The sequence below is a fragment of the Etheostoma spectabile genome, chromosome 15, assembly GCF_008692095.1.
Source record: "Etheostoma spectabile isolate EspeVRDwgs_2016 chromosome 15, UIUC_Espe_1.0, whole genome shotgun sequence".
NCBI lineage: Eukaryota > Metazoa > Chordata > Actinopteri > Perciformes > Percidae > Etheostoma > Etheostoma spectabile.
In genome coordinates this window covers 23,123,881-23,268,059 of record NC_045747.1, presented here as the reverse complement: position 1 = coordinate 23,268,059, position 144,179 = coordinate 23,123,881, and the positions used below count along the sequence as shown (strand labels likewise).

At 40.5% G+C, this 144,179-nt stretch overlaps 4 protein-coding genes and 2 long non-coding RNA genes across 7 annotated transcripts; 3 read left to right on the top strand and 3 right to left on the bottom strand.

The window, feature by feature from the left end:
- The first annotated feature begins 29,242 nt into the window (after positions 1-29,242).
- LOC116703175 (uncharacterized) lies at positions 29,243-51,004 on the top strand. The gene is made up of 3 exons (XR_004335368.1): positions 29,243-29,253; positions 30,752-30,761; positions 50,905-51,004. It is a non-coding gene; the product is annotated as an uncharacterized LOC116703175 (long non-coding RNA).
- A 14,246-nt stretch (positions 51,005-65,250) lies between these two features.
- Positions 65,251-84,666, bottom strand: spg21 (SPG21 abhydrolase domain containing, maspardin). Its single transcript, XM_032537814.1, has 9 exons — positions 84,335-84,666; positions 83,902-83,964; positions 78,438-78,599; positions 77,040-77,120; positions 70,124-70,269; positions 69,931-70,039; positions 67,842-67,949; positions 67,600-67,740; positions 65,251-66,216 (listed from the first exon to the last, which is right to left on the bottom strand). The coding sequence occupies exons 2-9, from the start codon at positions 83,962-83,964 to the stop codon at positions 66,109-66,111; spliced, it is 918 nt and encodes a 305-aa protein (XP_032393705.1). The 5' UTR covers positions 84,335-84,666; the 3' UTR covers positions 65,251-66,108.
- An 11,483-nt stretch (positions 84,667-96,149) lies between these two features.
- pdcd7 (programmed cell death 7) lies at positions 96,150-100,898 on the top strand. Its single transcript, XM_032538016.1, has 5 exons — positions 96,150-97,385; positions 98,157-98,295; positions 98,475-98,705; positions 98,803-98,890; positions 100,559-100,898. The coding sequence occupies exons 1-5, from the start codon at positions 96,366-96,368 to the stop codon at positions 100,689-100,691; spliced, it is 1,611 nt and encodes a 536-aa protein (XP_032393907.1). The 5' UTR covers positions 96,150-96,365; the 3' UTR covers positions 100,692-100,898.
- A 3,020-nt stretch (positions 100,899-103,918) lies between these two features.
- Positions 103,919-131,450, top strand: ubap1lb (ubiquitin associated protein 1-like b). Of its 2 annotated transcripts, none has more exons than XM_032536974.1 (7): positions 103,919-104,042; positions 107,797-107,902; positions 114,579-115,172; positions 122,940-123,143; positions 130,744-130,845; positions 130,962-131,102; positions 131,145-131,450. In XM_032536974.1, the coding sequence occupies exons 2-6, from the start codon at positions 107,798-107,800 to the stop codon at positions 131,094-131,096; spliced, it is 1,140 nt and encodes a 379-aa protein (XP_032392865.1). In that variant the 5' UTR covers positions 103,919-104,042; position 107,797; the 3' UTR covers positions 131,097-131,102; positions 131,145-131,450. The 2 variants fall into 2 exon arrangements, with proteins under 2 accessions (XP_032392865.1, XP_032392863.1); XM_032536972.1 differs by having other exon boundaries at positions 103,920-104,042; positions 130,962-131,106.
- On the bottom strand, positions 105,838-112,494 carry LOC116702652 (uncharacterized). The gene is made up of 3 exons (XR_004335229.1): positions 112,483-112,494; positions 109,419-109,423; positions 105,838-105,891 (listed from the first exon to the last, which is right to left on the bottom strand). It is a non-coding gene; the product is annotated as an uncharacterized LOC116702652 (long non-coding RNA).
- Positions 131,451-135,001: 3,551 nt separating the features above from the next.
- kbtbd13a (kelch repeat and BTB domain containing 13a) lies at positions 135,002-136,808 on the bottom strand. The gene has a single exon (XM_032536971.1). The coding sequence runs from the start codon at positions 136,536-136,538 to the stop codon at positions 135,051-135,053; it is 1,488 nt and encodes a 495-aa protein (XP_032392862.1). The 5' UTR covers positions 136,539-136,808; the 3' UTR covers positions 135,002-135,050.
- Between the last annotated feature and the right edge of the window lie 7,371 nt (positions 136,809-144,179).

The following is a 144,179-nucleotide window of genomic DNA, read 5'->3' as shown; positions in this document are numbered from 1 at the left end:
TCATTTAATAGATCTGTGAAAGTGTCGGATTACTTCCAGGACACGGAAAAATTTGTCACATCTGTTGCTGTTCTGCAGAGACTGGTTGGTTTTGACCTGTTAGATAAAAAGAAACGTTATCGCCTCAAAAAGCACATTACCTCCATTAGGAAGGACAAAGGGAGCAGGACTTCGAAAAGGCTGAGAACTTCTAATGATCATGACAGCTAAACTTTCTTCTTCTTTATACTGTTCTCTTCTTGTTTCAACTTGTCTGTTTCTTTTTTCTACCTTTTCTATGAGGAGCCTAAAAATAGGATCTCTTAATATCAATGGTGGGAGGGACAGTCATAAGAGGGCTCTGGTTTCTGAGGTTTCTAGTCAGAAGAGAATTGATGTGCTGTTTTTGCAGGAAACCCATTCTGCCCCTGCAGATGAGACTGACTGGGGTATTTGGTGGGGGGGTCCCTATGCTCTTAGCCATGGTTCTAATGTTAGTGCAGGGGTTGCTGTGTTGTTTACGGCAGCGGCGGGTGTTACCATCGTATCTTCCACTGAGGTTGTAAAGGGACGCCTGCTGGTTGTCAGGGCAGAGATAGAGAGCTCTGTGTTTTGTTTTGTTAATGTCTACGCCCCTAATCAGGGACCTGAGAGAGTTATTTTTTTTTGTACAGTTACAAAATGAACTAAATAAGTACCATCAGGACCAGCTGATTGTTGGTGGTGATTTTAACTGTACTCCTGATTTCACTGTGGACGGGATAGGCGAGGAGCCTCACCCAATTTCGGCTCAGAGTCTGAACAGCATTATAAACCAGCTGGATCTGATAGATACCTGGAGGGTCAAACATCCTCAGTCCCGACAGTACACTTGGGTGAGGGTCATTAATAATAGGGTGTGTGCAGCCAGACTCGATAGGGTATATATTTCACTGAACCTTAGTTCTAGACTGTCCCGCAGTAGCATAACTCCTGTTGGCTTCACGGATCATCACTGTGTATGTATGGATCTGATAATCTCGCCAGGTAAGAGGATTAAGTCCTACTGGCATTTTAATAATAAACTTTTGCGAGACAGCAAGTTTTGTGACTCGTTTCAGCATTTTTGGAAGTGCTGGAAAAATAGAAAAGCAGATTTTGCTTCTTTGACGCAGTGGTGGGATGTTGGCAAGGCACAAGTTCGGGTTTTTTGTCAGCAGTACACCTCCCATTCCACTGCTAAGGTCAATGCGGCAGTGATGGAACTTGAGGCCAACATTGGCCATATAGAGGAGGTCTTACAAAGAGACTCTGACCCTTCTTTAGGGAAGTTGTTACAGAAAAGTAAGCGGGAGTTGAGCTCTTTTCTAAATGAGAGGGTGAAGGGGGCTCTGGTCAGGTGTCGTTTCCTCCAGTTAACAGATATGGATGCCCCGAGCGCCTTCTTCTTCAATCTGGAGAGATCGGTGGCACAGAGGAAGCAGATGGCATGCCTCCAGCTTCCAGGGAAAGGATAACCACCTGTCCTGGTGAGATGAGGAACCATGCAATGGAGTTCTATGCTGACCTCTTTGGGGCCCAACAGTGCTGCATGCAGGGTTGCGAGGAGCTCCTGGAGGGTCTTCCTCAGCTCATTCCTGCCGAGAGGGCTGCTCTGGATGGTGAGCTGACTCTGGAGGAGCTGACAGCTGCCGTCAACCAGATGGCCTCAGGAAAGGCACCGGGGATTGACGGTCTCTCCACAGATTTTTATCAACAGTTCTGGAGTACAATTGGACCTGACCTTTATGACGTTTTTATGGAAGGGATTCGGACAGGGTTTCTTCCTGTTTCCTGTCAGTGAGCAGTGTTGTCACTGCTGCCCAAGAAAGGCGATCTGACTTTGCTTAAGAACTGGCGGCCTGTCTCTCTCCTCTGTACGGATTATAAATTACTTTCCAGAGCGTTGTCTAACAGACTGAAGGTTGTCCTGGGACTTCTCATACACTCTGACCAATCTTATTGTGTTCCGGATCGGTCGATCATGGACAATATTTTCTGCGTTCGGGACATTCTTGATGTGTGTAAATTGTATGATTTTGATGTCGGCATCATCTCTTTAGACCAGGAAAAAGCTTTTGATAAGGTGGATCACTCCTATTTGTTTTCTGCACTTAGAGCTTTTGGGTTTGGTGATGGGTTTCTGTCTTGGGTTGGTTTATTGTATAATGGTGCACAGTGTTTGTTGAAGACGGGGGCAGCGATGAGTCGGCCCATTCCTGTGCAGAGAGGGATACGACAGGGTTGCCCTATATCAGGACAGCTGTACACGTTGGCAATCGAGCCTCTCTTGTGCAGGATGAGGGCTCGACTCAGCGGCCTTTTCCTGCCGGGGTCTTCAGGTATGGTGCGTCCTCTTACTGTTTCGGCGTATGCCGATGATGTCAATGTTTTTGTTCGTAGTCAGAAGGATGTTCAGAGTTTGCAGGATGCTCTGTCACTTTATGAGAAGGCCACATCTGCACGGGTGAACTGGGCTAAGAGTGAGGCACTGCTGGTGGGTCGGTGGAGAGATACAGCGGTGCCCAGTCTGCCAGGGGGACTTGAGTGGGGGAAGGAAGGGTTAAAAATTTTGGGTGTGTTTTTGGGTACGGAGGGGTTTGTGCAGAAGAACTGGGAGGGAGTGAGGGAGAAGGTGTGCGCTCGGTTGTCTAAATGGCGGTGGTTGCTACCTCGGCTGTCCTATAGGGGCAGAGTTTTGGTTGCCAATAACTTGGTTGCCTCGACCCTTTGGCATAAGCTTGTCGCCCTTGTACCACCAAGAAGCCTGATGGAGGACATTCAGAGAGCCATGGTGGATTTCTTCTGGTCGGGGAAGCACTGGGTTCGCGCAGCGGTTCTGTACCTACCTGTTGCTGAAGGGGGCCAGGGGCTGGTGGATATTCTATCAAAACTTGCCTCCTTTCGTATCCAGACTGCCCAGAAACTTTTGTATTCCTGTGGACCTAGCTGGCTCGATACGGCCCATTTGCTGCTGAGGAGAGCTGGGCGGATAGGTTATGACCGGCAGCTCTTTCTTTTGAGGACTGAGGATATGGACCTTTCTGGGCTCACGTCGTTCTACAGTTCTGTCCTGCAAGCGTGGCGGGTGATGACGTGTTCGAGGGCTGCAGGAGAGACTCCGGGGATGTGGCTCTTTGAAGAACCGTTGTTTTTTAATGATTTCATAAGTACTCGGGTGTTGAAATCTGCCAGTCTGAGGGCCAGTCTCAGGGAGGCTGGGTGCACTAAACTAGGTCACCTGATGAAGGTGACTGCCATCTCTGGTGAAGCTCTGAGATGGAGTAGCAACATCACCTCCATCAGACTCATCGATAGGGTGGTGCATGAGGTTTGTGCTGCCCTGGAGCAGCCTCAGCGGATGCTGGTACAGACCCGGTCTCTCTGTGAGCAGTGGAGTGAGGGGGGGGAATACAGTTTCCCCTCTCTGTCTATTACACCATCTGTGGGGGAGTGGCGGGAGGAGGCGGGCCTTCTGCTGTCTTTCTCGACCCCTCACCTGGGCAAGTTCCAGGATGCTGGGAAGAAAGAACTGTATCATGCCTGCGTAAAGGTGCTGAACCTGCGGACTCTGGCTGGGCTAAGGGAGTCGAGGTGGACCGAGTTTTTTTGGTCCTGACGGTTCCCCTAAGGGCAGTTGGCGAGCCCTGTACAAACTGCCCGTTGAAAAGCGGGCAGCGGACCTCCAATGGAGGATTGTGCATGGGGCCATAGCTACGAACCACTACAGGGCGCACATCGATCCCGAGCTGGGGGAGGGGTGTAGTTTTTGTTTTGACGTAGAGACTCTGGCGCATTTGTTTGTGGGTTGTCCTCGGCTGACTGATGTGCTGGAGGTTACTAAAAGGTGGGTTCAGGGTCTAGGGGAGGTCTTTTCTTTGGAGTTGTTTATTTTTGGTCCACGTTACACGAAGACTAAGAAAGCTGTTCACGTCCTGTTGAATTTTTTGTTTGCCACGGCGAAACTGGCCATCTGGCTGTCCCGTAGGAATATGGGGCAGGGGGGGGGCAGTGTGGAGCCGGCACCAATGCTGAAGGGGTTGGTCAGGGCCCGGCTGAGGGTTGAACACTCTTATTACCAGCTGATGGACAATTTGGGGGGTTTTGGTAATGTGTGGGCTGTAAAGGGTGTGTTGTGCTCCGTGGGAGAGGGGGGGGAGTTGGTGCTCAGGTTTTAAATGGAATGTCTTTTTTGTATTGTTTGTAATTGTCTAGTGTGTTTTTTTGTCTGTTATTGTGGGTTATTTTGTAATCTGAAAATGGTCCAATAAAGGGACTTTTAAACCTCAACCTCTCTCTCTCTCTTTCTCTCTCCCTCTCTCCCCTTCTCTTGTCCACCTGGTCATGTCTCTCTCTCTCTCTCTCTCTCTCTCTCTCTCTCTCTCTCTCTCTCTCTCTCTCTCATTGCCACCTCCGCTAGACAGTGGGATGGTCATGTCTCTCTCTCTCTCCCTCTCTCTCTCTCTCTCTCTCTCAATTCAATTCAATTCAAAGAAGCTTTATTAGCATGACCATAGTGACATACAGTATTGCCAAAGTTCATAAACAGGGAGTCATTGATCACATTTACATCAACAATCATAACAACAAGAACAGAACTGATGCTATCAGCATCAACATGACAACATTACAGGTGTGTGTGTGTGTGTGTGTGTGTGTGTGTGCGCGTGCGAAGGGGGGGGGGGGGGGGGGTCACTCACTGTTCCTCAAAGTGTAACAAGTAAAGACATACTGTGCTGCTAGACTGCAGCTCTCTGGCTGTTCTCCCAGCAGGATCGCCATCTTGTTAATGTCGGGTATTTGCCGATGCTGCTGTTATTGTCAGATGTAGGTGGGGGAGAGGCCGTGGCTGCTTGTAGAGAGAGAGCTTGCAGCGAGGTGGGGGCTGTGTGGGATCTGGTCCGCTCCTGGTGCTTGCTTCTGTGGGAGACACAGACGGTGTTTCTCCCTTCGGCCTGGATGTTGGAGGAGGGTAAGGTGGTGGTTTGAGCAGCTGATCGCCATCTTTAAGACTCGGATAGAGGGAAAATGCATTAGTGACAGTGTTCATTTCTCCTTTCTGTGTTTCAACAGCATTATCTGTTCCCTCCTTAGTTACTAGTTTTTTCATCTGTTTTCTTTCCCTACAAGTGGCTTCTTCCATCCACTGACTAAAACATTCTTTGTTTTTCTCTATTTGAATTGAATCCTGGGTGCTTATTGTTTTACCCCCTCTCAATAATTTTTCTTCTTCTTCTAACTCTTGTTTTAGCGTTCTAAGTTTCCCTGTGCTCAAAGAGCCATTTTTAGGGAAGCCATGCTTAGTGGTCCAATAAACCAAACAATCTAAGGTTTGTGGACCATATTTTTTCACCATCTCATGAACCACCGGGCCTGAAGGAACGTGTGATTTTGTGTCCTTATTGCCCATTTCTAAAAGTGAAATGAACAAGTAATTGAAGTACTTCTTTTTCGTATAATCGTCACTATACGGCCCAGTTTAGTCTCTCGGTAAACTTTGCGAAAAAACCTGAAAACAGCTGTAACTTAATTTAAGCTACAATGACTGTTTATCTGTGATAGATTTTTGCTCGATGAAAATCCAGATAGGCAGCTACGATGACTGTTTATCTGTATGATTTCAAAATCTATCCGTCACCCCGTCCTACTCCCGTGTTTGATGAGATGATGTCAAATTAGTGGTTTATTCTGTTCAACAACCTGGATGTTTAAACCCACGAATAAAACCCTTTTCCTCTTGTTTTTGTAAAAACCTAAAATTTCCCAAAACAAAAGATAAAACTTTCACCAAATAATCCCAGTGAAAACCTTGGTCAGTCTTTGTCTCACACGGTGTCTCGGTATCCAATTCAAATTGTTTAAAATTGAAATTCTAACTTACCCCCGCTGTTTGAAATTGCTTCCTTTTCGTTTGGATTTCAGAGTGGAATCAGCGAGCCCTCCGCGGTTCTGACCCTCTTTCTCTCAAAGATGTTTTGGCGAGGTTTAGAGGCAGGTGATCGTCAGATCCCTGGATGCGCTGTCATCAGTCACCAGCGGAGTCCCGATCTGATCCCTCCTTGAAATCCTGCCGACAACGCCAAGTTTGTTGTGGAAGTTTCTGTTCAGCGAGGGAGGAATTTGTGAATGAAGAAGAAACCTTGTTGAAACAAAAATAAAGACAGGCTGAAGACTGGATTAAAAGTTTAGATATTCGGTGAAAGAGTTTAATTATTTTCTCGAGAGAACAATCAAACAAAAATGACGAGAATAGCAGTTCACAATGAAACAGAGTAACAGAGTGACACCACAATTCTGGTGCCCGCGTATCCCTAGACCAACCCTTTTATCCTCTTTTGCCCCAACAGTAAAGTTTTATCACCTATAGAGAAAAAAACCCTTTGATTCTAAACAAAACACTTCATCTTATTTCTCAGACTTGACGGAGCCAGCTGCAGTCTCTGTCCTAATGATTATTACGTCAGCAGATGGCTGTCGCTGTCGTTTCTACCTTAGAAGTGAAGAGATTTATCTTTTCTATAGATTAGTTCCGTTTCCTGACCTAAACTTTGGGCAGCGTGACATTTGTCTATCTCCTGACCGCCTGCATCCTTTTCGCCTTCTGTTCATCCTGGAGATAAACAGCGCCACACCAGTTGCTGTCCCTGGGGACTGAGGGCCCTAAAACAGGAGGTGTCGTAGGAAGCAGTAAACATCTTTATGAGGCAAAGGGTGAACTAGGGAGACACATGAAGAAGACATTGTGGTGATTTAACCTAAAACACAGATGACTTTTACGAATGCGTAGGAACTGAATAAACATCCAGATAAGCAGTCTTTGCCTACGTGGCGAATCATTGTCTATGTAATTTTCCCATCACAGGTCAAATGTCGGGTGCTTTAGTCTGAATTTGGGGAAGTATTGAGTCCGGACCGGCTGCAGGGGGGGGGCATTCTGTCAGGAAGTGCAGCTCTGTCTCGACTGTGTTACGCTTGCACAGCTGGCAGAAGCGCTCCTCTTTGGGGAGCCATTGTTGTCGGTAGCGGCCGGTCTCGATGGCCAGGTGGTGCTCACTGAGTCTGTACCTGGTCAACGTGGTTCTTAGTGTGACATCGGTCACTGTGGTCAGGTAGTCTGCCACTCGGTACTCTCTCTTTAGGGTCAGATAGCACTGCATCTTGCTTTGTGCTTTTGTTTGTGTGTTCCAATCGATGATGTAGTTTTGTTTCTGTTGTGTTATAATTTGGTTAACTCTGATTGGTTGGTTCCCAGACTGGTCCTGAGGCAGAACAGGGTCAGGAAGTGGACTGAGCCTCAGGACCAGCTGAGTGAGGGGACTCTTCTCTTTGCCCAGCTCTTGGTCTTGCAGGGCTTTCTGCTGATAGGAGTGGGGGTCGCTGTTTTTTAGATGGAGCCAATATTTAGTAGCACGTTTTTGAATTTTGATGAATAATGGGAATTGGCCTAATTCAGCTCTGCAGGCGTTGTTGGTGGTTCTCCTGTGCACCTGTAGGATGCTTTTACTCTAGGTGCAGGATTTCAACTGGGTTTTTGTCCAAGTGGGAAGAATTCTGGTAGGAAATAGGACCCCACACCTCACTACCATAGAGCAGGATTGGCTCTAGTACACATTCTAATAATTTGAACCAGATTCTGATTGGGATTTTAATGTAGATTTGACTTTTTATTGCATAGAACGCCCTGCGTGCTTTCTCTCTCAGCTCCATTATCGCTTTGTTAAAACTTCCAGTGGAACTTATTTTCAGTCCTAAATAATTGTAATGTGTACAGTTGTCTAATTTATTTTTCCCTAATGTGAAGCTGTATGCGTTTCCTTGAGATCTGGATCTTTTCTGGAAAGTCATTGTCTGTCTTTTGTGTGTTTACTGTCAGGGCCCAGGTCTGACAGTACTGCTCCAGCAAGTCCAGGTTCTGCTGTAGGCCCTGTTCTGTAGGGGACAACAGAACCAGGTCATCTGCATAGAGCAGGAACTTGATCTCAGAGTCGTGCAGCGTGAGACCAGGTGCTGCTGATTCCTCTAGGGTGGTAGCCAGTTGGTTGATGTAGATGTTGAACAGGGTGGGACTCAGACAGCAGCCCTGTCTCACGCCACGCTTCTGACTGAGGAATGTTGTTCTTTTGTTTCAAATTTTAATAATGCACCTATTGTTAGTGTACATTGATTTAATGATGTCATATGTTTTGTCATTTGCTCTCTCTCTCTCTCTCTCTCTCTCTCTCTCTCTCTCCCCCCATCTCCTCTAGACAGAGGGATGGGTCTCTCTCTCTCCCTCTCTCTGACACCCATCTCTCTCATCCACCTCCTCTAGACAGCGGGATGGATCTCTCTCTCTCTCTCTCTCTCTCTCTCTCTCTCTCTCTCTCTCTCTCTCTCTCTCTCTCTCTCTCTCTCTCAGTCTCCTCTAGACAGAGAGATGGGATCAGGTTGGGGAGAGTTCTAGCCTGGCCAGGCTCCTCTCTTTACCCTGTCTCTCTTAGTTATGCTGTAATAGTTTTAGACTGCTGGGGGACTTCTTTTGACACACAGAGTTCTTCTCTCATCTATCTATCTTTCCATTTATGTGCATCCATGTCCCAGAAATGCCTGTTACTAACCTAGCTCCGAGGAGTCATTCCCCGGAGTCCTTATGTTCTTTTTCGCCCAGCATGTTTCCTCGGAACATCTCCACACTCTGCTACGCCCAGCTACGTCCTGCTGTGCCTTGTAACGCCCACAGTGCCCTGCTATGCTACAAAGAACTACTACAAACAAACTACTATTTAATTTATTTTGTTTATTTATTTTCTGTGACTGTTATTTCCACTCTTCATTCTAATCCCAACCGGTCGTCAGACACCGCCTACCAAGAGCCTGGGTCTGACCGAGGTTTCTGCCTAAAAGTAAGTTTTTCCTCGCCACTGTTGCACTGTTGCTTGCTCTGGAGGAAACTACTAGAACTGTTGGGTCCTTGTAAATTCTGGAGTGTGGTCTAGACCTACTCTATCTGTAAAGTGTCTTGAGATAACGCTTGTTATGAATTGATACTATAAATAAAATTGAATTGAAATTGAATTGAACATCAGAAGGATACATCCCTATCTAGAAGGCAGCTCAGGTTGCTGTTCAGGCACTTGTCATCTTTCGTCTAGACTACTGCAACTCCCTCCTGGCTGCCCTTCCAGCAAGTGCTATCCGACCCCTACAGCTCCTTCAGAACGCAGCCGCTTGTCTGGTCTTAAACCTACCTAAGTTCTCTAATGCTACAGGGCTCCTCCGCTTTCTTCACTGGTTACAGAAAATCATTCATACCACAGGCAATAACACTTTTTAACATGTCATCACTGGGTGCTAGATAAGACTTTTGGACACCACACTACTGCACTAAGTGCAACCTGCACAACTGGTTTATTTACATTTAGCATACATCTTAGCATATTATTTAAGCAGTTGCACATTTTTGTTTTCCCATCCTGTACATATTCAAATATTTGTTCTTTTATTTTATTCATATTATTATTCCATGTATATTGTATGTATGTATATTTGTCCTAGTATTTCATTTATATTTATATTCTGTGCTTTGTGACTGATTTTGCTGCTGTAACACTGGAATTTACCATTTTTCTTGGGATCAATTAACATCTATCTATCTATCTATCTACCAGTTGCTGCCCACATCCACTTCAAGATACTAGTACTTGCATAGCAGGCCACAAGCTGATCAGGTCCAGCTTACATCCCGGACATGGCCAAATCTTACATCCCAACCTGTCCAATCTGCTCTGCATTGGTCAACCTGCTTGCTGCCCCCTCACGGCAAGGGACACGCAATCACTCAACAAAATCCCGACTGTTTGCTGTCCAGGCTCCTTAGTAGTGGAATAAGCTCCCCATTGACATCAGCACAGCTTCAAGCCTAAACCTTCACCGGCTAAAAACACTCAATCTCTTTCGAATGCACTATGAAAAAAAAAATGCATTCACTAATGCACTTTCATGTGGCTCTTTGTAGTTTGTCTTAGTTGAGCTAATGTCCTTGTACTTGATTCTTGCTTTCCTCTTGTGCCTTGAAGGTTGAAAGCACTTAATTAGGGCCTGAGCGCCGACAGCGGTGAAGGCCCTATTGAAACTGAAGGAAATATGATTGTTTTCTGACAAATTAATTGCCTTTTTGAGGGGCTTAACATACTCAAAATCTCACCAAACTTTGCACACACATCAGGCCTGGTGAAAAATTTGATATTTAACCCTTATGTTGTCCTGGGGTCAAATTGACCCGTTTTCTGATTTTATTTATTTTTTGTCACAAATAATGGGCCGTTGAAATAAGCGCTGAAAATGTCAACATTAAAAATATCTAAAAACTTTGGGAAAAAAAAAAAAAACATAAAAAAGCACAAATGTGTGGGACACAAATGTGGGAAAAAGCGATAGTAATGTTGAAAAAACTTTTTTTCATGGTTGACAGGAAGACAACACAAGGGTTAAAAAAATGCCCTGCTGGCGCCCCATACAAAGCTGCCCTTGCAGGACCTTTGATGTAGACTCACGAAATCTGGTATGCATATGTATCATGTCAAGACATACAAAAAAACTCAGAGTAATAACCTAAACCCAACAGGAAATCTGCTATCGTGAATTGAAAGTTGTTTTTGGCCATTGGTCATTTCTCCTAGAGATTTCATCAACAACTTCAAATTAACTTGAACTTAACTTGTAATCATCTTTAAGATGTTAAAGATGATGACAAGAGACAAGAGTCCAGGCCTGAGGACATCTACAGGCCTATTAAACGTTTGGTCACTTTTGGTTTCAACAGGAAATCTGTTAAAGGCCAATTAACTAATTTCAGCATGTTGACACACTAAACAAACATGGTGATGTATCACTGTATGGGTGGATGAAATTGGAAGATTTTCGATGAGTCTGAAACTAGATTTCAAATGGATAAATGAGACAGCACATAGCAAAAGAATGGTTCTAGCAAAACAGTGTGAAAGCTGCAGCAGCTTTGGTATTATTTATTTTAAGATTACTAATAAGTAAATACAAGGGTTCTGTCCTGCTCTGGAGGGAACTACCAGAACTGTTGGGTCCTTGTAAATTATGGAGTGTGGTCTAGACCTACTCTATTTGTAAAGTGTCTCGAGATAACTCTTGTTATTAATTGATACTAGAAATAGAATAAAATTAAATAGAATTGTCCTGTGATATGAGTTATATTTGCTAAAACAAGCAGTGTTGAGGTGACTTTCTGTCAGTGGGCATCCACAGAGGTGTACCTATCAGCCAACAAACCAATACAAATATCTATAATGAGCTAACTGTAACAATTAAGACCATATGTTAGATTACGTGCTTTACCAACATACTTGAACATTAACCTTTTTGTCAAGTCAGTCTTATACTGACATGCCCATACATATATATTAAAAGTGTCATTGCTTATTGTAATTGATTCTTCAGTCCATAATAAACAAATAGATGGATGAATAGCAATAGATTGTGTTGGGGGGCAAAGTCCTCATCTTGCGTAAAATTCTGTTCTAAAGCTCAACAGACGCTATTATAAGGCTTTAGCAGTCTTGGACAAATCAAAATGTAGGTGTATGTGGAGGATTAATGCCATCTAAACCATGTTATTATATACATGTAAGGGAAAGTAGCACACAAGTGGGATGTTTGAAAATAAAGATGGAGCTAAAACGCACAAACTTCTAACTTCAATTGATCATCTGCAAATCATGCAGTTATCCATGGGATTTATTTTTTGTTAGTACTTCTGATAACTAGGAAGCAGAGACAATTTGTAATATTCCAATGTTAATAAGCAGAGTTTTGTCAGTTCCTCAAAAGGCTTCTATACTGAACATTGTTATTTGTAAAATTAAAAATTGTAAATAAAATCAAATGTAATTAATTCAATTCAATTTCATTTAAAGTATCAACTCATAAGAAGAGTTATTTTGAAAAACTTCACAGATAGAGTAGCTCTAGACCAACCTCTACAATAATTACTGTAGGAAATTGGATTTCTGTCATAAACAAAACATAACAACCTCAAAACAACTCTCGACCATTCTCTGGGCATTGTCAAAATGGAAAATATAGCAGGTTTTAAAGGTTATGAGGTGGAGGAGGCCCACTGAGGGAAGGAAAATTACACAAATAAACACCCAAATAACCCCTTTAGAAGATTTTAAGTATAATTTTCAATATCATTTAATGCTTGTGTACATAAATGAAGCCTACATTAACAATGTTTTTACGTTCTTTATAGTCTTTCAGATTTCAACTTTAAAGGAGAGAGGTTAAATTATTTGCCATTAGACCACCTCTACTTCCAACTGTGAAGAAGAGACCTCTGGGTAATTATTCTCTCAGCTCCTGCGGAGCATCAGACAATCGTTTTATAGCTTCATGTGGACAGTGCGCTTCTGGGTACACCATCATTCAGTTGAGCTGTGAACAGAACTGTGTTAAGTGCAGTTGATTAGGACTGATTAAGAATGTGTTGAGAACAGATTATCCCATTTGTCATAAAGTTTAGGAGCATTTTCTCACAGCCATTGTCTTTTCTAATCATTAGTTGACTACACTCAACACTCTTTTAGAAAGGATACACAATGCAATATATGGTCTTAAAACAATTGGACTTCCATCATATTTTTTATAATGATACCTTAAGTATTTTTTGCTGATTCACTCTAAATTCAAAAGCTTTGAGCTCAACGATTACATGTATTCAGTTGTGCTGGTTGTTTTGTTTTGTTTTCTGGAGTTGTAGACAAGAATATTGTATGTGTCATTAGGCAAGGTCACAGTAGGTTTTTTTCTGAACCACTTTTGCATTACATTGCAATATGTTTCGCATTCCTTCCTGAACAGTTAGTGTTTTGGTCCAGTCCACTTATAATACCTTGCCAGTTTGGGAAAACACTTTGCAGATACTGCAGAAAGAAGAAATTATGTGACACTTTACAATACGCATTTTATGTTTCGAATTACTCCTTTCAAAAGGCTGAACTCTGATAGTATACAGCCACTGGCTGAGAGCATGCAGTGGTTGAAGTTTTGGCTGTGGATTTGGTTATTGCTCAGACTATGGCTGCATTTGTGGGTGAATTATGATGCTGTGTATATGGCTGTAGTCGCTGTACTGTGAGTACTTTTTTCTACTTCTACTAACATTACCCAAAAAAGCATTGTTATGCCAGGCAAGTTTTAGTGCTTATATATGATATGACAGAATGTTACTGATGTAGGAGTTTCAGGAATACAGTAGCTTCCATGCAATAGTTAGCCAGCACAGCCATGTCCATTCACTGCTCACATACAACCCCTTCATGTAGTTAGTGCCACACCCATTATGCGTAAACATACGTACCTGTCACATCCATAATCATAACAACCATCCACAATCACAGCAACAGCTGAAGCTATGTCATCTCATGGCTATAGTCATACATGGAGCCTAAAACATGTTTTTATCAGTATATGGCAGCTGTTGAGAGAGGTTGACTTGTGTCCTTTTGGGAGAACATTGACAAACAATTTTGTTAATTTCTTGCCAACAAATCGATACTAATATCTACAATGAGCTAACTATAATAATAAAGACCATATGTCAGATTACATGCTTTGCCAACATAAATGGACATGAAACCCTCAAAGGAAACGTTCACATTTTTTTCACGTCATACATATATATTGAACGCGTCTTTGCTAATTGTAATTGGTCCTTTGGTCCATAATAAACAAATTGATGGATAAATACCAAATGGATTGTGTTGTGGGGCAACGTCTTGTGTAAAAATGTGTTCTATAGCTCAACAGAAGTTAATATAAAGTGTATATACATATAAAAAGTATCTTTCAAGAATACACTTACAAAATGTATTCCACAGACAGTGTTAACAGTGTTATCTTGCTGAGCAGTGGTGGGGGATAGTAACCAAATTATGGAGGTTTGTACTCAAACGGCTGTTACTTTGAAATATACTCATTAGATTTGTAAAAAAACTGAAGACTTATGTTAGTTTGGCTGAACGTTGGAATGCATTTCTGCCCAGAAAGGGGACTTTGGTTTTTGCCCACCCATCACTTACATGTAAATGTTTTGAGTAGGGATCACTTCGTGGACAGTGTGAAAAATGAAAGCAACCAATGGTGTGTACATACATGCAACGCAGTATTGTTCTGAGACTGACATAAAAAATGCAAACCTATCCGTTAAAGTGGTCCTTGAGGTTTGACTTTTACCCAAATTCATATGGTAAACACTGGAAGAGTAATCCTTTTGGTATTAAATGCATTGATTGATGCATTGTAATTGGCAGAAAAGTTGAATTTGAAACATTAAGCATTCAAACTCAAAATTTGAAAATATAAATAACCCTGTGAATAATTATTTTTCAACTATGACATTGCGTATGCAACATAGTAGAAAACAAAAACAAGTGTGAGTCTGCATCCTCATCAAGCTGCCAAAGACTCCGTACCACACATATAGTACTGTGTTTTTTTTTAATGTCTTTCTGAGAATTCCTCCCCCCTGAACACATCTTGGCCTTGTTGACTCTTTATGCTTCCAGCAGTGTGTGTTTGTCCATTAGTGTGGCCATCCACTGCCCCACAGCTTGACAAGGCAGAATGAAGGGGCGGCCACCACCCCTTCAGTATCAAAGCAGCATTATAGCAATTGACCTGCTGTATATTGTAAAAAAAAAAATAAAGAAGGGTCTGCCTTGAAATCAAAATACTTGGCACAAAGTAATTACAATTAAGGAAGTGTGTGCGAGCCAGGAGTCTGTTTGAAGCTCTGTAACTCAAAAGAACTAAGCAGCAAGAAACGCCTTGGCTGATAAAGATCATCACTATAATCGAAAAGGGATTTTGAATTATGATTATGCAATCAGTAGCCTGGACTCCCTGCTGTATAAGTCAGTGACAAGACTTTTTAAGCACTCATGAACTATACAAGAAATGTGTCCTGCATATTCGTAAGTATTTCCTGTGTGTTTCATCAGATAAAGTCTTCAGGTTTTTCTTCATTAAGTATGTGGTAGGCTGTTTGGCTGCATACTGTATGCCAGCATCTTTCAGAGGGTCTTCAGATTGTCTCCTTTCAACCAGGCAAAAAACACAATTATTATATTTAGCTCGCTAAAGCCACAAAACACTGCTGGCTTGCTGTGTTACTGCCATTGCATCACCTTAACTTCCCGACTTGAGACTACTTAATTGCTGCTTGTGCCTAGATTAAGAATAAGGAGGGTGGGCATTCATCATTGCAGCAACGTTTTTACCCTGCAAGACCACTCAATACTGCCAATGTTCATGCATGTTATAAGAATTGGGTGAAGATTTTAGTGTATGAGGGCCCTTTCTGTAGAGCACAAATTTGGAGACAAATGTAGGCCTATTTGCACACCATATTGTAATGTTATGGCCATTGACTAGAACATGGCACAGCACCAGCAGCACATACCACTACTTTGTATTGATCGAAAAATCCAGCTCTGTAGAACCTTTCCATTCTTCTTTATTTCTGATGTGTTGACAGAGCAAGGTAATAACTAGCCTGGCACACAGGACAGGCATGTCAAACCAGGTAGAGAAAGCCCAGAGATCCCATGACTGAGATTCATTCACTGTTGTCAGTTATGTAAATGTAAATGGACTGTTCTTATATAGCACTTTTCTAGTATAACGACTACTCATAGCGCTGTTACATAGTACAGGAACCATTCACCATTCACATACATTCACACAGACCCAGCCGCCCCTAATAACCTAGTTATTGATTGCTTATAAGAATAGGGTGGAAATATATCATATACAAAAATTAAAAAATACATAGCCAAGAGCTGAAGAAAAAAAGCATCACAAAAAGCTGCGGTGCATTGCAACAAACATTAATTTGCATTATCTGGCATTTGTGCTGCCAATTAAAGATAAGCGCATGCTCATTGTTAAGACATTTAGTATGTAAGTGAGACAGTCTTTGTTAAAATACCACTGATTAAATCTCAATGAGAAAAATAAGTCAATTAAGCGTGTCAAGCCTTTGCTCATTAATTCATAATCTTCACTTAACCACGGCACTCCGCTTTTAATAATACTGTCCAAGCAACAGTTTTACAGAGAGTCCCTGGCACTTTGTATGCTGAACACAGATTGTGTTCTTTACATTTGATAAATGATGGATTTTTGGATTTCCCATTCTTCCTGAAAGGACAGGACAACATCCATGTATTTTGAGATGGGCTTTACCACCTAGCACCACAAACTAACAAGGACTGTATGATTCATTGTGAACACTCTCCATGCTACTTTCTTTCTCAGAAATCCGCATTTCAAGACGTGTCTAACCAGCAGGTGCTTTTCCAAGTTTTCACAAAGGCTGTCAACTATTGTGACATCCAATTACTCCTTCAGTGCCGGCTATTACAAAAGTGCCTCAACTGTGGCTTACCAGGTCACTCCATCCCTCCTCTGATTGGCTGATTTGGCCTGGTCTAGAGAGCAAGTTTTGCCGTCTAAAATGAGACGCTGAGCACATCTGACAGGGATCACGAGTATGGCGTAACAGAATATGCTGTTTCTGATACTTTTCAGTTTTGCAGTTACAGGAAAAAGCTCTGTGTACATGTGTCCAAGCACCTGTGTGTGTGTGTGTGTGTGTGTGTGTGTGTGTGTGTGTGTGTGTGTGTGTGTGTGTGTGTGTGTGTGTATGTGTTTGACTGAGTACTCACAGTCCCTCAAGGTTCTCAGAAAACCAGAGTTGGTCAGTGGCTGTATTTGTGTATCTACATCGGAGGAGGGTCTGGCTACTCCACAGAGCATTCCAGGATTGGAGAAAACAACCCGGTCTCACGTCAGTTCATGAAAAGGTCACGAAAAGGTTTATTTCCATGCTAGCATTGGAGATGAAATAGTGTTTTATAATATATCTGGGGTACCAGGCAAATGTTAACTAATATTAGAAACTTGCTGTAAAACTTGCTGGTTCTGTACAGAAAGCCATGGCTATTGGGTCGAGTACCATATTTGCCCCATAATATTTAATATAATTGTCACTTTTATCAATTTAACAAAACTTCACAGTAAAGTGTCTCGCATCCTAATGCAACTTGTCAAGGTAGCTTTCTTTACAAATGTATCACACAGCCTATTGTCAGTTTAATTTTGACAATTGAATTGCTTTTCTTTGGCAAGGTTTCCTGTTAAGTTTTAATACAAGATTGATTCTTTAAGCTGTTATTACACAAATGGTTGAAAAAACAACACTCTGTAAAGTTGCAGACACTTTTCTACAGTCTGCAGTATCTCATAAACCCAGACAGTCAAACATGAGCAAATCAAATGCATATATGGCATATTTGTGCATTAAATGTCTCTTGACATCATAAGGGTTTAAGAAGTCATGTCAACCTTCCTTGTCTTAATAGAGACTTTCTAGCCTACACAGTATTAGGTTGACAGTTTTGTCAATATACAACCCCCTTTCATCCAAATAAAACAATTTTAAACTTTAACCCTCATGTTGTCTTCGGGTCAATTTGATCCGTTTTCCTAAATCAATGTTCTTTTTAATTCCCCAATTGTAATTACCCAAAATGGCATTAATGATTCCACACAACGCTCTATGGCAAGTACAAATCTCTACTTTCATTAATTTTGGGGTGTCTTATTCAATTTTGTAGCATTTGAAAAATAAATTGAAGTGGTTTTGAAATAGTATTGAGTAAAAGTTGACATATTCCAGTCTGTGATTATCCATCAACATCCATTCCTTTAATTTTTGTCTAAACAATTCCTAATTTCTATTTATAACTCAAATGTTAGGTTTAGTTTCCTATAAATTAGGTTTATTGACCATAAATTGCAAAAATAACTGTAAAACTAATGTTAATAAGTTACTGTCACGTACTGTTAAACGTCAAAAAAGTGACAAACATTGAAAAAAGAGTTGAAAAAAGGGACAAAAATGTAAGAAAAAGTTAAAGCATCAACAAAAATGTTGACTTTCAATTTTGACAGTAAGACAACACAAGGGTTAAAACCTGTTTGTTTTCTATGTACCACTGGTGGTTCGAAATTGGAACGCACCATGAAAGGACGTTATTACTTGCATTAAACCGTCATAAACACGCTCAAGTCATACATCGTTAGAAAGCTTAAAGTCTCATGATTCCATCGAGCCCACATACAAAGCAATAAGGTGACTTACAGCGGTTATAATCATGTTCTGAAGTAAAGAAAGACAGACAGATTCGAGTCTAATCGAGTGTGTGTTCCTACCTGTCTCCTCGTGTCTTTAATCACAGCGGTGAAAGTTCGCCAAAGACTTGGTTTTCCTACATGCCCAACAGTCCAAGCTATTAGAATATCCAAGCCTTGTAATCCATAATTATCTGGTCCCCTCACAATCTTGTAGTTTCTGGCCAAGTTTCGACGTTCAGAAATCTAGATAATGCATCATTTCTCGGTTTTGATCGCGTGTATCTTTTTCCGTGTGCGTGCTACATTCTCACTCGGCACACCGTCGGAATCTGTGGCTTGTGCAGTTTCCAATGAACTTTGTTCTCAGCCAATAGCATCAGTATTTCTCAAGATACTCCCAAGGTAAGCCAATAAAATCCCACAGTCCCCATTGGGCCCATGTGGGAAAAACTGACAGCATATCCCACCAGTCAGAGAAAGAGGTCATAAAACTGGCATTCCTGTGTAGCCAATAGGAAGACGAGTTGAATGATATCAAACATGGCCAAAAAAAACTATTCCTGGGATGGTCTCCAGCCCTTTCATTGCAAAAATAAGGCTGTCTTATGGCATTTCACCATTTCATCAAATTATGATTACTTATTCCTATAAATCTATGTATGTACTTCTTTTAGGCATGTGTTTGAGTGATGTGGATGTGTTTTTGTATTTCAGAAGTTATGTATTTAGCACTTTTTGGGCTTTTTTAGAAATAAGAAATGAGACAAACGCACAGACATATCTGTAGAAATACATTCATATAAAATCCATTTTATAAGTCATTTTCTTCTGGATTTTTTCTGTTCTAAGTTGAGACATGTGGCTAGGGTACTATTTTAGTATATAGCACCTGTAATATGCTTACAGTAGTGCTTTTTATTAATCTTTCAGATGATTCACTTGGATGGAAATAGAAATTCTGTGTTCTAACCTGTGTAGCTCTGTGTCAGTAAGGCCTAGTGTCACAATGCCACTAGAAACAACAAATTGAGAGTGTTAGCTTCACAATGACCTCAGGGTCATCACAGAGGGCCAAAGCATGTGGAAACTGCAGCACTTTTTAGGGGGTAAAAATTTAGGCGAGAAAATCATATATTTTCCAGTGTTTTATAAGAGGTTTTAAAATGTATATGCTGAAGTTTTGAAGTCCAAAAAACATTAGCTACCCTAACCATTTCTTATGGTCCTGATTGATAATAGCAGCGGTTTTGTCATTATTGTATCAATTCATTCTTTTGTTGGTTTAATTTTAGCTACAGGATGGGTCTTGGCTAGTTGTTGTATTAAGACTGTCCAACTTTTACAGCTGACTTCTTTTAAATCTGGTAAAGAACCTGGATAGGCTACCTTAGGTCCACAGGAAAGTGATAGAGCACAACTGTGTGAAATTTGCAGTCAAAACATGTACACAATATTTTCTAGTCACATATACTTTTCCATGTTAATAAGAAGTTAGTAACCCTTGAGGTTTCAGAGACTTCCATTAATTATGTAATTGATTCCCTAAAAGTAGAAGATCTGCTCTGCGCATGCAATAGCAGCACATCAAAAGGAGACCAGTAAAGAAAAGAGTGTTCTAGAATAGCTTTATTACATTAAACCAATGCCTATTTGTCTAGGACAGAATAAATCTTACAAAGTCAGTGTGTCCCCATGAAAAGACAGGATCTTTTTCAATGCAAGTATTTGAAGGAAGAGCACAATTGCAAATTTGCAAACCTGTATCCAATCGATGGATACCTTTTAAAATAAATGGTATGGTTAACATACTGTTACCCAGACATAGAGGCCCTCTTTTGGTTTGATACAATGTAGTGAAGTTGTAAACCTCCTTGGGTCAGAAAAGAAAGACAAAATATCCATGAAAGCAATGACACAGTATTACCTGATGGAGAGGTCTGCAAACTAATTTTCCGAAATATTGCTGGGGACAATCTGGGCTCACACAACATTAGAGGTTTTCTTGACCATGTCTGTGTAAGTAGGTACTTCTCTGAGATACCATGGCATGGTTATACAAACAGCCTTTTCAGTACCTTGAAGATGATTTAGTCCATAGTGGAGGTATCTGATTTTTTAATCAATGACCCATTTCCCATGCATGCCAGATGGGGTTATCTCATCTTGGCCATGATTGGTTTTCCCTGATCTTTTATGTAATTTTCTACTGCTAACTCAGTTTCAATCTCAATCTTTTAATTTTCCTTAATGTGCTCATATTATGCTCATGATCAGGTTCATAATTGCATTTAGAGGTTGTACCAGAATAGGTTTATGTGGTTTCATTTTTAGAAAGCACCACATATTTGTTGTTCTGCACATTGCTGCAGCTCCTCTTTTTACCCTGTGTATTGAGCTCTTTGTTATAGCTCCAGAGTGAGGCATCTCACTTCTGTCTCTTTGTTGGGAGTTCCACATGTGCAGTAAGTACTGCCAGCTTGTTGGCTTTCCATGCTAGCAGCTAGGTGTAGCAACGTGTGTTACAATGTGATTCACGTTTGTCACAGAAGTAAAGGCTGGACTACAATGGAGCTGTTTGTGAACAGTGTTTTCTCTGGAAGATGGTAAGTCCCTTTGGGGTAGGGTAGACTTTTGGCTTTTTCACTTTGTAAACCTATAAAGTGCACAAAAAAAGATATATAACACAATAAAGGAAAAAGAACCAAAGGATCCATTACTTTGAGTATCTAGGAAACACTGTCAATGACCTTCCCTGCTCCAGAGTCCCAACATGAACCTGCCTTTGAGGAGGTTAAAAGGGAAAAAAAAGATTTCTTAACACACCTCATAAAAAAGAAAATAAACGCCTGGACAACAAACGGACACCACAGGTTTAGCTTTTTCACAAAAACATCATGTCATGTCTTAAAATATCCACCTGGAACGCTTGCGGCATCCAGTCAAGTAGTTTCAGAGCTAAGAAATTGAAATATCTTCTAGACAATGACTTTGATATTTTATGTACTCTGGAGCTCAGACTGAACACTTCCAACGACGTTGCCCATGTTTGTAATAGGCAAGCAAAGGACAAAGTGTAATATCTATTGGGGAAAGGAAAGCCGATGGTGTTTTAAAACAAATGATGTGTTTGCAATACGAAGAAGAGACCTAATTCCAGGTAGATTACTTATGATTGATTTTTATTATAGAGGTGAGAAATGTTGTGTTATTCATGTGTACACTGCTCAGGAAAGAGTTGGAAAAACTCAATTATTTAAAAGACTTAGAGAGCTTTTGAAAGTTGGCTACAAACTTATTCTGTGTGGTGATTTTAATACAATTATTAACAAAAATGACATAGTTAGTCATTGTTAGTCATGTTTTTAAATTACAGTCTGAAGGTAAACTTTTAAAAGAAATATTTGTAGCCTAATTAATAGATGTGTGTCGGAATATTTATCCTGTCTGGGTCCATTTCACCCGCTTTGACCACAAGACAAAGACCGAATACATGTTTCTAATCACTTTAAAGCAATTCATCATGGTACAGTATTACATGATTTTTCTGATGATCTTTAGTTAAAACTGTCTTGTCCTCTGAGTCCTCAGAAACCCGGGGCTTCTGGAAGTTAAACTCACAGTGCCTGAAGGACTCAGATTTATTAATAGAATTTAAACAAGAAATTCATAAAATCTTACAATTAAAATGTCTAATTAAATCTAAAATAGAATTATGGGAATTATTAAAATGAAGATTAAAAGATTTCTTCAGATTCAAATGTAGAGAAATAAATAAGATCAAACATTTAAAATATAATGATTTGATGGAACAATATGTTAAGTTAAAACAGACAAAGAAAAGATCAAACTCAGGTGATGAAATCATGTTGGAAATAAAAGCACAAATACATAAATTAAATCATGAAATATTATATAACACTTATAAACAAACAAATACAGATAATAGAGGTAATTTATTATACACCCTTAAAGCGGGGCAACAGAAAATTTAAAGTAAATGTATTAAATCTGTTAAGAAAAAGGAAGGTGTCGTAGTTTTTGATGAAAAACAGAAAAGACAAGTGATCAGAGAATTATGTGCAGATGCATATAAACAAATAGAAACAGATACCGGTTGTGAAAACATTTTATTAGATAAGCTTCCCTCATACAGCTCTCTGGGGGGGACATAAGAAAGGATGAAGTTTTGCAAGCCATCAAACAACTTAATGTTAGTGAAAGCCCCGGTCCTAACGGTCTGTCTACAGAGTTTTATCAGTTAAATATTGATGATGTAACAAACGTCCTTGCAGAGATGTGTAATGAAGGTCTTAACAGAGGCTGTATGGGGGATCCTTTTATCAGGGTGGAATGTGTCTACTATATAAGAAAGGTGATGAAAATGACATTGATAACTACAAACATCTGATTATAATGAACACTGATTATAAAATATAAGCCAAAGTGATTATGAATAGAATAAATTAAATTATAAAGAAAGAACAAATGTGTGCCATAAAAGGCCGTTTAATGTGGGATAACCTCTGCACATTGAGAGAAATGATAAATAAACCTGATAAGAAAGACTTCTATATAATCGGGCTGGACCAAAAAAAGCCTTGGATTATATTTCTAGAGACTATTTATGGGCTGAAAGTTTTAGTCATTTGATCACATGTTTGTATGTTAAATCTAACATACAGGGCTGCCCTCTGAGTGCTGCTGCATGCTGGCCATCAGCCCCCTGATTAAATCCATAAACTCTGATAGTCTCATATCCGTTACACACATTGGGCTAGTGCCCAAAGTTACTGCCATGACATATACGTAGATGATGTCATAGCTGGTATTAAAAATCCGATGGAGATGGACGTTTTAACTAAACATTTGAACTTAAATGAATTGGCTTCAGGTGCTAAACTAAATCTTGATAAAACAGAGGGTGTCTGGATCGGAACAGTGTGTAAATCTGCTTTGGGGTACAACTACAGAAGTAACAAAAAGAGAAAGTATGTATAAAAGTGAAGAATATGGGGGGGGGGGCAGTAGAAATGGGAATAAGATTGTAAATTGCTTCTGCTAAAAAATATGTCAAAAATATGGAATGCTCTCTGGGTCGGGGACCGCTCCAAGTGGGGAAAAAAAGGAGAGGCAGAGCCAGACAAGGTCCAGAGTATTATTTTATTTAGGATAGTTTTATAGATGAATATGAACACCTTAAAATAGACTGGAATGGCCTTCCTTGTAAAATGTTAATTAATGATTATAAATATAGTGGTTATATAAATTAAACGCGTAACCAATAATGAAGGAAGCCAGTTCTTGTATTTTTTCAAAAATTAGAACCTTTTCCGAGAGCATTCATGATGTGAGATGGCTGATGTCCGTAAACAGACTTCCAGTCAGAGCTGTTGTGTCTTGGAGTTGCTATGTAAAAACTAAAACAAGTCCGATGATGAGACACAACAGCATATTTTGATGGATTGTTATTGAGCTAAAGAAGTCTGGGACAAATTAAATGTATGGTGTGATGTTTGATATTTCGTGTAAATCTGTAATTTACTGTATTATTGATAATAGTGTACTAGAGAAAAATAAGGAGCTGTTACAAATAAGCATGTGTGTGGTGGGCTTCAAATTATGAAAGACCAGATGCTGTATGGCTTTACAATAGACTGTTATAAACAGCAGGGAAGTGTGCAAACAAGTGCTCACTGAACTAAGAAGAAGATCTCTGGACAAAAAAACAGCTCCTACCTTGGAACATTCTGAATTTATTTCATTTCATTTCATTTTCTTTAAGCGACTCAATGCACTTTAGCATATGCACTTTAATACATGCACTTTACTAGCCCTTTTTGCACCTACAATACATTTTATGGTAAGCTCACATGTCAATTATGTTTGCTTGTTTTTTTGTGTTTTTCTTTTTTTTTTGCCATCTAATAATGCATGCCTACTGTTTAGAACTTGTATCTGTGGAAACTTTAATAAAGCTCTTAAAAAAAAGTAAACATCAGTAGCGACAGAGTTAAAATTTAAACAAGACAAGGTGACACAGTTGGCTTATATTCAATGAAACCCTGAAAGCTACTGGAAACATCTATGTTATATTAATATTTTTTTATGTTTAAATCTCTATGCACGTTCACAGAGGTTAGCATCTCCAAATCGGGCCTGGCTCCAAGCAGCTCTGTGCCACTGAAATACTCCAGATAGGGTAGATATATGATTGAAACAAAATACTGTACAGTATATGACAAGATTGATTTATTGTCATTCTACAACACAGGGTTGCACAACAGAATTCTGTTGTAAACCCATACTACACAAGAAAAAACTAAAACAGTAGTGCCTTCCTATAGTGCATTTGTATTTTTCGCAGTGGCCGTTGGTTCAGCTGGATGGTCAGAAGATGCCAGTAGTAGTGAGATCTGCTGGACAAATAATCATCCTTGCGTTTTCCTCTCTAATGTTCATGAGTGTATCTCTGTCAAGGCCATACATGCTCCAGTAACAAAGGCAAAAAGAAAAATCAAAACAAAATTTACCTAAATTCATGGTAGCTACTGGCCACAGCATCTACATGAGCGCTGCTGCCATGTGAAATATAGCTGTGAATCAGTTACACTCTATTCTGTGAAAACTCTAAACCAAGCCTTTGTCAACTAACTAAATTGGTATCATAACTGGTAACACTGTTTTCCTCCCTGAAATATAATCTGCTTGAAGCCACTTTCAACCAAACCTTCTTTCCTCCAGTGCCCCTTTCTTTTCCATGTTCTCTAACAAAATGAATAGAGCAAATGTTACAAAATGTATATATTCTTATGTGTCTCATTAAACTTTGAGAACTTTGTTAAATCAAAACTTGCTTTGTGTCACTTTGTTCTCCAAGTGCTCGTAACTACTTTCATTCGTCATCAACGGCTTTAAAAGTGATTATATGTGACAATAAAAGGCCAAACTCAGAGGCCAACAAGGCCTTTAGACGGATTGGTCCATCTTTGGGTGACCCCCAGGCCTTATTAGAAGGCAGCCGGCCCATTGAGGCCTGGATCTCTTCAAAAAGGTCAATACTTTTGACTTCAGACTTTTTTTGTATGCAGTAGCTGACATACAGTATACTGACCATGTCTTATTGGTCTTATGGCTGGAATCCATTGTAATTCACAACGAGCATGTGTGAGGACTGAGACAGAAGCATCAGCGTCAATATTTAGCTGACTTTAGCTAATTTTAGTTTACTTTAGCCATAACGTTTGAATCATACTGCATCTAGAGACTGAGATTGCATAAGGGGATTATGCTGTAGGAGTTCTTTGATACGTTTCTGTGGTAAACTACTGCAAAAACTTTGTAACTGACAGGAACCAAAGATAAACCTCACAAGAGGACCAAGCTGATGCTGGCTAAGATCACATGTCAACCTCTGCCATTGACTGCATTCGGTCTGTGTGCAGCTCAGGTGGGACACAGACACCTGACGCTCGGTCTGTACTCCCTGTATTGAACCATCCCTCTCTCGGAGTGGCTTTTTGGGACGAACATTCAGGAAATGATAGACAGGCTTCAACCCAGCCGTAAAAGCCTCTGACTATGCCTCAGAGCAGCTTGCCTCTCAACGTTGCCCACAACAGCAGCAGTCAGGGCGCCAGCTCGAGTTGCTTCCCTTGGGAGGGAACAACCCCCTATTTGGTTCAGATGTTAGCGCTGTTAGCCATGTTGTGTCAGCTAATACGTTGAGGCGCCACACTCGGGTCAGACGGGTGTCACATTGGTTTGACTGAAGGCTAATGCTACGTGGCTAACCGTGCTAATGCAGGCAACACTATCTTCATGGATGTATTAGCTGTCAGCTCATTAGCTGATCTTAGACTTAACAGTGTGGACCGGAGCATGTGAAGGCATTTAATGATTTAAAATTGTTAAATATAATTGTTTCTATGGAGATTGCCACTAGAGGGTTTTTTGGCAATTCTCCATTGCATCTTTTTGGGAAACATATAACACTGTTTTAATGTTTTTGTTGTGAAAATAAAAGAATCAAATGAAATCAAGGCATCGCCAGGTTAGAGCTGCCTACCGACGTCACACAATCAACACCTGCCTGCAGTTACATCTCACTGCCAAAGTTACGGCTAGAAACCCCCTAACTCAAATCTCCCAGACAACCACTTCAAGAGCATGGCTAGAGCAATACTTAAAGGTTTACATTGTCACAATTGGGTGAACAACATAGGTGGCCAAGAGGAAAAGAAAAAAAAAAACAGAATGCATTATGGTTACTTGAAATATATTATGCCATATTCATATGAAATTATTTCTGCACTACTTTAGTGTACATTATTGTAATTTTAATGAAGCTTAGAAGACCTTCACGTCTGACATCAGCAAGGTTTTCAAATCAATTTGCATGAAACTAAACACCCCAGAAATGCAGGATTTAATGCATCTAAGATACACTGATTGTTAGCACACACAAAGAAAGCAGGTATGAGGCCGCCACCATATGGGTTAGAGAGTTGTAGAAACTCATGAAATATGGATGGTCTGTATTTTAAATGAGGAACAAGCAACACCAGGTGCCATTAATTTGTTCTGACAAAACTATCAATAGTGATAACAGCAGCTGCACAAACTATTCCCCTCATCTTTGCACAGTAGCCCTGTTATCTCAGAGAACTGCTTCCTCTGTTTTAAAAAGTAGGCCACGAACCATGGAAACATGAATTTGTAATTGACTGGGCTCAATATTATAGCTGTAGGATGATGACATTCATATCTTTATCACATACTGTATATTTCAGGATGTCATGCGTAAGATTACATTATAAATATATACTTTTGGAAATATGACTTGGCAAAAAAGGGTTTGTAATGGCACAACCTGCTTTGGTTGTTTTAGTTTTGACTGTTTTCTCCTCTACATTGAAAATGTGTACATCCATTAATAAACATTTCATCACTGCCACTTCATCTTCCCAATCATCTGATAAATCACTTGCTATCCCCGTCAAGCCCTCCAGTTGTCCGCAGTTTTTCCCAGCCTTCTCCAGTTGTCCGCAGTGTGTTTCAGTCTTTGCCAATCACGTGGTCCTCCTGCTCCTCATTCCACAATTATATATGCCTGCCCAGCAGCCTACAGTTGTTTGTCTATTAGGCTTTCTATATTGGTCCACCTTTGATATGCCTTCTTTTCCATGTGATTTGACCTCTGGTAGATTTGCGTCTGGCTGCCTAGTTGTTCTGTCTTAATATACTTCAGCTTATTTGACCTACCTTTTGCCAAACTGTGTTCTGCTTACTGACAAATGTAACTGCTCCTGTTTGTGGGTTGTGGTAAATGTGGCTTTTACTGACATGTTTTGGTGTGGCATATGAGAAATATCTTCAGTATATAAGCATGTTCTGACACTAAATTGTCATCACAAAAATTATGAAAAGTCAATAAGCACTTATGTACAAAATTGTGTTCTGTTTTTTCTCATGTTGTAAATGCTATCACTAATTAATTGGCACTAACCATGGCATGGAAATTTCATTTTATGAGGTGTTTTAACATTAATATACGTTCCCCCAACCTGCCTTTGTTCCCCCAGTGGCTATAAATGGCAATAAGTGTAAACCCATCCCTGGGTATCCTGCTTTGCCTTTGAGAAAATGAAAGCTGGAAAATCTGGAATCTTGCCCCTTATGATCTCATAAAGGGCAAGAGTCCAAATCAGTTACTTCCCCTTTCTCTGCTTTGCCCGCCCAGAGAGTCGGCCCACCCATGAGAGAGAGACATCATGGATTTCAAACGAGCAAAGTGGCAGTAGGTCATGGCATAAACTAATGAACGCTCATTGTGGGACTGGCTTTAGTGGCTGTAATTCTGCACCAAGGCTGAATTTTGGGAAAGAGACTTCCAATATGGTATTAGGGGACCACTAAGGTCCATATAAAAGAAACTTCAGATACACTATTAGGGGACCACTAAGGTCTATATAAAAGAGACTTCAGATACAGAACTAGGGAACCACTAAGGTCTATATGTCATGGGATCTTTAACCAATTGTGGAAGAGGATGCTATATAACAGCATACCAAACCAAAACAGTAAATACAATGTATTTAGGATCCTTCTACTCCGATAACATCCCAGCTTGCCAAAACACACTTCAATGACTTTGCTGCGTTGCTTATAAAATAGCGAGTGTGTGCAATCAAAAGATAATTGGGAGCCTCTGGTGCAAATGAATCAAAATCCACCATTAATTTCTATCTCCCTCCCTTCATTTCATGCTCCATTCTTGGTACACCCATGAATTCATATGCAGTATGCAACAATGCACTTGTGTGTCCTATGTGAGATCAGAGCAAAATAATACATTACAGCACTGTAATTATTTTTTTTTAATTTGAGAAACCCAGACACACACACAAGCAAGTGTTGCACAATGACGTTCAAAAGCATTCAATATACCTGCTGCAGCTACAAACATTTAATGAATAGGAAAGGGACCTATTTCACACATCATTCTTCTGCTGATCTCATTTACACCTTCATGTATATGCTCATCTAAGAATTCACTCTGAGAACATAGAGTATAGACTATATTAGGGTTCAACCTTATAAAGCCATCTTGTGAGTGTACATTCTTTTTGTAAAAGCCACATCTTCTCTCTTTAGCTGCAAATACTCAAAACAATCCATCTTCATGCTTCTGACACCCCAACAACAATGCATGTGCCTTGTTTTGAGTTGTTATTCATCTTGTATTGCTTTACCTTCTCTGCAGGTCACAAATCTAAACAAATCCCTGAAAGACTCTTGGAGATCACTGACACTATCAAATGACAGAGAATTCCAATATCAAAATCTAATCAAAACAAGCAGAGTAAGATGGCTGAACAACAAACTAAACCTTAACATCAAATGGCATTTTACCTACAATCTTGATGACGTGGTTTACAACTTGGATCTGCAGCCAGAGACTTTATGAATTTCCATCTGTTTCCAGTATAAACTGGCCATTCATTTCTCTACTTTCCATCATTATTTGAATTACCAAAGTTTGGATTTGTAAAGGGGAAAATGTGTTTGTGAGTGTGGCATGGGCACGCTCAGCAGGCATTAGACGATCAGAGAGATGACATTCCAGGTGGAAATCAAAACCAATAAGAGCTTTGGGGTATTGGTTTTAGGGGTTTCACATGTGGCAGCAGCAAGTGGGGGAAAAGATGGCAGAAAAGGTGGCTAGATGGAGGGAGCAAGTGATGATGTAGATGGCAGAGGAGGGAGTGAGCTCCACGAAGCGCCTGTGAAAATCAGTGGCCCCCTGGGAGACCAGCTGAGCTCAATTACCAGGAGAATACAGTTGCAAAGGGAAGCTGAAAGGATACAGCATCGATCTGTCACACACTGACAGCAGGGAAGAGAGCGCTGGCGGAGTGGGAGGGGTGGGCGTCAAACTAGAAACAGAGTGAGAAAAAGCGATGGAAATGGAAAAGGGAGCAAGCCAGAATAAATAGTAAAGTAAAGGAAGGTTGTTGAAAGGAGAAAAACAAATACGGTGAATTTATTGTCTAATATGTTAAATAAAAAAGCAAGTTTCTTATGCTACATTTCAAACAATAGTTGGATTGGTGCTCAGATGGCGCGCCCATCAAATGGTTTCTGTCTTCACATAGTTAATCTGAAGAACATACCAGACCACAACCAAAAGGTTATTTTAACTTGACTTCATTATTGCAATTTTGCAGTTACCATTTCTTCATTTGTCTCTTTGAAATATGTATTCACTGACGGCCTATTTGGGTGCAGGGTGCTCACCCACAAGCACTCATTAAAACCAATTGATAAAACTCTGATTTAAATTTTCCTAATTTGTACTGATTGCTGTATTTGGTAATTCAAAGCACTTTTTATTATGACATTCTGTAAAGTATTTTTTGAAGCTAATCATCATTGTCCCTGTCTATTGGAAGTAATACAGCATTTCAATTAATGCAAACAAAACTGTCCTACAGCACACAGCATACTTCAAAGTAGAAACACTGTGTTATTACTCTTTGCATATTTTATGTAAATTATTTATTAAAGCCTAACACCGGCAATTACAAAATGTACAGTCTATTTTCCTACTTATCCGTATCATACCAATTGAATACCATCTCATTAGCTACTTCTGCTTTAAGGGAAATGTATATGAGTCTGCTGTATGTGAAATGTTTTCACCGTTATTATACATAATTTATGGCCAATTCTGTTGCTGAATTTCTGCCTCTATAAGGTAGAAAACCTGTTATGCATAACTCTGTGTGTATGGTGACTCACTGTGTAAATAAACACATTCAAGATAATAAAATACATGAAAATGTTTGCACAAAAAAAATAGTGCAAGACAAAAATATAAAACAGGGATGTTTTTATCAATTATGTAAAAGAGAAGCCATCTGAGAAAATCCATTACAATACAAGACTGGAGTGGGAAGGCATGAGAAATACCAGAGGTTGTTAAAGGTCCCATGGCATGAAAATTTCACTTTGAGGTTTTATACATTAATATTCGTGCCCCCAGCCTGCCTGTGGTCCCCCAGTGGCTAGAAATGGTGATAGGTGTAAATCGAGACCTGGGTATCCTGCTCTGCCTTTGAGAAAATGAAAGCTCAGATGGGCCAATCTGGAATCTTGCCCCTTATGAGGTCATAATGAGCAAGGTTACCTTACTTTTGTCTGCTTTGAAAAATATTATTAGTTATAAGTATTTGGTCATAAACCAAAGTATTGGAAAAACTGAAATTTGACCTGATGATGGCCCTAGAGGAAGAGTCCGGAGATCACCAAAAGTATTATAAATCTTCTTAAGACATGTCATGGCAATCTGTCCAATAGCTGTTGAAGTATTTCCCAGAAAACCACAAATGTAAACCTTATTGTGGAGCTAAAGAAAAGGCCGGGATCACCAAAGTTAAGATAAATTGACTGGGAACCACAAATATGTGTATCAAATTGCATGGCAATCTATACGATATTTGTATAAGACTTTTCACTAAAAGTCAAAATTTCCAAGGCACTGCAGAGGGCCTATATGTGCTTTACAATATGTCTCTCATTTACTCAGCGATGGTTCAAGATTACCGCCAGGAGGAGCCAGGATTTGAACTGCCAACCTTGTGATTAAAAGATGACCCAGCTATACCGCCTGAGCCACAGCCAACTCGTCTAACAGTAATTGTTATTCAGTTTGGACCATAGCAGTGGACCAACCGACAGTCCGGCATTGCCATCTTGCTAGCATGGCTAAGCGATAAAGTGTTTATTCTCATCCATGTTAGAGAATTAATAAACCCAATCATCCAGTATTGAAAACAAATAAGTGGATTTTATGCAGATTTTATGAAAACATTATCTCTACTCAGCCTTTGCTGCATTTGAGGGATTCTTGCTGATAAATGAGAATGTCATGAGTTTGCTGTGGGCCCCAAGGCGAAGGAACGGCTGCTCGCCAAGGATGATCTACCGCTGCCTGATTCACAGCGGCTGTGCCATCTCATTGGCCTCCATGAGCTGCAGGATGCATATGACATGTGTCCTTCATTCACCTGAGCATGAATAATCCATTAGAGAAAGCCTTGTCTAACAGAATCCCTGCTAATATTAATGGTGTCTAGAACACAAACAAGTTACATGTATACATAACATGGACCCAAAATCATCTTTTGTCTAGTTCAGCTGTCTTTTTTTTCAAGAGCATTAGAGAGGCCATTGAAATTGAACAATGTGCAATATAAATGAATTTTGCAAACTCAAAATGAATGTGGGTGTCGCAGCCGCAGGTGTTGGCTCAGGCTCATTTCCAGATGCAATTATTAGATTGGATCAGGAGGGAACGTATATAACGAGTAATAATTTGTGGAAAATCAGTTTTCATAGAGTTTAGTTGGCATCCACTGTCTCAGAGGGCTAAAGCAGCAGATATTCAAATGTTGACTTGTGTATTTTGAGAAGGAGACTGTCACACTTGATTGGTGAATGATCCCCTGCAGCATTTTTTTCTGGCTCTATGAGGTTGTCTTTTATGCAAGAAAATGTCTCATCTGTCTCTATTTGTAAAGGTTTTTAAAGGAATAGAAATGCAGGCCTTCAGTCAGAGGATCAGTACTCAAATACAATATTAAAACAGAGTTGAAATTGACACACACTGCTCTGATCCTTTGAATTTGCTATCTAGAAATTTTGAAATAAAACACTGAGGAAACCTTATGGTTATATTGTGACAACAGGTGAAGCCTGGAGTTTGGGTTTGCTGCTTACTGCATTGAGTTGTTGGGTCATTGTTTCCATTCATGCATTGTCCGCTACCAAGGTTGGTTCCTTATAACCACTAAAGCAACCTTTCTCTAACCACAACCATAGGCTGTGTCTAACCTGAAACCAAATAGCCTCAGTTGCCTTCCAAATTAATGAGACCCTTAAGTTGTAATCCCTAAAGAGACACATTTGTTCACGTCTTGGGGAGTACTAATGCATTGTGGAAAATGTTGTATAAAGCCTTAGAGTGTCCAGAGGGAACTGTGTAAAGTCTGATAAATTCAAGTGACATCACTTGAGACAGTGTTGGTTAGAGGAGAACAATTACAAGTTTGAAAATAAAAAAAATATGAGTGATATAAAAATGAGCTCACCAGACCTCTGCAGCCCGCTCCTTATCTCTGCTTGAGGCTAGGTTTAAGGCTACATTAGCCGCTAGCATAACACATCCAACATTCCAGCCAAACTGTCAATGGTTGACATGCATTGCGATTTTGACGACAAGTGTGTGGAATATAAAAGATGAAATCTCTGGTTCGGCTGCATTGTTTTTAATCCTTTTTTTTTTTTTCTTTTTTCAACTGTTCATCGTGAGTGCCACTATGTTATAGGAGTGCAATGCTCAATCGATTGAGAACACAAAAGGTTTCAGTCTCATCTTATTTTTTGACCCCTTTGTTTCCTTTTTTTAACATGACAAATAAGAATCTGAATAGTGGTGGAAACAGCAAGTGCAATCCATTTTATGACTTATTCAGAAATAGAATATAAGGGAAACTGGTGTAACCAAACAAACAAAGTAGATACAAAGTACAAACAAAGTTATTAGTAGAAATACTAATGCAATTACTATTTAAAACTCTGGTGGATTTCTGCTCCTCAGATCTCTGCAGGATAAATCCTGCAGCTAGCTAGACTATCTGTCCAATCTGAGTTTTCTGTTGCACGACTAAAACAACTTTTAAACATACAAATGTTACACCAAAATAAGTTCCTCCCTGAGGCTATTTTGAAGAGGCACTATTGCACTGACTGGTGCTTAGCGCCGCCCATGAGAGTTGAATTGGGATTTGTGAGAAGTCCAATGACGTTGGGGGGGGCTAGGTATGGATGGGGCGGCTTCCACAGACCACACTGTTGACAGTTTACGTCTCAACTCTATCTTCAGTAGTTCAGGTGAGACATTGTCCAGAGTAACAATCGGCAGCGTGTCTGGAAAGAGATGCTGCTGTGAATTTATAGAATTAATAGAAGTAGTGGTAGTATTTGGTCTGCCTAAGACCAGAGTCTGAAAGCGGACGTTTTAGGCCAAGACTGAGATTTATCAACACTGTAGTCTCGCTTTGCCAGACCTTCCTCCACAGCGCTGCAGAGGAGGGTCTGGCTAGTCCATATAGCATTCCTGGATGGGAGAAATAGTGATCTGGTTTATTGGCATTTCTTTAAACCAATCACAATTGTCATGGGTGGCACTAAGCACCAGTCAGAGCAATGGTGGCGCTGCAAAATAGCCTCGGGAAGGAAGTTATTTTGGTGGAACATGTGTACGTTTAAAATTTGTTTTAGTCGTGCAACAGAAAACTCAGATTGGACAGATAGTCTAGCTAGCGGTCTGGATTTACCCTGCAGAGATCTGAGGAGTCGTTAACCATAGTCCTCATAAATCCACCAGAGTTTCAACAACACAGAAAAGAAAGCGGAAGGTAACTGACATCCGGCTGAAAAGAATGAAAGACTCATTAAAATTTGGTCATGCTACATAACCCAGTTAATATCAGGGAAAGACGAATAATCAGCAGAGTGTCTGGAAAGAGATACTGATACACATCAGAGTATCATGCTCTACTGTAGTAGTGCTTGGCTGGGTAGCCTATCAGTTATAACAAAGCTATTTGATCAAATTAAAATGTGTTCAAAGATTATAGGACTACCTGTAGCCCACTCCTTTCAGGAAGTGCACAAAAATAGTATGCTCAGACTGGCCAGGAATTTTTTTAAATGATGCCTAACATGTTTTCCACAGAGAGCATCACCTCATTCTTTCAATTGCATCAGACTTAAAAATTCACTCATACGTCAATCTATCCTATTGTTAAACCAGCTATGTTAAATCCAGGGTTAGTCTCCAAGACCTTGTCTGTGTTTGTTCATGTCTTTTTCTGTTATACATGTTTGCTTTGTTTGCTTATGTAACCGATTGGTTAGAGGTTGGTCATGTGAACGGTCTCGTGACCAAGGCGGAAAGAAAGGCTCCGCCGAAAGAGCTCACTGTCTCTTTGTCTGCTGCTGTTACCTGGCGTATGTGGGTCTCGGGTGCTACAGCCAAAGCCAAGCGTCTGCGGTGTGTCGTGTGTGGGTCTCGGGTGCTACAGCCAAAGGTGAGTTTGGTGACATGTTTTGCACTTTTGTGAGACAACTGTAAAGGTTCTAATGTCTGTCTGTTTCGTTCGTACAGCCAAAGCCAAGCCAAGTACACAAAGTCCGAGTGTCACTGCTGTTTTGCCTTGCCCGTGTTTTAGTTGTTTTATGTGTTATTGACTGTGTTGTCTATTTTGGATTATTTTATTAATTTTTAACTGATAAAGCGCCCGTGTTTTTGGTTTGTTTTGTGCTTTATTGTTTGTGTCACAAGGTGGTTTTAGGGAGAACGTGGTCAAAGTCTGAGTGTGTTTGTCCTTGGGACTTTTAACTAGGTCTTAGATTTGAGGAACATTGATGGTTGTGTCAAGTAGTGGATAACAGGTGGTGACGTATAACAAACTGATTTTTTAAAATATATTGCATGGTTTTAGTGTGATTTGCATGTGTTGGTTTTATTGATATTTATTTAATTATATAATCCACCTGCTGCCACTGTAGCAACCAATAGTTTAACAAATTCCTGTGCTTCTCTAAATTTTATAAAGTACCTTTTTTTTACCAGACTAACTTAATTTCTCCCAGACCCTAAACATTTGTGTCTTTTGCTTTCTTTGTTAGATTAGTGGTGTTATTTGGTCTTTTAGTAATTGTTAGTTTTTATATCTTTTAATGTACAATAAATCATTTGAATAGTCATACCTAACAACCGTCCCTGATTACTTTGTGGCCTGACCTGCGTAGTGGGAACCCCTGGGATTATTAAAAAAATCAAATTCATATGGTAAACTCTTTGGGTGGAAGTCCCAAGGTGGCGTTGTCTAAGTGGAAATTATTAACTTTGGCTAAGCCTTCCATTGGGCCTGGTTACAAATAGACTCTTTGGGTGGAAGTCCCAAGGTGGCGTTGTCTAAGTGGAAATTATTAACTTTGGCTAAGCCCTCCATTGGGCCTGGTTACACTTACTTGGGTGATTATGTCATTTGTGGTAATGTTTCATGTATGTCTATTGGTGTTATTCATCCTATGTCTGTCTGTATGTACAGTATGGTTATGTCCTTTTTTATATGAGTTGTCCAGGGATGCAAAAAAAATTTCAGCCCCGGCTGACAATAAAGTTGTATCGTATTGTATCGTATCGTATTGTATCGTATTGTATTGTATCGTATCGTATAACAACACACCACTTTAAATGACATTTTGCATTCAGTGTTGCATTCTAATTGTCATTTTACGCCCCATAGTCAGTTTAGCTAACCGGTCACATGACAACTAAGTTAAGCAGGCGTTACAGTTAAGTTTGACTGACAAAAGTTCACTGAGAGAAGGCTACCGATTACAGTGAGTTGACGATTGTGACCAGAGGTGTGAACTCAATATACATGACTTGGAACCTTTTTGAAAATGGCCAGTTCTTCCCTTGCCAAAATGTAGCCTAAGGCTGAATCCCATTTCTCCGTCTTACCCCTACCCCTTGGCCCTTACCCCTACCCCTTGGCCCTTGAAACCAAGGGGTAGGGGTAAGGGGTGAAAACATACCCCTATGAAATGGGACACCACTTGGTGACATCACCATACAGAATTGATCACAAACCTCCAAGATGCCGTCTCTGTCTGTTGATTGTGTGGGTTTGGACAACAGTGTATGTTATATATATTTTATAGTTATTTTAGGTTCACTTTGGTAGTGCAAAGTACTTATCTGTGTAGTACTTAGGTCTGTTTGCAATACAAATGTGTATACACATGCATCATGTGTACATATACATACATATACACCCTGTATACATGGTGTGTTGTATATCTGTTTCAGTTATCACCGTTTTGAATGTCATTGATGTTCACAAAAACATTTTGTTGACAAAAATCTGTCTTTATTGGTGATAAATTGAACATAACAGGCAAAAACGTTACATAAAATAATGTTACAGAACCATTATCAACTATTAGAACCATAACTAACATGTCGCACACAATAAAAGGCTTCAAATGTGTAAAACTAAAAAATACAAACAAGACCACAAACAAACAAATTAACTACAGCTGTTCTGATATTCCAGACCAGTCTGGAGCCTTTTGGCCAGTAACCCCCCCTCACATATCATCAGTGTCCCGTATCAAAACCAACAACAACATACAAGTGCATGAACAATGAAAAGGAATTAATTACAAATTATTACAATAATACAGTAGGCTACCAATGCAATAATGAATGTGTACAACATGAACATATGAATTAGGAAACGTCTGCTCATTTTCAGCCCCAAACTGGATCAGCTGCTGTGTCCTCCTGTGTGATACAGGGCGGTATATGTTAGGCACGTAGCGATGTATCGTAGACCGTTAATATATATATATATAGCTATACAATCTATGCGATGTATACAGTCCATTCAAGGCAGAAATATGTGGGACTGTTGTGCAAATCAACATTAGCGTTAGCGATTAGCGTTAGCGTTAGCGATTAGCGTTAGCATTGCAAGCTAGCGATTTTTAAAAAGTTTCAGTTAGGAACATGGTTGCAAGTACACATGTACAGGACTGCATAGACCACAAAACAAGACTGTCGTAACTTTTTAATCAATTATTTAAGCCGAAAGTACTTACATTCATGAGTCTCTCTGGTCGACGGGCAGCCATTGATGCCTGTGTGTTTTCTAGTGAGGTCGCATCCACACTAGGTTTCAAGGGCTATACAGCCCTTGGTCTATCCCCTACCCCTAGCTCGTAATACGTATTGGACCAGCACTAGGTCCCGCGTGAACGCGCAAAAGCTAGGGGAAGGGGTAAGGGGTAGGGGTAAGGGGAAGGAATGGGATTCAGCCTAACTGTGGAGCGTTATTTAGCCCGCTTCCCATAAATGGTAGCAATGATTTCTTAAAATGTCTAGTTTCACCCTTTACCAATATCTTCACTTTACAGCCCACTACAGTCTAGTCAAGACAGTCATTTGTTACTTCCAGAGTAGTTGCTTTGAGCGTGTAATATGGATGTGGATGGGTTTCCTTATTCATATGCCATTTGGTGAGACCAAAAAGTTATATTCATGTTTACTGTTTACGAATAATATTACATTGCACAACCTCATTTCAGTCAGCTCCACATCCACTCATGTAGTAACAAAAATACTATGCTTTTGTATTTGTGATGATTTAGAGACATGAAACATGATGCAAATCCGGTTAAGAATGGAATGTTTTGTTCCCGCTTGTCATTCCGTGTAAAATATATTACAATGTAGCTTTGCTATACATTATTACAATACACTTTATAATTATATAATATATTAATTTGTATGACTCAGTTTTTAGACTTCATCAGAACTCTCTTTTTATTTCATGACCTTATTACAGACTGTATTACTTTTGTAAACAATGTTCTTCACTGCATAACAAGCCACTTATTTTTATTTTACTTATTAGAAAAATTGAAGCCCATCAAAATTGCATTTTTTATTGAGAAAAGAACTACAATCTGCACAGGGTAAGTTGCACCCGGGTGTATATATTTATTAGCTCCTGTTTTGTGTGGTTTTTGGGAGCTCTGTGCTCAGTGACATCCTGCAGTGAGTCTGATTATCTGCCCCCTCAGGGAAGGGATGTGGACATTCATTGGAACCATAGTATTTCTTTGTCTTCCATGTGATGATTAGCCTCCAGCTTGAAATGTTGTGAAGGTGTTCATTCAATAAAATACCTTGGGGCCACAGTGAATGTGTGGATTTTCCTTTGGTTATTGGCTCTGTATTTGGTCTTTGTTAGGTTAAGGATGTACTTGTTATTCTGCTGACATCTCAGACCTAGGCAGTGATCCTGATTGGCTATGAAAACAAGCAGGTCTGATTTAAAGAGATTTTCTCCTTACAATTTGTGTCAATGTGCCAAGTTTGACACCCTTTTCACTCCAGTCACTCCAGAGAACATCTGGCATGCTATTTTTCAAACCTCTGCTGAAGCAACTCAGCAATATGTTATCCTTGATATTAATTTTAGTAGGCCTATGGATATTTCATTACCAAATGTTTCACTATAAACAATATAGTTAAATACTATTTTAAACAAGTCCCCTTCAGACAGCAGCAGCTGAGCACCAATTGGACTAATTGGGGCGTTTAACTTACTGTAATTTCTTATTAAAGGGCTAATCTCCCATTGCATTTACAAATTGCATTTTAGTTGTAAAACATTTTTTGTGCAAAGATTGACCAAACGTCAGAGACTGACATTAATACACATCCATATACTAGACAATACATCTGTCCAAAACCACACTCAGTATATCGCATTTTGATACACAAATTACAGGGGATTTGGCCTTCAAATTTTAAATTGGACATCATGACACACCCATATCCCAAACCAGACAGCTTCAATAGGTCTGATCATCTACAAGCTTAGTGTAGGAAAAGCATAACTGCCAGTATGAATCCAGTATGGCTTTCATTATGGTGTCCTCAGGACAGAAGTGATTACGCGTGGAAGTAACATGACATCTTCTAAAAGCCTGTAAGACTTTGAAGAATGGCATGTATTCATGCATGAATGGAACAAATGAAGTTTAAATACTACAACAGAATCCAAGCATTTGTTGATGCCAAAGCCAGCAGTAACTAAATAAGGTTATGAGCTTATTTAGGTTTATGCAACAAAATGTGGTATTAACAATCACAGTACTGAAATATCCTGAATACTGCAGGGAAAAGAATGAACAGGAGTCTCTCGAGGAATGTTTACCAAGTCTGCCTGTGCACTTCAAAAAGTGTGATGCTGTGTGAGTACACACGTTCATCTGAGCCTGTACTCCTCCTGCTTAGACTAAGTGTGTGTAATGCTGAGTTACTGAGTGTGTGTATGTGTGTGTGCCACATTGATGACAGCCCTACAGACATCAGGTGATGTTTGGGGAGTAAAAAGTGCTACTGAATGATAGAAAACGCTAGGGCCTGCATATCACACATCACAGACAAATAAACCTAACCCTGAACTGAAACACTTAGGACTTTTCAACAGTTGATTTTTGACAAATTAGCAGTTATATCATAACATTATGACTTATATACCTTTCAAAATAATTTAAACATTTAGCCTTTCATCAATACAAACATACCCCCTTGTTGAGGGTAAGATGTGGATGAGAAGTTGTGAGCAGGTTTAAGCACTCAGGAGAAGTTGAAGATGAGGTTAAAAAGATGGGATTTTTTTTATTTACAACAATTATGGCCACTGAGGCAAGAATAATAACATAAAAAATAACAAAATTATGGAAAGTAAAGGAAATACTTTCAAGAAAATAAAGTAAATTGGCCTGAGAGTCAGAAATAGTCACATTTATCCAATCTTACAGCTGTTTACAGGCTGACCTTTGAATAAGTCACTATTCAACATTAAAATGAGAGCACAGACTTACGTCCTCCTCACTCAAGCCTCTCCCCTTAGCAAATGATACTGCTAGTCTATATAAGCCTGAAGGGTGCCCCTGAAATTGGAACATACCAACACAACAGGACAATACAGGGGTGGATCAGGTGAGTAGACAATAAAGGCTTAATACAGCCCAAATTCATATAACTATAAAGCTAAAAATGCACACAATATTATTCATATGATTCCCACCAACACTTGACAAAGATATATTGACGGCTAGTCAATTGATTACTCAATCTACGGGTCACTTCCTGTTACCGCGGAAGTCATAGGGTCATTTAAACCGATCGCGGCAAATTTTCCTTTATACACAAAGTAAGAAGACAGTGGTAACATAAAAAAATTATATGTTACAATAATAATGTTATATGTTTTAAACTCAATAAACAGACACGTAGTTAACAAAGAAATATGTGTTGCATGGTTATTATAACGGTCACGTTTATGAAGTACATGGCATGGTTATAAACAATAGGAGAATGATGTATTGATGGTTGTAGTAATTGCACATAAAGCACCGTAGTATTGGATGTTAAATATGTGCACAAGAAAGCTACAGTATTCCTGTGGGGGATTTGATGGATTTTTACGTTAACAGATGACATGAAAACAGTGTGATAATTAACAGCACATATTGACACGCTAGACAAACATATACAGGCAACCTTTGTACTCAGTCTTTGTGAAATTAAATAAGTAGACACACACACACACACACACACATTAAGCAGGATGATTGCAAAGTTTAACCATTGTAGTGTGAAAATACTGCAGTGGAGATGGGCCGAAACTACGTTGCCTGTGCAGGTTGTTCAAGTCCCAGTGAGTCAGGGCAATGTAAGCGGTGGCAACTGTGGTTACACTCTTCAAAAACTATATGTTATAATGTTGCACGAAAGCAGCCACAGTGTGGTTATACTTCCTCCAAGACACGCAGCAGCGCTCTGTATGCCCTGGTGACAGATTGGAGGTTGTAAATAACAAAATGTAAAGAGGGTAAATAGGTTTGGACTTCTTATTACAACTGAAATAACATTTTTGCTATGACCGAGAGAAAGTAGCCTACCGTAAAAAAGTACTGTCGGTTTGAATGTGAACTGAAGCCATGCCCTAGTTTACAGCAATGCATGGACAAAGGTTTGTTGCTTAAAGTGTCCTTTGAGTAATGAATGAAAAGAAAAGTTATATTTGTCTCCCTTTTTATTGCTAAATGATTCAATCCCAAACTCAAAACAGTGATGCGACCCAAACCGAGAGTTTTGTGATCCGTTGCACCCCGACAAACCTTCAAAACGAATGGCATTCAGTCTTAATTGTACTTTGTGTTTAGACCTGATTAGCAAATGTTAGCATGAAAACCAACTTAAATGGTGAACACGTTAAACATATCTGCTCATAACAATAGCATGTTAGCATTGTCGTTGCATACTGATGTTAGAATGTAGCTTAAAGCACTGCTGTTCATAGTAAAGACTCACAGAGCCATTAGCATGGCTGTTAATGTACAGACGTACAAATTGTACAAGTGGTTTGTGCAACAAAAGAGCTATTTTCATCTCTGTATGTGATAATACAAGCCCTCTAGCCTCTCTGCTCTTTTTACCTTTTTATCCTCCTCTCTTTAGCTCCTTCTGGACCAATTTCACATGGCAGTAATTGCAAAAACAGAATGCTTTTCTAAGCTTCTGCAGCAGCAGATAAGAGAAGAATTCTGGATTGAATAATGGTCAGGATTAACCTCCCATACACCCAGGGTGCGAACCATGCGGGAGCTAGGGGGAGCTCGGCTTCCCTTAATAAGACATGGGCTCCCCTGAAAACATGAATTTTGAAATTTTGGAAGGTCTCTAAAAATATTGACAATGTGTCATTCTGACATACAATTTACATTTTGTGTAATGTGAACATTGTGGATTATTATGTGTAAAATTGCAAAAATATCATTAATTCATGCATGATGGCATTGAACCTAATTTTCTTCAATAAAGGTGACTATACATGCTATTGTTGTCATGAGCACCAAGGTTTGGCGGCGCTGCGATGCAAATTCAAATGCATGTTTAAAAAAAAAATATATATATATAAACGTTGGAGGCCATTAACCAGCGTGCAAAGTCCTTGAAACCCATTCAGCTGTTAGCATCGTAGAGCCATGGAAAAAAGAAAACAAGGCAGTTTAATTCATTATGGTTTTACTAAGAAATAGTGTAGTGATGATGTTAATAGCATCACCGTTCCACCTGCTACAAGCCCTGTTAGCACACCTCCTGCCGGGGTGACAACGCAAGAAGAAGCTGAAGTTCTCTCCGGCTGAAAATGACGGTGGTAACAGCTCGTCAGAGGCCAGTCACCATCCTAACTCCTCTTGCTCCTCTCTCCCGTTAAATTGGAACAGTCAGCAGTGGAGAGACTGGAGGAGCCGATATACATGGCTGTTTGTTAAGGATGGAAGCTTGGAATTTGTCACTTAGGCCTAATTGAACGGAGGAATTATGGTATTCTTCAGTACCCTGCGTAACTTTAACTGTTGTTCATGTGAAATCTCAAAGACAGCCTGATGCTTTGTTTATGGACTATTTGTGAGTGACTGTTTGCTGTCTGACCTATCAATTCCTGTCAAAGTATAACAGGGTCAATCCTGTATAGTGCATACACAAAACGATAAAACGATTCAATGGAGGTTGTTGTGGTTTGGGGTTTTTGTTGGGTTTGTTTTCCCGTTTCTGCCTCCTTGTGAATGTCTCAGTGTTTTCCCAGGTCCTGTGTGCTGTGTCCTGTTCCGTCCCCCGGTAAGCGTCTGTGTGTTTCACTTCCTGTTTTATTGTGAAGTCGGCTTCCTGTCTTGTCTTGTCTTGTCTAGCTTTACTTTGTTTGTCTGATTGCCCTGCCCCGCCCTAATGTGATTCACCTGATGTCTCACCTGTTCCTCATTACCTAATTACCTCTTGTATTTAACCCCAGTGTTTCCTCTGCTTCTTGTTGGATCATTGTCGTTTTGTCAGCCTGCCTGTTCTATATGTTTGCTGCGTCATTGGTTTCATCCTCGAGCCTGTTGTACTACATGTTTCTACGTTCCTGGAGATTCCCGTTCCTCCCGTTTTGTTCTCTGTGAGTACTCCCCTGGAATATCCCCTTGTGATCGCCTTACCCTGCTTTGGTTTTGGTGTTTTTTGGATTTCCTGTGTCTTGGACTTTGCCCTCCCCTGTGTTTTTGTGGACTGTAATAAAGACTTTTTGTTGAAGTGCTACTCGCCTGCTCCAACTCTGCTTTTGGGTCCTCCCCTCATCATCCCATCACAGGAGGTGATCATTTATTGAGTCACCCCACAACAATCAATGTTTTTTGTTTGAGATGATGGTTTGAGTAATGGGCAAAGACTTTGTGAATGTCAAAATATTACTGTACTAAAATATCAGAAAATAATCAGTAATGTATTCCAAAAAGTATAGTAAGATATTTAAAAGATAATAAAATACCTATAAAACAATTAGGCATATATCCTACAAAATATCAGTAAAATATCCGACAAATAACGATTAGTAACTGTATAGTTAGTTGGTGACAGAACAGATCCAAAAATATAAAATATGTGATGAACACTACAATAGAAAAATCTAATTTGGGTATAAAAAAGAAAAAGAAAGGATTCAGTCACACATCCATTGCCTGTGGAGCAGCTCCAGACTAACTATACTATAGACTTGATGACATCACAAGTATATTGGAATTCTTAATGTATGTTGTGTTCCCCTTTTAATACATCTTTTAACTGGGGAGATGAAAAATAATTGACTCAGTCAAAACCAGTGGGGAAGTACAGATGAGTTAAATCAATAAAATCCATCTTCATGCATACACATGTGGATATTCTTCACCGTTTCCCCCAGGCTTTGTTTTTTTAAATGAATTTCACCGTGAATATGAATGGTCAACAGGACTGTCTGTGACCCCGATCATTGACCCAGAGACTGTTTCGAGAGACAAAGGACATGATTTACAAATAACCACCATTGGTCTCACTCTCTCACGCACACGCGCGCACGCACGCACGCACGCGCACGCGCACGCGCACGCGCACACGCACACGCACACGCACACGCACACGCACACGCACACGCACACGCACACACACACACACACACAACTGCCCTCCCTGTCTGCTTAGCCATGTGGTCGATACTCAGTGGTGCATGTCATTGTGTCTGGGGAAGGGAGACAAAGGTTAATGATGGGGTAAAGGGCAAAACCTCTTTCCTGTGGGTGCAGTCAGCACACCACAGAGAGCTAAACAGGAACAATAATTGATGTACAGAGAATGCATGTGTATTTCACTAAAATTGTTTGATAGAATGTAGCTTGGACCATATCATTTTTTATTAGGCAAACATTATCTGGGCTGTATGACTCTATTGTCTTCTGTCTTAAACCGGGAACATAGTAAACAAATGTAACTGTTATTTTTATTTCTTTATCACAGAAAGTTTGCATTATTTGAAAAGAATTGTTTATGATATTCAATCATTGTTCATTTACTAGCTAAGTCAAGTGCTAAAGGGCCATTGTTTATACGTATATGTCATGACCTATAACTTAACAACACAGACCTTTCCTTTTCAAGTTATAGAACTAGACCTTCCCAAATATTACCATGTTTTTGTCAGACACATGAAGAACATTCTTTTTCCACTTGCTGTGTCATTGCTTCATTCTCAAATCCATTCTGCATGCTTATTGAGAGAATGCGCGAATCAATGAAACTCCATTACATGTTTTCACTGCTACCTTGCACCCAGGCAGAATGATTCTCACATGAATGTGTTAACACACTAGGCCTCGCAAACCCGGTTCCTTTTAAGGATTCAGTTTATTCTGAGTCACTAGACTGAACTGGGTTGTGCGAGTCACTTGAGTCAGTATTGCTAGGAATAAAAGAGAACGTTTTATTTATTTTTTTAAATTGAATGTGTGCTTGACCTAATTGCATTTTAACATATTACATTTATACACCAAACCTACAGTAGGCCTAGCTAGACTACAAGCAGAACACTGTATGTTTCAGAAGTGAAAGAATGGCTTTAGTTGTTGACTTGCTTTACTCTGAGTAATGCTCAAGGAGAGACTTCACTTGCTCATCTGAATCAGATCCATTCATGACAACGTAGCAGGCTGATTTGTGTGATTGACTGACTCGCGCAAGCATCAACAACTCACAAGTCATCGAGGGCTTGTGAGTTCTCAAGTGACTGCCATGGTCTCCGAGCTTCCGGCTCAGAGTCTGCGGGTCGGACTGTCTCTTTGCTCACTCAGTCATTCGAGTTAACTTGTGGAGTTGTTGTTGCCTACGAAATTGTAAGTTATAAAGCTTTTTTCAGCTAAGATGGCTAGGAATAGTAGTAGCTAATGTTGCAAGCGGCTTGTGTGTGGTGCTGTTATCATTTTAGATTGATTTGTAGTAGGATCAACCAACCAGACCAACCAACTCAACCAGAGACTCGCGATTCGTGAGTCAATTTAAAGACTTGTGTTAAAGATTGACAGGTTAAACATACACAAATGCTAGCGCCAAAGTGAGGCAGTTTGAGAGACGGAGAGGGAAAGAGTCAGGGGAAAATGGACTATAGCATACAATATATCTGTAATCTGTTATTAATAACTTGCTTTCTGCTTTTAACCTGCGGGAGCCCATGACATTTTCTAGTAAGCCGAACAGGCCCGACAGCAGTGTGATGTCTATAAAATTGTGCGTGTGAAAAAAAGCCACCAAGATCCTCTTTAAAACATAGGCCTCAGCACATTGTGATTCTTAGTAGAAATGACTGGAAGATGACTGTATTTTATTCGCTAATGTGGAGGGGCACTTTGACTTGTCCTCTCCACTTCACTCATTGATGTGAGAAATTCATCTAACAGAAATTGCAATTGCATGCAGGTGTGGCAGGGTGGGGTTTTCCCCTCCCTCTTACCGGTACACGGGATGGGCTGGTGTGCCACGTTGTTTACGCTACCCTCTAGATCATCAGTTTGCTCTGTTTTGGTAAACGCTTTTTTTCATCTTTCATGCTGTAATGTGTGGAAAGAGGAGACACGGACTCAGGAGTTCTTTATCTTTGATTTACTTCATCACCAATCACATGGAAAGTGCAGTATTGCAAGGATGACTTATTGCAAAAATATATCAAAAAGGTTACAAAACAACAACAAGGAAACTAAGTACAAACTATAAAATCATCATCACAAACTGAAATTAAACAATACCAAAGACTAAATTAGGCCCTGACTACTGGGCTCTAGCACCACACGCACCCTCCAGGCCACCGCTGTTCTGCCCAGAGGAGCCTCGGACCTCCTACAAGACAAACCAAAGTTAATTGGAAATCAATCAAACACCATTATGTTACTTTAACATTCCCAAACGTTTCTCTCTACATTAACAGCATATAACAACTATAAAATCAGAAATGAACTGTTACATGCTGAACAAGCTTCTCAAAACCGAAAACTTTAGACACTCCAGTACACCCCTCTGTAATGGCTTACACTTCCTGTTTGCCACTTTGACCCAGATCCCCTCTTGAAGATGAGAACAGGTGAATGAAACATGCAAACATTTGAAAGACATTGGCTAAATCCAATAACCTAAAACAAACGACTTGAAATTAACTGTGTATGTGTTGTATTTATCCAATCATAAGTTCTACTCTTTCACTTAGTACTGAAATAAAATTACATAAAATGACAATGTGCTGTATTTATATAGCGCTTTTCTAGTCTTAACGACTACTCAAAGCGCTTTTACATCATACAGGATACATTCACCATTCAAACACTGCGGCCGAGGATGCCGTACAAGGTGCCACCTGCTCATCAGATAAACGCTCACACACATTCACACTCCGATGCGCAGCACCGGGGGCAACTCGGGGTTCAGTGTCTTGCCCAAGGACACTTCGACGTGCGACTGCAGGGCCAGGGATTGACAACCAACCTTCCGATTGGCAGGCAACCGCCCTACCACTGAGCCACAGCCGACAAGGCATGTGTCCATTGATGCTAGCCCACATTCTAATGGTAATGCTAACGCTAACCGTCCTATCAATGCTCATGCCAAGATTAGCTTAGCATGCTAAGACCAATACTAGCACTGGCTTAAATGATGGCATGGGGTAGCCCCATGACACATGCCTTTAATGTTTTGTGTTGTCATGCGTGTGGCACTAACCTGCGTTCCTTTTTGGAGCTGACCTTGCCTTCAGCTGTGGATGTCCCCTTTGGGCTGATGTACACCTGGGCTCCTGGCATTGGATGTCTTGGTAATCTGCAAGCCTCCATGTTTCGACCCTTTGGCGTTATCAAGCTCTGACATTGTCTTATTTGTTGTGGTGTGAGCGACTGAGTGCGTGCATTGGGTGCATGCCTCTGCCGGGGCCTGAGAGCGGTGCGTCTTTGAAATCAGTAAGTTGCTGTGTATGCCTGCTAGTTTCAAATTTATTGTGGTCCTATTTTAATGATGCGTTTCACACCACAGTCGGACTGGAGCCTCGCACATGCTGCTGCGGAGCTACAGTGGTGCAACAACCAATTAAAGGGCCAGTTTTACCTGACCTCTTTCTCCTCCTACTGGTGCCGTTCTGGATTGAATAGAGCTTCTTCTGGGCTAATGCGGACTGTCCGGGACTGATAAGGTCTCTTCTGGAGTAAATACAGCTTTCTCTTTATAGTTGGTTAAGAACCATATGCATCAGGCTACAGTGGGTGGCCGGTTTGGGTAACTAACCTAAGATTTTTTGGGGGAAAATCCAGATAACCCTTAGGGTATTGATTTTTGGGCACAGCCTAAAGTTGACATATTCAATAGTTTTATGTATATTAACTGTTGTACATATTGCTTGTTTATTTTTCTTGCTTTGACTATGCATGATGGTTTATTAATTAGAAGTGTTTTGTTTTCCATCACTATGACAGACTTTTTAATAGAAAAAAGGTTGCTATTTTAAACATATAAAAATTGTATATTTTTATAATTAATTATTTCTATAATTACTCAAGATCCTTGAGTTTAAACAATGTTTTTTATCATAGATGGCTCCGAAATAGTCATCTAATCAATTTCTGTACTTTTAGATTTTTAATATCTTAAAATACGTGACCTGGGCCCGACCAAAGGTGACTCTGGGTGAAATTACAAATTGTACCCTTGATTTTTCTTATGCTAGGTAGCTCTGTTAAAAGAGTCTGGGGGAAGGAAGGTGACATATTTCAGAACCCCAAAATCCACAAAGGGAGGAACATTGGGTAACAAACACTTTCACCCAGAAGACCAGTGTCTGTACTCTGTGAAACCAAAAGTCAACAGTGACCTTTTTCTTTTTTGGGGGTGCAGTCTGTGACTCATTTTAAGCCAATCTATTATCTTTATCTAACCCAAACCAATAATTTGTGTTGCCTAAAATTATGACATTCTGTTTCACAACATTAACTATGTGTGACCATTACTTAAAATGTAACCATCACGTGATTAAAACTGTATTGTACACACTAACAGAATCACGAATGTCAAAAGAAATTGTTAGAATTGGTCAGTGTAGAATGTTTCCGTGCTTTATATTATTCTATTATAATTATCCTATTATTTTAAGGACAATGTTTTCATGTTTGATCATTCATACATTAGAAAATGTTTCTGTTAGATCTTTATGTCAGGATGGGGTTGCTGGATTGCTGACGCAGAACAGACATGGAGAGTTCATCTGATTTTAGCCAGCTTTGTGACAGTTGTTCATCATTCACATATTTTCCACACCTAAGCTTCACGATAAACTTTGAGTTGCTGAGCATGTTTCTTGCAATGTAAGTTCTGGATAGGTACTAGATATGTATAAAGAAACATTTGTAAAAATCTCTGTTCTGCATTAATGACTCCAGGGCTACAGTAAGAGCAGACTCCAAATGGAAGCCCTGGTGCCTTTAAATCCTCTTTAACTGCACCCTGCTTCTCTCAGCAAGAGGGAAACTAGCATTTTCCTACTCTGTACAGCCCATCAACAAAAGCTTACGGCTTTGCCCAATTTACTCATGGAGAGCGTGAATTAGTAGGATTGAGAGACTGAGTGAGAACAATCCATGCACTGGGTGTCCATGATGAAAATGTTGGGCATGGGTGACCAACGGTTTAAAGGTTTTTTACAGATAACGTTTACCTTTTATACATGTTATCTTTCTTCAAGAGTGATAAGGTAAACTATATGCTTTTAATTAGTTTTGTGTCCGTTCATGTGTTGCCAGATAATTATGAATTGTGTTGGGGCAAAAATTGAGCCAGGGCTAATGATGCAGGACACAACACATTGGCTTCATTTAAATTAATGTTTAACACGCAGAACACGGCTTAAGGGAGTTGAAAGTTAGTCATCCTGCTGTAGGAAATTATGCCTAATGGGGTTGAAGGATTTCCCGTAAGTTTAAAATGATTACTGCTTTGATGGAAAAACACATTTTTCCCCAGGATTCACGGGATTCCTCCCCATAAGTAAATTTTTTTGCACATCAATAATTATAAATTTTATAATAAATTATAATTTATAATAAATTATAATTTTATAATAAATTATAATTTTATAATAAATTATAATTTTATAATAAATTATAATTTTCTGCGGTTTTTCCTTATTTACTAGCTTATATGGTTCTTCTTGAAGTTACAATATTGGTACAACTGTTCAACTAACAATCTCAGTTTACTGATCCGGTGTTTAGAATAGCACTGAACATGAATGACCTTATAGATCCTGACTGACCCTGTTGCCATATCAGGAGATATAAATGATTAATGAAGTTACAGCTGCTGTGCCAAATGTGCATCTCTAAATTTGAAGATGGACGTATCCCTCCTACTGCAGTGTGATGGCTACACATCATTAATAAATTCGGAAGGGATAACATTTTTTTTAAATAATGAACAAGGCAAAAGTCAACATACATGAAAGCTTTTGGAAATTTGAAGAAGAATGTGTGTGTGTAATGTTTTTGGCCCAACTTGATACTGAAATGACTGATGTTCAGACATTACCGGTTGGTGTAGGAAGCCTACATAACCTTTATGTAATTTGAAAGATTTGTGTGGGCAGAGTGAGTTTATCAGACAGAGCCCAAAAGTAGGTGTTGCATGCCTGAAATTTTGAGTGTTGGCAGTCCTGGGGTCTCATTTATAAAACCTGTTACGCAAGAAAAAGTTTTTGTTGAAGCAGAGTGAAATGTGCATTTGCAGCATTCCTTGCAAAAGTCGGGATAGATAAAGAATTTCCATGCGTAAAAACGTGCCCAGTTTTCCGCAACCTTTTGACCATGCATGTGATGGTGCGTAACACTCCCAATGTTTTGTAGACTGTGTTTTAGTGACCGGCGATGGTAACACTAAATATCACATGGATAAAGTACTCTGGATGCAGAGCGCACAGCGGGCATCCAAAACACCTGCGCCACTTAATTACCCCGATGAAGCCATAATAACTCCAATCCACTACCGGTTTATTAGACTTAATTAACTTATTGGGACAATAAATAAATAACGCTAATTCCCAATGGCCTGTGTATTGCAACCAATCAAGAACATGGCAGATTTGGCATTGCTCAAAGATTTAGTAAGAGGACCTCGATCTCACAATCACTGAATCGTGTTTTTTCCCCATTTTTCCGTTTCATGATTGGTCATCAAGGGCTCCTTTACAAGGCTGGATCTATTGTTAATTTAATTCCCTCTCCTAACTTCCTTCATCTCTACTTGACTTTGGTGTCTCTGTGTTAGTTATGTATTACATTTTGTTTTGTTTTTTATGTAATATTTAGCTATGCAATGTTGTATAATATTAGAGTACAATATTGAGGCAGATTTAAAACCAACTGCCTTGGTTGTAAAGTACTTTGTGTCGACTTATGTTCAGTTTAGGGACCTCCAACTTTACTTAAGTTGTACTTTCCATATAGTCGAACAGTAGGTCACATAATCACAGGGTATGTTATAAATCAGAATTATCAGGTTTCTAGCATCAAATGTTACATACCAATTTACAAAACTTTTGGAGCCAGGCAAGCTGGTTCTAGCATCCTCAAGTTGGCAATCACCTTGGGTCTTTTACTCTTACTCACAAACTTTCAAACCGGACTGGAATCAAATGGGATGTAAGAGGTAGCCCATGTTGAGTTCTGATGTTGAGGAATGAATGTGCATCCACTGTAGACTAGGAATATAAAATCATCCATCGGTAAATTGAATCACCCTTCCATGTCAATTTTTGATTTTCAGAGCAACTGCTCGACCACAGCACTGTGAGATGACCTGCACGAGCGCCAATGTCTAGGAGTGGTATTAAATAAAATAAAAACTCAGCATAAGAAGTTTGGGGGGGGTGGGTTAAACAAACGCAGGACTTTAACCCAGGAGTGCGGGGTTTGAGTCCCATGTAAAACCTAAATGGATATTCCAAGTTTTCTTTAAGTAAGTAAGTTTTCTTATATAGTGGTCTTAACTAATGCACAAACATTAGTATAAATAGGATATAAATGGAAGCCATAAAAGTTTTTACTATTCTTGTAGGGGCAAACGGGACTATTTTATTACACACACTATAATAACATTCCATTCTGTGTACACACGTGAATACACAGACACTGAGAATATGGAGGAAACATTCAAAGGCTTCTCCACTTTCTTTTTTCACATTGATTTGTACTTGTTTCACAGTCAACTTTTAAACTCCCAGAGAATTATCTTGAGAGTTTGAGCACAATCCTACATTTTTAGATCTAAGCTTTATCCCTGGCAATAAGGTTATGCTTCTACCCATTCAATTAGTCTCCATCTGTCAATATACTAGCTCCAAAACATTTGACTTTTATTCAGTGACATTTGGCAGACATGTAGGCCTTTGGGTGAGAAGCAACTCATTAAAGTTTTAAAGTGTTAATCTGAGATTTCTGTCATTAGACACAAAATATATACAACTATGAAGTGACTAACACAGATAAAAATAAAGACATGATTCTAAATCCTGATGGGGCGTGTCAGGAGAAGAAATCAATTTACAGTAACTGAGATGAAATGTTGTTTTTCAGTGTAACAGCATGTTAGGATATTGTCCAGCACCGGCTGATGTTTCTGCTGTAGTGCTTTTTAGTTTGATTTGTCTTTCTGAAGCCTCCTTCACATACCTATGGGTGTTTTCCCCTGCATTAGCTCAACAGTGCTGCTGGGATCAAACTGTATAAATGATTCAGGTTTTTTCTATAGCTCTCAACCCAAACCCTTTTTCTTATTCCCACAACACTCTTTGCACAAAAAACAGCTTCATAAACTTCATTCGCTCTCGGGCACTCATGAACACACAGCATCACCCCAAAATAACTGCATTCACTATTTAGAAGGTATCAAAGGTGCGTGCATCCCTTTGTAGAAAATGAAACACTGTCCCAAAGTGGAAGTGGCTGTAAAGCAAGAATGGGGAGAAAACTTTATAATCTTAATCTATTTTTGTTGTTGTTGGAACCTACTGAGTTTTTGCAATGTGGGTCAACAGTTCCTTTACTAAAATGGAGCAGCAAGTTACTGTTTTTTGATGTATTACTGTACCTAAATTTCAAGCTCTACAAACAAAATCTAAAAATGTTTTTGGTAAAGCATTTGAGCAAATATTGTGTAACTTTTCTTCTTCTCCCACCAACTGCATTTTAATGAACATATCTCCCAGATCCATTACTTACAAAGACACATTCTGTGAACATTCATTCTCCCTTGAGAAAGAAACCCATTGATTTTTGAAACCCCATGACTTTTCTTCCACCCTAAGGCCAAGGCCACAGTTTGACTATCTTGGTATAGCTATTTTGTCATGTAGTTGACAGTAAATGTAAAGGCGAACTGGGAGACCATTACTGTAAGCATTGATGAAAGTCAAACCCAACTGAGTGCTTCAATGAGTCAGCCTATAATTTATACAGTCAAACGTTTTATTTTGTAACCTAGAAAAAATCTCATGTTCTGTGGGAAATTACCTAAGTTATCTCAGGGCAACACAAGTGTCCATAAAACCTGTAGTGTATTTTGTATATTGTTTAGTGTCAGCCATTCTGACTTCTGGTCATTGCACATGAGAAATGGGGATGTACTAGAATGGAGAAAAGACCTAGGGGCGGCTGTGGCTCAGTGGTAGAGCGGTTGCCTGCCAATCGGAAGGTTGGTGGTTCCTGGCCCTGCAGTCCCATGTCAAAGTGTCCTTGGGCAAGACACTGAACCCCGAGTTGCCCCCGATGCACAGCATCGGAGTGTACATGTTTGTGAGTGTTTATCTGATGAGCAGGTGGCACCTTGTACGACAGCCTTGGCCACAGTGTGTGAATGGTGAATGTTTCCTGTCTGATGTAAAAGCGCTTTGAGTAGTCGTTAAGACTAGAAAAGCTACATAAATACAGCACATTTAGACACACCTTAAAAATATGGACAGAAGTTAAAAAGATGCTTAGAGATACAGGATCGGTTTCCAGGGCTATGCCTATTGTGGGCAATATAGACTTACCGCCTTCCATTGGGGACCAAGGCTTTAAGAGATGGGCAGCTAAAGGTCTTAAAATACTAAACCAATTATTCGATGGGGCTGGCTTAAAGTCCTTTGCACAACTTCAGGAACAGTTTGATCTCCCCACAAATGATTTATATAGATATCTGCAAATTAGGCATTACATTATAAGTCACAAGGAACGCGAAAGACTGAATAGAAATCAAAATGATATAAAACAATATTTTATTACCATTGCAGAAAAAAACTTTCCAACCCAGAAGCATGTTTCACATTTGTACAAAATTCTCTCATCTAATAATTACCAAAATACCTATAATGTGAAAGGAGACTGGGAATTAGAATCCAATTCTATAATAGAGGATGAACAATGGGACAAATTGTGCGAGGGCAGTCACAAAGGAATTAACAGCCAAATGTGGAAGGAATTCTGTTGGAAAATTGTACTAAGATTTTTTCGCACCCCGTTAGTAATTTCTAGATTTGTCAAAAACCCTTCAGCAGCTCTATGTTGGAGACGGTGCGGGAAGGCTGGCGACCATACGCATATTCTTTGGGACTGCCCTGTTATCAGCGAGTACTGGAAGGGGATTAGGGAAGAAATAGAGACAATTATAAACAGAGAAATACCTTCAAATGCTTTGTTTTATTTACTAGGTATAATACCAGATTATTTCAACGCAGACCAAAAGTATATTTTGCACATTTTACTACTGGTAGCTAAAAAAACTATAACGGCTAAGTGGAAACAAGTTTTGTCACCATCTATAGCAGAGTGGAAGAATAGGGTAAAACAAGTGTATATGATGGAAAAAATGACTGCATGTTTACAGCTCAAAGTGGACAAGTTCAATCAAAGATGGCATTTGGTGAAATTATATTTGGGTTTGTGATTTTGGGCTGTGGTGATTCTAATGAATTGCAATCTGCTCTGCCATCTGTATTTATTTATTTATTTATTTTTATTTATTTTTTTCTGTGTATTTGGATATGTAGGTATAGGCTTATGTATGCATATATGTGTGTATATACTATATATGTATTTTTTTTTGCTGTTTGTTCACTTTGGGTTGTATTTTTGGCCTGTGTGTGGGCAACCCGGAGGGGAGGAGGAGGGGTGTGGGTTTGTGTGTACTTATTTATACTTATGGTAGAGTGTGTGTGCAGTTTTCTCTTTTAGGGTATGCAACGTTTCAGGTGATCTGGTTATTGTGTTGCATTTATTCAGAAATATTGTACATGCGACATCATTATTTCAGCGATTGTTTTCATTGATCTTGGCTCAGGGAATGTTCTTTTGTTGTGAAAATTTTTGAAAATAAAAAGTTCCAAAAAATAAATAAATACAGCACATTTACATGTTGTCAAACCAGCAGGAGAATTCATCTGTACCTGTTGTTGGGATATTTTAGATTGGGGTGCGTGCGTGCCACTTAGAAAAGAATAACAGAGCATTAGTTCCATGGGTTGACAGTGTTCTGCGGAGAGAAATTAAAAATCAATGTGTCCTTTCATCCGTGATGTTCCTGCTTCCCTTTCATCACAAGAAGGGATGACCGTTGACCTTTACCGTTCATCATGACATGCCAGGGAGGAAAACTCCCAAGAAACACTGCATCGACCTTGATATTTTTTTATGTTTTATTATTAAATTCAACGATGGATGGAACTGGCCATTAACTGAGAAATCATTTCAATCACGACAGAACTCAAACAAGAAAAATAATCAACAGTCTCATCCTCTCACGTTTGAACCAAGGAGGTTAAAACACCTGTTCTGTCTAATTTCAGGATGTTTGTTTTAAGGATGATTTGTGTAAAGAGGATTATATGATCTTCTGAAGAGTTATGTAATACAAAAGAGGATTTGGGTTGTTTCTCACAGTGGAAACTTTCTGACAGTGCTGCATAATGATGAAGGCACTCCGACTGGTGCACAATAGCTCAACAACAATCTAACAGCCTCAAAAATCTGATTTTGAAATTCATCATATATAATGACTTAGCTTCACAAAGTTGATATGGCCTTTGTCTTTTTTACATCTTCATGATAATACCTTGAGCCACTTGGTCTTACCCAGGCCCAGACTGGCTATCTGGAACACTGGAGGAATTCCCCCAGGCCTAGTCAGCTGATTGGCCTGGTGTGTCAGACCAGTGTTAACCCTTAGAGACCTGTGGGGCTGCCAGTGATTTCAACTGACATTACTGTCCCACGAGACTGCAACTGGGTATGTCTGGAACCTGACAAACCACAGACCAAGGGCATGCAGAGGATGTGTTGCTATTAGGGCTGTAACGATACACCAAACCCAGGATTCGGTTTGTATCACGATTTCTGACACACAACTGTTTTTAGCCGTCTTTACAATGACCAAAATTAACCAGGAAAATTGGGGATAAGGCACAAAAAGGACTAATACTAATAGTAATTTAAAGATGTGATAGCACTTGATCTGGAAGGGAAGGATAACTCTGGGAGTTGGAAGGGATGTGTCGCGACTCTGCCTTCTCACTGCGATACACAGGTTTGTGGATCGGAGTGTTGCAATTTCGGTTTCATATTGCGTATCGTTACAGCCCTACTTGCTATGCTATGCTATTTTTGTAAACATATACAAATGTCAAAGGTTTTTTAAACAAAATCCCAGCATGCATGGTGTTCCTTGAGATAATGCACAACAAAACAAAAGATGCTAGAATTAAATCCCCCTTCCAATACCGTGGTTATAGTGCCTGATACTAGGCCAGCCATGCCAAAACACTTTAACATTCAATGGAAAATAATCTCAAAATGAAATACCAAAACGTGATGTTGACATAAAACACAGTGTGTTCCAGCCGGGGAGTGGAGTTTACTAAATGTGGCAAAAAAAAATACTTTTACCCTGGAAACACTTACCTCACATACCTCGGGAGTGTTTTAATCCAAATCCAATCTTTTTCCTAAACTTATTTAGTTGTTTTCTGTAGCGACTAAATCTGTAGCCGGCTCACAGTTGCCTATTGGCAGCTGAACAACTGCTGCCGGTAGCCAGCGTCCCGGGGCTCTGTAGCGGCTAAATACAACCAGCAACTGCTGCTCAGATTGCATCGTTCTATGACACTATGTTCACATTACAGCGATTTACTTAGTAAACTAATTTACTTAATTCTTCCATTTTAGGTATATAATTAAAAAATATTCTAGGCTTTGATGCAGTAGCATTGATCACTTTGAGGGGGAAATATTTTGTCCCGCATGGGATAATGTTAAGATGCATATAGGTAGGAAATGATAACAGTGAATTGCTCAACGTATTGAAGGCTTGTTTTAAAAAAATGAAGCATTTATTCTTTTTTGCATCTAAAGATAGATAAAAAAAACAGCTTCCCCTACAGTATATTGGCATACAGTATGGTAACAGATAGAGAAAGTAACACTAGGAAGTACAAAAAGCTCAAATTATTCGTAAAAAAAAAAAGATTAATGGAGGTTTGGTGTTGCCATAGATGTGATTTTCTGTCATCGCCCAGTGGACATTAAAGTGCAGACAACATGAAATATTCATGAAACTATTGGCAAGCACAATTATTTGGTTCTGTGATCAAAGTCTGGGATTTTACAACAGCATTATGCAAAAAGCCTTTCAAGTCTATAACTGAGTTGTTGTAGATGTCACTGCATTCTTCAGAATTTAGATTTTGTTTTTATAACTCTTTATTAACATACTGTATTTGTCCCCTTTGATAATCATGTTATTTTTCTTGATTTACTTGACATTTCTCACATAGTGATGCACACTTGATGATGCACATGCATCACCATGTGAGAAATGTCAGCGCCCCGAGCAGTTAGGGGTTCAGTGCCTTGCTCACAGGCACCTAAGCAATGAACATGTGTCAAGCTGGCATCTCTCCAGCTACCAGTCCACACTTCATACTGGAAGTGGCTACTCTCTGGTTCACAAGCTAGGTCTCCCATGGACTGAACTACTGCTGCCCCAAACCCCGACAGTTACTTCTCAACATGTTGTTCCAGCTCAGCAAATCATGGTGTATTAAATATCGCTATTACGTCACCGAAGTTTCTTACTAATACTAAATGATGACAACTAAGCAACTCTAGTTTAAACTGTATTCATTAAACATAGAATAGAATAGAATAGAATGCCTTTATTGTCATTATATACAAGTACACGGTACTTGTGCAACGAGATTAAAGATGAAACAAACATGCATAAACATGCAGTGAGTGATTAACACATAGCAGCATTTTGTGTGATTCTGTAAAATCTTTATGATTTGTATGAATATGTATACTGCAAAAAAATATTTTGGTGCAAGTGAAAGGAGGACATGAACAATCCTTATGAAAAATTTGTTTTGGTACCATATACAAAAAGGCAACATAGATGTTTTTTTTTTATGTCACCATCAATAACTAAAACAATGCAGTGGGAAAACAATGACAATGCAGAATGTATCAATATGTGTATCCTTAAAGTAACAGTTGATTAACATGCGCCAATATTTTGCAATAATCATTCATTCATCAACAATATTTTAAGATGAACTCAATGTATGTTAACATTTGATTTGGGGACTCTTGGAATGCTAATATTTGAAAAGTTGTATATTGAAAAGTGTATATATATATACATATATACAGTTTCCCTATAACCTGTACCATGTAAATCAAACTGCAACCCACAGTGTGCAGTCCAACAGCTCCTACAGTGAACCGATGTCATCTAGTGGACATATTCTGACATGACACATGTGTAGTATTTTTAAAATGTCCATAAACTGATTAGGGTTGTGCAGGTGTACCTAATAAAGTGGTCACTGAGTTAAATGATGCATTACTGTCCAATGCTGAGGCTTTGAATGATGTGCTCTGACATTTTTTTTAAAGATAATTCATCTGTAGATGTTCAACAAACTATCAACATATTATCAGTACATTTCTCAACTGAATGTCTGCAGACTTTCAACACTTGATTTTTTAGATGGTCTACACACTGTCATTAAAATATTGTACTTTCTTATTTTGTGATACATATTAGAAATTTCGGTAGAAATTCAATGATAGCACAGGGTTTAAGACCTCACAATACCTTATACATCACAGAAACAGAACAATTAATCTGTAGAGGATCCACAAACTATCAACAATTTTCATTGTGACAATCTATGATATATCTAAATAAAACAGCACATTCGTAGTGTATTGAAAGTATTTTTACCATTTACATTTACTGCAAGAGTCTATTAGCGGCATCACTAATGTATGTGTAGCACTTTTACAACACATGTAATCTTTAGTTATGCTTTGTGACTATCTAAATAAAAATAAAAATACATTCAGGTTCCGCTGCTTTGTATGTTTGAAGAATGTATAGAGCAGAAAGAGGTGACCACCACTATGAAACAAGATGATATTTCACTTATCCTAAACCGGGTAAGGACACAGTTTGTTGACAATTGGCATCCAGTTTCACTATTAACTATTTATTATAAAATAATAGACTTAGTTTATGCCAATAGACTTAAAACTGGCCTTGGTGATATAGTCTCTGAAACACAGTCTGGCTTTATGAAAAATTGTCACATAAATAATTTAAGGATGGTGCATAATTTACTGGACTGTGCTGATGAAGTGCAATCATAGACTCTTGTTCTTTTTCTAGATTTCCACAAGGCCTTTCATATTATTGAGCATTCTTCTGAAAACTCTTAAATTATGTGGTTTTGGGGATGCTTTTATCAATGTTATTGAAATGCTTTATAAAGACATTAATAGTTCTATGATAATCAATCACAAAACAACTAATAGATTTGAGATAAAACGTGGAATTCGGCAGGGATGCCAGAGTTCCCCCTTTCTATTTCTGCTGGTTATAGAACTGCTGGCGTTAGGTGTTATTACAAATAATGATTTAAAAGGTATTAATATTTTTGACAAAGAAATAAAAATAGCGCAACTGGCAGATGACACCATTCTGTTTTTAAAGGACAAAAATCAGCCATATGATGTAACTTTGGTGTAACTAAAGGTATTCTTAACACTTGCAAAGAGATTTAAGTTTTTTTTGGTAGAAGCAGATGGTCTCTCCCATTTTGTTTACCTCTCTCTCATTATTTATCAATGACAAAACACTTAAAGAGATTAATAAAAACTTTCTTGACTTTATCTGGAGAAATAAACCTCACAGTCTGAAAAAGAGGTCCTTTCTGACTGTAAAGAACAGGGTGGTTTAGACTTTTTGGACTCATTTGGTATTGGCTGGATCAGGAGATGTCTTATATATTTCAATTCCTTGTGGCTTTCCTTCCTTTTAAATGTGACTACGCTCCATCCAAATTACCTATCAAGTTATCTAACTTTCACCAACAGTGTCTTGTGGCTTGGAAACGGTGTTCTCGCCTCATAAAACACTTATTTGGAACAATGAAGACATTACAGTTAAAAACAAATCTGTGTTTTTCTCTAGATGGTTTGAATGTGGCATCCATAATGTTATTTCTTTATTTGATAGTTCTGGCACTATTTTAACATATGACATTTTTTGATTGTGTCATGGCTTCCCAGTCCAATTTAGGGAATTAAACACACTGATTAAAGCGTCCCATCTCATGAAAAGTCATCTGTCTTTTGGGTTGGACTATGTAACACAACACAAGTTCATTTTAAATGGGATTGGTGTGCTAGATAACAAATGTAATAATAAATATATTTGTCAGTTATTTCAATTTAGAAAAAGAATAACTTCTAGAGGGAAATTCTACTGAGGATCTTTAATTCCTGATATTAACTGGAAAAGAGCTTGGTTGTTACCTAGTAAATACTGCATTACAATTAAAGTGAAGGGGGTTCAATTAAAAATTCTTCAAAAATATACCCCGGAAATGTTACTGCAGCCAAATATGCAGACATACGTAGTGCTTGTTCCTTCTGTGGTGATATGGATGAAACACTATCACACCTATTTTGTGAATGTGAGAAAACTAAAACACTTCTCTGGGACTTAAATAGTCACCTTTTTGATTCACCTTACTGTCTTAGCATAAAAGATTCTCTTTTTTTACTATGGTAATCCTGATAACACTTTAGAATATGTAGTTAACTTTTTTGTTTTGCAAGCTAAGTATTTTATTCATGAACAGAAATGCCAAAAGAGAAAGCCTTTCTTCCAGGTATTTAAGTTAGAAGTAGATTTGCTCCATAAATCACTTAATTTAATTAAAAATAACCCCAAAAATTATTGGCTTCTGTGTCTCCTCAACACATTCTGGAAATCCTGAAAAGTTTTCCTCTTTGTGTTTTTGTGATTTTATAAATAAAAAAAATACATAAAAGACTATCCAAATCAAGTGAAACACATGAAACTTAGTTGACTGTTTATGGCTTATCTTCTTCACATTAACAAAATATACTGTGTATTCATCAACATGTTCAGTGCATTCAGAAACTGGCATGATCTGCAGGGAATGGTGGACTCAATGCAAGAGAGCAGGCGGAAGTTCTGTTGCTGAAGATTTATTTAACAAAAAACACGGATAACAGAAACAAAAGGAGACCTAAATGAAGCAGGCAAGGACTTACAAGGAAGGAAAACAAGGAAACGGTTGTCCAAAAAACAAAAGTCATCCAGCAAACAGGAACTATAGACAAAAAACTACAAAGAGAGTGCACGGAACAAGACTGCAAACTGACACATTGAACAATAAAAGGATCTGACATAAGACACGGGAAGCCCCAAGACTAAATACAGGAGACAGGTGACACTAGGTTCAGGAACAGATGAAACACATCAGGGTGGGGCCGACAGTCACAGGGACCCCTTCTCTTCTTCTCTTCATAGTCACCAGATTAATCTACCAAGCTTAGGTTTGCCTTGGAACGGGCCCCAGATGGCTAAGTTGGTAGAGCGGGTGCCCATATATAGAGGCTTGCTCTTCAACGCATGCGGGCCAGGGTTTGACTCCGACCTACAGCTCTTTGCTGCATGTCATTCCCCCCCCCCCCCCTTTTCATGTCTTCAGCTGTCCTGTTGAATTAAAGCCTACAAATTCCCAAAAAATTATCTTTAATATACTTTGTTTTACTTAATGTCTTTGTATTGTTGTCTCTTTGTTTATTTGCACGTTGTTTGTAAGTGTTTTAATCTTCCACTCCTGGCTGCAGATCAACTTTCCCATTTGGGATAAAAAACATTACTCAGAAAAATGGGGCTGAAAAGCTAAAAGGCCACTTCCCACACAAAGGTTGTGGCAGCTAAGTGTTTAATCTAGTATATACAATAGGGCCCAAAAGTTTAATAAATAAAGATTTAATAATGTGCATAAAGAAGCCAAGAAAAGATGGAAAAATCTCCAAAAGGCATCAAATGACAGATTAGACATTTGTATAATATGTCACAAAAAGATAGATTTTATTTTCATAATTTAAACTTTCAAAATAACAGAAAACAGAAAAATGGAGTCTGCAAAAGTTTGGGCACCCTGCAGAGTTTCTAGCATACATCGCCCCCTTTGGGAAGCTGAGACCTGACAGTGTCCTGGATTGTTCTCAATCATTGTCTGGAAAGACCAGGTGATGTCAACCTTAAGGTTTTAAATGCCCAGACTCATCTGACCTTGCCCCAACAATCAGCACCACGGCTTCTTCTAAGCAGTTGTCTAGAAAACTAAAACTGAAAATAGTTGACGCTCATAAAGCTGGAGAAGGCTATAAGAAGATAGCAAAAGTTTTTTTAGATGCCAATATCCTCTGTTCAGATTGTAATCAGGAACAGTGGAAGTTAAAGCAAGATCTGGAAGACCAAGAAAAATATCAGACAGAACAGCTTGCAGGATTGGGAGAAAAGCAAGCCCAAACCCACGTTTGACTGCACGATCCATCCAGAAAGACCTGGCAGACACCATTCCACTATAAAGAGATACTCGTACAAATATGTTCTTCATGGAAGAGTCATCAGAAGAAAACCTGTTAAGCATGGGGGGGGGGGGGGGAATCAATCATGCTTTGGGGTTGTATTGCAGCCAGTGGCACAGGGAACATTTAATGAGTAGAAGGAGAAATGGATTAAATAAAATTTCAGCAAATTTTGGACGCTAACTTGATGCCATCTGTGAAAAAGCTGAAGTTAAAGAGACGATGGCTTCTACAAATGGATAATGATTCTAAACACACCTCAAAATCCTTGGTGGATTACATCAAGAGGCGTACACTGAAGGTTTTGCCATGGCCTTCACAATCTCCTGACCTCAACATAATTGAAAATCTATAGATAGAACTTAAAAGAGCAGTGCATGGCAGACTGCCGAGTAATCTCAAAGAACTGGAAGACTTTTGGAAGGAAGAAGGGGCGAAGATACCTCAAACAAGAACTGAAAGACTCTTGGCTGGCTACAATAAGGGTTTCCAAGCTGTGATACTAGACAGGGGGGGGGGGGGGGCAGTAAAAGGTATTAACTCTGCAGGGGGCTTAAACTTTTGCAGATGTAATTTTTTTGTTTTCTGTTATTTTGAAAAAAAAAAAAAATCTTTTTGTGAAAGGTTATACCAATGTCTGATCTGTCATTTGATGCCTTTTGCACATTAATATAAATTTTTACCTGGGGTGCCTAAACTTTCAAGCCCCACTCTAGGTCTGTTAAATCTTATCTTAAAGGCCTGGTATATCGAAGCTGTCCCCAAGTAATGCCTGCCGTTTTTGATGCTTTTATGAATAGAAGTTGTCTATAGACCAGGTTTCCCTACACTGTGCGAGAACAGGCCGAAATTATTTGCAGCAATTCCTGAGCATCTGAGAAGTTTTTTGCCTTTTTCCCGCCAGTCGTTGTGATTCAGCGTAACGAAAGAACTGCCAGGTGCTTTGCATTGACTATTCATGGTTAAAAATGGGCGTGTACAGGGCGGGATATGAGGCTGATTCACATAGGTACACTTGTAGGTAATCTGTGATTTATGAAGGGAACATTGCTTACAGCTGTGCGTACGCACACTTTTAGTAAGGGTCGTACGCCCAGTTTTATAAATGAGACCCCACAACTGCAAACTCGGGGACAATTCTGTCATCATAAGCAGCCTCTTTCACATGTAGGCCTAGGGCCCTCTCTTGCACCCAGCGCAGCGCAAAGCCCGACGCAAGTGTCTTTGCTAGTTTAAGACCGACACAGTTGTCAATTTCCTGTCCAGCGCCCACGTTGTTTAAATAGCAAATGCACCTGCACCCCTTTTTGCGCCCTTGATGGGCATGCTGGTCTTACACGGAGGTGTGTTCAGGTGCATTCTTGGCGTATTGCTAACTTGAGGCAGCGGGAAGTGATCGTGCCATTGACCAACAAAAACCTGGTCTAAAGTCAATAGCGCAGAATTTAACTCTTGTGGTGTCCTCCTGGGTTAAATTAACTGAAGAATTTGACATTTTTGTCCCTTTTTTAGAAATTTTTTGAGTTTTCACTAACATCACCTTACTAGTTTTACAGTACTTTTTGGAATTCATGGTTCATAACCCTGAATTATATAGAATTATAACTAATATGTGAGTTAAAAATGCAGAAATTATGCATTATTTTGACTAATAGTTAAGATCAGAGGAATAAAAGTGATCAATAGTATTTGCAAAGACCGTTGTAAGAATCCAATCCATTTTTTGTGGTAATTGGTTTAAATAAAAAGAAACATATTTCAGATATAGACATTTTTTAAAGGGGTAAAATTTGACCCAAGAACAGAAGGGTTAATTTTAACAGCAAATTAGTAAAATGTGCCTAGGCTCGTGCACAGCGCACGCACCCTATGCTTGTTACACACACAGAAGGGAACTGCGCGCAGCAGCACCCACACACGCAAAAGATTAAAAATAAAAATATGACTATGCAAATCCACTGATAGGTTTATTGCATGTTACGCCCCAAACACACCTATGAATTAATGAAGACACTAGGTACAACCCTTTTGAACCACGCGCCCGACACGCCCTACACATTGTCATTTGATCCATTGATATTGATTGAGCAACTTTACATAACTTTAATGTCTTGATTGGAATTTTATGGAGATGAATAACTCATATTAAATACACCCACAGAGCTTTTACAAAGGTGCAGAATAAAAATAGTGCTTTAACAAAAAAAGAATATTGTGAATACCTTTAAAACCAACGTGGATGAATCCAAAATAATTGTTTTGTTAATGTCAGATGTCTGCTTCCAGCTTCTAACAAGGCTTGTGAGCCAGTAATATAAGTGACTAAGTTGTTGCATGGCGACCACTAGTTGTGACGTGAATGCAATAGAACGGGGAGGGGGAGTGAAACCTCTAGTGGCTAAATGCGATCAATTGCACCTAAATATGACCAATGGGTCTGGACTTGGACAGAGAGTCGGTTCTACTGTAGTGAAAGAAATGAAGGGAACACACGTTTGAAGCACATTCTTCACTTCCTCCTTGGTTGTACATGACATTAGCAGATTTCAAGATTCATCTGCTAGAAAGTGACAAAATGAAATGGAAATGTTTCACAGTGTAGAGCATGTTTGCATTATACAAAGGCACAGGACATCATTTATTCTACAAGTGTTCAGAAGCAGAGAAACAAAAGTGATCAGTTATCACTACATTTGGAGCTCTGAATGAACCCCCAGGTTGTAGTTGTAGTGGTCTTGGACCTACGATTGATTTTCAGCTTGTCAAAACAGAACAGGAAAGTGTTTAGTGGTAGAGGCTTTGGCAGTTCAACAGATGGATTGATTTAAGAAGACACTGCTCCCAGGCACAACATGTAACCTTAGGGCAGAGTCACATTGGTAAAAGCTCCCCACTGTGACACATGAGTGGAAATAATAACTGCACGTGTAACATTTTAAAATAAGTAACTGTATTCAAAAACAATTGAGGAAAAAAATGCAATTTCATCTCTTTGAATTAAACAAACACTTTCAAATATACGTCTCTACATAAGCAGTGTTCATCTTTCTGCAAACAGGAAACCATGTTAAGCACAATATATATTACAAATAGAAATGAACACTTGAGGCAAACAGTTCAGGCAGTTTATGAGTGCAACAATTATCAAATTCATTCCACATAAGGCAAAGTGTCATACGTTTTTAAAGCAAAGCGGCCAAGTACAATCCATGTACAGGTCATTATCAAAATATTGCTTCATCTGTTAAATAAAAATATTCTCAGTTGACTCGCTGATTGACTGTTGAGGTCCATAAAAATTTAATTAGGTCCGGTGAAATGCTGAAGAGCGAGAGAAAGTGTTGAGGAAGTGTGGTGTCATTGGTCGGGTTCAGATCCCTGCTCCTGCACCTCCAGCTCCTCAGCACTAACCATGGCAGGACTGATGGCAGCGTATCTCGTCCCGTGGAACTGACGCAGGTGAATCTGTGCAGGAAAACACAAGCAGCATTGTAAAGAGACGGAGGGACTGAGGAAACAGTCAGCGGTCCACAATCTCCTAGGCAGTTCAGTGCTTGTGTTTTAAAACTTCGTTGTGGCAGTGATAGAGGCAGTAACGTTTCCTGTTTCCTTTAGAGGACTCTCAAAAAAAAGTCTGATCTCTGTTACAGCGGGACGCTGGGTGGAGTTTCTCCAAACGCTTAGTCAGTCTCAACTTTAACGGCACACTACTGCAGCTCATTTTAAACTTGACAGACAGTAGCTTAGGAATGGTACATGAACAAATGATTAAATTAAGGAAAGATGGCTTGTATGATGTGGACAAGCCAAAAGTTTTGTTGTCAGTACTTAGAATTCTTCAAAAACTACGCACTATAGTAGGGCTGCACGATTATGGCCAAAATGATAATCACGATTATTTTGATCATTATTGTGATCACGATTATTCTCACGATTATTATACAGCTGTGTTAATAAAAAATTAAAACTGTAGACAAATGTCAGAAGTGTGGAGCGGCCCCACTGTGTGGCCGGGCTGCGCGGAGAGTAAGACGAGCGAGAGTAAAGTAGAGATCCAAACACAGGCACGGCTTAAAAGAAGAAATGGGTCATGTAACGCAAAATTAAACCATATCAATATAAACAACATTGCAGCGGATGCGAGGACATTAGCACCTTTTCGTCCTAGAGGAGCTAACAGCTAACAGACACTAACTAGCACCGACTAGCACTGGTCACTGCTGTTGTCTGAATAACAACCAAACGGGACAAAATGTTGCGTTTACTGGTAAACTGGTAAACCTTGAGACCGACGTATAACCGACTGCTATCTGTTGAGTTTTCCTCCCGTTACTCTGTCCTCTGTGACTGTCTACATCTAGAAACTAAGCTGGGCGATGCAAGGAACAACTCTGACTGGCTCATGTTCAGACAATGGTTTACGGAGCGGTAGATGGGCTTTGCAATAAAACCTGGAGCGTTCTATGAAATGACGCTTAAAAAAAAAAAATTAATTGTGGGAAGTCAAAATCTTGATCAGGATTAAAATTTGATTAATTGTGCAGCCCTACACTATAGCTTTAAGAGTATTTATTTATTTAGCTTATTCTTGCTTTTTATTAAAGTGGAATACTTTGTGTCTTCTATTTTAAGTTTGTTTACATTTTCAGTATGTTGTTCCAAATAAAACTATTCACTTATTCATTCACAGTCATTCATTCGCATGGTGAAAAATAGAGAATATCACCAACTCTACTAACACCACACCTGTGGACTGAATCCATCTGGGATTGTTCACCTGGAGGACCAACATGTGTCCTCTGCAGACAGCAGCTGATAGTTGATAGTAAAGGAGAAACCAGAGCACACCTGTATGTAGAGGTTGACCTCAGCACTCCTGCACAGGTATGGGAAGTTGCCTCCTGTTTTCAGATGAGCCCGTCTGGCGTTAGGATACAGTTTATACATCTCCTCCTTGGCCTCCAGCGACAGAGCACTCTGATCAAAGACCTCCACAGAGAAAGCATGTCTTTCAGGTTATGGCAGTAGAAACATACACGGATGTAATAGACACTGGTATACCTGATGGAGAGAGAGGGTTCAACACTTACATCTATAATGGTCACAGCAACATCTTTGATTTTGTGCGGCTCCACGTAAGAGTTCTGACAGTTGAGTGTTAGCCGTGATGCTAACTCACTTTGGTTCAGACTCTCCAACTACAGCACACACACACACACACACACACACACACACACACACACACACAACACACAGACACACACACACAGACACACACACAGACACACACACACAGACACACAGACACACACACACACACACACACACACCACACACACACACACACACACACACACACACCACACCACACACACACACACACACACACACACACACACACACACACACACACACACACACACACACACACACACACACGGCAGAGGGTACATTTAAACAAGACACATTACACATGTATACTTAAAGGTAACAATGTGGTCACCTGGTTGGATAGAGTAGCTTAACATTTTGGGAAACACATTTATTTGATATATTTCCAAGACAGAGTTTCTGCAGGTTTCACCAAGTGAAAGTTAAGACCTTTATCACAACATCAAGTATGCCCTAAATTCCGTTTTTTAAAGTATTGATTAAGAATAAAATCTGTTTTATGTCTGTGGTAAGCTACAATTCAAAAGAGACTTGCACCAATAACACAAAAGCCAATTGGCTGCAATATAAGTTGCAAGTTGGTCTTATTTCTAGTCGTAATACAGCAACATTTTATTTGGACTAGCAAAAGAAAGAATTACGCCACGAAATTAAAAAAAAGAGCAAAGCAGTCAGCATTGAATGGACGTAGGAAAATTAAGACCTGTTCAAATTATTTAAGACCTAGAGCACAATACTTCAGCAAATTTGAGACCTTAAATATTTATTTTGAAATTTTTGACTGTTTAAGAGTTTGTCTAAAATATCAACACATTTCTTTGACTCATTTCTTCACTTCTTGTCCTTTCCTCTCGTCCTTTTCCTCACAACTCTCCACTGAAGAGGACAGAGTAAAGAAATTTAACAGGCAAGGACCCAACTGCTGTCCATGAACGCCCCTCGCTCTGACATCTCTGCATGAATAGTGCCTTCCATTTGTACTCGGGAGTCGGGCTTTCCAAGGTCAAAGTCAGACAACCGAGTACCCCAAGCTTAAAATCTGACATGGCTGCCCAATGCCTCAACCGCAGTAAAGGCTGTTATTAGCACTTCTGTTTGATTTGTGTCTCACTAAATCCGTTGTACACACAGTCCTGTCCAATTTCTTCCCGGGTCTTACCATCAGTTTGATGGGGGCCTAGTGATAAGTTTTTATTTTCCAGATGCGGGCTCACCGTGAAGATGGTGGGTGGTGGAGTTCCCTTGGTCTAAGATGGGTTAGCTTAGCTCCTATCCCTGATCTCTAATCTATCTTCCCGTGCATGCTTCTGCTGTAGTGCGATCATCACACTCACATGCAACACTGTGAATGCACTACTCATAGCTTATCATTTAGCATTACTGATACAAATATTTAGCTTGATGCCAAATCCAATCAAGATAAGTTAATTAAAATGTATTCATATAGCACTTTTTACAGATACACATTACAAAGTGCTTTACAGAAAACATACAATAAAGTGCACAATTGAATAATAATAATAATAATAATAAATAAATAAATAAAGTGCAGACAGGTCAACCAAACGCCTGTTTAAAAAAGCAGGTCTTTTCACTGATGTCTCCACAGAGACAGCAGATCATACTGGAGGAGGGAGTGAGTTCAGAGCGTCTCTGTGCTTCCAACTCGAAGGCTCTCAAATACATTTGACATAGTATACCTTTGGGGGTGCGCTGTCAAATATGGCCCCAATAGGTCGGCCACATATGCAGGAAACTGTCCGTGCAATGATCTACATGTGTATGTGACAATCTTAAACTGAATCCTATATTTGACAGGGAGCCAGCGCAGAGACTTAAGTACAGAGGTGATGTGAGACTGTCTAGTTGACCTTGTCTCTCTGACACACACACACACACACACACACACACACACACACACACACCACACACACACACACACACACACACACACACACACACACACACACCACACACACACACACACACACACACACACACTCTTACCCTGTCAACCATGAAGTCGATTGCATCTGCCATTTTAGGGTCCACGGGCCCTTTGGCAAAGTTCCCCAAAACAATCTTCTTCAACATGAAAGCTGGCATCAACCAGAAGCTGAGAAGGGAAGATGCAAAGGAAACATTAATGATGAATGTAACCATTGAGAGGAATGTCTGTGATGGAATCATTAAAAAGCACCTGTTGGCTGTCCACGTCTGATTAAAGATGGAGGTATCACTGAAGGAATTACACAGTATCAGCGAGTGCACTCTGGGAGACTTGTGTGTGCACTCTGCAAACTTCTGAGCCAAGAATCCTCCCAGGGATGCTCCAAACAGATGGACCTGGAAGTTCAAGTAACAGAGGATCATCATTACTGGGAAGTACTTTGATATGCCTCGGCCTTGGAAATGTGCTATACAAATAAATATGACATTGACATTAGATATAGAATAAGGGTGATCCGGCCCACAGTGCTATTCCTTTACTGTCCCAGGGGAGTTTGTATTGGCTAGTAAGCAGCCAGTGCAGAAACACAACTTGCAGTTGTTTGCCTTCATGTCTGTCCAAACTCACATAATATACAGTGAAGACTGAAGGAATTTGAAAAAAGGTACAAAGTGTATTTATTGGCAAAATGTGTATGCTTATCCAAATCTTCAACCTGGCAGCACAGAATATTTAACAACCACCACAGTTTCACTATCTGACAAAATGTCTCCCCTGCTGTTCCTGGGTTAAGGTCTCAAATTCAGTTCAAGGACACAACGGGACCTATTAAATCAAATAAGTATTCATTTCCTACACTGCACTGGAACTTTTATTCATGTATTTGTACTTGTCCTGTTTTTATTTTCTATCTCTTTTTTAATTGCTCTCTAATGTTTAATGTAAAGCACTTGCGGAAATGTGCCATAGAAATAAAGTTGCCTTGCCTTGCCTGTCGGTCTGTCAAAAGGGCAAAGAGAACCCTGCCTGTCTGTCTAAGTGGAAGTGGAACCGCATCACTAGGGGTGTGCGAAACTGCAAAATTTGGTATAGATCCGATACTAAGTAATTTTCATGTCCTTTAAGTGTTTTTGTGATTTTTCCTTTGGATTATTAACAACTTTAAACCCCGTACAGAATGTTCATATGCTAGTATAAATTTGTTGTGTTACCACTGTATCTTACTGCCTTTTTGAAAAACTTCTACTGCTTGCCGTTGTAAATCAAAGTATGCCTGTTCCGCACTGTGACAGACAGCCAGGTGGCCTCTCTGATGAAACCACACGGTGCATACGGGAGAGAAACTGTAACTAAAGTTTCAATCTCATTACACTACACTGCCCACCACTACGCACCACGGCTGCTTTTAGCTTGCCATTATATTATCTCGCATTCGCAGAGTTTGAAAACTCTAACCACACTTCCAACCGCTTTCCAGGCATTGCCCTGACTCACTGGGACTTACCGTTAAACAAACTGCAGAGGCAATGTCATTTTGTTCCATCCACACCTCTGCGTGTGTGTGTGTGCGTGTATGAGAGCGGCGCTCCACTGTCAACATGCAGAGAGGACAGATAAGCTCGCACTTACAGGTACCGACATTTGGCACAGTTTGATTTAACGTGAATCGGTCCTTTGTCGTAATTCGGTCGGTGCCCAACCACAATGGCCACAAACATTATGATGTCACAGTGAAGGTGTCCTGACCTGTTAAGATGACCAGTTCTGAAGTCTTTATATTGGCCTCCTGTGCCTCAAAGAATTGATTTCAAAATACTTTTGCTAGTTTATAAATCACAAAACGGTTTAGGGCCAAAATACATTTCTGATCTGCCACTACACCATGACCCCCCCCCCCCCCCCCCCCCCCGACCTCTCAGGTCATCTGGGACAGGTCTACTTTCTGTCCCCAGAGTCAGAACTAAACAGGGGGAAGCAGCGTTCAGTTTCTATGCTCCTCATATCTGGAACAAACTTCCAGATAACTGCAGATCCGCTGCTACTCTCAGTTCTTTTAAATCAATGCTGAAGACCTTTCATTTTGATGTTTCCTTTCTTTAAATAATTGTTCACTTCTTATACTTAAAGTTGCATTGTTGAAACTGTATGCCAATCAGCAAGGGTAAGATCAAAATTAAATTAATTGATTAGACAGTGATTTGACTGTTCTGATGAACGCTTCTATACAATTAAGCGATGGAAAGGGAAATTGTTTTATTATTATTTTTATTATTAAATTATTATTATTAATATTATTGTTGGCTGAAACAAATATTGAAGTGAACCGAGTACCTTGGGACCTTTTGGGTTGTTTTTGTAACAATTTGTGAGATTAGGGTTGTGGCCATTCTTGGGGTATTTCTGAACAGGAAACGAACATTTGTCTGAGAATTTCTCCAACGCGGGTGTGACAGATTTTATGGTAAAATCTACAAGAAACAGCTGGAGCTGTTCAGTTTGCCGTGATTAAACTAAACCTCACAGTGTTGACTAAAGTGACGACTTTATTGTAGTGTGAAGAAAAGTACTTCCACTCTTTGTTATGGGTAACCAGAGTACAAAGTCACATGATCCTGCGGGGCCCTTGGTGGATGAGACGGTAAAGACATATGGTTCTGCCTGTTTAGAGTGTTACCCTATTGGTCAACAAAGTTTGGGTTTCCACAAAATGGTTCATTGAGTATAGGAAAATTGACAGGTCCTCTGCTACTCTAAGTTCTTTCTTTTTGATGTTGCGTAGTTGTTGATTACCTAGAGTCCCTGACAAAAGTCTTGTCGCTTGTGTACAAATTTACCTGAAGTGCCGAAGAAATATATTTCTAATCAAGATTTATTTACAAGAAATGGCTCATTTTAATCCCAACAGCTTTTGTAATAATGTTTCAGTGCAAAAAGAAACTGCCAAAAAGTATTCTAATATTCACAGCTTGGTAAAGCCCATTGAGTCAATTTTTGCAAAGACATAAGTGTTGTCGCCTTGTCATTTGAGCTTCACCTGTGACTAATAATGGATCAATTAGGTCTCAGGTGTGTATAAAAACAACCCCAGTACCCTAGACCTTCACATCAACTGCAACTAGACATCTGCAAACATGCCTAAGATTCACCCTGAGACTAAAGTTTTGATTATCAAGAGGCTGAAGACCAGATCCACTGCTGATGTGGCAGACACCTTCAATGTGTCTCAGCGTCAAGTACAGAGGATTAAAAAAACATTTGAAGACACTGGAGCTGTTTTTGACAAGCCCAGGTCAGGCAGACCCCGCAAGACAACTGCTCGAGAGGACCGTTTGTTGGCTCGAAAATCCAAGGCCAGCCCATTTCCCACTGCAGCAGAGCTCCACCAGACCTGGTCCCCTGAAGTCCCTGTGTCAACCAGAACGGTTTGTCGGATTCTGTCTCAAAATGGCCTCCATGGTCGAATCAGTGCCCAGAAGCCAGCACTAAACAAAAGACAATTGAAAAAACGTGTGGCATTTGCCAAGGCCCAAAGCCTGTTAAAAGGATGGACGCTGGAGAAGTGGAAGAAAGTGGATTTTTCAGATGAATCTTCTGTTGAATTACACCACAGTTGCCGCAAATATTGCAGGAGACCTCCTGGAGCCCGCATGGATCCAAGATTCACCCAGAAAACAGTAAAGTTTGGTGGCGGAAAAATCATGGTCTGGGGTTACATCCAGTATGGGGGTGTGCGAGAGATCTGCGGGGTGGAAGGCAACATCAATAGTCTCAGATACCAAGAAATCTTAGCTACCTCTTATATTCCCAACCATAAAAGAGGCCAAATTCTGCAGCAGGATGGTGCTCCATCGCATACTTCCATCTCCACTTCAAAGTTCCTCAAGGCGAAGAAGATCAAGATGCTCCAGGATTGGCCGGCCCAGTCACCAGACATGAACATCATTGAGCATATGTGGGGTAGGATGAAAGAGGAAGCATGGAAGACCAAACCAAAGAATATTGATGAACTCTGGGAGGCATGCAAGACTGCTTTCCTAGCTATTCCTGATGACTTCATCAATACATTGTATGAATCCTTGCCAGACCGCATGGATGCAGTCCTTCAAGCTCATGGAAGTCATACAAGATATTAAATTTGAATCTCACAGAACCACTATTTAATTTGCTGACATATTTTAGTATTTGTAGTAATTTTTTTCAATTCATGTATAGGCAACAAAACTTTTGTCTTGGCAAAATTTGACCTTTCTGTCTTGTTTAAATAATACAATTTCTTTAGTGAAACTAATTTATTTCAGTGCATTGAACATCATTTGGGAGGGTTTTAGCTTTTCATATGAGCTATTTCTTACACCAATTGATAAATTAAAAGTCAGGTTAATAGCAGGTTTTTCTACAAAATAGGCGACAAGACATTTGTCAGGGACTGTATACTGAAGTTGCATTGTTAAAATTATGTGACAATCTTATCTGCTTTTATCTTTTTAGTTGTTGTTAACGGCTCTTTAATGTTTAATTTCTTATACTGCACTGTAACTTTTATTCTCGTATTTTATCTGTTTTAATTTCTTGATCGTTTTTAACTGCTCTTAAATGTTTCACGTAGTGCTGTCAAACTGAAAATATTTAATCCTGATTAATCACAATGTCATAGTTAACATTTTCATTAATCACACATTTTCATCTATTCTAAATGTCTTGATTTCTTTTGTCCCATTATTTTTTTTCACGTTAATGCTCTTATCAACATGGAAAAGTGGATCGAACCAAACACACAGATCACTTTGGTCTTGTCAATGGAATCATTTGGCAACTTTTAAAAAGTAAACTTTCCATCCAGAATCTTATTGGCGTCCATTTTGACATTTCACGCTCGCCATCCACTTAAAATGTAAGGTTACTACTCTTTGGCTCGCAAGCCCAAACAAGTGTGGTTGGCGTGCCTGTTGTTTTGTTTCCGGTATAGCTAAATCCGATGTGGTGATGTAGTTTTTTAGCGTTACTACTTGTTGCAACAGCATGTGAAAAAATAAAGTTAATCTTGCATTAAAAAAAATTACGCTGTTAAAATGGGTTTGCGTTGACGCCGTTAATAACACGTTTGACTGACAGCACTAGTTTAATGTTGACTTTGAATTGTCCTGTTGCTGAAATGTGCTATAGAAATAAAGCTGCCTTGCCTTTGACCGTTAGGGTGTACACTTCATCATTTTATCCTGTTTGACATTTGTGTGAAATAGTGTCTTTTTTTCTATTAAATAAAAAACAAAAGAGTATAGCGCAGATGGAGTGTACAGTGACAGTGGACAGTCATTAACGCGTCAGTCCATTAAGCAGCATGAGAGTCCCATATGTTACAGAAAACATTGCTGCCCCAAACAAGTTCAGTCTGCCCTGCTGTGGAAAAATGTACTTTTTCTCTCATGAGTATAGATAATACGCATCTATTTTAATGCTATGATTCAATGTGATCACACAACTCACTCTGTACATACAGGAAATGTGAGCGTGAATGATTCTGTTAGTGATGTGGCATTCAACTAGAGTGTTTTTTAGTGTGCTAATATAATCATTAGCTAGCTAGCCATAATACAAATCTATTAACATTAGACAACATAACCTTACAGGTGATTAATCTTCAAATAGCTTACCGGGTTTAAATATATGCAATAAAATATATTCAGTTAGAACGGATCAGCAATTTCTGATTAAGTAGGTCAGATATGTGAGGTTGGTAAATTATCAAGCTAAGTAACTATGTTTAATGGCTGATGCTTTAGCTTTTGTAAATCCACCAGCCCATTCACATAATGGCGTTTTTCCACTGCTGGTAACGGCTCGCCTCGGCTTGCCTCGGCTCGGCCCATTCTTCGTCCGTTTTCCATTGCAGATTGAATACAGCCTCAGCGTGGCTGGTCACCATAGCAACGCGTGATGACGTAATTTTCAGCGCGACTCACAACAGCACGTCGCATACTCGCCGCGGCCAGAAGAAATGTTTTGTTTCAAAAGAAGCTGAAGGAAGCAACAAAAATCACCGATAAAAAAACGTGAGTTTGGGAATTCTGACGGAGTTCAGACGTCGACATGACGGTTGTTCGTCAACACAAATGGGTAAGTTAAGTTTCCTGGTAACGTTAGCTAACATTTGCATGTGTTCAGCATCGCAGTCAGTATTTACTATACGCTATATAAAGTACATGAACTTTAGCAACCATGACTACACACCAACATGTGTGCTGTGTACTGTTTGTGTTTCAGAGCATTCACGCTTTGTAAAGTCACCGCCGCAGACCGTCTGGTGGGCGATGTCCGACCGGTGAGATCTCTGGTTCTGGTTTTGACTACTGGGCTTCGTATAATCTTTATGAGAGTCACTGAGAGGTTTATGACAATGACTGGGATGCATCTGGGACGGCAGAGCCGGCGGGGACACTGTCACAGGGGGCAGAGGAAGAAGACCGGGAAGTACGGGAGGGTTTGATGTGCTACTTGAAAAGCTAAATAAAAACTTTTCTTATATATATTGTCTTGTTTTTTTAAAGTAACAGTGTGCAATATTGGAAACGACATGAAGCCGCTAGTAGCCCGATCAGTTGAAAAGTGAGAATAGTGCAGAGAGTGGATAATCTGTCGGTGTCCGGCTAGATTTGTTTTAAATGTCCCGTTTGTTCTGGAAACACACTCGCACTCTTGTTTGCTAACAACGTAGTGATCCGAACAACCAGCGGTCTGCAGGTTTTCACGTCACCTTTTGGTATCGCCTCGGCTCGCTTGGAACCTCGACTGAGGTAGTATTAAAAAAAGTACCTGGTAGAAGGTCCCAGGGACTTTTTTTTCGTAATGGAAAACCAAAAAAGGCGAGGCGAGGCGAGTCGAGTCGAGTAGATACCATGCAGTGGAAAACCGCCATAACTGTACTGTACCTAACTATCTAAACAGCCAAGGGGCCAATGTGTCAATCCCATCCCACACGGTAGTCGGCAGAGCTTTGACTCATTGTGGTTTGTTTCCCTCGGTTACTGTATAATGATGGGATTAAGATTGCAGTTACGTGTATTTGTGAAATTCCTGGGAGTTCTTTAAGATGTTAAATTGACCGCTCATGGGGTAAGAAAAAACTGCATGTTCAGCTCTGAAGCAACAGGAAAACACACACACTTACTTTATCCAACTGCAGGTGATCGAGAAGCTTCCTGAAGCCGTCGCAGAACTCCATGAGATCCCAGTACACTGGATACTGCAGCTGGAAACCACACATTGACCTGGAATCAGGCTAGTCTTCTACTAGGCCTGCACGATATTGGAAAAAACTGACATTCCTATATTTTTTCTCCTGGGATATATATATTGTGATATGAAGAAAAAAAATGACATTAATAGCTCTATTTGGAAATAATAAATCATTCTTGACTACTGCGGTGATTTTGAAGGAGAGTGCATCTACATAGAAAAAAAAAATTAAAAAGGATCTTTTCTAATGTGAACCATTCTTTGTTGAACTTTAATGCTTTACAAACACCAAAGCAAGTAAGCGCTGTGAATAACGTTATTCTTCTGAAGTGATTTTGGAGGGAAATTAGGTCGAAAAACGCTGGTTGACTAGCATGACACCATTGTTTTCATTTAATACTAATCCAGCCTAAAGTGTATGACAATGACTGCATGTTGCTTCCTCTAAATTTCAGGTTGTGGTTGATTTGCGGGACCAGCTTGTTAGTTTGATAAATTGATCAGACCTGCATGTCATGTGCACTAGCAACAAACTGTGTGTCCAAGAACAATTGAATCAGTGTAAATGACGTTTAGCCTGGCTGGTAGCAGCTTTCTGCGGGGGAAATGGCCGGCAGACGTTGTGATTATGTTGCATTAATCAGGTGATTTAGTTTGTATTTGCAGCAAATATAAAACTGACTATGACTACTGTACTTCACTTACTACTCATCAAAAACTATGCACATCACTGTGTCCTACGGTACTTTTCTACAGACGGAGCGCCTCGCTTCCCATAACAATAACCCCCGTCGGACGAACGTCACATACACAAACTGCCCACATGGCTAACTGTCTTAAAGGGTCGGCCGGTAATAATCATGTAAAAGGTGAACGGTGAAAGTTTTCTTTTCTGTCAAGCAGCAAAAACTGATTAGCATCAACATCGCAGCGTCCTGCAATGTGACTTTCGCGCATGCACACATCGCGATGTCGATGCTAAAACACAATAGCATTCAGTCCTATCTTCTACTCAGGCCAGTATGCTAGTTAAGTAATGGATTAATCAATAGCTCTATTAACAGAAACTCATGATTTGATTAGCGCTTGTCTTAGGTGGTATCTACCACAGGAAACAGAACAAGATGCCACCTCTGAGAAACTCAAGGTAGACATGTTAAGCTTTTAAACATTTTATAGAGAAAACTAATAACAGTAACAATAGGAATAGAGAAAGGCAGGTGAATCCAGACTTAAAATAAAGCGTTGCCGCAGCCCTATTCGACCTGAAGAGTAGAAACAGAAGATGGGACATGCTGAAGCTGCAGTGTGTTTGCAGTGATGAGCTTACCGAGATGACTCTGTAGCCCCATCCCGTCAGAGCCAGCACCTGCTGGAAGAACACCTCGGCTGTCCCACTGACTGGAGGGAGCAAGATGATGGGGCAGCGGATGCTCTTTGGGCCGGCGTCGTACAGCGACCACACCTTACTGTCATCGTCATCAACAATAATCTGGCGGAGACAAAAAACACAACGTGAGAAAACAGAATCCTGCAAACCAATCATGGCCCTGAAGTTGACGCAAACGTGGAACTATTTGCCCTGAAGACTCAAATACACACCAAGTACAAGGGGTTCTTTATATGCATTTTATAATGGAGACCAAACATGCAATGGTTGCTGCAAAGCTTTCCAGGAGTGACATAATTAAACACACACACAAACACACAGTAAAGAACAACACTCTGAAGGATTCTCTGGTCCCAGGTTCTGACATGTGACCATTTGTTGATAAATATTATCATTAAAGATATTGGATTAATTAATTAATTAGCAGATTGCCCAATAATTCAAAAAAGCAGTCTTTGAAATGTTCCCAGGGATGATGGCAAAAACATGACATTACATTCTTTTTCTAAAATATAAGGTAATGCCAATTCTTCTTGTATGTAACTCGAGAACTGTGTCAGTATGACGCACAGAGCCACTCACAGTGGGACACGTGATGCAGCTGTAATAGTCACACTGACAGGTTTAATAATAGGAAGTCTAAAAACAATAGTTAGGCTTTCATTGGAACTGCTTCCTGTCCATGGTGGACATCAAGAAGTATCACCTCAGTCGAGGTTCCAAGCGAGCTGGGGCAATACCTAATGGTGACGTGAAAACCGGCAGACTACCGATTGGTCGGAGAGAATCATTGCTAACGACAGACGGGGATGTCCTGACCAAACCCGCCATTTTTAAATAGCTTAGCCAGCTGTGTTTTTTTATTTGCTGCCTCCAGCTTCTTTGGAAACAAAATGTGTCTTCTGGCTGTGGCAACAGCCACATGCCAAGAATCAAAAACAACACACTGTCGATGTTCTGTGTGTGTCGCGTTAGGTAAAGGCAGTTTCCAGTGGCCTCGCTATGACGACCAGCCTCTAATGAGGCGGTACTAAATTTGCAATGGAAAAAGGAGGACAGGGCACCGTGGCCGAGTCAAGTCGAGTAGATATGGTACTGGCAGAGGGTAAGCGCCATTAGACATAAAAACCTAAGAGCCACCATTTGACTCTGGCTTTTTGTTTACACAGTAGGCATACTGACTACAGCCTGTTTTAATCTAGCCCTGTTTTCCTGTTTGCCCTTTTTTCAGAAATTAAATTTACTAACTTGCAAAACTGCTTTGTAAGGTACTTTATACTGTTAGAAGCTTACTAGTCACTGGTTAGTAGTAGGGTTGTATATTATCTGGATGAATTTTTTTTATTTTATTTTATGATATTTTCACTTTTCCAGCCCTGGCCTAATAGGCCAGCTGGTATTTACTGGCCTGATGTTTGTTGGGTCTGTGTCTTTTCAGCAGGTTTCAGTGGTATACCTCTTTCACACCAGATACCAGGGTTGTCTGATCAAGGTTCAACCCTTCTTTTTGAAATTCAATCCAAGCCAGTCTACATGGGAATATCTCTTGTCATGACATCAGAGCTCACCTGGGTCAACCTGGGAGCAGTTCTAGAAATGGGCGGGGCTTTACAACATATACTCCCGTCCCGATGTATACTAGTGGTGGGCGATACTGCAAAATTTGGTATCGATCCGATACCAAATAAATATAGGGTCCGTATTGCCGATACCGATACCATTACGATACTTTTTACTTAAAAAAATACTTGTGTAGGGGAGAGCATTTCATTATTTCTGAGGTGAATGAATGATCAATTCTTTAGGCAGTATTTTTTTATTAATGTATTGAAGTGCACAAAATTATTAGTTATTAGGCACTGTAGAATGAATACAGCGAGTCGCTGCTCCTCTGCGCGTTGTGTCAGTGAGTCACGTGACGACACAACAACGAATCACAGCAGAGGAGCAGGAGGGTGAGGAGGAGCAATGTGGGCCAAGATGTGAAAGCGGCGTTTGCTCAGGAAGGTGGAAGACACAAGCAAAGCATAGTGAACGTAGAGGAGAGATATCTAAATTAAAATATCGATTCAATTACAGTTGTATCGATCAAATACCAATACCAGCGTTGGCATTGATACTGTCGATATTTAGATCGATCCGCCCACCCCTACTGTATACAACCAGAACTAATGTTTGGTAGCTGAAATACTTTATTTTGGTTTTGCAGTGATTACGGTCAAAAGCACAAACAAAATAGCCATCAAACATTTCTCAGATGATTTTGTGAAGAGTGATTTCTGCTCTTCTGCATATTTACTGCAGCTGGAAAGGAAGTAGGTTAGTCTGGTATCGATTTTTTACTATTTAAAGACGAGGTGAGAACTTTTGTCTTTGTTTGACTTCCTTAAAAATAAAGTTGGTTTGATAGAAACCCTGAATCTGAGGGAAAAGGTACTCAAAACAAGTGACATTATCTGTCCATGCAGCAAGATAATTTCACTTGACAAGCTTGCTTGATTTAAGATTATAGAGTAAAGTTACACTTAAAATAAGAAATTCACTCTTAAAACAAGATTAGAAGAAATTATTTAACACTTCTAAATCTAAGTTTTTTTTTTAATATTGGTAAGTACCAAATAATTTGCAGTGTGGCTTCACAACTTATTTTACAAAAAGACAGAGAAAAAAAAAAACTCCCTAGGAGCTGCACTGAACCTCAGCCTACAGGTGTCCGTCTCATAAGAGCGACAGTGCAGAGAGAATGAAATTTAACTTATTTTTTCTCACACAGTCATTGAAATGCCCTCTGTAAATAGACAGTATTACATGCTTGACCTACTTTTACTTAACTACGGATCTCCGTGATCTGCGTACGACTAGAACCCGACAGTTGTTGTTTTGGGGAGAGCTACTGTCACTTTTATGCTAGCTTCAAAATAGCTATTTTTAAAACACAAAGAAGGCTCAACACAACATGAGACTTTGAATAGTATCACAATGGGCTCTACACATGAACTCAGCATTAAGAACATTGTGTTGGGTCCTTGTAAATTCGGGAGTGTGGTCTAGACCTACTATATCTGTAAAGTGTCTCAAGATAACTCTTGTTATGAATTGATACTATAAATAAAATTGAATTGAACACAGAGTTTACTGAAAAGAAAGGTTGTGATCAACCCCATGTTGCTGTTGTTCTTCCGGTCGCCGTCCATCTCGCCAGTCGAAAATAGTCGAGAGACGATAGTAAAGATGGAAAGCTCCTAAAGCTTAGATCCATATAAATGCACGGATAAATTGTTGTTTTGTCGTTTTGCTAGTAGTGTAGTTGAAAAAGGAGCCTCATACTAGAATGAAATTTCCTCCTATGGAGCAGTATTCAGAGATAATCTTTTTGACTGGGAGAATGTCGGATAGTGTAAACAACTGCACAACACAACACAAACAATGTTGACAATGCTGGAGTTTATGTGTAGAGTCCCTGGTGATACTTTGAACAAAGTTTCATGTTGTGTTGAGCCTTCTTAGTGTTTTAAAATAGCTATTTTGAGGCGAGTGTAAAACTGCCATGCAGATGTCCATGGAGTGCGGAAAGTGTGTGAGAGCCTCCTGGATGGCCTTGACCAACCACCACTTTGCTTGTTTGAAAGCCATGATGTCTCTCTCTCTTGGTTGGGCCAAATTTTCTGGGTGGGCAAAGCAGAGAAAGGGAGGTAACCTTGCCCCTTATGGCATCATTAGGCGCAAGATTCCAGCTTGACCCATCTGAGCTTTCATTTTCTTAAAAGGTAGAGCAGGATACCCAGGGCTTGGTTTACACCTTTCACCATTTCTAGCCTTTGGGAGACTATAGGCAGGCTAATGGCGTTTTTCCACTGCTGGTAACAGCTTGCCTCGGCTCGCCTCGGCTTGGCTCGGCTCGGCCCATTATCTGTTCGTTTTCCATTGCAGATTGAGTAGCGCCTCAGCGTGGCTGGTCACTATAGCAACGCGTGATGACGTAATTTTCCGCGCGACTCACAACAGCACGTCGGCTACTCGCCGCGGCCAGAAGAAATGTTTTGCTTCAAAAGAAGCTGAAGGAAGCAACAAAAATCACCGCTAAAAAAAACAGGAGTTTGGGAATTCTGACGGAGTTCAGACGTCGACATGACGGTTGTTCGCCGACACAAAAGGGTAAGTTACGTTTCCTGGTAACGTTAGCTAACATTTGCATGTGTACAGCGTCGCAGTCAGTATTTACTATACGCTATATAAAGTACATGAACTTTAGCAACCACGATTACACACCAACATGTCTGCTGTGTACTGTTTGTGTTTCAGAGCATTCACGCTTTGCAAAATCGCAGCTGCAGACCGTCTGGTGGGCGATGTCCGACCGGTGAGATCTCTGGTTCTGATCTACTGGACTTCGTATAATCTTTATGAGAGTTACGGAGAGGCTTGTGACAACAACTGGGATGCATCTGGGCCAGCAGAGCCGACAGGGACACTGTCACAGGGTGCAGAGGAAGAAGACCGGGAAGTTTGGGAGGGTTTGATGCGCTACTTGAAAAGCTAAATAAAAACTTTTGTTATATATATTGTCTTGTTTTTTTAAAGTAACAGTGTGCAATATTGGAAACGACATGAAGCCGCTAGTAGCCCGAACAGTTGAAAAGTGAGATTAGTGCAGAGAGTGGATAATCTGTCGGTGTCCGGCTAGATTTGTATTAAATGTCCCGTTGGTTCTGGAAACACACTCCGCACTCTTGTTTGCCAACAACGCTGTCATAAGTGACGATTCTCTCCAACCAACCAGCGGTCTGCAGGTTTTCACGTCACCTTTTGGTATCGCCTCGGCTCGCTTGGAACCTCGACTGAGGTAGTACTAAAAAAAGTACTTGGTAGCAGGTCCCAGGGACTTTTTTTCGTAATGGAAAACCAAAAAAAGCGAGTAGAGCCGAGGCGAGTCGAGTAGATACCACGCAGTGGAAAACCGCCATAAGGGAATGTTAAAAAAACTGATAAAGTGACATTTTCATGCCATGGAACCTTTAATGGAAATAAAAACTGAGACTGGGCAGGTTTGAAGCTTTGATAGGACTACTTGGAGTCAGTGAAATGTTGCAAGACTGGACTCACACGTCCCGGGACAAAGACACACATGTTATCAGACAGATATGCAAATGTAATCATGCTGCATGACAATGATCAAATAGTTATGTGTTTGATATGATTAAAAGCGTAGCTTAGTTATCACTGACATAAACACATCGGGCCAAAAAATAATACTGTTGTCTATTTACTTGGCCATATTGCTTTTTTGGGGTAGTGTTTATTTCCCTCTTTCTACGTGTTTGTAAAATCATTATTACACATGTTATGTGTTCATGTGCAGTGATTATGGATTAGCATCACAGATTACAAGTCATGAGGTACTTACTCTTTTCAGCGGCACTGTGCTTCTGAACCAGTTATAGTCAGGAGACACTTTAATCTCGTCCATCTGGGGAAACACAAAAACTATACAGTTATAGTCACTCAGGAGACACTTTAATCTCGTCATTATGGGGACACACACATTAAACAGTTATAGTCAGGAGACACTGTCCATATGAGGACACAGTCAGACCGTCAGGAAATGCAGTGTTTTAAACAGCTAACCTCTTGACTAATTTCGCTGTTAGCGTTAGAGGAAGACACCTGGCGCTGCTATTTTAGCTGAACTGCTAGCTGTTGGTGTGCGTTAGCTACGTTGAAGATTAAAAACAAATCAACAGTGTGTGGCCGTTAACACTCGTTACGGGAAGAACTAAATGACCGAATATAGCAAAAGTTATTGACTGTGTCTAACTATGATTTACGACTATTATTACCGTGCTCGTTGTGGTTGTTAGTCACCGTGTCCAAGGAATTTTATCCATATCTAGGTAGCATTTCCCCCGGCTGCCTGCCTGGTCATATGACTACAGCTTCACATACTTCCGCAAATCTGCCACCGCCTACCTAACGCATAACACGCAGCTGCGTGTCTGCCTGTCTGCCTGTCTGTCTGTCTGTCTGTCTCACACACACACAACCTAACGTTATCATGCAACACAATGGAGGTTAGCTAACTAGCTACAGTCAGAGACGGTTTAGAACCTCTTTGCTACAGTGTACAGGGCTGTAGCCTTTCGTAACGGTTTGCTGTCAGGCTGTATAGGCTACGTTTACGCATGCGCACAAAACCCTCCTCAGTAGTCGGTTATCCATAATGTGCTCGGTTAGAGTTCTGTTTAGCATGGGATATGGAATATCCTTGTATGCTTACTGATCATGTGTCTTTAAAAGTCTCTGTCAGTATCAGACTTGTACCTACAATAATTAAACCCATTTATTAGCCATTATATTATACATCTTACAGTAGCCTACCAACTGTCTACTGCAGGCACATGCACACATAGACATTAAAAGGGGCTTGAGCGCCTACCTTTTTTCTTCCTGGAAACGTTTTTGTTTTAATACATTTTTTATAATGATTAAAGCCTATATATACAGTATATAGTTTGTCTTGCCAACTATAGACCTATATTTAACCATCTCTTTCTCTCCAAGGTCCTTGAGAAGGTAGTCACTAATCAGTTATGTGATTTTCTACTAAGCAATAGTTTATTTGAGGACTTTCAGTCAAGATTTAGAATGCATCATAGCACAGAGACGGCACTGGTAAAAATTACTAACGACCTAACTGCTTCCCAATCAGCAGAGACGGAGAGCGTAGGTATATGTTAGATAACATAGGCACAGGCTAATTACTGCTATACACGCTAGTTAACATTAGTAATTAAACCTAAACAGCTATTGTAAGTCCAAACTGTCTGCGAGTTTCTCCTGGCAATACGGTGATTCGTCGACTTTGTGAAGGTAAGTTGCGTAGTTATGACGCAATCGTTAGCCTATTTTTATAAAAACGTCTGCTACGGAGCCATTACGTGAGCTACAAGGTAATGGAGCCTTTTACACATTGTCGTGTTTCTTTAGAAATAAACAACGGACAAATGGAGCCTTGGAACGCTTCAGATGGAAAGTTATTTACTGTTAAAGTGGTGCCAAAATGAATGGCAGTCAGAGTGATTCTAATTGCAGGTGATGGCTATGTAGCATCAAAACGGCGCCATAGGAGCCACGCTTAGAGAGGAGAGGCTTACCCCCTTGCTCCGTCCAGAGCAATGGGATCTGTTGGTCTATTTCTTTAACAGTCTATGGTTGTCAGTTGTCACTACCCAATGTGAGTCAAGTGCAGATGTGAGTAGCGCAAGAGTCACTTTGCAACAAGAAGCCTTCAAGATGCTAACGAGAGACTTCTGTAATGTCAATACAGTAAAAATGGACCTACTTAATGTAACCAGGCCCAATGGAGGGCTTAGCCAAACTTAGCAATTTATACTTCGACAACGCCACCTTGGGACTTTCACCCAAAGAGTTTAACGTACAAATTTGATTATTAACAATCCCAGGGATTCCCACTACACAGGCAAGGCCATATAGGAATCAGAGGCGTGGTTAAGTTTAACTATGCAAAAGATTTATTGCAAATTCAGTAAAAAAACAACATTTATTCAAACATTAACTATAAAAGAACAAATAATTAACCCAACTAATGCAATATTTAGGGCCCGGGAGAAGTTGAGTTGGTCTGGGAAAAGTATTTAATAAAGTTAAAAAGGAATTAATTAACTGGTTGCTACAGTGGTTGCAGGTGGATTATATAACTAGATTTATACCATCAATAAAAACACAACATGCAAATATTACAACACTAAAACCATGCAATATACTTTGGAACAGTTTGTTATATTTCACCACCTGTTAGCCCCTAGCTGACAACCATTAAGTTTACCCACACTATGACCTGATTAAAAGTCGCTAGGACGGAAAACACCCAGACCCGGACAAACGTTCTCCCAAAACCACCGTAAAACACAATCAGTAACCAGAGGTGGGTAGTAACGAGTTACATTTACTTGAGTAAGTTTTTGAAAAAAATGTACTTCTAGGAGTAGTTTTACATCACTATACTTTTACTTGTACTTGAGTAGATTAGTGAAGAAGAAACTGTTCTCTTACTCCGCTACATTAAGCTACAAGGAGCTCGTTACTTTTCTTTTTACCTCTTTGGTATTCTACGCGTCATTGTTTTTACCCCCGCGTACGTCTCATTTTAATGTTTTATTTTGACAGAGAGAGAGTCTTCCGCTTAAGGCTCTACCACGTGACTGTGTTCCACCAATCAAACGGCGTTGTGCAGTCACGTGACGATACTCGTTCTCAGCGGCGGGACCATAGCCTGTATATATCCATGGGCGGGACGTGTTAGCTTACAGTCGTAGCAAAACAAAGAATCAACCGTCGCCAAGGCAACACAGACGTGGAGGAACCCCCTGTCCTCATAGTGAAAGCATGGTTACCTTAGGAAAAGTGCGAAACAGCAGCTACGTTATGCGGCGTCTTCTGTGTCGACCAAAACAAACGGACATGTGAGCGTTCAACAACTCAACATCTAACCTGAGGAAACGTAGCGGTAGTTTTAGTTTTTGCTGTGGATAGGTGGATCTTTGTCTTTTAGGTTACAGTATGTTTTACACATGCAGTATCCATCCAAATTTAATGTGACAAGTCTCTCACTTAAGCTATTTTGTAATTAATAAATTAATTTTAATTTACTTTATTGATTGGATGAATAATAGTTTGCCTAAATATGATTATTTTGTATTTTTGTCTGTCTGATTGATGCTTGTGTTAAGAAATAAATCAGACGTTACTCAACAGTTACTCACTACTTGAGTAGTTTTTTCATCAAGTACTTTTTTACTCTTACTCAAGTAATTATTTGGATGAATACTTTTACTTTTACTTGAGTCATATTATTCTGAAGTAACAGTACTTTTACTTGAGTAAAATTTTTGGCTACTCTACCCACCTCTGTCAGTAACACATAAAACAAACGAAAACACGGGCGCACGTTAGACCCGGTGAGTAAATAATCTAAAAAAAGGCCAAACAGTCTGACTAAGACAAAACAGCAGTGACACTAGGACTCGGCTTGCTTGGCTTGGCTGCATAAACATAACAGACAGAAGTTAGTAACCTTTATAGCTATCCGGCAACTGTGCAACACATGTCACAAAACTCACCTTGGCTGTATCATACAGAGACCCACAAACGACACACCGAACGCTTGGCCCGAACCCAGCACGCTAGGCAGCAGCAGCAGAAGGAAAAAGACCGTAGCTCTTACAGGCGGAGCCTTTATTTCCGCATCGGTCATGTGACAGCTCACGTGCCCAAACTTTAACAAATTGGCTACATTCTGCCCCCCCCTTTTTTTTTCTTCCCTTTAGAAAAACTGGTGATCATATACTTCCTTAATCCCACGGTCTAAAGATTGCGTTAGACACACTACAGGTGGAGCCCAGTACCCGAGAGAGCGTAGCCCCACCCGCCTCATCCCGCATGAGTTCTGGAAGCCGATGAGGGTTAGGGTGGTGCCCTGCGGTGGTCCTTGAAGTTCTTCGGACGGTGGTAGTACTGCTTTCACAGGCCTCCTCCTGTGGGCAAAGGGAACCAGAGAATAGACTTTCCACTTGTGGATCACTTACTGGTGCCATTAGGTGCGGCCTTGGCTGAGCAATGGTAGGTGGATCCAGTACAGGTGTCTCCAGGAGTACCGCTACTCTGTGGTCATCTCGATCTCTTTCTGCCTCACTTTCTGCAATGCTTACCAAAAGGGGATTCCATGGGCCAAGCTGTAGGTGTGTAGGGACGTAGATTGGTTTCAGCATGTTTCGGTGCACCTGTCTAATTTTGGTTAGATCATGCGATGGTGCAATGGAATAGACTACTCCACCAAGTTCAGGTACTCTTATAACTTTGAAGATTGTGGACCCCCAAGCATCTTGAATTTTATTCCGACCTCGTGTTGTATAATCCTGCATATAGACCTGCTGGTCCATCTCCAATGGTTCACTCAGTTTTAATTGGTCATGTCTCTCCTTCCTCTGCTTGGCTGCAGCTTCCATCCGATCTTTGGCACAGTCAAAAGCCACCTGCAGGCGCCGTCGATGTTCCACCACCCAGTCGAATACCCGTCCGGTTGTTTTCTGTGGTAGGTGGCCCAGAAGGAAGTTCACCGGTAAGTGGGGTTCCTGGCCAAACATGAGGAAGTGGGGGGACTCTCCAGTCAACTGGTGAGTAGTGTTGTTATAGTTGAACACAAGCTGGGGAAGGTGCTCTGGCCAGTGACTCTTTTGAGTAAAGGGGAGTGTGCGCAGCAGGTTGTGCAGTGTCCGGTTGAACCTCTCGCACTCAACCATTTCCCTGAGGATGGTAGGGAGTAGTACGTGTCTTCTGAATGCCATATAGTTCACACAACTGTTGGACTAGTGCACTTTCAAAATTCTGTCCCTGATCAGCGTGCAGACGGGCAGGAACTCCATAGCGACAGAACCACTCTTGCACCAACACCCGGGCTACAGTAGATGCTTTCTGGTCTCTAGTTGGCACCGCCTGAGTGAATTTTGAGAAGACATCAGTCATTACTAGCACCTGTTCCCGGCCATCTCTGGATGGTTCCAACAAGGTGAAGTCAATCGCCACAATCTGGTCGTGCAGCGAGTAGGTGACCCATTGGCGCCCGGATCTGGGGGTGCGTCAACTTGGCAATAGTGCACCGCTCACACCTTTGACACCACTGCTTTATCTCTTGGTCCATCCCTGGCCAATAGCATCTCCGCCGAACCAGCTCAGTGGTCCGTTCTACGCCTTGATGGCCGTGGTTTTGGTGGAGGTGCATCAGGATTTCCTCTTTGAGGCTCTCAGGTAACAGCAACTGGTGAATCACTTCTCCTCTATCAGGGCGGAGCAGCCGGCGGTATAGGAGACCCTCTGCTTGCACCACCCGACTCCACCGAGGCATCAGTCTACGCACCTGTGGACTCAGTTCTTCTCTCTCTGCCCAACTTGGCATCCTGCACAGCATAATGAGGCTTACCCTCTCCAGTGGCTGACTGTAAGGTGGCTGGTAATGCTGTCCCAGGCAGGGCTTGGTCCATGCTTTGAGTGGCTGCTACCACGGGTAGTCTTGACAGTGCATCTGCGTTCTTGTTAGTGTGGCCAGGGCGATACCGAACACTGTAATCAAAAGCTGAGTTCAGCCACCCAGCGCTGCTCAGTAGCACCCAACTTTGCAGTGTGGAGGTGGCTCAAAGGATTATTATCAGTCCAGACCACACATTTCTGGCCCCACAAATACTCCTTGAACTTCTCGGTCATGGCCCACTTCATGCCCAGAAACTCCAACTTCATAGAACTGTTGTTTTTCTCTGCAGGGTGTAGGCTTCGGCTGGCGTAGGCCACGGGCCTCACTTTCCCATCTCGTTCCTGCGACAGCACTGCACCCAACCCACTGTGACTAGCATCAACTTTGAGAATAAACGGTAGGGAGAAGTTAGCCAAAGCCAAGGTGGGAGTACTCACTAACTGTCCTTTCAGTTCCTGAAAACTCTTCTCACAGTGCTCCGACCAGGCCCCCTCCAGGGATGCACTTCGCCCTTTTCGTGTCCCGGTTGTTGAGAGTTCAGCCACCAGACGATGCAGCGGTGCGGCCAACTTGGAAAACCCATCCACAAACCGCCGGTAATAACTGACAAAACCTAAGAAGGATTGGAGCTCAGACACATTAGTGGGTTGAGGCCAGTTAGCCACTGTAGAGATCTTACTTCGGTCCGTGGAAACACCTTCTTCCAAGATCAGATTCTCCGTTACACGGGAAGAAAACACAATGATGTCATCCAGATACAGCAGTAGTGACTGGCAGTGCTGTGCTCCAAACATCCTTTCCATAAGGCGCTGGAATGTACTTGGTGCATTACACAGGCCAAACGGCATCCGGTTAAACTCAAACCCGAAGGGTGTGCAAAAGGCAGTCTTTTCCTTGTCTTTTTCTGCTACCGGTACCTGATTATAGCCGCTGGCCAAGTCCATGGTGGAGAACCATTTAGCTCTTGACAGTGCATCCAGAGACTCATCTATTCGAGGGAGAGGGAAAACATCTCTCCGGGTCTTGCGGTTTAGCTGCCGGTAGTCCACACACAGCCGAATACTGCCATCCTTCTTCCTAACCAGGACGATGGGGGAGGCGTAGGGGCTACTACTCTCTCGAATAACCTGGGTCTTTAGCAACTGGCGAATATGCGCTTTCACCGCCTCATAATCAGAAGGGGGAATACGCCGATACCTCTGCCTTACCGGCGCATCATCCAGTAGCGGGATGTCGTGTGCGATAAGATTGGTACAGCCAAGGTCACCCTCAAAAGAAGAGAAAACTGTCTCATATTTTGACAACAGTGTTCTTACCTGGTCCTGCTCGGCCTTGGCTAAAACCCCTAAGTCAAGGTTCCTGACATGTTCCTGCACCGGGCTAACCCTCCCCGCCTGAGAGTTGACTGTGGCCGTGACTTGCTCAAACCCAATCTCACTGACCCCCGTTGGTAAGCTCATGACTCCTGCTTCTGTCAACAACCCTAATGGGCAACAAGAGGGAAGAGTGACTGCTGAGGTACCTACGTTAACAATCGGTACGTGTGCGGTGCCCCGAGTAACATGAACTAAGGCAGGGGACACCAACAGCCCTTCAGGTAGGTGACTGTTGGTGGTCAGTGGCTCTAACAGGACTGAACGAGAGGACCCAAAACGAGTGGAACAAGTGGCAACTATCACTTTCATAGTACTCCCTGGAATGTGAACTGCTCTTCTACCGCGAACTCTAGCGAGGCTTGCTTGTGGGCTTGGTTTCTGAGTCTCTGTCTGGTGACACAACTGAAGGGCTTGCTGCCAAGGTGAGAGGGCATCTCAAACTGCTGAAAGGTCAAACAGACCAAGGCCGTATTGGTCAAAAAGCTCCTCATAACAACCATGAATGATGTTCATGCCTAAGATACCGGGGACCTCAGGTAATGCTATTGCAAAGGGGGGTCTTTCACTACCAATACACCTTGCTTTTGCATCTTTTTGCCAAACACTTCAACATCTAACTCCACATAACCAAGGTATGGGATATCCAACCCGTTCGCAGCCAGCAACTGCAACCAATGGCAGGACCGAAGTTGGTCCTGGAATTTTTCTCTAAAGAAGCTTTCCACCATGGTAGATACCATAGAGCCTGTGTCAAGCAAACACTTTATGTCTACACCTGCCAATTTAACAGTCACCTGAGGGCAAGGAGCAATCAACCGATCTGCCACTGTCTCGTCTACCTGACTTTCACCTGCTGAGCCACTGAACCCCCCTCCAAATGTTTGGCTCTGCACATTAGAGGGAGCTAGTGCTAGCGACAGCCGGAGGAGTGCGGACAAAGTTATTTGACCGAGAAGGGACCCTCTCATTATCACAATCCCGGGCATAATGACCTGGTTGCTGGCACTGTCAACAAATTACAGTACTGAGCCGGTTAAATCCATGGGGGCATGGGGGAGGCTGCATTTGTAAAAGGTTCTGACTCACATGATTAATCTGGTCCTGCTGTTTCTTCATCCTGGCCACTAATTCAGCTAATTGTGGTGTAGTAGAAAGAGTAGGAGAATTAGCAACTTGGCCCTGAACTCTAGAATTTTGCACAGCACAAAAGGAGGGCACTGAATGCCTCTGGTCTCACCCGTTAGGCTTACCCTCCAGCTCCCATCTAATGGCCTCAAAACGCACATCAAGCAGTGAGAGCGCCGCATCATCCCGAACCAGCCTTTTCAGCTCCCTGCGAAGAGCAGAATCATTAACATCGGGCCGATATTTGCTGCTGTGTTCGCCAATAGCATTATTTACAGACAGCCAGCTCACATGCAGACCATGCACTGCCCCTCCACCACCAGCACCACAACAGTCTTAAATTACAAATAAAGCACTTTATGTACATACAAATATATATATATATATATAAATAATATATACAAACTCTTCATTCTAATCCCAACCGGTCGTCAGACACCGCCTCCAAAGAGCCTGGGTCTGACCGAGGTTTCTGCCTAAAAGGAAGTTTTTCCTCGCCACTGTCGCACTGTTGCTTGCTCTGGAGGAAACTACTGGAACTGTTGGGTCCTTGTGGATTCTGGAGTGTGGTCTAGACCTGCTCTATCTGTAAAGTGTCTTGAGATAACTCTTGTTGTGATTTGATACTATAAATAAAATTGAATTGAATTTATTTCCATGGTTACTTTTTAGGTTTATTGTTTTCTTAAATAATTTAAATGTGTTGAAAAAGGACATTTAGGGATGACCCGATTATATCTGTCTTATAATATGTCTGTAATTGATGCATCATCAAGGCTTTGTTGTGAATGTTGTGCACACATCCATATGATGCACATTGCACACATCATTTGGGTGATATGAATGTAAGATGATTGCAGAAGTGACATTCATCTGTGTTTTTGTTTAGTATTTTGAAAGAAATGGCAGATCAAAATAAATCCAGGGTGGCAGTACAGGTTTTACATTTTTATGATGTAAATTGAGGGAGCAAAAGCAGTCTTGGCTCAAAAAAATCGGCAGCCCGTATTGGCCATCAGATAATGCTGATGAAAACAAAATCGGTATTGGCATCGGCACGAAAAAAATCCATATCGGTCAATCGCAACGTTAAACCATTTAAATCTGAGCATGCACAACTCACATCTGCACTCGACTCACATCGGGCAGTGACAACCGTGATGGGAAGAAGGTGGGTTTTTAAACGTAGGGAAGAAAATATCATCACTGGTCTCATTATCAGTCATATTAGGCAGAACGGTGGCTAAGTGGTTAGCACTTCTGCCTCACAGCAAGAAGGTTCTTGGTTTAAATCCAGGTCGTTCCTGGCCTTTCTGTGAGGAGTTTGTATGTTCTCCCCGTGTTTGCATGAGTTTTCCTCCCGGTGCTCCGGTTTCTTCCCACCATAAAAGACATGCATCCTAGGTAGGACTACAGTTGAAAAATGGCCAATTAGCTAACACTGGTGCATTTACAGAAATGTTCATTAATGTGCATTGTCCTAATCAAATAAATAAGATAAATAAAACAAAATATTCACAATTATTTATGATCTTAAAAAAGCAAACACCCAACTGGAAAATGTACACACTGTAACCAGACAGAAACAGTTGAACAAACCCACAGACACTTCAGAGGGAAAGCCTCCCCGACAGCAGCAAAATGGACACCTTCTCATTCAATGCGTTTCCTGAAGGCATCAAAACCATGAATAAATACATGTGGAATTATGTACTTAATAAAAAAGTGTGAAATAACTGAAAACATTATTTCTAATGTCTAAATTGCTAAAATATCATGATTTAATTAAATATCAAACTGCAGTATTCATGTTCAAAGCAAGAAATAGCCTATTGCCTGGGAATATTCAAAAGATGTTCACTGAAAGGGAGGGAGGGTACGATTTAAGGGGAAGAGGAAATTTTAAGATTAATAGATGTAGAACATCAAGGAAAAGATTATGTTTATCAATGCGCGGAGTTAAATTGTGGAACAAACTAAATGAGAACCTAAAGCAATGCCCAAACATATTCCTTTTCAAATAAATGTACAAAGAAATTAGTTTTAGAAAGTATAAAGAAGCACTGTAGAAAGTTTTGTTTGTTTTTTTTGTTTTGTTTATTTATTTATATATATATATGAGGGTAGGTGTGTGTGTGTGTATATGTATGTATGTATGTATGTGTGTGTGTGTATATATGTATATATATGTGTGTATGTATATGTGTGTATATATATATATATATATATATATATATGTGTATATGTATATATATATATGTATATGTGTGTGTGTGTATGTGTATATGTATGTGGCTATGTATGTATGTATATATGTATGTATGTGTAATTGTGTGTTTATGTACATGTGTGTGTGTATGTATTTGTGTAGGTATGTGTATATATATATATATATATATAGCAACATAATTATAAATATTGTAAAGCAATGCAAGAATTAAAGGGGTAGGAGTACATAAGTTTTACTTCTTCCTACTCCTTTTCGCACATGTAATAGAGTTAAAGAAGGATACTTTGTTTGTTATGTTTCTCTCCAATTTTTTTGTTTTATTATTTCTTTTTATTATTATTTTATTTGTATACACTTTCTCTTGCATGTTCGAAATAAATATATCAATCAATCAAAATCAATCAATCAATCAATCAATGTCTTATATTCTAGTTTCTTCAAAGTAGCCACCCTTTACTCTGATTACTGTTTTGCACACTCTTGGCATTCTCTTGATGAGCTTCAAGAGGTAGTCACCTGAAATGGTTTCCAAGAGTCTTGAAGGAGCTCCCAGAGATGCTCAGCGCTTGTTGGCCCTTTTGCCTTCACTCTGCGGTCCAGCTCACCCCAAACCATCTCAATTGGGTTCAGGTCCGGTGACTGTGGAGGCGCAGCACTCCATCACTCTCCTTCTTGGTCAAATAGCCCTTACACAGCCTGGAGGTGTGTTTGGGGTCATTGTCCTGTTGAAAAAACAAATGATGGTCCAACTAAATGCAAACCGGATGGGATGTTGCATGTTGCTGCAGGATGCTGTGGTAGTTATGCTGGTTCAGTATGCCTTCAATTTGGAATAAATCCCCAACATTGTCACCAGCAAAGCACCCCCACACCATCACACTTCCTCCTCCATGCTTCACGGTTGAAACCAAAGATCTCAAAGTTGGATTCATCAGACCAAAGCCCAGATGTCCACTGGTCTACTGTTTATTCTTTGGGTTTTTTGACCCAAACAAACCTCTTCTGCTTGTTGCCTCTCCTTAGCAGTGGTTTCCTAGCTGCTACTTGACCATGAAGGCCTGATGCATGCAGTCTCCTCTTAACAGTTGTTCTAGAGATGTGTCTGCTGCTAGACCTCTGTGTGGTATTCATCTGGTCTCTAATCTGAGTTGCAGTTAACTTGCGATTTCTGAGGCTGGTGACTCGGATTAGCCTCAGCAGCAGAGGTGACTCTTGGTCTTCCTATGCTGGGGCGGTCCTCATGTGAGCCATTTTTATTGTAGTGCTTGATGGGTTTTGCGACTGCACTTGGGGACACATTCAAAGTTTTCACAATTTTCCGGACTGACTGACCGTCATTTCTTAAAGTAATGATGGCCACTTGTTTCTCTTTACTTAGCTGATTGGTTCTTGCCATAATATGAATTCTAACAGTTGTCCAATAGGGCTGTCGGCTGTGTATCAACCTGACTTCTGCACAACACAACTGATGGTCCCAACTACACTAATAAGGCAAGAAATTCCACTAATTAACCTTGACAAGGCACACCTATGAAGTGAAAACCATTTCAGGTGACTACCTCATGAAGCTCATTGAGAGAACACCAAGGGTTTGCAGCGCTATCAAAAAAGCAAAGGGTGGCTACTTTGAAGAAACTAGAATATAAAACACGTTTTCAGTTATTTCACACTTTTTTGTTAAGTACATAATTCCACATGTGTTCATTCATAGTTTTGATGCCTTCAGTGATAATCTACAATGTAAATGGTCATGAAAATAAAGAAAACGCATTGAAGGAGAAGGTGTGTCCGAACGTTTGGCCTGTACTGTATGTCACAACATTATTAAGTTTTTAAGAGAAATTGAACAGTAAAGAGAATCCCGTTTTTTCATTTGTTTTCTATTTTTTTCTGCATTTAGCTTTCGTTCACACTCCAGTCCAGTTGGTGGCGGTAATGCACTCATTGGTTTGCCAACCACCAATAAACCATGAAGAAGTAGAAACAGCAGCGATGACGGCAGCTTGGTCCTGTGAAGAGAGAAAGAGTAAGGTAACTGTTCGGCATTGTACGTAACGTAGAATCGGTGTAGTCTTGGACTCTTGGAGTCTCGCGCCATGGACAACATGTATCAGCCTGACTTGTCAGACGCCCAGCCGTCTCCTGACTACAGAGGCGGCTACAGCGCGAACAGAGCCCCGCCGAGCAGCACTCAGCCGGGCCACACTGCTCCACCGTGGACTCCTTCCCAGGGATATGACGCTCACCCGTACGGGTTTAGATGCGATTTTCCAGCACCGTCTCCCGGAGGAGGAAGTTTCGGAGGGCCGGGCTTGGCCCCTCCGTATGGATTCGACCCCTCCGTCCCCCCACCTCCTTTTGGTTGTCCGCCGCCCGGACACTTCCCTAACATGGTGCCCAGCGCTCCGGTAAACATGTACAGCAGCAGGGGAGCGTTTCCTCAGCAGCTTAGACCTTGTCCTCAGGCTACAGGCTATGGCCCGGACAGTAGTCAGAAACAACCGCATCAGTATGAGGATTTCTCTGCTAGTGGAGCTTGGTTTCCTCCGCAGGGTAAAGATGACAGGATTCCTGAGGATGAAACAGTCCTTCAGAGGAGGCAGGATCAACAGTGGCTCGGACGCTTCCTACAAGAGAGAGAAAAAAACTCTAAGAGTCTACACTCCCGGCACAAGACGCCCCACAGCTCTGCCCCGGAGCAGAGGGCGGCTCCGTGCAGCTCTTCCCCGGAGCAGAGAGCGACTCCGTGCAGCTCTGTCCCGGAGCTGAGAGCTGCTCTGTACGGGGCAGCTCACATTGTCTCCCAGCTGGCAGAGTCCTGTGAAACTCTGAGGAACAACGTGGAGAATGAGTCTGTTTGGGCCAACTCTTATTTAAAGGCTTTACAGGTGAAGAGAGAGCTACAGGACAGACTGACAGTCCTTGCTTCCAGTGAGTGCTTAGAGCGTTGGAAAATGAAAGTATCCCGTGTTGCTAAGAGGAGGGCCCGGCGCCGGAGAGCCAGGAGGGAGCTTCAGATGGAGCAGACCCAGAGAGAGGAACGCATCGCGGACAAAGAGGCTGCCATAAACACATGGAGGATGCAGCAGATCCGCCTAGTGGAGGAAAGGAAGAAGGTTAGTACGGATGTATCAGATGATTTAACATGTATTCATGTTATGTCTCCATGGCCATAGGAAAAATGTAAAGCAAACTCATGCATGTTATCCTTAGATATGTTTTTAAAAAACAAGTTATCGTATTGAATGTGTTGGCATAGTATTGCCACAGCCTGCAGACACAGCAACATTAGTATCACTGACCTCCTGTCTGCTCACTTACATCTGCCTTCCTTCCGGACATATTGAGATTAACATTTTACATTTTTTACCTTTTGTGATTCAACTGAAACGGAGAGAACCCCATGCAATTGTATCTGGCCATGCAGATAGTTTTGATTTAATTTTGCCCTGGTTTTAAGAAATTAGGTTTGTGCCTCTGTTCTAGAAGTTAATTTGTGGCATGCAAAGCATCATTTGTTCATATTACTGTAACTGTTGACATGTGATGTCTGGGGATATTTATTCAAATATGGTAAAAGCATTAAACATTTTATTGAAATGTCTTTAGTTTAACTTAATCCAAGTCCTATAATTAAAACTAGAGCTGGGCAATATATTGATCTTATATTGATATTGTGATATGAAACTAGATATCATCTTAAATTTTGGATATCGCATGACATAAGTGTTGTCTTTTTCTGGTTTTAAAGGCTGCATTACAGTAAAACTGTCCTTTTCTGAACCTACCAGACTGTTGTAACTGTTCTATTATTCGCCTTTACCCACAGTCATTATATCTACATTGCTGATGATCATTTATCAAAATTCTTTGTGTGTGTGTGTCAGGAGTTAGAGCTGAAGCTGGCTGCAGACTCGGTTCTCTGCGAGGTGAGGAAGAAGCAGGCAGACGTGAAGAGGATGCAGGAAATCCTGAGGTCTCTGGAGAAACTGCGCAGACTGAGGAAAGAGGCAGCATCAAGAAAAGGTGAGAGTGACAGTGAAAAACACACCAGCACAAGTGTAGATTCACACCTGTTGTGGATTTCTCCAGGCGGTCACAAATATCCTTCTCCTCTCACTACAGAACACCTCTCTCTGTCAATTCAAAATTGTGTGTGTGTGTGTGTGTGTGTGTGTGTGTGTGTGTGTGCGTGCGTGCTGCAGGTATTGTGACAGAGCGTTCCTGTGACGAGGCGTTCAGCAGCCGCCTGCAGCAGCTGAGCGGTGTGATGAAGAGGAGGACGGCGGTGTACTCAGCCGAGGAGAAGGCTCTGATGGTGATGCTGGAGGGAGAGCAGGAAGAGGAGAGGAGGAGAGAGCAGGAGAAACGAGGGAAGAAGGAGCGGGAAAGACAGCTGCAGAGGAAACGCAGAGTGGATGCCATGTTGTTTGGAGGTAACAGTCCATGGTTTAACAGCAGTATAATTCAATCATGTGCATGTGTGCGCGTGTGTGTTTATGACGTGTGTGTTTTATATTGTTTGTTACTCAGATGAGCTTCCTGCCAACTCGGTGCTGCAGCCTTTCAGACAGTATTACACCGAGGCAGAGCACTCTTTGCATGCTCTGCTACATATCAGGTTGGTTTTCATCTTCACTTCACTTTGGCATAATAACAATCATAAATCAGAGTTATGTTGCCCAAACAGGACAGAGCAACAATTCTCAGATGCCATTCATCAGGTTAAAGTGCTTCTGCTTTCCTTCTGTAACTAAATAAAATCATGTGGGAAAGCATGTTGGCATGACTTGCCTTTTAATGACTGAACAATGCAGGGATGGACGCTAATTAGTTTAACCACTGGCCCCAAGCCCATCAATCTGGTGGCCAAAGTACATTGTTTAATTAATTAATTTTTTTATTTATTTAAACAGGCCTTCATAATATTTGCTTGCTTAGACCACTGCAGGTTATAAAGCCGTTTTACTTTTGGTAACGTTATTGATCTTATAAGTGAGTGTGACAAACGTACGGCTAGTGCTCGTTGACTCCAGGGAAATGATTTTTGTTGTAATGTTAGTATCCAGTAGGCGAGGTTTTAGTTTCCAGTTAGACAACGGTTGCCCGCTGCAGCTACCTTCCATAGACTTTAAGTCGGGCTTTTATTGTGAAGGGAATAGCAAAAGAAGTGAAAGCATTAAGCTAACTGCAGTCTAGGTAGTAAGACACACCCCCTTCATGTTGGCAGATGGGGCTTTGACCACACTAAAAAATTCATTCATTCAACCTTTAGTCATACTCAACAGATCATCAAGGGGCGGCCCTCATTTACAACATCGAGTTAAAAAGACAAACAAAAACACCGAAAAGGAAGCAACACCATCATAAGAACATAGAAAGACACTAAAACATTTTTAATTGGAAAAATTGTTTGATAAATAAATTAGGATATTTAGGATACAAAAGAAATACAATGATATAAAGCAATTACAGGTAGAAGGTCGGTCCAAAATCAGAAGCACAAGTCAGTTGATTTTAAAGGAAGTGCGGTAATTTGTTCCAGGAGTCACTAAAATCAAAAGACCAGTCAGCAGAGCGAGTCTGATCCTCTGAGTAACAGAGCCCGAGCGATTAAAAATTCTGAAGGCCGATAACGATACAAATATTTTGTTATTTAAAAATCCAATATGCCAATATATATTTGAAAATAAAAATCCAGAAACGCATTACAAAACAGATTTCCCTAACATTAGTCACAACAGAACAAAGAAACATCAAAATATGTTAAAGTTCTGATAGATAAAATGTATAAAAATACAAACTTAAGATATGAAACTTAAAGTCCTTTGAACAAAAACACATCAGAGAGTCAGTGCTGCCAACAGGGACGTTGTAGAGCGCCCTTTGGTGTACAACGCTCCTAACATGGTTGAAATTCTGTTTTTATATTTTAAATATTCACTTATCAGAGTAATGTATTTGTCATTATAAATGATTCTGATTAATGAATATTTAAATTTGCCATTATAAATGCCAATATCGACAAATTGGGAAATGCCTAATATTGGCCAATAATATCGGCCCGTCGATATATCGGTTGGGCTCTAGTAACAGAGAAGTTCTGTTAGGTAGTGTGGTAGTTTTATAGATAAAGAGATACCAGTGAGTATCCTGGGTCTCATTTAGATGGAGAGCTGACTGGGCAGCATGACCAACACCAGGAGCCAGAAACTAATCATTTAGGCAACAATACTAATCACATGACCTGGAGGAGGACATAATAACTGGTAGTGTGTTCTACTTTCAGGAAACAATGGGATGCTTTTGTGGTTCCTGCGGAACATCCAGACGGTTCTCCGGTTCCTCAGGGTTGGGTCCTGCCCGAGGCCCCATCAGACCAGGCCTGGGCCTCTGCTCTGCACACGGCCCACTCCGAGTGACACAGCCCACTCTGATCCGAGTGGCAAGGCCCACTCCAAGTGACTGTGACAACAACCAGCTTCTGGGAGGAGAAAGCCAGCCAAAGAAGAAATGGAAATAAGACTTTAATGAGTAGAGTAGTTGATAGAGGTTTGTTTGTTTGTTCCAAACCCTCTGTGAACTTGAATAAGAACATGAGATAATACAACCTGTGATGTGTTATTGTCTTAGAGCTTGTCAGACTCTTAATGTCAGATCTAATAAATGAAGACAGGTCAGAACTGCAGGATCTTTCTGTTCTGGTTCATATGCTTTTATTGAATCTCACATGAACAGCATACAGTGGGGCTCAAAGGTTTGGGAACCCCAGGTAAAAATTTGTATTAATGTGCATAAACAAACTAAGAAAAGATGAAAAAAAAATCTCCAAAAGGCATCAAATTACAGATTGGACATTTGTGTAATATGTCACAAAAAGCTATAGCCTCCTGCTTTGTGAGTGACAACTAGTTTCAGATTCAGTTTTCTAGACAACTGCTTAGAAGAAGCCATGGTGCTGATTGTTGGGGCAAGGTCAGGTGAGTCTGGGCATTTAAAACCTTAAGGTTGACATCACCTGGTCTTTCCAGACGATGATTGAGAACAACCCATGACACTGTCAGGTCTCAGCTTTCCAAAGGGGGCGGTGCATGCCAGAAAATCTGCAGGGTTCCCGAACTTTTGCAGACGCCATTTTTTTTGTTTTCTTTTATTTTGAAAGTGTAAATGATGAAATTAAAATCTAACTTTTTGTGACACATTATACAAATGTCTAATCTGCCATTTGATGCCTTTTGTAGATTTTTTCCATCTTTTCTTGGCTTCTTTATGCACATTAATACCTGGGGTGCCGAAACATTCGCGCCCCACTGTAGCTTCAGGTTGGCTTCATTTCCTTTTAGAAAGTATTTGGTGGTATTTTGGAAGTAGCAATGATACATTTAAAATCCCCCAATTTATTTGCTGTTTATGGAGTTTATTTTAATGTACATATTCAACTTTATTCAAAGCCATATTCACACAGGACCAGTAATACCTGGTGAGCTCTAGATGAATACGGAGGTTTTCTGAGAACTTAATCCTGCGTGAATCGCCTATGTCTGTAATTTGTAAAGTAAAAATTCCCCCGCAAATGACCTGTCATATTTCAGCTCATGATAATATTGGTCCCGCACGATACAACATGTCTGGGATTTGGCGGGGTTGTATATCATTTTTTATACATAACCCGGCAACCCCCCCTCCCCCCCAGAAATATAAAAAAAACATGCTGTGCATTGTAAATAACATAATGATTTCTACACAAAATATCTGTGTAAGTATTGAAACAATACAAACTTCAAAAAAATTGCTTTTTAAGTTTAGAAAATGTTTTCCCTTGCCTCACAGCAGTTTGGTCCACTGCCTGTAAGGCCGGCGACAAAAAAAGTTTGCTATGTTAGTGTAGGCTAATATAATGTAACGTTATAGCTTGTTTAAGTTTAGTAGCTTGTTGGACAGAAATGCACCCACTACAACTAATGTTAACACGGCGATAAGCCTAACGTGTGTGTGAACTGATATTAGGGTTAATATTGAAGATCTACAGGTTGTGTTTTGCTCAATATGATGTTAAGTGGCTGATCAGTGGGTTTGCTGCAGTTAAATATACGTCCTCTTTGGAGATTTGTGTTGTTGCCCAGATAGAATTAATTTTTTACATAAGATCCTTTTTCAGTACACCACAATGCCAAGTAACTACAATAAGTCCTCATATATCACTATGTCACAGTCAAAGGAGGCAGAAAGAACTGAGGACCAGGGAGACCACGGACAGTCAGGCGTAGAGTCTCAGGTAAGGAACAGGGTGACCAGGGACAGTCAGGTGTAGAGTCTTAGGTAAGGGACAGTGAGACCAGGGACAGTCAGGTGTAGAATCTCAGGTGAGGACCAGGGAGACCAGGGACAGTCAGGTGTAGTGTCTCAGGTAAGGGACAGGGAGACCAGGGACAGTCAGGTGTAGAGTCTTAGGTAAGGGACAGTGAGACCAGGGACAGTCAGGTGTAGAATCTCAGGTGAGGACCAGGGAGACCAGGGACAGTCAGGTGTAGTGTCTCAGGTAAGGGACAGGGAGACCAGGGACAGTCAAGTGTAGAGTCTTAGGTAAGGGACAGTGAGACCAGGGACAGTCAGGTGTAGAATCTCAGGTAAGGACCAGGGAGACCAGGGACAGTCAGGCGTAGAGTCTCAGGTAAGGGACAGGGAGACCAGGGACAGTCAGGTGTAGAATGTCAGGTAAGGACCAGGGAGACCAGGGACAGTCAGGCGTAGAGTCTCAGCTAAGGGACAGGGAGACCAGGGACAGTCAGGCGTAGAGTCTCAGGTAAGGACCAAGGAGACCAGGGACAATTAGGTGTAGAGTCTCAGGTAAGGACCAGGGAGACCAGGGACAGTCAGGTGAGTCTCAGATAAGTATGTTGAGCTTAGCTAATATTTTTGAGGTGTGTTGCTGTCAGGGTTAGCAGATGAGCTTTACCAGTGCTCAGCTAATTTAACAAGTGTACAAAAGCATTGTATTTCTTTTATATGGGGACACTTTTTCAAAATAAGTCACGTTTTAAGGTATGATTGTGGCTTGATTGTAAACTTAGAAAAATAGATGAATGGTTTTAAAGAAGAATATTTTGGTCAGTTTAGTAAAATTTTTTAAATGAATAAAGAGAAACACTCGTAAAGAAGGATAAAGGTACAGTGTCCATGCTATACTAATGATAGTATTCAGTCTTTCGTCTGCATACACATATTCTCTTTTAGTATAATTGTGGCTGTATTATTTGGAAGCGTGATATGCACTCTTTGCTCTTTATGTCAGATGTCTCTTCCAAAATGGTTCATGATTGGACCAACTGTTCACGGACTTATGGATAATTTGTATTAGCAAAGGTCCATCATGGTAGATGATTCTGTTTTGAGAGCACATGCCTCCACATTCTTGTAAAGCCTTTGCACACAATTTCTGGTAATTTGGCATTAGACAAAAATAATGCTAATACTGCTACTAATAATAATAATACAAGGCTCAAACTCAGTAGAGTTCCACCCCTTCAGGGTTGGAACGCTAATAAGTAAGTAAAGAATGTTCACAGTTTTGACCCCAGCCACTTCCTGTGTTCAGCCATGGGACCTTCTGCTCTCTTTGTTGACGTCCTGTGACGAGCAGCTGATGCAGGGTACTGGGAGTCAGTAGATTACTGGCTCTCTAATCTGACCAGGCAGTCAGATTAGGCTCCACACACCTCTGAGAGGAAACCACCGCTCTGACGGCAGCAACAACACTACACTACACTACACAGGTGAGCGCACATTTGTTTTATTACAACATTCAAGGAATGTGGAACACAAATGTTATTGAAAGATTAGGCTGTACTATACATTGTATTCTATTTCAAAAGGCGCGCACACACACACACACACTGTTTCACATGTTATTCTGTCTATTGGAACATTTAATATAAGAAACTGTATAGCACATTTAAACAATGTTACAAAGTGGTTCACAATTAAAAAATAAATAGAATGAAATATCCCAAATGCAATCAAATAAAACACATACAACAGTGAAACGTCAAGATTTTTAAAAGCAGCCTCTTATCAATTTGGATATTCACTGTTATTTAAGTTCACAATAGTGCTTTCTTTTTTGTTTTAGGGAAACATGTTGGTTTATTGCAGGACTTGCTGTATAAAATAGGATAAAGAAGAAGAATAGTGGTTGTGTTTTCTGTGTTGCTTTCCGTTAGTGAAGTTGGGCTGGCCAAACTGGGAGTGGTCACATGCGTTTCATGTTGTTTGTGCAGCTTCTGTTTTGCACGTCAGAGACAACACGATGAGCTTATCTGTCCTCTGTGCTGTGGGACATCCCGGACCATCTGGCCTGGGGCTGTTGTGGTGTTCAATGATCCAACATGTGATCAGCTTTCTCAGGACACTATAACCTGATTCACCCCATCACACAGCATACAGTAGCCTTCTGGTTTACTGTTAGGTTCAAAGATGTGAGTGGAAAAATTACTCACGGACACAGACTTGGTTTTCTTTGGCAAAGGGGAATAAAGCTGAAAAACATTCAGCAGTCTTCCGAAGCTTTCGTTCCCTGCTCGGCCGTTTTATTAAGTGGGTGTATACAGAAAGTTTATTTACATAATGGGTGTAGTATATAGTTGTTTAACATAAATGTGGGCTAAAACATCATTGTTCTACATAAAAGTGGGTAAGAACATCATATTATCTGCTATACTATTGGTTAAAATGAAACTGGGTGTATTAAGCAAGTTTAAGGTTAACACAGTTCACTGAAGTTTAATAAAAAAACAATAGCTCATTCACAAAGTTACAGCTGCAAATTAATCTTATCTTACCCTACTGGCCAGGCTCTCCTCTCTCAATGTTCTTCTTCATTTATCAAGGTTTCAAAATATTCACATGATAACTTTTAAACATTAATATTTCTTAAGTTTTCATACAATATAACTTTGTACAGTCTCCACATTCACACACACACACATGTTCCCTGCACACACTTCTCAGCATTGTGTAACCCACTGGACCAATATAGAAGGCCAGCGTGTGAGCAGACAGGCGGGAAAGTAAGTCTTTTCAAAGATTTAGCTTTCCACTTTTCTCAGCGTGCACAAAGTCAATAACACCTAGTGTACTGTATGTGATTGGACAGTTCCTTTATCTTCTACTCATGTTAGGCACGTTGGAGATAAGCCAGGTCTGAGCAGAATCGATCACTGGCGATCACCGCCCGTTGACGAGACAAGAGACTAAATCCGTTCAGATCACGGATCATCTACAGTGTGTTGTTAATTAAAATCAGCAACATGTTGCATGTAGAGCATTTGAGAAATACTCTGGCATAACTGGAGACTGTGTAACAGCTGTTATATGGGTCTGATGACATTTTATTAAATTGGAATTGGACCACAAGGGTTATGTCACTTCCTGTTCAGCCTGAAGGCTGCAGGACTCAGATGGAAACTGCTCGACTTTACCGCAGCATTTGGTCCCCCCCCGGATGCTGCCACCTGTTCTCGTCCACTTTACAGACGAGGCGCAGTTCACCTCCAACAAGCCTAATGTCAGCTGAGCTCTTCTTCAGTGGTGTGTGGAGGACTAGTGGAAGAGGACAGTTTGAAGCTGCAGATGACATCAGAGATGGATCATGCTGATTGGTTGTTTCAATGCCAATCAGTGGAAACCTTCCTGTTGATATTAACATTTCCATCCTTCCTTCAGATAATCACACTAAAAATGGTAGCTTTTCTCTCTCACATTGTTTACAGTCTGTGATGATCTGATATATAGTATTATTTTCATTAGAATATTTATTCCCAGCATCGAGAACACAACATTCAGTCCTCTGCGGTTACAGTGTACAGGACAGAAATGTAATGTGACTCTACTTTTGGGAAGAATTCTGCTTCTCATGACACACTGGTAGAGTTGAAGTAAAAAAACAAACAATGAAAATGTCGTCTGGATGCCCTGTATGCTGCGCTTCCCTGTGTGTGTGTAACAAACATTTTACTAATTCTCTATTAAAATTCAACGAAATGCTGCACTATTGATTTTAGACCAGGTTTTTGTTGGTCAATGGCACGATTACTTCTCGCTGCCTCAAGATAGCAATACACCAAGAATGCACCTGAACACACCTCCCTGTAAGACCAGCCCGCCCATGGGCGCAAAGCTAGCCGCAGCTGCATTTGCTATTTAAACGACATGGGCGCGCACGGGAAATTAACAACTATGTCGGTCTTAAAATAGAAAAGACATTTTCCTCAGGCTTTGCGAACAGCTCACGCCGCTGGGTGAGCTGTTCTGCACAGCGTTCTACGTCACTAGCCGAAACGCAGTGGCTAACCATAGCACATGCTAGCGTTAGCATAATGGCTTGTTCGCAATAGCAAAACACTGCTACAACACACAATAGTTTACCATAATGTCCAAAAGAACTGCTTAGATTCCACAAGTGCCCCTGGTCTAGAAGAGGTCACCCAGCTAATCCTGCCTTGTACTGACCAAAGTTGGACTAAGAGTTATCTAGCTGATGTGATCTTACCTAGCTACTGAGCATGTGCCACTCCCAACAAAGATAGTATATAAGTGATTTGTTTCACTCTGTAGCTAAAACAGAGACCCAAACCCAAATGGTGAAAACAGGATCTGCAGCAATGTGCAGTACTACAAAATATGGTGTTTTTTGAAAAAGAAACCATGTAAAGCTGTTCTGGTACAACCTCAAAATACAATTATGAACCTGAAAATAGCATAATATGGGCACTTTAAACCTTTGAGGTTTTTTGCTTCTGGACGTTGCCTTGTGAACACAAACAAACCAACAGAGAAAGGCTGCAATTGTAACATTTAAGCCCCTGAATCTGAAGAAAGCAAAGGAGATACATTCATCAATCCTTATATTTTTTGCGCAAAATCATATAAAAGACAATTCCAGTGAAACGTAATCATGAAAATGCCCTAAAGTACAATGACAAGTGGCAAAGGGAGCCTGGTGCACTTTATGTTAACAATTAAGCAAACTGCAACGCGGACGCAAGCAAAACACACTCAGACAAGGAACCTTATAAAGAAGGTAGTGTCCATCCATTGTGCTGGGTAACTGTATTAGGTCCATTTGACTGGGTACTTTTAATGGGTCCATTATGCTGGGTAACTGTAATGGGTCCATTTGACTTGGTACCTGTAATGGGTCCATTATGCTGGGTAACTGTAATGGGTCCATTGAGCAGATGTAACCTATGACCAGTCGTTGAAAGCATTATGGAGGTGATTGCCACTGGGTGTCAGTAATCCAGGCGGCTGATCTGGTTTTTTAAGGCACAGGAATAGTGGTGAACATGTTGTTGCCTGTGGGTATGACGGACTAAGCCAGTGAGAGGCGGTATCATAGTTAACAGCAGCACACAGTTTGAGGTCCCGCCCACTGATACTATCTGGTCCTGCTCGAATTGTGTTTGTGTGTTTGTGTGTGTGTGTGCATGTGTGCATGTGTGTGTGTGTGTGTGTGTGTGTGTGTAACAGGATGGACGGCGTCCCTCTGAAGATGCCACAGAGTGTCTCACAGGAAGTCAAAGAAGACGTGAAAGTTGTTGTCCCTGATTATCTAAGCACACTGCAGGATACAGAGGTGAGTGTGGTCTAAATGTGTACAGTATGTGACACTCACTGTGTGCTCTGATGATCTCTCCTACAAGCACACACACTTGCTATTATTATCTGCTTTACAGGCAGAAACAAATAACTTTTTCTTTTCAAATTATTTTGTGTGTATATATTATTTATTGCAAACTTCAGACAGGTGTATTCACTGGACCTGACCCCTTAAAGCTTCACAATTAATCAAATTACTATGTGGAATATGAAAGGATTGCTCACTGTGACAAACCCAAAAAAAACCTCACAGAGCTTTATAGTTTCAGCGCATTGTTCAACTCAGAGCTTCTGTTCTGGTTCACTCTCACCTTTCACTCTTATAGCGTTGTTTCCAGCAGCAGAAGCAGCTTTTTTCTGGAATAAAGCCTCTGTATTCTACCTGCTCAGCAGCAGACAGCAGACAGACACAGATAGAGACGAGCAGGGCAACACAGAGGAGGATTTTCAGTGGGATGCGAAAGGTAAAACTTTGTATTAATGTGCATAAAGAAGCCAAGAAAAGATGGAAAAATCTGCAAAAGGCATCAAATGACAGATTAGACATTTGTACAATTTTGAGATTTCTCAGCTGTCTGTCACGCACTGCTCTTTTAAGGTCTATCCATAGATTTCCAATTATGTTTACGTCAAGAGATTGTGAAGGCCACGGCAAAACCTTCAGTTTACGCCTCTTGATGTAATCCACCGTGGATTTTGAGGTGTGTTTAGGATCATTATCCATTTGTAGAAGCCATCCTCTCTTTAACTTCAGCTTTTTCACAGATAGCATCAAGTTAGCGTCCAAAATTTGCTGAAATTTTGTTGAATCCATTTTTCATTTGCCACTGGCTGAAATACAACCCCAGGGCATGATTGTTCCACCCCCATGCTTAACAGTTGGACAGATGTTCTTTTCATTAAATTCTGTGCCCTTTCTTCTCCAAACATACCTTTGCTCATTCCGGCCAAAGAGTTCTATTTTAACCTCATCGGTCCACAGAACTTGTTCCCACAATGCATCAGGCTTGTCCATATGTTCATTTGCAAACTTCAAACGCTGCTTTTTGGGGTGTTGACGTAGAAGAGGTTTTCTTCTGATGACTGTTCCATAAAGACCATATTTGTACAATTATCTCCTCATAGTGGAGTGTTGTAGCACAACTCCAGTGTCTGCCAGGTCTTTCTGGATGGATTGTGCAGTCAAGCGTGGGTTTGGGCTTGCTTTTCTCACAATCCTGCGAGCTGTTCTGTCTGATATTTTTCTTGGTCTTCCAGATTTTGCTTTAACTTCCACTGTTCCTGATGATTGCCATTTCTTAATTACATTCCAAACAGAGGATATTGGCATCTGAATACGCTTTGCTATCTTCTTACAGCCTTCTCCTGCTTTGTGAGGGTCAACTATTTTCAGTTTCAGTTTTCTAAACAACTGCTTAGAGGAAACCATGGTGCTGATTGTTGGGGCAGGGTCAGATGAGTCTGGGCATTTAAAACCTTAAGATTGACATCACCTGATCTTTCTAGATGATGATTAACCCTCATGTTGTCCTAGGGTCAAATTGACCCGTTTTTCTGGATCAGTGTTCTTTTTAATTCCCCAAAATAACCTGATTGATTCCACACAACGCTGTTCGGTAAGTGCAAATCTCTACTTTCATTAATTTTGGGGTGTCTTATTCAATTTTATAGCATTTGAAAAACAAATTGAAGTGGTTTTTAAATAGTATTGAGTAAAAGTTGACATATTCCAGTCCGTGATTATCCATCAATATCCATTCTTTTATTTTAGTCTAAATAATTCCTAATTTCTGCTTTTCTAGCTCAAACATCAGATTTAATTTCCTATAAATGAGGTTTATTGACCATAAATTCCAAAAATAACTGATAATAAGTTAGTGTGAAGTGACAAAAAGCATTGAAAAAAGCATCAAAAGTGTTGAAAAAAAAGGACAAAAACATGAGAAAAAGTGTTGATTTTCAATTTTGACAGGAAGACAACACAAGGGTTAAGAACAATCCATGACACTGTCAGGTCTCAGTTTTCCAAAGGGCGATGTATGCTATTAACTCTGCAGGGTGCCCAAACTTTTGCAGACGCCATTTTTTTGTTTTCTTTTATTTTGTAAGTGTAAATGATGGATAAAAATCTAAGTTTTTGTGACATATTTTACGAATGTCTAATCTGTCGTTTGATGCTTTTTGGAGATTTTACCATCTTTTCTTGTCTTCTTTTTGCACATCAATACAAAGTTTTACCTGGGGTGCCCAAACCTTTTAGCACCACTGTGGCAGGTAAAGAGTCCAGTGTTTTTCTCAGGAGTTGGTAGAGACCAAAGACAGAGCTGAAAGACAGAGACTATTCCTGAGGTGGACAAAAACAACATCATCAGGTTTTAAATTGATTTAAAACAGGTTTTGTGATCGCAACTTGTTTCTGTTGCACACAAATGGACAAAAAAAAATCAAAACATCCCCCCGTCCTGCATTGCCAGACCTCCAAAGTGCTGTGTCAGCGAGAGTACCAATGTATGTTCATTTTAGTTTGTAACTTGCATATATAAGTTAGATGGCAACACCATATGGTCTAATCATAACTGGTGTGGCAAGCCAAAGGCCAGTGTTTTGTTTCTAGATTTGTGTGCATGGTGACCTATGATGTGGTGGTCTCTGGGTCAACCCCCTGAAAACTTTTGAGCATTAAAGACTTATTTTCCTCAATTTATGCTCAAAATATCTTCATGTAAAGGGAAACATAGATTACAACCAAAATGTAAAACCATAATGGAATATATTGCAGTAAGCCTCTCAGGAATACTGTATTGCTTTCATCGATTTATTCTCCTGTAGATCAACTTTTCTAAACCTATTTGAGTCAGCCCACATGTATAATTTACTCCTGCTTCTTTTGAGAAAAATAAAGTGATAATGCAATAGGCTATTACAAGAATAAAATTACAATATTTCAGAAAATAATCCACCTGCACCATAGTCTGCTGTGCATTACGTGATTGCTCTACTGATACGGTAGATATCAGACCTCCTAACAGACTCAGAGCCCCGTTGGAGACGCTAGTCTCTAAATGAGACAGTTTAGGGAAGTGGCTGTACTCTGCTCTACATTGGAGGTGGAAACCCAAAACTACGGCAGAAATAGGGACACATCTGCCGCAGCATGTCCAAAGCAGAGCACGTCACTTCTCCATCCTGAAGCTGCACAGACCATGGAAGGCGCGCTGCAGCAGCTCTGTGGTCTGTGCCGTGCTCATCTCTATTTTTACAGCGAGAGTGGATACTAAGCGACCCACAGGTCTGCTTCAGAGCTCCTAAATCATTAGTTTGAAGTTGTCCCCCAATTAGGAAAAATGGACAATAAACATTAATTCAATCTAATGGCAGTAGCTCAGTCCGTAGGGAGTTGGATTGGGAACCGGAGGGTCACTGGTTCAAGTCCCCGTATGGACCAAAAGTACGGAGTGTGGATTGGTGGCTGGAGAGATGCCACTTCACCTCCTGGGCACTGCCAGGTGCTGTTGAGCAAGGCACCGTACCCCGCTCCCCCACCCGCTCAGGGCGCTGGTTCGGCTGGCAGCCCACTCACTCTGACATCTCTCCATTAGGGCATGTATAGATCCTGAGCGTGTGTGTGTAGTTCAGGACTGTGTGTGTAAACTAACCAAGTGTGGACACAGAGTGTAAATTGTAATTTCCCCATAGGGGATCAATAAACAAATTAAAATTAAATTAAAAATAATAATCAGGTTGACAAGTAAATGCGTGGCAGAGGGGGCGCCCTAGGATAATCATGTTCAATAAACATGTTTTATTTTGCTTGTCATACTAATTCTATTATTAGTAGACCTAAGGGCAACACGGCACCCAAACACATTTGACGCCCTAGGTAATTGCGGAGGTTGCGTGGGCCCACCCACATTGACAGCTGACCTGCCCAATCAGAAATTCACAAGAAAAGAAAATACTAGGCTACTCTGTATAGTTAAACATGGATATTAGAACTGTATGTGGTGTATTTTATCTATAACATGTTAAAAACAGTAATATTATAAGTAGGCTAAGCTATCACTAATATAACTATAATAACTATTTAAAAAGTTAAGTGAAAGTTAAGTAAGTTAAGTGTTGTTTTTTTTTCATTAGTCAATGCAACATCAATGTAGCAAAAAATGACACTTCCAGCAAACGTTGCCGTTGTTTGCGCCAGATTATTGCAATCTGGCGCAAACAACGGCAACGTTAGAAGTGTCATTTTTGCTGAGGCTCAGCACACAGAAAGTGGTCATACTGGGAGTGAATGTCTGCTGCAGGGTGTGTGTAAACTCTCACTGTGTGCAGGGTGAAGGCTGTGTTTCTCCCCGCAGGTCAGAAGCACAAGCTCTGGCAGCTTTCTGTCGGTTTAAACCTTGCCTCTGATTGCCTTACTCTAGTATTCTCACCCTAAGCTAAACCAATCGCCTTCCTAATGCCTTAACCTAACCAATCCAACAAACAAAGGCAGTGCGCACCAGCCAATCAAATTTGGATGAGGGGGGACATTCCTTCCCCATCCTAGAAACACACAGAGAACTTCCTCTTCTGCTCAAATGTGTCCAATGTTCAACATAAAGATACACATTTCTACAGTCAAAAATATGAGGTAGTTAATCATGGTTGAACAAGGACAACGAAACAAAAAAATGATAACCCATCTATAATGAATTCCGTTTTTAATGTTTCAGGCAATGTTCAGGCAACTCAAGACTCAAGAAGTAAAATTTAATGGATTCAGGACAACTGCTTTGATTTCAGGACACCCTAGATTCAGGCCCACCTCGACTTAATCCAGGCCCACCTATCTGTCACGTTCTACATCTGCCACTGTTTTAACATCTGGATGGATGCAATATGGTTCAGACATTCATGTTTGCCTCAGGATCAATTTTTTTAACTTTTGGAGATCCTCTGACTTTCCATCTACATCTATTTCCATTTTGATACATTGCTTAAATAAACACGTAAAATAATGGAGGAAGCTTTCAGGTCTGAGAAGTGAAGCCAAAGCTGAAGCTCCTTGAAGCTGCATTCTCTTTAACTCCAGCAGGGGCTGACTCCTTAAAGCTGCATTCTGTCTAACTCCCTGTCAGGGCTGAAGGACTCGAGTCTGGACTCGAGAAGGTTTTCTATGGTCTCTGACTTGTCTCGGACTCGCTTGTATTTGGTCTCAGCTCTGCCACTGGTTTTGCCAAATATGGCTTTTTGTCTTGACTGAGTCCAGGTGTCTTTCTTATGTTTATTATGAAATTGGAGGGAAAGTGAAACACTGCCCACCTGATAACCAATCACATACTAGATTATCTTTGCATGCCCTGCATCTGCGCGCCGAGCTATTGCGTGCTGCGTACCGTGTTATTGCCATTCATTTTCATTGATTGACACACTGTAACAAACAAAGATGTCCGTCAATTCTGCCATAATCAAATTGGGTTATAGAAATCACCAGGACTTTTTGTCTGTCCTGGACTCGGTCTTGACTTGGATGCAAACCTTATTAGACTCGGTCTTGGTCTCGGTCTTGATTTGCTTTTGACTAGTCAACTCAACAAAGGTGGTCTTGACTACAGCCCTGTTTCCAGCTGGGGGAGACTCTACTGAATCCAAAAAGAAGTCTGTTTCTATAAAAGTGAGAAAATGAATTTACTTCTCTCTTGATTTTACCTCAGTAAACATTTTCATAATGAGTCTCAATTGCGTTTCAAGTCTTCTTCAACACAGCATGAAAATAATAAATGATGATCCCATTTATTTTAAAATAGACAATATAGCAGGGGATGCTTTAGGATCTGTCAATCAGGACAGAGGCTTTGTACCCACACCATGCTAACACTGTGGACATTAAAATGGACCTCAACTTGTTTGTTTGTTGACTGTGTTTTCATCTTAACCTTTGACCCTTTCACTGTGTGTTTTCACTTAAGCAAAGTTAATCGGAACATTTGGTCACATAGAAATGTATTGGCTCAATGCTAGCTAGCTAGCACAAGGGTTGCCTGGTAACTTAAAGCCATAGTTTTTGGAGTTGATCAATCAAATCAAGTGAACTGACTTATTCAACTTTGTCTTAACTTATTTGGACGGACATTAATAGAAAATAGTTGCATTCTATAGTTGTAAGAAAAAGTCTGCAGATTTTCTGTTCTGCCGTACATGCAGATGAATGGTCTATGTTTATCCGCCGATAAATCTTCGCTGGATGAAACGCGTCAGAAGGGGTGTAAATCAGCAACTTTCCCTCTTTGGCATTTATCTTAGCACAGCACCATGAAACCATAACAACACTGGCTTGGCTGCGTCATGTTTCCCAGCTCAATCCTCTCGTCAAAACTCATCACATCTGTTGGAAAAAAACAAGATGGTAACCCCCTATTGCCAAATTCAAAGCTTCAAAATGGCAAACTAATGGGTGACATCACTGATGCTATGTGCACAATGTTTACAGTCTATGCTTCAGAGCAGAACTCGACCAACAGACTTATTGAGAGTCCTGGAATGGAGCCATTAAGGTTAATGTTGGCTTGTTGAAATATTGATATATTTGATAAGAGAAAAGAGAAAGCTACAAGGTAATAGGCTGGGAAGAACAGTTTGTGTCACTAACATGTTTTTTGTCCATGTGACAGTACAAGTTCCATCTGGAGAACTGGGTACTAACTGGGCTGCAGAGCGGCTTCAGCAGCCAGCATCGGCCGCAGCTCTCCTCATCAGGACTGCAGCCATCTTGTCCGCCATACTGGATGATGTTCAGCAGCCCGCAGCAGAGCCGCCTGGCCAGCCGCCACTGCTCTGACTACTGGGAGCCCAATCCTCGCCAACGCTCCCACAGCCTCAACCCCACCGTCCTGCGCATTACACTTGGAGTCTCAGACTCGGAGGATGATGGAGAGAGCGCTGCAGAGAAAGCTAAGATCTGTTTGTCAATGAAAGGCGGCTCTGGTGGGGAGCGTCCTGCTGCTTTATGTCAGCAAGCTCAGAAGAGAGCACAGAGAGCCTTTGTCCCAGACCTCCTCCACCCCCCGGCCTGCCTCAGTAGCCTGCCACACCACCGCAGGAAGAATCTACGACAGGGCTCCCTATCAGGGCTAGACACGTCCCAACAAAATGATCTCAACACAGACAGCCAATCCAAGAGCCCGTCCTCCCACAGGACCCCCACTACCAGAGCCAATACCATCGACGGACTGCCCAGCACCCACAGCCACGCCACAGCACACACGGTAAGAGCCAAACATTTAAACATACAATGACATCACAATGGAGCTCCGGTTTCATTTACTCATTTCACATAGCAGTCTGACTATTCAGGAAGAGAGTTCCAGCATGTGTTTAAGTTTCACCAACACACTAAAATCAAGTATGGTGCTGGACCAAGGAATGGTCTGATGAAAAGAAATAGGTCTGTGCTTTGTGTGTGCCTTTGATATTTCTACTGCGAAACATCTCACACAATGTGTTGATGTCATCATACAGTAGATTATAGAAATACATGTTTCTGTGATTTGATTCTGCCCTCTTGGAGGTCTCAGGACACGCCCCTTGTTAAAAGTATCTCAGCAATATTACGGCGCAGACATATGGTTCAAATGTCTCGGCAATCAGGCAAAACCTCGGCTTCCACATCATTTTTATTGCAAGGTCATACATCACCTACACAGCCAATAAGGAGAAAGAGAAGAATATGTGTCATCAACCTCTTTAAGTATATTTGGTTTACTTGCTTGTCTGTGGCCATTTTCTGTAGAATTATCCAGGAAATTACCTACCCCCATTTTAAATCTTGGCTGGGTTCATTTTGACTTCAAACTAACATTTTTAGCAAAGTGGGAAACGAGAAAGAGTAAAAGCGACTTTGACTGAAAAGCAAAAGAGTGTAAATAATAAAAGGTAAGTTTATTTATTTTTCAAAAAATTATGAATAAATGTGATAATCTTTGTTAGATGTTGCTTCTTTGTGCAACGCATAGACTGGATTTGATACTTGTTACTTTACGTTTGTTTGACAACAGTTTGTAAGTTAAAATGAGCTTCACTTACAAATAGTATAGTTGAAATGATATGTTTGAGCCACTGTTTTATCAAACTGTTCTGTGCACATGAGCCATCTTTCATAGAATTTTATTAACTTAGGCTACAACACATGTAAATGTGTGTATGTGATTATTATGTGTAGATTTAGAGAAAGGGAGAAAAGTAGTAAGACTGAGAACAGTGAATTATCTCCTTTTGTGTTTATTTGACAGATGATTGACAGCTGCCATTGCTTAGTAATCTTAATGTTCATTTTTGTTATTTCCACACTTCACTCTAACCCCAACCGGTCGTCAGACGGCGCCTACCAAGAGCCTGGGTCTGACCGAGGTTTCTGCCTTAAAGGCAGTTTTTCCTTGCCACTGTCACACTGTTGCTTGCTCTGGTGGAAACTACTAGAACTATTGGGTCCTTGTAAATTCTGGAATGTGGTCTAGACCTACTCTATCTGTAAAGTGTGTCAAGATAACTCTTGTTATGAATTGATACTATAAATAAAATTGAATTGAATTGAAATTTAATCTCTCCATCTCCATCCTGCTGGCACCAGGTAACCTTCAGATCCCCAACCATTAGCTCAGGTAACCTACAAATCCCCAGCCGTCACCACCAGGTAACCTTCAGATCCCCAGCCATTAGCTCAGGTAACCTACATATCCCCAGCCATCAGCAACAGGTAACCTACAGATTCTCAACCATTAGCACCAGGTTACCTACAGATCCCCAGCCATCAGCATCAGGTTACCTACAGATTCTCAACCATTAGCACCAGGTTACCTACAGATCCCCAGCCATCAGCAACAGGTAACCTACAGATTCTCAACCATTAGCACCAGGTTACCTACAGATCCCCAGCCATCAGCATCAGGTTACCTACAGATCCCCAGCCATCTCCACCAGGTAACCTACAGATCCCCAGCCATCAGCACCAGGTTACCTACAGATCCTCAGCCATCAGCACCAGGTAACCTACAGATCCCCAGCCATTAGCACCAGGTAACCTACAGATCCTCAGCCATTAGCACCAGTTTACCTACAGATCCCCAGCCATTAGCGCCAGGCTACCTACAGATCCCCAGCCATCAGCACCAGGTAACCTACAGATCCTCAACCATTAGTTACCTACAGATCCCCAGCCATCAGCACCAGGTTACCTACAGATCCCCAGCCATCAGCACCAGGTTACCTACAGATCCCCAGCCATCAGCACCAGGTAACCTACAGATCCTCAACCATTAGTTACCTACAGATCCCCAGCCACTAGCGCCAGGTTACCTACAGATCCCCAGCCATCCGCACCAGGTTACCTACAGATCCCCAGCCATCAGCACCAGGTAACCTACAGATCCTCAACCATTAGTTACCTACAGATCCCCAGCCATCAGCACCAGGTTACCTACAGATCCCCAGCCATCAGCACCAGGTAACCTACAGATCCTCAACCATTAGTTACCTACAGATCCCCAGCCATTAGCGCCAGGTTACCTACAGATCCCCAGCCATCAGCACCAGGTTACCTACAGATCCCCAGCCATCAGCACCAGGTAACCTACAGATCCTCAATCATTAGTTACCTACAGATCCCCAGCCATCAGCACCAGGTTACCCACAGATCCCCAGCTATCAGCACCAGGTTACCTACAGATCCCCAGCCATCAGCACCAGGTAACCTACAGATCCTCAACCATTAGTTACCTACAGATCCCCAGCCATCAGCACCAGGTTACCTACAGATCCCCAGTCATCCCCACCAGGTTAACTACAGATCCCCAGCCATCAGCACCAGGTAACCTACAGATCCCCAGCCATCAGCACCAGGTTACCTAAATTCCTCAGCCATCAGCACCAGGTTACCTACAGATCCCCAGCCATTAGTACCATGTTACCTACAGATCCCCAACCATCCCCAACAGGGCCATGTAGCATCTTTTCAGGAGTCACCACCACTATCTCTGCCCAGATGTATGTAAATATTGTATTTTTTATGTTTTTCATATGGAATAAATATTTAGTTTTGAAAAGAAACCTGTATTAACTCATTTTTAAAATGCACACATCTTATCAAGCTTGATATACAGGATGAAGTCATTATTGAGTCCCTCTATGGTGAAAGTAGACAGACAACACTTCTACTTTAATATTTCATATAAGACGTATATTATACATTTATCTATTATCTTATTCATATATTACACTTTATGAACGAAGGACTTTGGTAAACTTATTTCAAGCACCAAAACCGTTGGATCACATGGGTAAAGGTATTTAGTGTTAGGGGTTTACATCCACAGTTTCTTTATACAAGAAGTCTGAGTGACAAAAACAATCACAATCAACAATTTAGGGTGCACAATTGCTTATTAGGTTAGATTGTAGCTTGATTGCACCCCGGCCCGGCCCTGCATTCTTGCTCAATACTGGAAAAATTTCAAGGACTTTTGTTCACATGCATGAGGAAATAGATAACATAAAATGAAATTACCCTTTAAAACATAGGGCAGGATTAAAAGTAATAGAAACACCGGACAGTTGTTGCCTCTCTTTAGTTGTGTTTTGGTGCTGTAAATCATTCTTCTTGGCAGAGCCTGTCCCGGGACCCCTGGAGGTCTGGTCTGAGCCCTAGATGTTTACAACATCTGGCTCTGCCCGTGGAAAGCACCTTATCATTATAGTTATTGTATCATTTAAAATCTATTGCGCTGTAGACAATGAAAAATGTTCCTGTCCTAATGATGCTGACTGCACTGTAAAAAACAACAGACCAAAACAACTGTTATATTGTAAGACAGGGTATGACAGCCTGAAGTTTATGGCATTACGGTTACTATTACTAGGACAGGCACTGAGACACTACCCAACACCGGGATAACTTTTACTGTATGTAAGTCATTCTTTAAATTCCATAACAGGAATAGTTGGTTGTATGATCCACAGTCAGTGTGTTAGCTACAGTAGATGGCGGTGGGCGTGCCCTCAGTTTGGAGCAGCAGGTAGGAGGACCGACATGGAGCTAAGCCAATGTCTTGCTGTGGATGGAAGCAGCAGCTAAACACATTTCAAACAACTAAAAACATCTACTGTATATCAGAGTGATCACTATATTTGGAATATTTTAGGCGCTTGACCTTGCTGTCAGACAGCCCTTTATGATGGGAAACTGCCACTATTGCTGCTCTTTTTAAAACCACTAGACTCCTTTAACAGAAACATTTTATCCAGCAGAAAGTTAAGAGCTGTCTGACATTAAGCTTAAGCGTTGAACATTTTCTAAATATAGTGTTCACTTTACACAACTGCTGTAGATTATGAATGCCAACACTATGCTAGCTGGAAGAGGACATCCTAACCATTTCTTTTCAATTGACATTTCTAAAATAATTTCGGGTATCTCAATTTTAAAAGTAGCCTGTGTAAACGCTGCTCCCTAAATGCAGCAAGGTTCTAAGAGCTTCATGAGGATTAGAAGGAGGAAGTCCTCTGAAAGTGTATTTCTCAGCCTAGCTGCTGTCAGCATTACAGGAACAATCTGAGACATGTACCACACCTGAGGACACTGGCCGTTTTTGAAACTGTATCCTATACTAGCTGTGTGTAGTAAATTGGCCAAAATCTAGCATGCGGTATGTAAACAAAAGCTAAATCCACAGTATGCCAAAAATTCCTGGATGTCGTACAGATTCTGAGAAAATCGCACAGTAGAGGGATTACCGTTTAGTACAGGGTAAGCTTGGAGACCATTTGGATTTACATCAGCTGTTTAGGTTTAATTACTAATGTAGCATTGTGTGTAACTAGTATTTTAGTTAACAATAATTAGCTTGTGTCTATGTCATCTCCTAACATATACCTACACTCTCCGTCTCTGCTGATTGGGAATGATGATCTCACCTACTGTGTCCCACAATGCATTGGGCCGCAACAATCCCAACAACTACTGCTTGCCGATATGGCCAACAACTGAAAACTTTTTTTTTGTGATCAAATTTATATATATATATATATATATATATATATATATATATATATATATATATATATATATATATATATATACACACATCTACAGTCCCTGACAAAAGTCTTGTCGCTTATCTATTTTGTAGAAACACCTGCTATTAACCTGACTTTTAATTAATCAATTGGTGTAAGAAATAGCCCATATGAAAAGCTAAAACCCTCCCAAATGATGTTCAATGCACTGAAATAAATTAGTTTCACTAAAAAAAGATTTATTATTTAAACAAGACAGAAATTTCAAATTTTGGCAAGACAAAAGTTTTGTCACCTATACATAAATTGAACAAATTTACTACAAATACTAAAATATGTCAGCAAATAAATAGTGGTGCTGTGAGATTCAAATTTAATATCTTGTATGACTTCCATGAGCTTGAAGGACTGCATCCATGTGGTTTGGCAAGGATTCATACAATGTATTGATGAAGTCATCAGGAATAGCTAGGAAAGCAGTCTTGCATGCCTCCCAGAGTTCATCAATATTCTTTGGTTTGGTCTTCCATGCTTCCTCTTTCATCCTACCCCACATATGCTCAATGATGTTCATGTCTGGTGACTGGGCCGGCCAATCCTGGAGCATCTTGATCTTCTTCGCCTTGAGGAACTTTGAAGTGGAGATGGAAGTATGCAATGGAGAACCATCCTGCTGCAGAATTTGGCCTCTTTTATGGTTGGGAATATAAGAGGTAGCTAAGATTTCTTGGTATTTGAGACTATTGATGTTGCCTTCCACCCTGCAGATCTTTCGCACACCCCATACTGGATGTTACCCCAGACCATGATTTTCCGCCACCAAACTTCACTGTTTTCTAGGTGAATCTTGGATCCATGCGGGCTCCAGTAGGTCTCCTGCAATATTTGCGGCAACTGTGGTGTAATTCAACAGAAGATTAATCTGAAAAATCCACTTTCTTCCACTTCTCCAGCGTCCATCCTTTTAACAGGCTTTGGGCCTTGGCAAATGCCACACAGTTTTTCAATTGTCTTTTGTTTAGTGCTGGCTTCTGGGCACTGATTCGACCATGGAGGCCATTTCAAGACAGAATCCAACAAACTGTTTAGGTTGACACAGGGACTTCAGGGGACCAGGTCTGGTGGAGCTCTGCTGCAGTGGAAAATGAGCTGGCCTTGGATTTTCGAGCCAACAAACGATACTCTCGAGCAGTTGTCTTGCGGGGTCTGCCTGACCTGGGCTTGTCAAAAACAGCTCCAGTGTCTTCAAATGTTTTTTTTATCCTCTGTACTTGACGCTGAGACACATTGAAGGTGTCTGCCACATAAGAAGTGGATCTAGTCTTCAGCCTCTTGATAATCAAAACTTAAGTCTCAGGGTGAATCTTAGGCATGTTTGCAGAGGTCTAGTTGCAGTTGATGTGAAGGTCTTGTGTACTGGGGTTGTTTTTATACACACCTGAGACCTCATTGATCCATTATTAGACACAGGTGAAGCTCATATGACAAGGCGACAACACTTATGTCTTTGCAAAAATTGACTCAATGGGCTTTACCAAGCTGTGAATATTAGAATACTTTTTGACAGTTTCTTTTTGCACTGAAACATTATTACAAAAGCTGTTGGGATTAAAATGAGCCATTTCTTGTAAATAAATCTTGATTAGAAATATATTTCAGCGGCACTTCACGTCAGTTTGTACACAAGCGACAAGACTTTTGTCAGGGACTGTATATCAGAAATTATTAACAGATACAAACAATACACAGAGACATTGGAATGTGTCCGTATGGAGCTAGAATTGTTTCTTTATTACATGAGAGAAAATAAATGATCCGAGAAAAAGAAAAAAAAAAAGTTTGAGAGAAAAGGTTATTACACTGATGGCAAAAAAAGCAATATATGAGAGAAAAAATTTTTTTGAGAGAAAAGGTTTTCACACCAAAAGCAAAAAATAATATTTGAGACTAAAAAATGTTTTAATAAAAATTTGAAATTTTTAAAGTTATTTCAGAGAAAAAAAAATCTCTTTCAAAATACTTTTTCTCTCGATGTGAAAATAGTGTCATGGGCGGGGCCACGTTCCTATTGGCCAGACAGGTGAGCACCGTCTTGTCTTGGGAGTCCATCTGAATCATTACACCATTGTCACCGGCATATGTATGCGCTGCCTTAGTTGAGTGCGGAAGCTAGCGTTAGCTAGCTAGCAGCCAGCCCACTTCTAAATAAATACCTTTTAATTATCTAAACACTTTTTAACAGTCCAACTGAAACACTGGCAGTGAGCTCCAGGTCCTGCAGCCGCGGACGGACCACCATCAGTGGGGCTCGGCCAGCATGGAAATATTGCTAGAATGCTCCGCTGCCGACCTCAACCTGATCTGACCGGATCTCCAGCGGGACACAGAGACCCCACACCGCTGGAGCGGCACAACCCCCGTGGAGCTCAACGCCAGTGTTGGTGGAATAGCAAGGTATTTATTTAAAAGTGGCTGCTAGTTAGCTAACGCTAGCTTCCACGTTCAACTAAGGCAGGGCATAAGGCGGAGACAATGGTGTAATGATTCAGATGGACTCCCACGACATGTACGCAAACCACTGTTTTTATTTTCTGAGCTCACTAGATGGCGCTCTCTGTTCAAAGAAAAAGGTTCATAGCTTCATTCGACCATCACTAGTGCTTACCCGGCTGGGCAATAGGATCCACAGACCCTGCAATCAGCTGGAGCTCTCTCAAGAGACTCACGGACAAGAGGCGTTTATTACCCAGATCATTTGTTCAAATAACACAACACAAATAAGGATTTTAACATTAGCGTGAACCTGCGGTTATCTGCTTTTTCTAAGTAAAAAAGCTCCACAAGCGTTTGCGGGCATAACTGCATACTCCATCCTGCTTCCTGCATTTGTCTGTAATATATAGTAGCCGATTTTGAAAACGGCCACAGTGGTGCTCACCGCCTGTTTCTCCTCTGTTTCCTTACAGCCTCTGGGACCAGACTGCTTTCGTACCCCCCCTGCAGACCTCCCATCCCTGGGTCTCCGGTCCCATGGTTCCGACTCGTTAGCAGAGCTGCTGTCAGCTCTGAGCCCCGAGGAGAGAGAGCTGCTGGGGGCCATCACTTCCCGGGGTTATCCCCTCCGTACTGCCATCATCGCCCTGCAGAGGGCAGGCCAGAGCCAGGACCAGGTCAGTCACTGATACATACAGTACAGACCAGCAGAGCCAGGAACACGTCAGTCACTGACACATACAGTACAGACCAGCAGAGCCAGGACCAGGTCAGTCACTGACACATACAGTATACAGACCAGCAGAGCAAGGAACAGGTCAGTCACTGACACATACAGTATACAGACCAGAAGAGCCAGGACCAGGTCAGTCACTGATACATACAGTACACTGACCAGCAGAGCCAGGTCCAGGTCAGTCACTGACACATACAGTACAGACCAGCAGAGCCAGGACCAGGTCAGTCACTGAGACATACAGTATAGACCAGCAGAGCCAGGACCAGGTCAGTCACTGAGACATACAGTATAGACCAGCAGAGCCAGGACCAGGTCAGTCACTGACACATACAGTATACAGACCAGCAGAGTCCTTTTAAATATTTTTAATCATTGGTTTCCCGTGTAACAAAGGGGAATTTGTGTTGTTGTCAAACTAATGCTGGTACGGTCATTATAAACTTGCAAGTGCAATATTAAAGCCTTCATAAACACTTCTCTGTAAGATGATTCTTAACTTTTATATGATAAAAATCAGCCAATTAAACAAGATTGCATTAAACAGAAATATATGGATAGTCCATGGATCTCAAAGGTATTACAAAACGCCAGTAAAGAAAAAATACATTATCTAGAGAATTTATAAACCATTTAACTAAAAAGGCAGAAGATGAATATAGGAAATCATGAGAATAATGTAGGTAAGTAAGAATATTATATTAAAATTAAAAAAAATATATTAAAAACATACAGTTTGCAATACATTAAACAGTGTTACTAGAAATGGCACCAGACAGGTTAATTACCCTCCATATTTCATTGAAATTTGATATGATTTTCAATAGTATATACATTTTTATTAATACACTTAAAAAAACATTTCTAGTTTAAAAGATCCCTAATGTAGTGTCTACATTAGTTCAATAAAATTATAATTTTATTCAACCGAATCCCATCTCTACGTTCCTGAAAACAGTGGTGGAAAAGACATGCATTTGATACAATAAATTGTGACATATAAATCAATACACTTGAAAGGTATGGAATCTGAGGAATAGTATTGAATTGGGTTAGGAGCTATATAATAAGCAGGCAACAATTGGTAAAGATTGGAGAGTATATAAGTAAATGTTTGGACGTTTCTTATGGCCTCCCCCAGGGGTCAGTGTTGGGGCCTAAGTTATTCCTATATCAATGATAAATGTAAAGTTTCAGAAACATCTAAACATTTGTCACATTTGCAGATAACAAACATTTTTGGTTGTGGGGAGAATTTACATCAACTTTTGGACTTGATTACTTTAGAACTTATCAAAATAAAAATAAAAAATATGCTTGGAAAAAAACAAGTTATCATTAAATCTGAGCAAAACACCATTCATGTTTTTTGGAAAATACAAACCTAACGCTTAAAAACAGCTAGAGAATGAAGGAACTCTTATTAAGTATACAAAATCAATTTTTTTAGGTGTGACAATAGATGACAAAATTAGATGGAAATCTCACATAAGACACGTACAGTTCAAATTATCAAGAAGTATTACAGTTCTGGCTAAAGCACAACATGAACTGGATCATAACACACTCCACATCCTATACTGTTCATTAATATTGCCATATTTAAATAACTGTGTGGAGATTAGGGGAAACACATACTAGTAGTACTACAGCCACAATTTATACTTCAGAAAAAAACCATATATTCTTATGTGCATAGTTTCAGATTTTGTGATTATAAAGTAAAATATTTGTTTAGAACGAGATATAATCTACTGTACTACTAGAAAATGTTCTATGTTCTAGGGGGAAATTAAATCTAAACAACTAAAAAGTATTCAACTATAAACACATGTTCTTCAATGTATCTCAATTTGTGGAGTGCAACAGTCTGCATGTGAAACTACAGCAATGTCCAAACGTTATTGAGTCTAACTAAATTATAAAATATATGATGCTTGCTAAATGCAGGGACAAAGCAGGGCTTTGATCACTAGATGTACAGTGTGTAGCTGTCTGGATATGTATGTACTGTATATATGTATGTATGGTATGTGTATGTACTGTATATATGCACGTGTACATGTTTATTCATTGCTCTTCAAGACAATTAAGATTCTATGTAAATAGCTGTGTAATTAAATATTGTATTTAACTGTAATTAGGTCACTATAGGTGTGATAAGATAATAATAGGTGTCAAACTGTAATTATATTAAGTTTAGGTAATTAAGGATTTAATTTTGAAGGCATGAATTATAAGTTATATTTCTTACCAATCTTTTTCTTGCATGTTAATCAAGGAAAATTTCTAATGAAATTAGTTATGTTCTCTCTTTTTAACCTTTTTGTTCTGTTTTGTTGTTTTCTACTACTGCTGTTGCACTGACACTGCATATTAAAGGTGTCAAAGCAGCCGCTGCCAGCAAGTTAGGCTATTAATAGCTTACAGAGATATTGACGACCTTCTTTTCTCTCCCTCACACACACACACACACACAAACACACACACACACAGTGTGAAGCATCGGTACATATGAAGCTCAGTGTAAGTTCATTCAGGAAGGCTTCTATGCTTTACATTTCTCTCTCTCTCAAAACAGCTGATTAGGTTGGGAGATTGTTATCTGCGGATTGTCGGCGTGCACTCTTTCAGTTAAACCAACCAGATTTTGCCCAAATCTGCGCAATTGTGTTTCTTTCAAACTTTAAATCTATTCTACTTTTTCCTGCTATCAGTTGTCATTTGAGGTTGAGTATTTTAATCTAAACCATGACCTTTTTCTAATCTTACTAAGTTGTAAATAGTTGTTTTGGTGTCTAAACTTAACTTACCTTAAGCACTGGTCCCGGGGCGACAGAGCCAGTTTGCAGGTTGGGTGGTTGACATAAATATTAACACATATTTATATATATATATATATATATATATATATATATATATATATATATATATATATATAACTCTACCAACTGGACCACTGGAGGTGGGAATGAAACTAAACGACAGTATACTAAGCCACTTTAAGCCAGTGTAAAAATAGACAGTTTCCACAGCCTGCTCTGTGTTTTCCCATAACCCCTCCTCACCTCTGCTTAGAGTAAATCCCAAAGCCACAGGGCAGGGTTGATGGGTAAGGCGGAAGATTCTGATACTTTTTAACCCCTTAAATACGTTCCACTTAACTCAAGTAGTTTTCCTCCACTTCAGGGCCGATTCTAGGATCAGAATCGAGTATTCACCCAGACCATGGTTTAATCCACTTTAACAGCAGAAGCATGTATGCCAATTTCCACAACATAAAACCATTACCCTAAGTCAATTCAAACAACCCTTCAATATAATTGCAATATCAGCACAGTGGATCAGTATTGAAAGGGGCATGGACTTTGGAATTAATGGATATAAGCTTAACTGCATAAACAGAGAAAACAAGACTGGTGGTGTGGTTTTGTATGTGGACCTTAATCCCTTCTAAAGGATCAGACATTTAGGGGGGCTCAGCCCGTAATGAGAATGTGACACAGATACAGTGCCTGTCAAAAGTGTTAACCCTTTCCTTGACTGGGTTACAGGTGCATAGCATCGGTGACAGACACACAGGACATTAAACCCCTTTGAACCTGTAACTGTTTGTCCTTTGTCACTAACAGGCAAGTTTGCAAATTCTAACTTGAAGCACTGAAACTGATTACAAAAAAGGGGCTTGAGCCACCGGTCAAACAGATCTGATTTTGCTGCACCGTGCATTCATCAGACCCAGGGACAGCAGTAGTGTGTTCCATGCAACAGTCTATCTGATGGTAGTGTCATAAAGCCGTGTTCAGCTTTACAGGGCTTGGTGACAAGTGAACTGGTTTGTTATTGAAGAAACCTATAGACACATGATGAAGATATTCTCCACAGACTTTTACAGTGAGCCCACGATCTGACAATTTTTATTTGTCAGATTTTATAGTGTCGGTTGATTATTTATGTCAGGCCACTTTCTACTTGTACTATTTGTAATTTCAGAGGGAAACTACTTATATGTGACTGCTGCAGTTATTATGGACTTGACAAAAAAGAGGGCTTTTTGCCTAAAACATAACCAGCCTATAAAATATGATACCGTCCTTTAAATTAAGCTACATAAAAGTAAATATAATTAGAGCTAAAAATCTTGAAGTTGATTCATTGATTGGGTAATTGTAACGGTATTTCTCAATTTTCTTTTACTGACCAAACAATCAGTCAATTAATAAAGAAAATAACCAGCAGAAGATTTAATAATGATAATAATCACAATAAATCACTTCTACATCAACCACACACTCATATTATCACTTTTTTGTTTTTAAGCCTAGAAACTAGTCTAGTTGAAACTCAAAGAAATATGTACCAAAATGGCAAGGGCGTTCATTTTAAAAACTTCTCTTAGTTACCCCAGATCCCCTGCATTGTGTAGTCTAAATGCACCCCAAGTTCTCAAATCTAGGAAAGTTTTGGGATTTTGACATTTAAAAATCAGGAGTTTGCTTCAACATCAGAAATTAGATCATGTTCAAATATTAGTCTCCAATGTTGGGCAAGTTACTTCCAAAATGTCCCAGTCTCTGTAACAGGATGGTATGGTTAGTGGTGTGGAATGCAGCACTAAGATCTAGTAAAACAAGTACAGAGACAAGTCCTTTGTCTGAAGCAGTTCGAACGTCCTTTGTAGTTTTCACCAGTGCCGTCTATGATGCTTTCTAAATCCTGACTGAAAGTCCTCAAATAGACTATTGCTATGTAGAAAATCACATAATTTATTAGCAACTACCTTCTCAAGGATCTTGGAGAGAAAGGGAAGATTAGATACAGGTCTATAGTTGGCTAAGACCTCAGGGTCGAGGGTGGGTTCTTTCAGAAGAGGTTTTATCACAGCTACTTTAAATGAGTGTGGTAATCACCTGTTAATAAAGACATATTGATCATAGTGTTAACCAATGTAGTCTCATTGGGATAGGGTCTAAGAGACGGGTAGATGGTTTAGGGGACGAGATCTTTAACATTAATTGTTGGAGGTCTATGGGATAAAAGAAGCCAAAGTATATGTCAGGTCAAGTTGTTCTTTCTAGCGGTCCTGCGTTTGAAGGTGAATCATTAGAAGTTGAAAGCAAAAGGTGATGAATTTTATCTGTAATTGTCATAATTTTTCATTAAAGAAGCTCAAAAAGTTGTCATTACTATATACACTACCGGTCAAAAGTTTGGGGTCACTTAGAAATTTCCATTGCACTCCATTATAGACAGAATACCAGCTGAGATCAGTTGCATTGTTTTTTTAACCAGGCCAGCAGTTTTCAGATTACATTATGTGTTCACATAATTGCAAAAGGGTTCACCAGTGTTTTTCTAGTTAGTTTTTAAAATGATATCAGATTAGTAAACATAATGTGCCTTTCGATGATTGGAGGAATGGTTGCTGATAATGGGTAATGTAGATATTGCATTAAAGATCAGCCCCCCCACTCAGATCAGCTGGTATTCTGTCTATAATGGAGTGGAATAGAAATTTGTAAGTGACCCCAAACTTTTGACCGGTAGTGTATATAGGAAAAGATGGCTCAATAGAGCTGTGACTACAGTACTGAAAAGAAACCTTGGGTTGTTCTTATTTCTTTCTATTAGTGATGAGTAATAGTCTGATCTGGCATTTCTGAGGGTCTTCCTATATGCTTTCAGACTGTCTTGCCAAACTATACAAGATTCACACAGGTTTTTATTTGCTTTAAAGCCATTGGATGGAAACACACTTTCACCAGCTTTATTCGCATGAGTTTTTGTTACCAAACTTCAGATAAATCGATTGACAAGCGGATGGAAACTTCGCTTTTGAGTGGGCAACTGCTCTAACGAAAGCACAGAGGATCGCGTAGCACTGCACCTCTGATTACTAACATCAGACTTGGGTTGTCATGGTTTATGACCGATAATAGACTCTGTCAGATTTCTTGATATGAGAGCAGCTCCGTCCAAAGTGGGATGAATGTCGTCTCTCCTAATTAGACCAGGCTTTCCCCAGAAAACCCTCCAGTTGTCTACGTAGCTCACATCATTAGCTGATCACCACGCTGACAACCAGGATGATAATGCAGCTGGACATGTCATCGGTGGTCAGGTTTGGCAGGGGTCCAGAGACAACTACTGAGTCCGACATTGTCTTTGAATATGCACAAAGTGACTTAACCTTCATTTTAGTGATCTCCGATTTGCGTAATCGGGTATCTTTACCGTCTATGTGAAGTATGATCTTACTGTATTTACAGTTATCTTTAGCCAGCAGCTTTAGCTGAGACAGGAGAGGGATAGGAATTAGCCATTGCTAATGGCTAAACTAAAGTAGCTAATAGCGTTTTAACAAGTGTGAGATCAGCGAGTCGCTGTAAGAGAAGAGAACTATGTCCTTGAGTATAAAAAGTGTTTAAATACAATCAAAGGATTTAGCCACCAGATAAAACAATAAAGCAGAGTTGAGTAAGTTTATAGACATGTAATCATCTTCAACTCTTAAATCACTGGACTCATTCTATCACTCTGCCTTGAGATTCATGAGATTCATGCCTTGAGTATTTGTTTTGTTTTTTGTCTTCATAATTGACTCAATGCCCCTTGACGATCTCTTGAGTGTAAATATAGGTTGAATGAATGAATGCATTAAATTATTTTTTTTATCTGAATGCATGAGTGATAATCAGAAAATATACTTGTCTGCCAGTCACAGGGGACATGTATCTTCATGAGAACCTTTTATTATTTGATTAATATTATACCACCATAGTAGAACTGATAACAATAATGGGAGATTTCAAAAGTCGCAAGTGCACCGAGCACTATGCCCTCTGCTCGCTACATTCTCAAGGAGAAGGTAGAGCAAGTGGAGAGCTTTCAGTTCCTCAGTGTGCACCTCTCGGCTGACCTCACCTAGACCACACACATTTCCCATCAGGTGGGGGAGGCCCAACAGAGGTTTTACGTCCTCATAAAGCTGAGGAACACTCACCTCCCTCAACACCTGCTGACCAGTCAATAATAGAGAGGCTCCTGACCTACTGCTAATAATAAAAGACCCCATTCACCCTGGACATCACCTGTTCTCCCCCCTTCCCTGTGGAAAAAGATACAGAACAATCAGGTCCAGAACCAAAAGCCTAAAAACAGCTTTTTCCCACAGGCAGTCAAAAGCACTAACCCTTCTCTAGACCTCCTTCCTCTATAATGACTTGTGTGCAATAAACCCCAAAACTGGAAGTGCAATAATGTTATGTACAGTAAATTTGCCACCTCATTGTGTTTATTTATCTTGACATGTTTTACTATTTAAATGTTTTATTTCTGTCATTTTGAGAGCTGCAAAACTGTGTTTTGTTATTGAAAACAATGACAGTGAACCATATGACCATATTATCCATTGTGGGACATTTCCTTTTTTACTTTAAGGATGTTATTGATTTGAGCACTCCTTTTGGATTCTGAGCCTTTTTGACCCGCATGGTGTTGCTGTGTCCTACCTGAATGGATGTTTCTTTGTGTGTTTGCAGGTCTTGAGCTACCTGGTGGCATGTGACCATCTGTGTCAGCTGGGTTATGACATGGCTCTGGTAGAAGAGGCTCTGGAGATGTTTCAAAACTGTGAAACAAAGGTAAGACATGTATTTCTTCTTCATAGAGACAACAAGACTTTACACTTTTCCTTTGATAGAGTCACTTTTATTGATACAATTGTATAAAAAAAACACAACGGTGTCTTTCTCTTGAGGCAAAGGAGTTCCTTCATCTGCTGAGTCAGTTCAATGAGATGGGCTTCCAGCAGAACGCCATCAAAGAAGTGCTGCTGGTGCATGAAAACCACAGAGAGCGCGCACTGGAGGAGCTGATGATGCGTGTTGCGTGATAGCACACACGCATGCACGCACAAACACACATGCAAGCACACGCACATACACACACACACACACACACAGAGCTAACGTATTATTTACTATAGGAGAATATGAACAGCCCGTCGATAAAGCACAGAGAGGGTAAACACATTAGGATTATTAGAGCTGGAGATGGATGTGGCCTTCACTCAAGGAAAGTATTGTGTTGATATATTACATTGTATGGATGATGATGATGATGATGATGTGCCATAGTGCACAGTTTGATTCCTGTTTGTCACCAATGTGTGAAAGTGGCTGAACTTGTGTGATCTGTGTATCTTAGTAGTAATTGTGAAATTTATTAAACAAGTGTCATGAAAATCTACCACGGCAGTGTTTTTCTTTAATTATCATTCATGCAACAGCTTGAATGCTATTTGCAGCTTTCTGTTTTGTTCTCCTCTGTGTTCTGGTCTCATATAACCTCCTCCCCTGGGGTGAACCCGTCTGGGAAACCTATCCAAGACTGGTTTCCTGAGAAAAAAGGAGCAGTGTCCATCAGGGATCTAGTTCCCACAAACGGAAAGCTTCCAAAAACAAAACATCAACATATTCTTATTTATTCACTTTAACATCACCCAAATTGATCCATTGGTTATAAAAGGACTATTCCACTTTATTACAAGTTGACTGATTTTTTTGTTCATCGTTTTCTTTTAGTTACAAAATCATTGCTGTGATCTGTAAACTGAGATATTCCTACGACATTGTCCCTGCAGTTTACTGGTTGTAAACATGCCAGCCAATTAGTCGGACCACACAAAGAGGAAGCCCTCACCAGACGGCCAAACTGTAAAAACTAAGATGGTTTATGCTGCGTTCCAGGCAACCTGTTACCCGTGTTTTCACAAACTTCTACCTGTGAAAGTGGCCTGGAACGGCAGTCAAACACATAACTTACTACTCGTGAACTTGTACCACATGGTTGTACTCCTAGGTACAGTTTTTGAAATCACACACACATAAACAACAATGGCGACGTCTGTTGATGTTGTACAGACACAGAGAGTCATTGAGAGTCTGTAACAGAGAGCAATAGAAATAAATAAACATAAATAGGCAATGTAAAGTAATTCCGCACATTGTACTCAAAACAAAACACATACGATTGTGTACTACTACAGGTTACATTTATTAAACGAAGCCCAAAATATGTTGCCAACTAGAAATTGCTAGTGTCAGCTAGCGCTAGCTAACGTCAACTTAAGGTAACGCTAACTAGAAGGATCTGTTGTGCCTTTGCCTAGAACGCTTCTAAGTCGTGAGTCGTGACTTGAAGTAGTAACTTAACTATGTTATTCGTATGTTTGTGAATTTTTCTTTTGAGCTGCTGCAACAAGGAAATTTACCCATTGTGGGATTAATAAAGTCTTATCTTATTAGTACATCATTCATAAACACAGTTATACCACACATTTTATTCATGATGAATAAGCTCATCTAAACTGTATTTAACAATTGTATTTCATACTTGAAATGAATGAAGGATTTAGCATATTTTAACAAAGTATTATATCAACTACAGACGAGTAATTCAGCAACTGTCAATGGTTCATTTACAAAACAGCAGTACATTATTAGCAAACTATGTAGATCTACAGTTATACATATAATGGCACGTTCTAATGTTAGTGAGTGTGTTAATAGATGTTTTACAAACACTTATTAATGCTGCCAATACGGATTCATTAAGTTGTGTAAGCTGATTTAAAGTGAGAACTCTCTGCCTCACAAAGCATTTACAATGAGACTGAAAGGCCAGCAGGACCTCAACACTCACCAACGTCTCAGCTTCGGTCTAAAAAGAGAAACACTAACTCTAATAGACATATATATATATATATATATATATGTACTGCAAGACAATATAACAATGTACTCCCAACACAAACCTACCTCTCAGCTATGCTGTTGCTATAGACTGAAAATAAAACTCTGTAATCTCATATAAAAAGATATGTCTGAGAAGGGTAAATATAGCTAGATAAAAGTCCACTAAAGCCACAAATACTCACAGAGAAGTGCCAAAATACCACAGATAAAATCTATTATTAATAATATCTAATAATAATACAATAAAATCTCTCACAGTGTCAAAATTCAACTAAATCCTATATGTCAAACATCACCAGAACTGATCTAGGCCAAGCACTTTGGAAATGATTCTATAAACCAGTGACAGCTCCTGAATAACTGGTCTGTCATTACACTCTAAACATGTCATAGATGAGCTTACTAATCAAGAATAAAATGTGTTTATGAATGGCATACTAATGTGTATCAATGTAGAATCACTGCTTTATAAATGATGAATTCTTTTTAGTGTGTAGTTAATAGTGTTACTAAAAGATTGCTTATAGATTTATAGAATATATTAATGTTTTACTGTTCAAAAACATGACACCCTCATCTGTTTTATTATGAAGAATTTTAGCAATAGAGTTTTAAAAATATAAACTTCGTAAATATAACAATTTTTTTCACAACATGACATGTATCGCTTTTAACTAGAAAGTCCAAGCTTCAAATGACACCCTGAGCGAAACAATAGCAATTTCTATTTCTTCGGGAAATGAGCCGTCAAACTTTACATTTTACAGTCAGTATAGACTTTTTTACAAAAAAATATAGCATACATACAAACAAAATACCAACATTTAGTAAAACATACAATATGTATATAGTTATGTTTGTATTGTTTCTATTAGTGGTGGTAGCTGACTAGTTAGCAAGCAAGCAAGCTAACATCAGCCAGCAGCACAATATCCCAATATATTTAATAGTTAGTCACTAATAATATTTAATCATTGGTAAGCCCAGCGCTGTTAACCTTGGTCTTAACAATCATCCCAACGATAACTTTATGAGCGTGTAGAACAATGTTGTAACCTTACCACGTTAAGGTACGGTTCAGCTACCAAGGGCCAGCCTGAACCACTTGTAAACATAGCTCATGGCGGCAAACTGGACCATATTGATATATTGTATCAATAAATCAAGGCTTTGCTTTATTACTTTGTTGCAAAGTGGCATGTGATCAATGAAAAAAATTATGCTGTGTGGCAATTGAAAAGCTGTATTACTGTTACAGAGTCAAATTCTGAGACATTGTATGATTAAAAATAACTCTCATCCGTTGTTTGCCGTATTTTGACAGAAGTTAGAGTAAGTACAGTAACTGTAACTACCTGACAGGCGACCAAACGGCACACTGTGTCATTGGTTAAAATAACAGATTTCTCTGGGTTTGGACATTGTTTGAAACATTTGGGATGTGAGTACACAACTCAACATATGAAAACATATAGAATATAGGTATAGTTGTTAGGTATGTCTACAGCTATAGAAATATTACATATCATATCTTTAAATGACAGCTCGTAAGTGGCGCTTTGAGGCCGCTTCACACGTGTGTGTATGTGTTACCATGTCTTGGCGCATGGTAGTAGCATGGAAAAAATGTGGTACTGTGTTTATTGATTTGGGCATTCATCAATAAGCAAGCAGAATATATTTGATAATGAATTATTGACACAGAGCTCTAAAGAGTTGCATGCACAATGCACTGATTTTTGACATGGTTAAAGTGTGTAGGGAAATAACTTTGAAAAGTATTTGATTGCCCCATGCGCTTGTGCCACAGAGGAAACCCAAAAACTGTTCATCTGCCAACACTCAGATGACACAGACCTGGATCAGTATCTCTAACTCTTCAAAAGTTCTTTATATTTTAATGCGAAAAACACATTTCAGACAGTGTCCTGGCTGTGTGTCTCCTCTGCCATTGTCTGGTGTGTGGCGCAGGTGTACCGCACATACACCAAGTAATCTATTTTAATACCACCAATTTAAAATGTAATGGAATACAGTTACTCATAGTTCGTATTTTAAATATGTAATGCCGTTACTTCTTTCAGCAGCTCTTACAGGTTATCAGAGCATTGTGGGGAGAATGTGGGACAGTCTCTAAGGTTTTTGTCCCGAGTCTGATCTGGAAATTTTCCTACAGGGGAGACAGTGGCTTTAGGCAGCCTCATCAGAAATGTATATATGGATCCAATTCTGCCAAAACCGCACATCTCACGCTTTACTCTCCATTGGCAATCCTCTACAGTATACTCTCTGGTGACCTGACGGCTGAGGGTGAAGACAGAGTCTCCCCTGACCACAGCAGTGAGCAGAGAGCCTTTACTGTTCCCGTACTGGCCACACACGGCCGTCCACTGGCCTGAACTGAGGTTATAGCAGTCCATCACACACAGTAAGAAGTCATCACAGGGCCCATTGCGCATCACATACAGATTGTCCTTATGGGCTACCATATAAAGACCATAGCTGTGCGCACGGATGAGCGTGGTGACCAGAAGCCACTGGTCCCGTTTAGACACATACTCGTGTATATCCGTGGCCCCCTTACCTTTCCAGAGACAGATGAAAATCCTGTTCATGGCTACAGCCGACACCACTGCGGCTGCAGGGGATGGGAGCGGGGAGACAAAACCCCAGCTTCCATTAGACACCCTGTATCTTTCCACAGACGACAGGGCCTTCCTGTTGTACTCACCTCCGAGAGCGTAGAGGCAGCCCTTGTGACCTATCAGAGTGAAGTTGTAGCGCAGCTGCTGGGAGCCGCAGATGGTGGACCATGTGTTGGTGGCAGGGTTGTAACAGAAACCCGTCTCTACTACCTTCTTACTTACATCATACACTCCTCCGATGATGTAAAGGTTGTTGTCCAGAACAGCCACACCTGCCATGGTGGTGCTGGTGCTGGCAGGTAGATGAGTCAGGAACTTCCACTGTCCACTGTCTTCGTCCAGGTAGCAGACGCTCCTCTGGACATCCTGCAGCAGCTCAGTGGTTGGCGAGTGGCTGCACACTGCCATGTAGCTGCTCGGGAGAAGGGAATCTATGTACTCTAGTAGCTTGCTGGGTAAGGTGAGGACATCCTCCTTCAGGTCAGTGTACATATCTCTGATGAATAAGGCAGAGCTGTGGGAGAGCTCCCACACACCGTAGGTGGCAGCTGTGTGGTACATGAGTAGGCAGTTTTCAGAATTGATGGTATTGATCAAGTGCTCGGTGAGTGCCGGCACCTGCAGAAAAGCCGTACATTGGATTGCTTCCACAATCTGGTCGCTGCTGAGCACAGGTCGCTCCCCGGCCAGGATCCGCAGTAGAACCACAAAGCCCAGAAGCCCTACACACTGCAGCTGGATCTCTCCCTGTTGGCACTCTCTCATTCCGGACTGGAACAATGCTCTGAAGTATTCACAGTTCTCAGCCAAAAGGCTTTTCTCTACAATGAACAAGCTGTTGTCGATGTTGACCCTCAGGCTTTCCACTGACTTGTAGTGTCCTGGCTGAGGACAGCTGTTGGACTCCATCACTTCCCTGCTGAGGATCTTCATGGCATACCAGCTGAACTGCTCACTCACAACAAGAAAGCTGTGACCCAGATCAGAATACTGCTGATGTTTTACCACATACTACCCGTGAGACTAAGTAGCTCCTGTCCAGAGCGGATGCTAGCTGACAGCACAGCTCTGAGAACACACTCTATACATAGTAGGCGAACGTGTGGCACAGTTCAAATACATTATGATGACATGCAGCCAGAGGAGAAAGAGGATCCGGATAATGTCTGGGAGCTGTGAATGTGCTGAGGATTTATATCGCTCTTTGTTTGTGGAGCAGCTGAAGATTTGTCCTTGAGTGGCAGGACAGTCAAAGTGTAACAATAGTCGTTTTCCGAGGTCATAAAGTGTTCGTGCCACTATTTCAGCACTCATTGAAAGGTTGAGTGCAAAATAAATAATAACAATAATACTATATATTTTAGTATATATTTATAGAGCACTTTTTAATATCCAAGATACAAAGTTTTTTACAAAGGCAGCATAATAAAACAGCTAAGCCATTAAAACACCAGGTTAAAAAAAACCAGATAATAACAATTTGGTGCATAGAAAGCATAGACTGATAATATTAATGGACAGAGCATCAGGTTAGGCAAAGTGCTGCAAATGCGGCAGTACCATAAACCCTGCATTCTATCTGAATTCCAGAGGGGGGCGACACACGCGTTGCAAAAGGAGGTCGGTTTCTATAGAAGTCTATGGCGAAATGACCCACTTCTTACTTGATTTATTACCTCAGTAAACATCTTCATGAAGAGTTTATGGTCTCAATCGCTATTTTAAGTCTTCTGCAACACAGAATGATTTTAAAATTGCCGATAAAGCAGGGGGTGTTTTAGCGCGTGGCTTTGATGTGACAGTTCTCGGCCTGTCAATCATGACAGAGTGTTTAGCAAAGCTTCTCCATAGCACGTGAACTTCATTTTGGGGGTTGACCACACTTTTTGTCTAGTGACTGTGACACTTTGGTCACCAAATAGTTTAGCGTTCGGTTGTACGGTTGTTCCGGTAAGTATTGTAACTTTTTGTTTTAATACTGTTTTTCGTTAGCCAACGGTATCCCAATTAATATCAGTAGCTATCTAGCTAGATCGCACCTTGCTAACCAAGCTAGCGGCCTAACTAATAATGTTATGCAGACCGTGTAAACTAAGGTGACCAGATTTCTCAGACAAAATCCGGGGACATTTTCAGCTCAGAAGCATATTTACCTCCAAAACAAGTAATGTTTTTATTTTTGTAAAACTTAAAAACGGGGACACTAGACCTAGAGCTGTTCTTATTAGGGGCTGAGCCCCCCCAAGGTCTGATCCTAGACCCACCCCTGCTGCTACTTCCTACTCCACTCCACTACACCTCAAGATAGAAAGTCCTAATATTTCAAGATAAAAAAAATCCATCCTTATACTTCAAGATAAAAAGTCCTAATATTTCAAGATAAAAAGTCCTAATATTTCAAGATAGAAAGTCTTAATATTTCAAGATAGAAATTCCTTATATAGTCCTAATATTTCAAGATAGAAAGTCTTAATATTTCAAAATAGAAAGTCCTAATGGTCCTAATATTTCAAGATAGAAAGTCCTTATAGTCCTAATATTTCAAGATAGAAAGTCTTAATATTTCAAGATAGAAAGTCTTAATATTTCAAGATAGAAAGTCTCAATATTTCATAATGTTGTAATGTTTACTGAACTACTGACAGCTTTTGCTTTACTGCTCAAGGCTTGTTTCTGCAACAGCTCATTGAGAATCAGATACAACAAAAACTACTGAGGACATATTTTCCTTTGACATTGATGCAGTATTAAACGAGATCGCTACAATGTAAGTTAATAGGATAAATGTCCAGCTTGTATTTACGTTCATAAAAGTGCTTGTTTAGCTGCTGACAGACTCAGATTAATATTCTAAGTGTCTGACAACAAGAAAGGATTTCTAAGGAGGTCGACCTTTCTGTTAAAGATTAAGATCCTTTTTAAAACATAAAAGTCCGCGAAATTGCGTTCGCTAAACCCACCAGACTGCATGTAAATAATCAGTGATTTTAGCATCGTAAAACACGGCTTCTAAAACATCTCCACCGCTGGCTTTGGCTTCCTGGAGCCTGCGTGTGTTGGGTGTGCGATTATCGGCTCCGTTTTGTCAGTTTTTTCTTTCTTTCATTCCAATTTCGGGTCTTTCAGTCACAGTGAAAACCGGGGACATTTCCGGGGACAGATCCAGCCGGGGACAGGTCGCCAAAATCGGGGACTGTCCCCGGAAACCGGGGACGTCTGGTCACCCTAGTGTAAACAGATTAATATATATATATATATCATTATGTCGTATACAGTAGGTGTGCACAACGGTCTCGCCGGTGATCTGTTTATAACCATATGTGATGTTACTGCTAATTGATGCACATGTAATGGTATTTCAATTCAATTTCAATTCAATTTCATTTATAGTATCAATTCATAACGAGTTATCTCGAGACACTTTACAGATAGAGTAGGTCTAGACCACACTCCAGAATTTACAAGGACCCAACAGTTCTAGTAGTTTCCTCCAACAGTGCGACAGTGGCAAGGAAAAACTCCCCTTTGGGAAGAAACCTCGGACAGACCCAAGCTCTTGGTAGGCGGTGTCTGACGACCGGTTGGGGTTAGAATGAAGAGTGGCAATAAAAGTCACAAAAAAAGTAGTTTGTAGTAGTTATTTGTAGTAGTTCATGGCATAGCAGGGCACTGTGGGCATTACAAGGCACAGCAGGACGTAGCAGGACGTAGCAGAACATAGCAGGACGTGGCAGGACGTAGCTGGGCACCGCAGAGCGTAGCAGGATGAACATGGCATCGCAGAACGTGTAGTGGGACCATGGTGACAGCTGCAACCATGATTTTGGAACCTCCCTCATCTGTAGAAACATGCTGGGGGAAAAAGAACACAAGGACTCCGAGGAATGACTCCCCAGAGCTAGGTTAGTAACAAGCATTTCTGGTACATGGATGCATATAAATGGAAAGATAGAAAGATAGAGGAGAGAGGAGCTCAGTGTATCGAAGGAATTCCCCAGCTGTCTAAAACTATTACAGCAAAACCAAGAGAGACAGGGCAAGAGAGGAGCCTGGTCAAGCTGGAACTCTCCCCAACCGGATTGGGCTGTATCACCCTGCCTCCCTCTAGTTTTATTAGATTATTGATTATATGATAGATAGATCTGACAGCTATGACGAGAAGCAGGTGGGCCGGGTTAGGCGGACGCTGTGAATCCTCACTCCCTAACAATATTCAATTCTATGCCCTAACTATAAGCTTTATCAAAGAGGAAAGTCTTAAGCCTACTCTTAAATGTGGAGACGGTGTCTGCCTCCCGAACCCAAACTGGAACCTGGTTCCACAGGAGAGGAGCCTGATAGCTGAATGCTCTGGCTCCTGTTCTACTTTTAGAGACTCTAGGAACCACAAGTAACCCTGCATTCTGGGAGCGTAGAGCTCTTGTAGGGTTGGAAGGTACTATGAGTTCTTTAAGATAAGATGGTGCCTGACCATGAAGAGCTTTGTAGGTGAGTAGAAGAATTTTAAATTCTATTCTGGATTTTACAGGAAGCCAATGCAGAGGAGCTAAAACAGAAGAGATGTGATCTCTTTTCCTGGTTCCTGTCAGAACACGTGCTGCAGCATTCTGGATCAGCTGAAGAGTCTTTATGGACTTTTTTGAGCAGCCTGATAATAAAGAATTGCAGTAATCCAGCCTAGAAGTAACAAATGCATGGACTAGTTTTTCTGCATCATTTTTAGACAGGATATTCCTGATTTTTGCAATATTACTTAGGTGAAAAAGGCGATCCTTGAAATTTGCTTTATGTGGGAATTAAAGGACCTGTCCTGATCAAAGATAACTCCAAGATTCCTCACAGTGGTGCTGGAGGCCAGGGTGATGCCATCCAGAGTAACTATCTCTTTGGATAATTCGTCACGGAGGTGCTTGGGCCCCAGGGCAATAACTTCAGTTTTATCTGAGTTCAACATTAGAAAATTACAGCTCATCCAGGTTTTAATATCATGAAAGCACATTTGAAGTTTTGCTAACTGATTAGTTTCATCCGGCTTGATCGATAGATATAATTCAGTGTCATCTGCATAACAATGAAAGTTTATGGAGTGCTTCCTGATAATATTGCCTAAAGGAAGCATATATAAAGTAAACAGGATTGGACCAAGCACAGATCCTTGTGGGACTCCATAACTAACTTTGGCGTGCACAGAGGATTCATCGTTAACATGAACAAACTGAGATTGATCTGATAAATAAGACTTAAACCAGCTTAGAGCAGTCCCTTTAATGCCAATTAAATGTTCCAATCTCTGTAATAAGATATGACGGTCAATGGTTAATGTTAGCTTAAAATCAAAGCCTGATATAGCTAAAGTTATAGTGCAAATTCATAAACCCTATTCATACAGGATTATAATCATTCTTCTTTCCTCTTAGTTGTGTCTGCTAATCTATTTGAGGACCTTCTGTCAGCACATTAGTCTGTTTTAAGATGAGTCACATACATGTTACAATCTATATTTACCAATGCTGTTTATTACCAAAATGTACACATCACTAAAAATGTGTTGCATACAATACACATCGTCTAAGATACTTAATACTGCCTGTCCTCAACTGAAGCATACATTCATATACAATCATAAGATTGTGCATCAAGTTGTTCCCCATGGTCTTTGTCTAGTTGTCTCCAATGATACAGACTGTTGCTGGATGGAAAAACACATTGTAATAGTGAGAGAAGTATCATATTTAAGCTATAGAGAAAAAGGATAAATGAAAAGCACTATTAATTACACACAGTTATTTGAAAATGCATTATTACCTCGGCTAAGTTGTATAAAACAAGTCTGATAAAAGTTTAATGTTGTACAATAGATAGCAAAAGAAAAGTAACTAATACTATTGCTTACTTCTGGGGCCTTGGGTGGGTGAACATGCCATCGTGGCTCGCCATGTTTCTAAAAGAAAGAGAAAGAATCATCAATTCCCATTTGAGCCCCTCAAAGTTAAATATCTATGCACACTAGCATGTAACTGTACTTCATTAATTATCTAGGAGAATACCCATGAATCAACAACAATCTGTTGTTCTTTAGTGTAACTTACTTAAATTAGGTTATTTATGCCAACATTAGCTCTTAACACCATGTCAAAGCTAAACTATGGACTGACGGGACAAACAGTAGCGCAACCTTATCGGTGCATTATAAAGATAAGGACAAGCATTGACGATCCCCATTTTGCATTTGCTGACACTATGTTTAAATTAGGAAAACGTAAACTTTGATTTGCAGAAAATGAACGTTAGCATGTTTTACCATAGCTAAGTGGAAAGCTAACATTACAGACAATTTACATGGTAACTTCAGATACATTTACTTTACAATGTGACTCTTCTTACCCTCCCTCACTCCTCCCTCTCGTCTAAAATCATCACATCAGCAACCAGGATGGCTGTGCCCATAAACTCAACAACTCATATCAGATCTCCACAAATCAATGGGTGACATCACACATGTTCTGTCCATTAATATACACAGTCTATGATAAAAAGCAATCAAGTTTAGGAAAAAGTAAGAATGGGGAAAGCAAACATCTTTCTCTAAAAAAATGTTTGTTTTCCCATTCAAATAAAATCAGGGAAGGTCACCTGGTAGAGCCCGCCCATAAACAGCTCAGTCGTTAGGCTCGTTCGAGATGAACTGCGCCTCGCCTGTAAAGTGGACGAGAGCAGGCGAAAGCAGCGGGGGGCGGTGACAGAAAGCTGCGGTAAAGTCGGACAGTTTCCAGCCGATTCCAGCCGCCTTCAGGCTGGACAGGAAGTGACAAAAACACTGTGGTGCGATTCCGATTTAATAAAATATAATCAGACCCACATATCAGCTGGTACACAGTCTCCAGTTGTTTTAGTTATGACAGAGTAGCTGGCAAAGTGCTCTACATGTGATCTGTTGCTGATTTTAATTAACAACTCACTGGAGATGATCAGTGATCTGATCAGATTTAGTCCCTTTGACTTCTAAACGTCTCTATCAGCCACACAGCATGTGTTCTGGACAGAATAAGTCTTTAAATCAGACAAATAGTAATTAAAATCCCTCCGATTCAAAAACAGTAAAAAGTTTATATAAAACGTCATCATGTTGTAAACCAATCAGCTGTTAAATCAGCTGAGAAGCCGGCGTTTCCCAGCATGCTCTGGGTCCCCCTGGCTCTTGCAGTCGGTGAAAAGCTACTGCGCCGCCTGCGTCTCAGAACTGCGGCCGCCTTGCTCTCGTGAGATTTCCGTTGCCCACGTGTGCATGACGTCAGAGCAAGTCGGGATCAAGTCGGACACAAATCTAACCGGCATGCAACGGGCGCCGATCGCCGGTGATCGATTCTGCGCAGACCTGGCTCATCTCGAACGAGCCTCTTGACACAGCGACCGCAGGGTCAGTTCCGACCTGCAGCTCTTTGCTGCATGTCATTGCCCCTCTCACTCCTCTTTCAAGTTTGAATCTGTCTTGTCCAAAAGAAAAGGTCTACAATTTCACAAAAAAGTAAACAGTAAAAGCAATTTTAAAGGTCTACTTCACTGATTAGCATTAAGCTTTGTATCAGTAGAAACCCCCTAGTATTTTCAAATGACCATGCTTCCTTCCCTCAGGCCCTCTGAGACTGCCCAGAGGCAATGGACTACAGCCAGCTAGTTCTGCATGTTTTCCACCCGCCCATAGGGGTTTGGACTCTTTACCCGAAGCGAGCCTAAGCGAGTCAAGTGTCAGCCATCTTGGAGCTAAACTGCAGCTCTCTCTTTCCAGCTGCAAACTTTTGCAACAATTATATACATTCAAACTACAGAACACGTATACCACTGGGATACATTGGTACAGATCGAAAAATATACAGGAAACTTTATTATAGACAGAATACTCGACACACTACGTGAGCTTTGCCTGCTACGGACTCCAACACTTCAGGCAGCAGTGTTGTCTAATGCCGCTAGCCGGTAGGGGGACATCGACGAGGGCAGGAGTTCCAGCTACGTGGAAAGCTAATGCTAGACGGCCACCTGTTCGATCCATCTTGCCTGAAAGTGTCCGATCATTAGACAACAAACTTCGAAAAACTTCTAACACAAGTTCAGAAACTGCTGTGCTTTTGGCTGAACAACAGTGTAGCGGACTTCGCTATCTAGCTACCAGGCCTGCTAGCTTTCTGAGCAGATGCTGCTCTGTTGGGTAAGACTTGTGGAGATGGGCTCTGATAACACCGACACGGATTGGTGCAGAAATGGGGTGCTTTATCTAATAACTTAGCTTAATAAAATAAAATAGCTTAATAACTTACTAATAATAATGTATACCTTATTATACTTATATACAGGCCTGAAATACACACACATACATTGCGGATAAATGTCAGAGTGAGCGGGCTGCGACTGCTGGACAGGCAGAAGGTCTGTTCTGCCGTATGCAGATGGATGTCTCCAGTACCACGAGGTCTGTGTTTACCTGCTGGATGACTCTCTTCAGAAGATTTGAAAAGCAGCAACTTCCCTTTTTAGCGATTAGCTTAGCAAAACGCCATAGCAACCATAAACAACAAT

Coding starts and splice junctions, on each gene's coding strand:
- spg21 (XM_032537814.1), bottom strand. CDS start 83,964: ATGGACGAGATTAAAGTGTCTCCTGACTATAACTGGTTCAGAAGCACA. Junction 78,600..83,901: donor GCACAGTGCCGCTGAAAAGA/GTAAGTACCTCA, acceptor TGTCTCCGCCAG/ATTATTGTTGATGACGATGA. Junction 70,040..70,123: donor CAGACGTGGACAGCCAACAG/GTGCTTTTTAAT, acceptor TTCCCTTCTCAG/CTTCTGGTTGATGCCAGCTT.
- pdcd7 (XM_032538016.1), top strand. CDS start 96,366: ATGGACAACATGTATCAGCCTGACTTGTCAGACGCCCAGCCGTCTCCT. Junction 98,296..98,474: donor AGAGGCAGCATCAAGAAAAG/GTGAGAGTGACA, acceptor TGCGTGCTGCAG/GTATTGTGACAGAGCGTTCC. Junction 98,891..100,558: donor CATGCTCTGCTACATATCAG/GTTGGTTTTCAT, acceptor TTCTACTTTCAG/GAAACAATGGGATGCTTTTG.
- ubap1lb (XM_032536974.1), top strand. CDS start 107,798: ATGGACGGCGTCCCTCTGAAGATGCCACAGAGTGTCTCACAGGAAGTC. Junction 107,903..114,578: donor GCACACTGCAGGATACAGAG/GTGAGTGTGGTC, acceptor TCCATGTGACAG/TACAAGTTCCATCTGGAGAA. Junction 123,144..130,743: donor CAGGCCAGAGCCAGGACCAG/GTCAGTCACTGA, acceptor GTGTGTTTGCAG/GTCTTGAGCTACCTGGTGGC.
- kbtbd13a (XM_032536971.1), bottom strand. CDS start 136,538: ATGAAGATCCTCAGCAGGGAAGTGATGGAGTCCAACAGCTGTCCTCAG.